Here is a 126962-nt window from a genome sequence, read left to right on the forward strand (position 1 = left end):
TCTCCCGCCAATCTTGATTCCAGCTTGTGCTTCTTCCAGCCCAGCGTTTCTCATGATGTGCTCTGCATATAAGTTAAATAAGCAGGGCAGGGTGACAATATAGAGCCTTGACATACCTCTTTCCCGATTTGGAACCAGTCTGTTGTTCCATGTCCAGTTCTAACTGTTGCCTCCTGACCTGCATACAGCTTTCTCAAGAGGCAGGTTAGGTGGTCTGGTATTCCCATCTCTTGAATAATTTTCCACAGCTTATTGTGATCCACACAGTCAAAGGCTTTGGCATAGTCAATAAAGCAGAAACAGATTTATTTTTGAGCTCTCTTGCTTTTTCGATGATCCAGCGGATACTGGCAATTTGATCTCTGGTTCCTCTGCCTTTTCTAAAACCAGCTTGAACATCTGGAAGTTCATGGTTCATGTATTGCCGAAGCTTGGCTTGGAGAATTTTGATCATTACTTTACTAGCATGTGAGATGAGTGCAATTGCGTGGTAGTTTGACCATTCTTTGGCATTGCCTTTCTTTGGGATTGGAATGAAAACTAACCTTTTCCAGTCCTGTAGCCACTGCTGAGTTTTCCAAATTTGCTGGTATATTGAGTGCAGCACTTTCACAGCATCATGTTTTAGGATTTGAAACAGCTCAATGGAATTCCATCACATCCACTAGCTTTGTTCATAGTGATACTTCCTAAGGCCCACTTCGCATTCCAGGATGTCTGGCCCTAGGTGAGCAATCATACCATTGTGATTATTTGGGTCATGAAGATCTTTTTTGTATAGTTCTTCTGTGTATTCCTGCCACTTCTTCTTAATATCTTTTGCTTGTGTTAGGGCCATACCATTTCTGTCCTTTATTGTGCCCATCTATGCATGAAATATTCCCTTGGTATCTCTAATTTTCTTGAAGAGATCTCTAGTCTAACCATGGGTAGTGCCACCTCTTTCACTTGTGATTGGTTTGGGATTGGGCTTGTGAGCCAGTTCTGGTTTAAGAAGAGTGTTCTGTAGTGGTGAAGGTGTCCCAGGGAAATTGTCTTCCCTTTTCAAAATGACATATGAGAAGTTTTCTTCATTCCATCTCCTAGACACAGGTCCAGATACACCTGGAACTACTGACAGCCATCCTACAACCATAAAAGGGACCCAGCCTTGGGATGCTGGGGCTGGCAGAGAGTCATGTGGAAGATCGTACATTCTAAAGACATGGTTGAGCACTGTTGTGTCCCCGACTCTTCGCCTTTGTACTTGAGAACTCCCCGTCAGGGAAGTCAGAAACTTCCTTATTATTTAAGCCACACTGAGTCAGGTTTTCTGTTATTTTCAGCTGAAAATGTGTGCACAGTCTCAAATTATTTCTTCTTGCTTGACCCTCTGCCTTGGGCTGGCTCCAGCCTATCCTTCAAGTCCACCTCTGAAGTCACTCCTTGTCACCTCCCTGTAGCAAGAGCACTTTGCTGGACGTACCTCCTGCCAATCACCCCATCTCACCCTGTCCTGTCTCCTGCAGAACCCTTGGGATTCATGAAACCTCTGGTTTAGGCACCACAATCTTTCCCCCCAAACTGGAATGCAAGTCCCATGAGGGCTATTCACCATCTCACTTTCCAGGACTTAGCCCAGTGCCTGGCATGCAGCAGGCATTCAAGAAATAATTTCTGGGTGAATGAGAAGTGGAGAGCTGGCATTCCAAACCGAGGCATCTCTCACTTGTTAGCCACCACCTTTCAGAACTCTTCCCCTCCCTCTGTTCAAATTCAGGTTCCTTCTTTCCCTAGCAGTGTGGGCCCAACAGCTCTAGGAAGGAGGCAAGCTTCAGTTGATTAATCTCATTGACATTTCGCCCTAATCATCAGCATTCTGTCATTGCACTCAAACCCTTAAAAAACAGACAACCAACACATAAGCAGCTTTCTGGTTTGCAGCTGGTTTCTCTGCCCATGATGTCCGTAATCCCTAGGCTGAGATTCCAGGCCCAGGACTGGAATGGCTTTCTCATCCTTTGGTGTATCTCCCTGCCCTCTCTAGAAGCCCCCACCTGATCTGCTGCAGAGGGACAAAGACTGCGTAGGCAACGAGTCCCAGGAAGTCCATCAGAAGATGGGAACTGTAACTCCAGCTGGGAAAGTGCTCTTGCTACAGGCAGTGATTGGAAGAGAACCTTGGTTTCCTTTCTGTTTGGATTCCAAGATTTTTTCAATAACCTGTTACTTCTCTTAGATGGAGACAGAGAAAACTGGGATCAGACCCCCCAAGTTGCCATTACCTCCCGGATAACCGAGAACATGTCATTTAAATTCTGTGAGCCTCTGTTCACCCATCTGCCTATTGGTATGCTCAGCAGGCCTCATGGTCTCATGTGTGTATGTGTTTCTTAGAAGATCATGCAAGGACTGATATAATGTTTACATAAACACAAAAGCAGCTTCTTCTTTAAGGCCAGGTTCAATGTCCATCTACATCAGGCATTGAAAAATTTTGTCTCATATAAACATGCATTGCTGTCCTTAAAAGATGCTTAACCTGAAGCATCCGTTGTCAGCTTGCCGCATCTGATGGACCATTCTCCCAGCTCCAGGACGTCTGGTGCCAGTGCTGACCTATTAGCTTCCTTGCCTGTCCCCAGAGCAGAGGTCTGTCCTCCAGCTTGATCCAGGCCACCATGAAATATTTAAGCAGCTCTGACAGCTGATAACTTATTTTGACTGGATTCTGCTAGCATTGTGGATTGGATTACAGATGAGAGGTCTGACCAGTCAAGAGAAGTCAGAGGTCTGAAGCAGGGCTGCCTGCAACCTGAAGTGTGTGCATGCGTGCTCAATCGCTCAGTCATGTCTGACTCTTTGCAACACTGAGCTGTAGCCCACCAGACTCCTCTGTTCATGGGATTTTCCAGGAAATTCAGGATTTCCCAGAATATTGTAGTGCGTTGCCATTTTCTTCTCCAGGGGAATCTTCCCCACCCAGGGATTGATCCTGCGTGTCTTGTGTCACTTGCTTTGGCAGGCAGATTCTTTACCACCGCACCACCTGGGAAGCGCATACAATATGGAGAATGAACACTAAAAAACGAATTGCAACTTAGGAAGTTACTTTTTCAAAAAATATAGACCTTGTAAGCTCAAACTTGTTGCAGCCCCCAAAGCAGTGGCGGGGACCTGAGAGCTGATTCTGGAGAGCAGAGAACTGCAGTTCTAAGAGTCATAAAAATCTGGGTTCAAATCCAGCCTGGCCATTTTCTATCTCCATTCCCCTGGTGAGTTATTGAGTCGTACTGAGACCCAGTTTCTCTGTCTGTAAGTCGGGGAAAATAAGGCTTACCTTCCAATGTTGCCATGAGGCCTCAAAATGATAAGGTTATTTGGAGCTACCTGGTACTTCTTACTTTATGTAAATTTCCTTCTCCCATCTAATTTGGGGCTTCTTATCTAGGTCAGCTTTAGAGACAGACAGGCATTACCTGATGGATATAGGATCCCCAGGAAATGGAACCAAATTCACTCTATCCAGACACTTGGAACTTACCCCATACCCCTAGGATTTCTTTACCATTCATCTCATCCCCCACAAAGGATCTGAGACTGTTGACTACGAAGTGTGTTTATATACACTCTGTTAATAAGACAGGAGTAGGAATAAGAGCAACCCGTGTTTACAGAGCGCTCACTATATACCAGATCCTGAGTTAAGTGCCTTACACTCATTAAGGTTTTTCCAAAGATGAAAAAAAAAGAAAAGAAAAAAAACAACACTCCAGCAAGCAAGTGAACACAGATCGCTAAGCAATGGTGGCCCGTTTCTGGCTTTAATGCCAACGAAATCCTGAGTTCAGGGTCATAGTTATAAAATAAATTGTTTCGATAGCAGAAAAAAATAAGGGGGGTTAGACTAGAGAGCTTTAGAGTCACAATAACAAAAATAATTTTTCCTCCCGGAGTCCCCGCAGCAAAAGTGTTTCTGTGGCTGGGAGTTCACAGCCATAAAATCTAAATGTCAGCAGCTGCCGCAGGGCTGGGTCACATGCTACTTCTTTGACGGCCGGCCATCAGCTCTGGCATTAGGGTAAAGCATCCAAGGTATTTTTTTATCCTCTTTATCATCTATCTCAGCCAACGTTATGATGAAGTCTCTCAAGGCAAAGGTTACAACTTCAAAGCCATTCACCTATCACCCTTGTGGTTCCCTCAGGGGGCCATGTGAGACCGACTGTATACTCTAAATTAACCATCTGGTTATAGCCAGTTTGCATAATGGACACTTATGCTGTAGGAGAAAAGTCTGCGGTTGAGGGCCCAAGGTCTCTCTGAGCTCCCTAGCAGCTCATTCCCAAAGGGAAACTCGGTCAAGTCCGGAGAGTGTGGGTGCTTTGTCTTGGCTCTTTTGAAGTGGGCGCCATCTGCCAGGCTTTGGGATGGTTGGTTGCTTTTGATTTGACAGACCCTAGACTCACCTCCTATCACCCCCAGAATGTGTCAGTCTCTGTCTACCGGCCCAGGTTCCACACCCACCACGTCAAGGAATCTTGACAAGTCCCGCATGAGGCAGACAGTGCCAACTCCTTGGACAGATGAAGAAAAGGAGGCTCAAAGAGATAAGGTGAGCAGTCCGATCTCACCAAGCCAGTCAGTGGCAGAGCCCAGGCCAGACCTCAGGTCTCCTGACTCTGCTGCAGCTTCAGAGGGTCCAATGCAGGGCTTCACTGCACACAGGGAGCTGAGACTCAAACCCAGGGCTCTAGTCGGGTTCAGCACTCACCCCGTAACACTACACGGCATCCTAGTTTCCGTGCATTCATGTGATAAATATTTGCTGCCCACTTTTCAAACATCAGGGTCTACTGGAAGTCCTGAGAATGCAGCTGTGAGCAAGATAAACAGGGTCTGTGTTTCTCAGGCTCACCTTCTAGCAAGGGAGGGAGACTCTAAATATAAAGAAGCTGATAAACTGACAATCACTGTGGTTGGGATGAGTCTCATGGTGGAAGTATGCAGGGGCTGTGGAGAGAAGAAGGGATGAGGGTGTGGAATCACTGCTTTAGACAGGAGGTCAGGGAGGGCTTCTCTAAGGAGGTGACATTATCTGAGAACTGCATGATAAGTAGGAGGCAGATATGGGAGAGAGAACAGGATGGGGGAGGGACTGAAGGTGAGAAGGCTCTGTGACAGGGCGTGATAGAAGGTCGTGTGTCTAGAAGGTCACGAGTGAAGACAAGCAGGGCTTGGGGTGAAAGCTGGGCTTGAGGACACATGGAAGGGCTGGATATTGTCCTGTGAGCAGCACAGAGACACTGAAGGTTTTAGGCATGGAGGTGACATGAGCGGATTTACATTTTAGAAAGATTACTCTTAGCTGCTGCTGCTGCTGCTGTGTGTGTGTGTGTGTGTGTGTGCGCGCGTGCACGTGCATGCACGTGTGTGCTGGGGGTGCAGTAGGATTGCAGGTGAGGGTCAGAGAAGGCAGAGAGATGCTACTGTGGGGGCCCCAGCATGTCTGGACTAGGGTGGTGGTAATGAGCCTGGAAGAAAGGGGCAGATCTGGGTCACACTTAAAATTATCAGGACTTAGGGATGGTCTGAAAGTGAGCAGTGAGGGAACAGAAGGTGTTCAGAATGACTTCCAGGCTCCGGGCTCAAGCATACTGGGTACAGAATAGACCTTCTATTTTGGGGCTGTCAGGATGTGACTGTGAGGGCAGGGCCAGGGGAAGATCAAGGGCCCTGCTGGGAGGCTTGAGTTTTGAGTCCCACCCTGCCCTGGGAGCCCTTCCAGTAGCAGCCAGACCCGTCCGCCCACAGAGCAGGCAGATAACCATCCCCATGGTGCCCAGAGCCTTCCGGGAGCCCCAGCCAGGCAGGCTCTGCAGCAGCCAGGGCACTGCACTCTCCAGATTGGGTTCCTGGAAAAACTGTTCAATTATTGATAAGGAGTCCTCCTGCCATCAGTGAAAGATGACGAAGCTCTCTCCTCGCTTAAGTAGTGCCTCTCTGCCCCGCAGATCTGGGTCCTCCAGCTCTGCAGTTGGAAGGTGGGGGTAGAGGGGGAAGGGTCAGTGAAATGGCCACAAGGAAACCCTCAGCACAGAATAATAACAGTGACAATATTGGAATAACCAACAGTTTCTGAACACTTGCTCTGCGCTAGGCAGGGTCCCCAGGGCCACATATTTGTTAAGAACTCTAAGAAGGAAGTCCTATAATTATACCCACTCTACAGGTGAAAAAATTGAGGCAAAGCACGGTTAAGTTGTTTCCAGGCTTGTAAATGGCGAAGCCAGGTTTAAATCCCGACAGTCTGGCTCCAGAGTCCCTGAAAGCCCCACTGCCCTCAATTGTCTCCATGCGCTAACCCAGGTGGGCAGCTGGAACTCACAGCAATGGGGACTATGTTATCTCTCCTCATTTAAAAGGAATTCATTAGATAGAGCAATGTGGGAAATATTTAATTAGGCTCCTGTTAGGGGCTTATATTCACTATTTAATTTGATTTACTAGCCCTCTGTGAAATGAAGAATCTTGCCACGCCTATTTTATAGATGAGAAAACGGAGGTCAAGAGACAAAAGAGGTTTTATCAAAGATTGGGCAGCTAGGAAAGAACAGATCTAGAATTTGGGCCTTGGTTATTCAACTCCAAGGGCAGAAACCTCTAACTTCTATAGTAGATGCATATCGCATCTATAAATTGGTCAGGCTCACTGAAAAGAATCTTACTGCTTGAACATAGCTAGGATGTGCATTCTGACGCTGCGAGGTGGACCATAGGAGCGTGTCCGTCCCCAGAGAGAGTCCACGGAAAGATCCACTCAGAAGCTCAAATTCTAGCTGCTTCCTTGTTTTTGTTTTTCTGATTTTAGGGGCGTGCCCGTCTTTTCCTGGCCTTAGAAGAAAGGAAGCTAGACCCCAGACCCATTTCTCTAACCTTCCATCAATTTACTGCTTTGAAATAGTTTGTTGTCTCTCTTTATTTTGCTCTCTTCAACTGTTTTCAATACCTTCCTTCTCCTCCTCCCTTGCCTTCTTCCTCATTCAACCAAAGACACTGATGAAGCATTTTATCGGCGGCAGCTTCAGTGTTGAGCAAAGATCACTCACAGTGGGGTTACACGGCCAGTGCTCAACTCCCAGCTCTGCCCGTGACCTTGGGCTAGTTCTTTCCTGCTCTGTGGCCTTGTGAAAATTCTCCCCCTCCCTGCCACCCTGCTCCCAGCCTCAGTAGCTTCATCTGTAAGATGGGTTCATTGTACCATTGTCTCCACATGGATTGCTGCAAACAGGAAAGCTGGTTGTGACTGTGAAAGTGTCAGATATGGAACGTGGTGTGCGACCAGTTCTCGGTGCGTGCTGATGAACACAGACTGGGTGCGAGAGGAGACACAATGGTCACACACAGACACCGTCCTTGAAGAGCTCCCTGCCTGAAGGGGAGACAGGGCAGAAATCAACAAGGCGGAGTGTGACCAAGAGCCCCGGGAAGAGGCACGTAAAGTGTCCCAAGGACTAGCAGGCGTTCTCGTGGAAATGCCTCAGTTTCTAAACAGCCTAGAAACACATTTCTTCTCTGTGTGTGTGTGTGTGTCTCTCTCCCTCTCTGAGGGGTCAGGAAGATGTTTTTCTAGGCCAGATTCAAATCTGCCCTGAATCCTCTGTAAAATAGGGCAGAAGGTAATGAGCAGGAATCGAGGTGATCCTACCTGTGATTGGGGCCAGCAGGTTTAGAAGCAGCAGAAAGCTCCCTCGGGCTGGTGTCGTCCGTGGGCGAGAGCCAGAAGTCCAGATCTACTCTGAGTCCCCACTCTGCTGTGTGATGTTGGACCAACAGCCCAGCCCCCGGAAGCCCCCGGCGTATCACCTGTAAAGCACAGTGAACAATAGCAGCTCTGGCTACAGGGTTGGCTATGAGGATTGTGAGAGCTATATGCAAGTTCAGCACATATGGAATATGCGTAACAAGGACCACCTTTCATTCTGGTTTTGATGAGTGGGGGTGTGCCTGGGCCTCTTCTGAGACGGGTGGATATTATCGGCTGATTAGAATTTTGGCAGCTCCGTTGCAGGACAACTAAAGGGTAGACACTTGACAATTTCATGTTTTTAGTATTCAACAGAGGAAACGGTCAGCAAGAGGTGTGCTCTGAATCAGTGGGAGCAAGCCAATTATGCGACAGCCAGCCTCCTGTATCCAATTTAGAGCCAAGTTCGGGGGCAGAATCCAGCATCCATCTGACCTGATCTCATGATCAGATTGCAGGGTGGGCTTGGGGAGTCTAAATAGGAGGATACCCATGAGTGATGTAGTTGGCAGCAGCCATCCAGCTGGGATGAGCTCCATGAACAGGCCAGCAGCATCAGTAATGTTCAGAGTTTAACAAAGCTCACACACACACACACACACACACACACACACACACACACACACACACACGCGCTCCACTGAGCTCATTCAAGCAGTCAGCTCATGCATAGGCATGAAGTTACTGTTCAGTGCCCAATCAAAGGATATCTTCTGAGCAGGAAAGGAAAGAGCATAGGCCAGGGAAGTGGAAGTCTGTTCGAATCCAGGCTCTACCTGTTTCATCTCCCTAAGCCTCAGTTTCCTCATTTGTAAAAATGGAGATAATAATGGGGGCTGTAGAGAATATTGAATTAGAGAACTGATGTGAAAATGACCTAACGCTGAGCTTGGAAAGTGGTAGAGATTTAATAAATGCCGGTTAAATTGGAACGCTCTGAGGACTAGAAGGAGGACCTACAGATTTAACGAATATTTTTGAGATCCAACTGTATGCCAGTTTCGTGTCGGGTACCAGGCATATGCAGATGAATAGAACATGCCATCGTGGGGTCTATATTTTCAACAGTGGGACACACGCATACAAACATCAGGAGAGACATCACAGAAGTGAGATTTATGCCAGGTTTGAAGGACACAAATGGGTTTGTAGTCAGAGACACTCCTACGCTTTGGGCTACTTCTAGCTTTTAAGAGCTCATAGCTGTAGAGAAAAAAAAACTGAGGTTCAATAGTTGATTCAATTTGAACTGGTTAAGTGCTGAGGGACAGAAGGTGAGGTCAGGCCCCAGGTTTGGCCAGCGGGAGTCTAGTGATGTACCAGCCATCCACCGCCACAATCCCAGGAACAGACCGGTAAGGTCCTAAACTATTCTTTGCCTTTCAATCTCCAGTCCTGGCGTAAGGGGCAACAGCCTCTGTGTGGTTCCAGTTGAGAAGTAGTGTTCCTGAAATCTTCCCTCTGCCCATCCAGACCACACTCCGCGCTTTCACCTTGCTCTATGCCTGCTCCAGGTGGCTGATCTGGTGGATCTGAATCAATGAAGCACCTTATCGTCTGGTTAGGCTCCAAAAATGGGGAGCCTGAAGAGGGGGTGGGGAGGCAGGAGGAAATTGAGGTTGGGGATATTTATTCCCCTGCCTCTGCCTTGCCAGGCTGTGTGGGTTGGGGGAGTCCCTCTATCCAAGGCCACAGCTCCTCCAGGTGGGACTCTCCATGCAGTGCTCTGTCTCAGGGTTCAGGTCACCACTTTGTCCCCTCTCCCTTCAGGCTTAGGGCAGGTGACAGCACTCAGCTATTCCCAGCCTCCGGGGAGGTGACTATCTTTGTGGTTCCCCAACACCTTGGTAAATGGCTCCTTTATTAAACTCTTCTCGAGTCGCCTAATTTGAGCATGCCATCTGCTTCCTGCCAGCCCCTGACTGGCACCTCCAGGTTCTCAGCCTGGAGATCAGTTTGCTCTGCGCATATATTTTTCTGGCCCAGTGGAAAATAAGGTTGGAAATTTGGCCACGATGATGCTGCCCTTCAAAATCTTTGCACATCCTGTTTGCTCTTTGGTTTGGACCAGCCACAGTCTCTTTTCTTCCCAGCTCTAAGGAAAAGTGGTTTTCAAGCCTCATCTGAGATTAGGAACCTCAAATGCATGTGTGGACAGAATTCACATGAACCACTGGGGCCTATTCAACTACCAGGCATGGAGGTTCTCAGAATTAATTTGCAGTTATACATTCCAAGCCCTCAGGAGAACACCCGGTAAACAGTAGGCATTCTTAACCTGATTTGGTCGTATCACTGGCTTGACTTTATTCCCTAACGACTCACAGATTCACACAGATACTGTCTCAAACATCCATTGTGCTCTGTCGCCTTGTCATTTTACATCTGCAACGTGTAGAAATATCATTCACTTTTATCTGAACTCCTGTGGTAGAGTGGGATTGACAGTGACCAGACAGGCTTACTCTGCCCACTCCCTGCCTCATTTACCAATTTGTGACCTGGAGCCGATTGCTTAAGGCCCCTGTTAAAGCCTGTCTCCTCATGTGTAAAGTGCATACAGTAAGGGTCCCAACCTTAGATTAGTTGTGGGGATTCAGTGAGTCAGTGTGTAGAAGAACTTACATAGGCTTATGACAATTACTCAATCCTCACAGACATGCCAGAGGTATATGCGATTGTCAGAGCTCTGCAGATCCCTCTGACTCCAAAGCCTGGTGACAGCACACTGTTTATAAGACTGTGGGGATTATCTTTGGAAACAGAGTTCTAGGAGGGATGTAATGAATATATTAACAATGGCTGCCCTACCATGCTTGCCAGGAATTATGCTAAGGACCTTACTATATATTATCCTGATTTCACCTTCCAATGATGTAACCAGGAAACCATTATTAACCTCATTTTCAGTGAGGAAACTGGGGCACTGAGGGTTAAATTACACATGTAGGGTCATGCATATTAAGCAGCTCTGGCAGGAGGATATCATGATCTCCCTTGACTTAGACATTCACGTTCTTAACCAAGAAACGACAGTGCCATGCTTCTCAACTGACACAACTCAGGGATCCTCTAGAAACCTGTCTGGGGGGATTCCGCCCTGCGAACTCTATCCTAATATAAACAAGGTTGGCATCAGCCTCTGCTGCAGCACTGAGGTGCATAGCTTAGCACTGAGGCTGGCAAACACAGCATCTGATGTAATCTATTCCATTCCTGAATGCGCAGAAGCTCATGTTAAAAAAAAAGAAAAGAAAGGCTGTAGAAATGGCAGGAAGGCAGGAGGCCCAGAACCCAGCCAATTGTAGAGCAGCAGCTGGCATTATCCAAGCTGAGCACGATGGCCATCAAACAGGAAGCAGGGGAGGACCCTAACTGCCGAGCTCATCGCCATCCCTGCCTGCAGGACAATGAAGGATGAAGACACTTTGACAAGGCCCGGTTCAGCGGGGAGCCCGTAGGCAGGCCCAGCTGCACAGAGCGGCGCCACTGCCTCAGTGGGGACCATCTGAGGGGACAAGAGCCCCAGCAGACAGTCTGTCCTCTGCGTGTCCTGTCATCACTCCACTCTGCCTGCCTGGACCGGCTGCCTGCACCGGGGAAGGGGGCGATGACCCTGGATCCCCCTTGAAAGCCTTCACTCACAGAGGACAGATGGACAAAAAGCAACAGGAAAATGAGATCTGGCTTCATCCAACACAAAAGAGGGACAGTGTGTGTCAATCCCAGCATGAAAAAGACCTGGGACAAGGCTGATAAGGGAAGGGCCCTCCTGAAAAGGAATGCCAATAGAACCCAGCAGCAGGCAGCTGCCACTATGGAGGGCTGGAGTTTTGCTGGAACCAGCTCCAAAGGGGATGGACATGTTGGCTTCAGGAACCGGAAGCTCTGGATTCCACAGCTACCTCGGCTTTCTGGCTGGGCTTCCAGCCATTGAGGTAGTATTCTGTGACCCTGCACCTGGGCATGTCTGGTGGGTCTAGTCGGGGAGAGTTCAGCTGACCAAGATAGACCAATCAGAATCTGACTGGAAGGCACACCCCTCCCCCAACATACACAAGGGCAGTGCTTGTTTTGGTTCTTTTCCCCCTATTTTGTGCCTTGCTAAATCCCAAGTGCCTAAGATTATGCCAGGCACAGATACTTAGTATATATTGAACTGACTCTTTCTCTGCACTTGGAATCAGGCAGCCACGATCTGCAAAAGGATTGAGGACTGTGCAGTGCAAAAAGGAGAAGCAAGAAGCAGAAAGCAGGGATGCAGGCAGAGAGCGGTGGAACAGGCTTCCAGAATACATCCCTGTATCCTTATGACAATGTTTGCCTCCCTTCGTTCTCCTTAAGCTAGCTTGAGTGGGTTTTGATATTTAAAACCAAGTCATTCTAACCCAAACAGCACGTCCCCTTGAAGTCCTTCCCCAAAGGGATTGGTGAAAATTCCTGTGAACTCTTGAAGTATTTTTAGCTGCAGATACTTGGACAACTTTCGCCTTTGTCTGATCTGCCTCCTGAGACAGGGAGGTGGGAAGGCGTGATGGCACTCTAGAGCCTGACTGCCTGGCTCCCAGCCCTGGCTCCTCCCCATCCATCCTGCGACCTGCATCACATTATCTAACTTTCCTGAACCTGTTTCTTCCCCTGCAAATTGGACATTATAATCAGACCTACTTCATTTTTGTTTAGTTTGAAAACATAAAGTGTTTTGCACGGTCCTTAGCCCATGGTTAGTGCTAGCTAAGTAAAAACAATGTGTCTAATACATTGAACAAGCAGGATTCTTATAAAAGTAACTTGATTTTTGTCTCCAATTTCCCTTTAAACATATTCACGGCATGCAATCTGTTCCACACTCTAGAATCAGATTATGAGCAGTCTTAAGAGTTTTCTAATCACTGTTAGGTAACAAAAAGCTCCTGTGGTCACTTCAAGTCAGGGCAACTGCCTTAATTCATTACTTCTCTCCTTTTTCCACCAGGGCCTGCTGCCAGCAGGATCTTCTGAGTTAGGTCTATCTGCTCCTCCCCTAGCTGACTAACCTGATTTCTGGTCCCTCCAAGGATCACATTGGGACAGAGAAGAAAAGTGAAGGGGATAGGAAAATTCTCAATGGTCTGGTGCTGTCGAAGACTGGTGTTCCCCTCTCTGAGTCTGACAGATGTTTGAGGTTGACAGTTTCACACCCAGGTTTTCTGGAAAGGCTTCTGCTGGACCATCTATGATGACAAGCCCAAGCTTTCCACGTGGCCAGTACCTATCTTGGTCTCAGCCTTCAGAGACTTCCTTCAGGACAAGATCTCTTTCACAAAGTCCCCAGGCTGACGTTCCTACTACTGTTCTGAATGTAACAACTTCCCAGGCCCCAATACCTGGCCCCCACTTTTCTTATCTCTGACCTGCCACGGGCCATGTCCCTCCTTGCCCTTCTCTGCTGCCCCTGGAGCTTCCGTGAGCACAGGTCAGGACCACGGGTGCTGCCTGACGCCTCTTCATTGCAGCACACAGCTTCCCGGGGAAGAAGGCTTGTGAGGGCTCTGTGTCTTGCCTTATGCTGCCTGGCACTTGGGCTGTGGACCTTCCATGGCCCAGGGACACTCCTGACTCAAGGGATGTTCTAAAGGCCTGCCTGGAGAGGCAGCAGCCTCCTCAATACAGAGCTAAAGCACAGACGGGAGACTTCCTTGAAGCGGCTCAAGGCAGCCAGCTCTGTGACTGGCAGCTGGGTTCAGAGAAGCAGCCAAAGAAAAGCCTTGCTTCCTTTGCACATAAAGCCTCCATTCTCAGCGACACACACTGGCACAGATACTCACGGACCAGCGCCTCAAAGAGCGGGACAATGAAACAGACATAGGCAGGAGCAAGAGACTTTTTCTCCCTTCCAAATGCAAAACTCAGAGAATACAAAACACATACACAATTTGCATGTGAGCTGACATTTTTATAGGAAAGGCAGAGATTTCTTGTGCCAGAGTTTTGGGGCAGATGGCTGGGGGAGGTGTCTATAAAGACAGCTTTATAGCCTGTGGCCACTTCCTCATAGTGATCAGCACATGGACCAAAAATACACACCACAGCAGCTCCCTTTCTCCCCAGGTTTCTGATCTTCTATCCATCTCCCTCTCTCTTCTCCCTCTCTCTCCATTACTGGCATTTTCTAGTGGCCAGCCCTGAGCTAGCTTTAGAAATGCATGACTTTCAAACTTGCCCTGCAGGGGCTCACAGTTATGTAGGGGAGATAGGAGAGGAAGAACTGGTGATGAAAATGCAAGATGATGAAGTAAGATGGAGATGCATCCAGAGCTCTGTGGGAGCTCAGAGTAGGGTAAGGAAAGGAGGGATGGGGTGGGGCAGGCTGGGGGGAGGATTTTCATGGTATTATGAGGGCTTGGTCATTAGACAAACATACTTCATGAGTGGGGATGGAGAGAGATTGAGGAGAACTATTGAGATCTCTTTATCTCTGGTCCCTTAGAGGCCCAGGGTGGTCAGGAGACATTTGTTGAATGAATGAGTGGAGCCAGTGGGATGGGGAGTCATAGATGACACTGAAGAGCATCACTAAGACAATAAGAATCCTAGAGTAGGTAGCCATTCCCTTTTCCAGGGGATCTTCCCAACCCAGGGATTGAACCCAGGTCTCCTGCATTGCAGGCCGATTCCATCTGAGCCACCAGGGAAGCCCAAGACAATAATGGAATTGCCGTTTATTGCCATCTACTGTGTTCCGTCTTGCCTGTCAGAGGGTGATGAATTACCAAGATTAGAGGAGCACAGATACATATGAAACACCTAAAATAGTCCCTGGCACATAGTAAGTGTTATATCAGTGTTAGTTATTGTTATTCCAAAGTTACAGATACACGTGTGGAAACAGAGAAGTATGATGACAGTCTGGACAGCTGGGCCTGTCTGACGTCAGATCCCATTCTCTTAGCTCATACCCTGCAGTAGGACTGTTTCACTTGTGTGAATTGTACTATGCAAATTAAAACAACAGCAACAATGACACTTTAATTTTCCATGGCCTGCTCCCTGGAGTATCTGACTCATCTCTGTTCCTACAGGCCTCTCATGGCCAAAGCAGTTCAGTGTGATTTCCACACAACAAGCTCCTAAATGAAAACCTATATTCCATTTGGGGCTCAATCAAAGAAGCCATGACTTGGCCCCCAAATGGAAGCTAAGTCATCTTACCATACCACACACAAGTGAAGGTGTTTGCTAGGGTGGTTTTTACAACCTACATTGCAGTATAAGCTGTCATGTATTGTTGAGGTGCAGTTGTGCTGTGTACAGCCTCCTGGGTTAGGAATGGTCAGCTGGTATTGGGTTAAAGGCCCTTGGCTTGATGATCACCCTTACCTGTCTTGGAGTATCTGGAATCTTCTGATTCCAAGTGGCCAAAACACTTAGATTTTGTCTGAAACCCATATTGGTTTTCCCAGTTTGGAAATACAATGAAAACCTAATGAATCCCACCTGGATGCTACCTCTGGTTCTCCACTGCCAGTCTTTTTGTTATTAACCTTTGGACCTCAGAAATGAAGTCTCCTTAATAGAATTGGAAGATTCTCTCCAGGACAAGAAGGTACTTCTGGGCTGACACTCTTTCTCTTGACAATCTGAACATGAAAATTCAATCCAGGATTAAAAGCCATCACCTGGACTCATATTTCCAAAGTGACTCAGACTGACAGGCACCAAATAACATCCAAATTTTACCCTACATGGTGAGAAAGAAATAAAAGTAAAATTAGGCTACTTCAACATTAGTCTCTCATGAATGTATCTTATGAATATTTTTCTTTAAAGGACTATTGTGCCGAGGACCCAGGAAGCCGTATTAGTGTGTGCATTCATTAAGTCCCCTACTCTGAAACACATTCTGGGACTAATTATTTTTTAACTAACTAATCAGCATGTTTCATTCATAAATTGGGATTTATCAGTATAGCACATGAAAGCAGAGAACATATTATTCTTTTAATTTGGTTAATATGCAAAAAACACCCTGTGTTTATAATGACCTGCTTTCAGTGAATAGAGGCAGGCTGGAAATAGTAGCAGCTTCCTCTAATGAGGGTGCTGGCTCCAGGTCCCAGCTGTTCATCACCAGACTGCTCCACGTGCTCCCTGACCTATGCTCGCACGTGTTCCTCTGATGAGGATGCTGGAGCCATTTCCGTGCCAGGGGAAGAACTGGACGCCTATGTTTGCTCTGCTGATGGAACCAGTTATACCTGCTTTGTTAGTGGGGGGAAAAGGCCTAGGGCATGGGGGTGGAGGGTGGTGGGAAGGAGTGTTCACACACACAGACACACACACAGTGGGAAACAGTGTACACACACACACCGCCCTGTTCACACAGACACACACACAGTGGGAAGCAGTGTACACACACACACACACACACACACACACATACACACAACTCGCCCCTGAACCGTAACCTGTCGAGTTAGGTTCCAAACCTATTAATAAGAGATTCTATTGTGATCTAGTAATTCTCATCGTCCTCGTGTGCAGCTTGTGTGCCACGCAAATAAATCCTCCGTTCTGAAGTCCCCTGATGAAGGGATTTATTTATCAGCCCGACCCGAGTGTCCCATTTGTTCCTGCAAATTTGCTCCTCCTGCTCCTGCGCACTCTGATTTAGAACCCGGGATGCAGGTTCCCGCCTGTTAACGGGATAATCGCCCCATCCATTCCGGGTCTGGCTTTGAACCCGAATCTTCTTGCCTCTCTGGCTTGCGGAACTGCTCTGGCCTCACCCAGAAGAGGTGGCGAGGGCGGGGCGGGCCCGCGTCGCGCTGGCCTTCCCGTGACACCCTGGAGCAGGGTCCAGCCACATTCTTTCTGTCCAGCCCTGGTGCCAGCCTGCCGGAGGACTCCGCCCCGGGACATCCTGAAGTGGCCCATTCTCGAGCCAGGCACTGCTTTTGTGTTTTAAAGGAGGACACTTCCTCTTCTGTTTTTTTGTGTTTTTGTTTTTTCTCCTGTTCGTGTTTAAAATTTTAACTCTAGGAGCTTTATTATTATTATTATTATTAAAGTTAGTTAATTTACAATGCTGTGTTAGCTTCAAACTGTACAGCAAGATGATTCAGTTATACATATGCTTTTCATTATAGGTTATGACAAGATGTTGAGTATAGTTCCCTGGGCTGTACAGCAGGTCCTTGTTTACCTATTTTATACATGGCATATACAACATATACATATTAACATGCATATGTTAATCCCAAACTCCTAATTTACCATGCTCATTGTAGAAAATTTAGGAAAAACAGAAAATGCTGCATTAAAAAATAATCTAAATTGCACTGCCAAGAGCTTCTACACTCCCATTTAGGGGTATTTCCTTCTGATCTTTTGTGCCTGTGGCATAACAGGTCCCTTCAGCCAGTGAGAATAGTCCGGGCTTCCTCTATTTGTGAAGCAAATGCTAAGGCAGGATGGAAAAACACTGTGCTGTATTTTAAATATTTACATGCAACAATCAGAGTCACATGATATTAGCAAGGGTATATCTGTGACTGTGTGACTATGAGAGTATCCCTGTGTTTATTTATAGAACTGTATTTAGAGATCCTGTCAAAAATCTAAATTTGAGACCTTCAGTGAATGTGAGGCCAAGTCAAATCGCTCTCCTGGGTCCCTTACCCCACCCCCATGGGTCTTACCTGTGTGTATTTGTGCTTATATCGTATTTAAGATCATTCTACCTTCACTTTTTATATTACTATTACTTTGGTCACATTTTTATAAATCAATAAAATTACTCTTCAGTAAGTTTTGATGGCTACTCAGTATTCCATTATGAAAACTTACCATTTAAGCTTTTACCCATTATTGCACATTTCAGATAATTCCTTTCTTTTTACTATGTAAATAATACTGCATTGAACATCTCTCTATCAAAATCTTTGCAACCCTCTGGGATTATTTCCTTTGGATGGACTCCTGAAACGAAAATTACTGGGTCATAGGGTAGGAACATTTTAGTGTCTTGTTTCATGTTGCCCAATTTGATTGTAAATAAGTGGTACTGATTTATTCTGAAAGAACATTTTCATCATTTCAATTAACCTTTAATTGCAGAAGTCATTCACAGAATACAAGCTCCTTGCAAAAGGTTTTAAAAGGCAAGTCCTATATCTCTTATCACCACTTCTTCGAGTCCCTGAACTCCTCAGAGGCAGCCATGGTTTTCAGTTAAAAAGCCCTCAATCAATGCATTTATATACACATTTATAATGCATGTGCTTATATAAAATGTGTGTCTACAAACTAATACAAATTTGCATATCTCTGTAACTATGCAAAACATTGTGGTTTTGTGTGTGGATTTTTTTTATGTGGATAACATTGTATGTATAGTATGTGACTCCTTTTCCTCAGCTTTCTCCATAACCTTTGCTGTATATATGTTATATAAATCAACCTTATTCTTTCAAACTTTCCATACATTTCTGTGGGATCGATTCAGCCTCGTTTTGACAGTCATTCACCTATGCATAAATATTTGGGTTGGTCCAATAGTTTTCCATTTTGACACAAAATACTGCAATGTACACCTTTTTATACAAGAAGTGATTTGAATAGGATTTTCCTCTACCGTAGAAGCGAAGGAAGAGAATTTCTGGGTCATGTGCACACTTTTTATTTTTAATGGATATTCCCAAATTGTAGAGGACATTTTAAATTATTTCTATTAAGGATCTTCCAGAATGCCTTGGATTGGGGCTTAATTATCAGGATGTAGTTCTGAAGTGTCTCATCAGGTAGGATGTCACCGAAAGGTCTGCTGATGTATTCATTCACTAGCCTACCCATCACTATCTTCTGAGGATCCAGCATGGCCGCTGATACATAGTGCAGAGTCCATAAGCACCAGTTAGTCCTTTCCTCTGAATCACCACACCCTCAAGGGGCCTCAACCCAACACTCGATTCCTTTCCGCAGCTGCCAGTGCCCAGCTCATCTTTCCAGACAGTGCTCAAATATCCCCTTCTTGGAAACCCTCCCTGGAGCCCAGACTGAATATGGCAGCTTCTCTCTCATGTCCCCATGGCACCCTTATTTATTGACTTGTCATGCTTATTGCAATATGGAATTTAGTCACCTCATCCCTGTTACACTAGGTAGTCTCAGGATTTCAGTGGTGCATGACATTCAGGCATCACCTGATCAGTGTTTGTGGACTGTTGACAGGACAAGCCTGTATGCCTGGTAGTCTGTGGGCTTTGAAAGAGAGGGGGCCAAGTGTATGCAGCATTTTTCATATCAAGCTTAACAGCAAAAGGTTGTAAAAAATTAGATGGTGAAATTGACCCTTACCAGTGAATATGTTGATAAAAATGATGAATGGTGGGTAAGTAGGGTAAATCACAAACTCTTACACACACACAAATGTAGAACCATGTCATTCACCTCTTGGGAAAATGTTTATAAGTCTCCTCACATCAGTATTTCTCCATGAAATCTGGAAGTTTTCTTATGCAATTTATCTTTTAAAATACATCACATGGAGTGACAAATAGCAGCCAGAAAGCTGTTCAAATAGTTGGAGTATGGCAGCTTATTGTCATAAACCTCTGGGTAAGATCTCTACATTGAAAAGAAACATACGAAAGAAGACTGAAATAAATACATCAACATGTTAATAATGGCTGCACCAGTGAAGTTAGGGTGATGATGTGTAATGTTATTTTCTTCATCTCTTTACTCTTTTTTAAAAGCCTTTCAGATTATGTTATCATGTACACACATTCATTTTATGTCAGAAGCACAGAAACAACCAAAACCACTTCTAGCAATTAATGAAGTTTGTAAGAAGATAATTTTAAATAATTTGTGATGTGTGGACATCTATGACAGAAGATAGTTCCAAGAGGACTCACCTGAACTAACCTCTCAGATTAGACAGTCACTCATTCAGTATGAATCGGGTACCAGAGCCGAGCACCATGCTAGGGATGAGGGGATAAGGTGCAAGTTCAGGTACACTCCCCACCCTCACGAAGCTCACAGTTCTAGTGGGAACTGTAAACTCAGGCAGGAATGGGGGCCAGGCAGCAAGGAGAAAGAAGTGAAGCCCACCAGCAGACCCACTTCTAATATTTGCTAATATTTACAGGCCCTGGGGAAAAGTTTAAATGGAAGTCCACTTACCAGATAACTCAATACTTAAGTTAGAAATCAAGGTAACAAATTGAAGTAACTTCTAGCCTCCTCCTTTGACAAATGTACCTTTATAATGACCTGGAAGGCCAAGTTCAAATGTAGAATTCTCAGACTCCTCAGATTTCCTTACCTGAAGATGATGGAGAACACTGGTACCCATGCCAAAGGCCTCCCCAAGCCCGCTCAACACAGCGCGTCTGCTCTTCTCTTCTCAGGCCTGACTTCATGCGCCGCAGCTAGGAACTGTGTACAGGTGGATGGACCTGGGGACCTGTGCATTCAAGCTTCGGTCCCTTGCCTCTACCCAACTTAGTCTTGGCCACCTCTTGTGAGAAATAACTGAGGAAGAGATCTCTGCAGGCTCTGGAAGCAGGCTTGGGTCATGTGGGCAGGGAATCCCAGGTCTAGAAGGGGTAGTGCAGGGATCCCTTGGCTACATGGGGCCAAGGGCAGGGGCCCCGTGGGTGCGAGCCTTAGGGCAGCACCGCTGCCTTGGGAAGGTTGGGATTGTGTTGTGCTATAGAGCAAATGTCCCAACAGCAGCAGCTGTTCAATGCCAGCCCTAAAGTGCCATATGTGGGGAATGGATTCAGATGGCTGCCTCTTCCACTTTTTCAAAAGACAGAACACCAATCTGGGCTTTCTTATGAAACTGCCTAATTTTTACATTACCAAGTAATGATAATAATTTAAAAAAAAAAACACGAAAATCATTCTGCCGGTCAAATTAAAAATATCTGTGAGCCACTGTGACCGCTATGAAAGGAAAGAAAATTAAAATTCCATTCACAAGTTGCTTGACCACCATTTGGTTTTGAAAATGATATTCACCAATTCATTAATGTCACTTTAGCCCATAAGTAAATGATATGCTTCCATCAGCATATATATGCTTGAATTTCATGCACTTTCTGTTCCCCAGTAGAAATCTAATTTACCTGGTACCTCCTAGTACTGATGAATGTATGTCCCTTTGAGCTATCAGTAAAGGCCAGATTTTTGGACCTCTACATTGTTTTTTCCCTGACGCTGACTTTTATCATGTTATCCTCTGGCTTGCCATAATAGCCTGGGCATATACCTCTCACTGCACTTCCCTATACCACTGTCTATACACGTCTGTCACTTCAAGAGTTACCTCCATGTCCCTAGGGCCTATCACAGAGCCTGTCATATGGTACACACCTTGCACATTTGTTGGTTCTGGACTGAATTCATTGGTGGTTGGTTCTTTGTGATGACCCACATCTCCCCAATCACAAATGAATAACCATCACAGGTGACATTTCTTGGTTCCTTGCTATAGGTAGGCACCATGCTAAGAGCTTTACATGTATTATCTCATATAATCCTCTCAACTAATTAATTTTTCATCTCCTTTTTCCAGATACAGAAACTGTGGCTCAGAGAGATGAAAAAATAAACAGATTAAAAATTGAGTCCATTTACAAATGATGTTGGGTGAATAACAAATAAGATGGACATTCAGCTGACAAATGTCAGAAGTCAACTTGAACCAATCTTGCCTGATTTGAAACGAACTTTGTGCAGATGGATTGACCCTGGGACCTGCGCATTCAAGCTTTAGCCCCTACCCTTCTCCCAGCTTTGTCTTGGCCACCCCTTGGGCACAGGGTATCCTCCTTAGCAGTACTATTACTCAACCAGTAAGCCAGGCTTCCTTAAAAGTGCCACTGACCGTTCTCAAGATGTTTTTAGACAGCACAGAGGAACTCTTATTTCAATTACTAGGCATTTTTTGACTCAAATATGTATTTAGTGTGTGTTAGGAAAAAAAATAAATGACAGCATCTGTTTATGGCATGGTGTATTGATTTTTCTATTTACGTTAGTGATACAGGATTTTCCTTTTAAATTTATTAAGTTCTAAAAAAATTGAGTCCATTTACAAATGATGTTGGGTGAATAATAAGTAAGATGGCTCATATAACAATAAAGCAGAAATTATATGTCTGAGTTTATATAAAGACTAAAATTTGAAAAACACTGCCTCATAAACTGGCATAAATGGATGAAACACACACACACAATGAAACTAACTTTTAAGCTCACACCATGCACTTACAAGTTTGTAGAATGTTGCTTAAAAAACACATCCCAGAGCCTACCTAAGAGGACTCCAACTAGCCTCTAAAGTTCTAAATTTGAAGCGTGTTTATTTCTTTTTCCTCCTTCTATTTTTGGAATTTAAATAGCCAAATGGATGAAAAAAACTGCCTCTAAATAAAAAATGAGCTAGGGGCCTGGAGCTCTCCTCTGCCTCATTTCAACTCTGAGCAAATGGTGAATTACAACACCCCTGGACATAGTGGTTTCTAACTACCAAGCTGCCAGGCTTTTAAATAACAGCAGCACAGAAGCGCAGCCATAATGCTACCTATTTCCCTTGCTAAATTATTTATGCATTTATTATATTTCACATGGGCTGTTGAACCTGAAGGTACTTCTGTGGGGGCCAGGTCATTTCAAGAAACCCATTACTGAGAATCAACTCAGCTACATTAGAAACTGGCACATTCAGTTGTATGAGATATTGCTCGTTAATATTACATAATTACCGCCTCTGCTGTTGTTTTCAGGTGATAACTTTGTATATGTGTACATGTGTGTGTGTGTGTGCACTATTCAATGGCTTCTAGGCAATTTGCTTCATTAAGAAGCGGTTTAACACTAAGGTATATCAATAAAGACTAGCTTAATGCAATCATGGAACGGCACCTAAGATGACTCGGCCAAATGAAGCTATTACCCTGTATAATGTGCTTTACATGAGACTGAAATGGTTTACTAAGTTTATGAAAACCACCTGCCAGGATTTACAGTGATGGATTTTCTGTAAGATGAGCAGCATTTTAGAAGTTTTATGTCAACAGAAACTTGATGTACATTATTAGGAAATTTCCCAAATTTTCCAAGGCTTGTTGTTAAAGTTGACCTAACATTCATTACATTGAACTTTGTTATGACTCATATCAAGAAAAAAGAAAATCGATTAATTAAACCTTAATTCAACAAGCACTCATTAAAGGCCTACTGTGTGCTGAGCATAATGCCAGGCTCAGGGGATACAAAAGAGAGAAGTTCCTGACTTGGAAGAGCAACTCCAGTCGGTGTGATCTAGTCAATTACATAATATTCAGTTATGTGACCAAGTGTCTGTGCCAACCTAGGAGAAGATGCCCACCTCTGCTGGGGCAGGGAGGTGGGCTCAGGGAAGGAAGTGAGGCTGCTCGAGTCCAAGCTTCCCTGGTAGGTGTCTGCCTAAGGAAGTTGTGTGGTGAGCATAGGATACATTTGTTGATTCCTCCAGAAACTTTTCTACTCTTTTGCTAGGAGAATTCTGATTTTGTTTATTTCACATTGGGGTCCTTGGGTCTCAGGGAAGGTGAGCCCAGGTCTGGTCTAGATCAAAGCATGTGACCCCATCTTGAGCATAAATATATAACAGGAAGTATGCTTAGAGGGTCCTTGAGAAAGACCTTTCCTCCCTGATCAGAGGACAGCTCTTGACCAGAAATGCTCAGTTCTTCGAAGCCCTCTGTGTCTTGCTTCTGAATGCCATGGTGTGATGACTGGGGCTGTGGAAGACATCTCAAGACCCTGAAGGCAAGGGCAAGAACATCCAGAGATTCCAGCCTACAGCCTTGTCACACTTGACCAGCCAGCATCAGCAACTGCTCACCTCCAGACTTCTTCATGTGCAATGAAAATCACCTCTTCTTGCCAGTCTTACTCATACATTCTGTTACTTTCAGCAAATAGTATTCCTGACATTGTAAGTTCATGGAACCTCAGACTTTTCAGAATGGCTGGAACAGTGTTCTCAGAGTTGCAGGTGATGATGCTGAAATGTCCTGCAGGTACTAGTTCATCAAGTGCATGGGGTACCACCTTCAGGAATCTCGCAGTGCTTTTCAGACAATGGCTCCCTTCCCACCGGCGCACATGAGACGGTCGTAAACGGTACACAGACAAGACAGTATATAGTCTTGAATCACACAATGAGAAATTTAGTTCCTTTTACATTCTTTTTCAGTCCTTCACAAGTAAAGAAGACCTTTCCAGGTTGGGCTGGCGAGTCTTTAGGACCTTTCGCTAACCTTAGTAATCTTCCCTTTTAACAAAGAGAAAGTCTCAGACTTATGGCCTTTGATATATATACAGGATATAGGAGCAATTCAATACCATTATTTTGTTTTCATTGTTTTAAATGTGTTAATTTCCTTTTGATTATAGCATTTTGGGTGGCAAATCAAGTTGCCTAGACTGTATATTTCTTTGCTCTTTAAAGCCAGTTTATAAAAATGTTAAAGGAATGACAATGTAGGAACTACATCCATATGGCAACAACTGGAAGGCTGGGATGAAAAACACTGAAGTTTGAAGAACAGAATTGAATGCATCAGGAAGCTACTGAAAGTATTTAAGCAATAGAGTAAGGTCAGTAGACTATTTAGAAAAATCCAGTGAGCAAGGCCAGGTTTTAAACCTGGCTTCCGCAAAAAGAAAAAAGAAAAATCCTGGTGAGAAATAATCAGGTTTAAACCAAAGCAGAAGGTGGGGAGAAAAGGGAGATGTTGACGTAGCAAAATGAAGAAAACATGGGACCAACTATTAGCTGATGGAGAAGTAGAAGGAGGAGCTTAGAATGACTCCTAAGTTTGGCTGAGGCAACCCAGAGAATGAATCATGGCACCACTGAGTGAGCTAGAGAACACAGAAGAGCACCAGGGCTGGCGCAGTGGGGTGGGGTGGGGGAATGAAGTGAAGGGTTCAGTTGGTCACATTCATGGAAGGAGCTTGTTAAATTCAAATGGAGACGGCCTGTGGACCAGTGGCTCGCAAAGCGATTTCAAGACACCAACAGCATCAGCATCACCTGAAAACTCATTAGAAAGGCAGATTTGTGGCTTTACCCCAGAAAGAATAGGTATTTTACCCCCATACCTATTCAATCAGAAATTCTGATTTAACTTGTTTTCCAAGTGATTCTGATGCTTATTAAAATCTGAGGACCACTGAATAGAGGGTGGAGTTTTGAGTCAAAATACCTGGGCAAAATAACCTAGTTATTTTAGACAAGGCCCTCCCCTGGACCTGTTTCCTCAACTGCAGAATGAGGTCATTGACTTGGCTCTAAGACCAAAAGCAAGTCATGAAACCTCTCTGGGACTACATACCCAACCCCTGATATCTGCCTCCCTTGCTTCCTTGGTAATAAAATATCACTTTTTAACTTAACGCATACAGCATGAAATAAAAGACTATGTTTCCCAACCTCTTTTGCCATTAGCTGTGGCCATATGCCAAATTCTGCCCAGTGAGAAGAGAACGAAAGTGATGTGTATGTCTTTTGAAAAGAGAAGCATTGTGTCGTTCTTCCTTTTTCCTTTGGTCTGGAATACACATGTGATGGCGGAAGCTTATCAACTATCTTATATCCCAGGCAGAAGTTAAATTCCAAGGAGGGAAGAGCAATGAAATAAAAGGAATGCTGGTTCTGATGATTTCTTAAAACTACCTCACCAGCCCTATTATTGACTCTTGCAAACTTCTTTTATGTGAGAAAGGCACTTTTTGTGTTAATTATTCTTCATTTGGATTTTCTGTGCTCTTACATTATTATGAGAAAATCTTTTGTACTTTATAACTTCATGAGAAAATACTATGAAAAAACTTAATCAGAACATTGTTGGGGCAGGACCTGAGAATCTGCATTTGATGGGCTCCTATGGGGACTGATTATACTTTAAGGTTGGATGATTACGAATCTGGCTTCCCTTCCCAGGTGGTGCAGTGGTAAAGAATCCACTTGCCAATGCAGGAGACACAAGAGATGTGGGTTCAATCCTGGAGTCAGGAAGATCCCCTGGAGAGGAAATGGCAACCTACTCCAGTGTTCTTGCCTGGAAAATTCCATGAACAGAGGAGCCTGGTGGGCTGCAGACCACAGGGTTGCAAAGAGTTGGACATGATTAAGCAGGCACAACATAGAAATATACATACATATATATACACTCCAAGAATAGAGAATCAAGAAATTTGGACATAAAAGGGCCATCTTTAGTGTTTTTTTAAACTATATATTAATAGATGACTTTCTTTGAAACTTTATTGCTTACCAGTTCCAATATGAAATTTCTTTGGTAGTAAATATTCTGGCTGAAAGGAAATAGTCAAACTGGACCAGTGCCTGTGGGGTCAAGGCTATACTGGGACTACAATTTTGGTCTCTAACTCCTAGATCTCTGACCTCTGGACTCTGCAGATTCTCTGCAAGCTCCAAAAAGCTTTTTCCAGCATTGCAGGTGAAAATCCCCTAGTCTAGCCACAGCGTGTGAGATGGCAGCAGTTCGGCTGCCTGGCTGTGGTTTTAATACAGGGAAGTGAAGTGTGTCCAATCAAAACGGCCAGGGGTAATCTAGGTCAACTGCCCATCCACATAGGTGACTGGAGCCACAAGAGAATCCAAGTCATTCCATGTGATACAAGTCACAGTTTGGAAGGTCAACCTCACCTAAATCTTTGCCAGGATTTGGTGATTTCAAGTGAAGCCTGTCTCTGTCCTAGACCTTTCCAAATCTTTTATTCAGTAACAGTGCACTGGAAGAACTGGCTTCATCAGTCACCACCACAATGGGTTGTTAACTATGGACTTCATATTAATGATAATATCAGAAATGGGAAAGTAGGAAAAAAAATAGTATTTAAAACGCAGAGGGCTTGTGCAGGTTATAAAATAAACAAAAGGAGAAAATGTAACCTAGCAATTAACTGCAAAAAAAAAATTGGTGCTTTCCAAGTAAATATCCCCACTTTCCAAAACTGAAACAAGGTGAAGATCAGAGGTGAGTTTAATAAAATCTGCTTTCAGGACCTGGTTCTATTTCTGTCCAGGCTGCCTTCTGGTAGTGAGCTTCTACTCTTGGAAAAGAGGATATTCCACAAGTAATTTCATCTTTTGCTCTTCCCCTAACTTCACAGGACCTGCTTTGGAATGTATATTTTTGTTTCAGTAACATATATATTCCTCTACTATGTTAGAATGCTTATTAATGCTGCTAGGCAAAATAACTGCTAGGTATAAATCTCTTAGGGGATTGGACCATATACTTGCCCGGACTTGTCTTCTCATTACAGCTCCCCACCCAGGACAACACCAAGGACACCGTGTCCTTCAGTTCCATTACAGAACTGGGCCACCAAATCTAAAAAGATCAATACGTGATGAGCACGTGTTCATGTAATATATGGTAGTATCTGTTGGCCTTGTGTATGTGTCATATTTCCATAACGTGCCTTGGTGTCTCATGGAAATAAACCAAAACAGACTGCATTGTGCAACTCCAGGGGAGTGGCATTCACATCACAGTCTGTGCTGCCTTATAAAGTTGCACAGTGTACAACCTAGGCAACCTTGGGTGGTGGCTCTGATTGCTAGTCATCAGACAGGCCCTGGAGGAGCTTGGGTGTGTGCTGTTGGGAGAAGACCATGTCTGCTTCAAGGGCAGTGGTGGAAGACATTAGCTAGCATGGGGCAGAGTTCATCACACTGTGTGATTATGGGGTGGGGTTTATACCACTTGTCAGGTTTAAAAGAGGCTGGTGAAGGAAATATTAGGGGGGCTCTGAGTTTGGGTCTGGTTGACCTCAAACCCCAAAGGGGGCTGGGCCAGCAGAGTCCATTCACTAGCCTACAACTTCTTGGAAAGTGTGTCAGCTCTCAATGGACAGGAAGGGAGATTTTTTTTTTTTAAGGTTTAATAAAAAATAATCTGGTAGCTCCTTAATGTCCAGGGATAGCTCCCTTTCTCTGCAACCTGAAAGCTTCCCAGTGAGCATGTTTCATGGGAGGGGCTCTCTTCTGCTAACAGAGTTTTCAAGCCAGCGCTCATCTGCAACTGTTGATCTCTTTGGAAATCCTAAATAGAGCTGCTGAATTGTTGTCATGGTTACCTGGGGCAGTTTCTGAGCCATTATGTTCTCAAGGAAGGCAGTTCTGAGCTCGGTATCCTGGGTTTCTGAGTAGTCAACTGACTCAAGAGAATTGTTTCCCTCTCCCTTCTCCCATGCTCTTAATTGCTACCCAGAAGTCTGATGTCTCCAGAGATCATCTTAGCTTCAGACCCAGCCCAAACCCTGATTTAGCTTTAAAAGATCAGGCTGACCAACCAGCATCCTGACTATGGCGCTGGTGTGCCTCCTCCCTCTACAAAGTGACCTAAGTTTCTAGATTCACTCATGCATGCAGTTTCTGGGAAAAAGACACTAGTGAAGTAGCTCTCTATGCTTAATATGTCAATAAGGAACTGACATTTTTGAAAACCTCCTATGAACCCAGCACTTTACTGTAATTTACTACCTTCTAGCCAGGGAGGAACTATCATTCAGATTTTATTGATAAGGAATCAGGGGATTGTAGGGGTGATTCCTGCCCAGAGCTCTACAATTAGGCAGTAGAAGATCTGGGATTCAAATAAACCAGTTTGGTTCTAAAGATACCCCTCTTTTCTTCAAGCATGGCAGCTATTTCAGCCACTAAGAATTGGCAGCCCCCAAAGACTCTCAACCATCTACTGAATATTAAACATTCATTCATTCATTCAATAAACATATTCTGAGTCCACTCTGTGCCAAATCCTCTGAAGGCCACTAGCGACACACAGATAAATCAAACAAAATCTCTGCCTGTGGAAAAAAAAAAAACAAACCTAACTGACAACCAGAAGTAACTAAATGAGGAGAATCTACAAGATGCTACACAAAGGAGAGTCAGGGAAACCATTCTGGAGGAAAGGACACCTAATTGAACCACCTCAGTCTCAAGGTATGGCCAGTTATGGGGAATAAACAGCAGAATAAGACCCAATCCCTAACACTCAAGGAACTCAAAGCAGAGTTACAAAGACTCATGTTCAGGACATAAGACAATAAATAAATAAATAAAATCACTGATTAAGATCCCAAACAGGTGTTCTACATGGAATATGGGAGGATTGATAAGCTAAGGCAGCAGAAATTGGGGCCACTGAGGAAAGGCTAGGTAAAGGAAGTGGAAGTCATTTCCTTTCATGAGATCTCTCTTAAAAGTCTGTGATCTCTCCTTTTTACTCCCTACTTTTTGCCATAGTCACTTGTGGATCTACTCTGATTTCTTCATTTTTCATTTTTTACTAAAAGAAGATACTCACTATTCAGCATCTTTAGAACCTTTGCTGAGAGCAAGGCGTTAATTTAGGTCCTGATGGTGGTCATGTACAAAGACAAGGAACCCTTGAATAGCAAATGAATAACCCAAATGATGACAGCTTGAGAGATGTTAGCCCCAAACCAAATGGCAGACCTGAAAAAAGGATTCAGGAAGAATATCACTGTAGTTTGTTTGTTCACTCTTTTTTTTTCAGCATCCATTCGCTAATGATTCCTATCTATCAATACAACGTCCTCTCCTCAAAAAGCCCACAGGTGACCACAGGTCCAGGAGACAGGCAACCATTACAATAGAGGGTGACAAGCATGAGAAATATACTGGGCCATGGACATCCATTTAAGAGGGATTTCAGAAGACAGAGTTGGTAGCTTTTGAACCGATTCCTAAAACTAAATTAGAGTTTACCAGGTGGAGGAGAGAGGAAATGGAAGGTAAAAAGGAACTGAGATTATATTTGGAGCAGCTTGTTGTGGGGCGTTTGGAGGAGATGAGATGTTAAGATATACTGCCCCCAGAGTGCAAAACCCTTGAATATGAGGATAAAAAGTTTGGTCTTTTTCAAGGAGGTGGTGGGCAGTCGTAGAGAGAGCAGAACAGGTGAGGATCCTGGTTAAGATTCTTCATTTTGGAAATGTGCCCCTAATAAGCGGGTAGGGTTCATTAGAGCGGATGGGGATAAGGAGGGCTCGGCCACGGACGCCGCAGCTGTATCTTTGTGCCTGAAACACTGCACCGGACGGGAGCCTAAACCAAACAGGAGGAGTGGGGGTGGGGGGATGGAAGGTGAAGGGAGAGTCCCGTGTAAGATCCACTTTCAGGACAAGCACATACGCAATTCTAGACACCTTACAGCAGCTGGTAAAACCCGCCTCCTCTTCCAGATCCCTCCGGGGCGGAGCTCGAGCCAAAGCACGAGATGCCTGGGGAACCATGTTTACTCTGGGCAGTCCTCCCGATCATCCGCGGTTTCATGGGTAGCCAATCCGATCGCCTACTCCTGGACTCTTTTCCACAGTGCTAGGAAAATCCGTTTTCTTCCGCGCGCCCCTGTACGCTCCTCCTGCAGAGCGTAGTTAAGCGAAATAAACAGCGCAGTAGTCCTTTGCCCACACTAAAGATGGCGACTCGCTGGGTTCCCTCTGGGTAGTAGAGCGAGTTCCAGGCTCCAGGCCTCACTGGGCGAGGCGCAGACGGAAGGGGCGTCTCTCGACGTAACTTTTCGACCTTCCTGGGAGGGCACCTGGGTTGTGGGCGTGGCCTTATCTGAATTCTAGCAGCTTATTGGCCTTTAGGCAGGTGGGCGGGGTGTCTGGCCTACCCCACCCCTCCCTTCTCGAACCGGAAGTGTCTCTCGGTCTTTCCAGCTGGTTGTCATTTCACTCGGCTAAGTCCTGAGGAGAAGGACTCAGCCGCGGCTGCTGGACCCGGGCACCGGGAGGCGGCGGCGGCGGCGGCAGCGGCAGCAGCAGCGGCGGCGGAGGCGACAGCAGAAGAGGAAGAGGAGGAAGAAGGAGAGAAGAAGAGCCAGGCGGAGTTCGCAACTACGACGGCGGGGACTGCGGGACCGGGGTAAAGCGGCGGCGACGACGACGGCCCAGCAACCGTGAGGAGAAACAAAAGCCTTCTAAATTATAGTTTAAAAAAAATCTGGGGGCAAAAAGAGAGAGAGCAAAGGGGGGAGGCCCTTCTTTTTTAGAACAACTAAGCTAGTGGGGTTTTCTTTTTTTCCCTCTCCCTTCCCCCCCCCCAGCACCCCCCCAACCCCCCCCCCCGCACCCCCCCCCCCCGGCGGAGAATCGAACTGAGAGAACTGAACGAACCGCCCCTGGGTCCCATGAGGGAAAAAAACCCCGGAGCCGCAGAGAGGGGAAGAGGCCGAAACCGCAGGACCTTCCAGGTCGCCCCCTTGGTCCCCGCACCCCCGGGCCGCCAGCTCGTCCTCGTCGAGTCTCCCTAATCCATCCTGATCGCGACACCCCCACGAGGGAGAAACGGGTGTGTTTCCAAACCATTTCATGGGGGAGAGAAGGCCAGGGGGAGCCCAGGAACAGCGACCGCAGCAAGATCTGCACCCAGAGCTTCAGGAACAGCCCCAGAGGCCAAAACTGCACCCCGTGAAAGAGCAGAAACAGGATCAGGAAGAGCAGAAACCTCCCTGCAATCATCTTTCCATTAGTCAATGCTGATTTCCTCTCCCGCAACCAGGAATTTGCCCCCCACCCCAGATAACCTAATATAATCTATCTATATATAAATATATAATATATAATGTTCTTAAATTATTCCTGATTTTTTTTAACCAAGCTGCCAAGAAAAGAACCTATTCTCCTCTTAGCCCTATTCTAATTTTTATGTGAGTGAATCTAAACTGCTGAAGAAGACCATATGTGATTGTTAAATTATATATATATATATTTTTACTCCTCGCAATGCTTATTCTTCTACATCCATAGATGCTTGAGAAGCTGTGTTTTTGTCATTCATGTACGTTTTCCTTTGGAAAAAGAAAGCGCCTATTTTACTAACCAAAGACTTGATTTTTGCCCTCTGCGTTTTTATTCCCTCCTAGAAATAAGCCTAGTTGGATTCATGTCAGTGTTTTAAGATTGTTTTTTTTTTTTTTTTTAGTTTTTTTTTTCTTTCAGAGACCAGAATTCCAAATCTGAACTATTTAGGGTGATAAGCTGCATCTTTGAGCTAGCTAAAAATAAGACGTTTCAAACAAGCAACTTACATTTGGAGTAGAGGATACAAAGGCTTGAGATACCGGGTTGTTTTTTATCTTAAGATTCTGAGCCTAAAAATAATAAATGGGGGATTACGGGTTTGGAGTGCTAGTGCAAAGCAATACTGGGAATAAATCTGCTTTTCCAGTCAGATTCCATCCACATCTGCAGCCTCCACACCATCACCAAAATGCCACCCCCAGCCCTGCTGCTTTTATAAATAATAACACAGCTGCCAATGGCAGCAGTGCCGGGTCAGCTTGGCTCTTTCCTGCTCCGGCTACCCATAACATTCAGGATGAGATCTTGGGATCAGAAAAAGCAAAAAGTCAGCAACAGGAACCGCAAGATCCTTTGGAAAAGCAGCAGCTCTCCCCCAGTCCAGGTCAGGAAGCTGGAATATTGCCTGAAACTGAGAAGGCTAAATCTGAAGAAAATCAAGGGGACAATTCTTCAGAAAATGGCAATGGGAAGGAGAAAATAAGAATTGAATCACCAGTGTTGACAGGGTTTGATTATCAAGAAGCCACGGGGCTAGGTACTTCTACCCAACCCTTGACATCAAGCGCATCGTCTCTCACTGGTTTCAGTAACTGGTCAGCAGCGATAGCGCCTTCCTCCTCTACAATCATCAATGAAGATGCAAGTTTCTTTCACCAGGGAGGGGTCCCGGCTGCTTCGGCTAATAACGGTGCTCTGTTGTTTCAAAATTTCCCCCATCATGTCAGCCCTGGCTTCGGAGGCAGCTTCTCTCCTCAGATTGGGCCTCTCTCACAGCACCACCCTCATCACCCTCATTTCCAACATCATCACAGCCAGCATCAGCAGCAAAGGAGGTCTCCTGCCAGTCCCCATCCCCCACCTTTCACACATAGAAATGCTGCTTTTAACCAGCTGCCTCATTTGGCGAATAATCTTAACAAGCCCCCTTCTCCGTGGAGCAGCTACCAGAGTCCCTCTCCTACACCGTCTTCTTCCTGGAGCCCAGGAGGTGGTGGATATGGTGGCTGGGGAGGTTCCCAAGGCCGAGATCACCGTAGGGGGCTGAATGGAGGAATAACGCCCCTGAACTCCATCTCGCCTTTGAAGAAAAATTTTGCAAGCAATCATATTCAGCTCCAGAAGTATGCTCGCCCCAGCTCTGCCTTTGCTCCTAAATCCTGGATGGAAGATAGCTTGAACAGGGCTGACAACATTTTTCCTTTTCCGGTAAGATTATGTTCCATTAATAGATTAAGGTGAAATAAGGAAACGGCATGGTGTAATATCTATGTAACTAAGAGAGTTTGAATTGTCTGTATTCATATCAGAGCTCTTGGAAAAAGAGTTCATTGTTAAGACATTATTTTGGCAGGAGAGCAGTGTAATTTGGAATGAAATATTCAGCTGTTCTTTTTTTGTAATTTTCTAATTGTTATCTTTCCATAGATAACCATATAAATTAGCATAATTGTGAATACCAGGTAGCTAGTGATGTCATGATTATTAACTGCAGTACCTTTCTAGCCTGACAAGAAAATCGTGGTAGGTTTTTCCCTACTTACTTAGGTGAGAATAAATAATGTAGATATAAATATATTTCATTATGGAAACTGATTAGCATTTTCTGCCCATACGCATAACTATATACCCTCCCAAATTTGTTTTTCACCACTGTAAGGTAATGATTCGCTGAAAACCAACTACTGAAATATAGTTTTCTCCCTGATCATATTTTAAACCTGAAACCTCTCTGAACCATGCAGTCTGAAGAGTTTGCAGTTATCAATTTGGAAATTCCTATTAAACCTTTTTGCAAATTCTGGCTTGCCTTGTGTCAATAAGGACTGCCAGAGAAATGATGTAGATATTTTCTTGATCCCCAATTATTTTTGAATACTATGAAACTGTTGGTCTCAGAGTGACTCTTATGATGCCTTTTCACCCATTTGTTTATTTCCCAGTGTTAACACTAGGGGTGTAGATAATTAAACCATTCCTAAAAATAGGTCAAGACAAAGATTACTTGTCTTTTTTGCCACCAGTGTATTCTTATTCTCCAGCATCACATTGTTTGATGTTTTTGAATTAATGAGCAGCCAGTCTAGTTGATAGATATAAAGGGAATTTCAGAGTTAATTGAGCATCAGATGCCCTACTAAATTTGTTTCCTTTGGGGGTATGATCATTTATAAGTGTTTAGGAAATTTATATGGGTTATAAGCTAACACTGAATCAGTCCTCACAGTGAACCCCACGAGGTAAGTTCTGTTATCACCCCCATTTTAGAGATGAGAAAATCATGAGCATCAGCAAGATATAATAACTTGCCCGAGAGCACACAGCTGATGTACAAACTCTAGGCTAAAAAGCAAAGATTAAAACATACTTTGCTATATCTAAAGTTATTTTAGAGATCTTTCTAAAGGCTAAACAGATTTCAAAATAGTGATACTGTATCCAGATGTGATGTCAGCACAAGTAGAATTATTTGTTTTAATTAATAATTTGCTCAGAGGGAGGGAAGTTTGCTAAGAGAACCCTGTGTCATTCCCAGGAATTAAATATCTATTATCTAAGGATATAATAGGATATATCAAAATCTAACAGGTATAATAGTTAGGATGTATAAAAATATTTGGTGAAATCTGGTTTTGAATTTTTCTTAATACTTTTTTCACCCAGATTGAAAAAAGATGTTGGCTTTTGTTTTTAGGAAGGGTTTTTACTCAAACTGAAGAGAGCAATTTTCAAGCTTTAGTGATCAGGTAAAAGGCTGTTTAATACATTGGCAATTCCATGAAGTCTGTTTTTATTTTATTTATTTATTTATTTTTAAGATAAAGCTTACAGAGGTTTTGTCTTCCTAAAATCAGGAAACAGGACAACTAGAAAAAATCTGTAACTAGACACACAATAACCTTAAATAGCTTGTTCCTCCAAATTTCTTTTAAAAACACAGTAACATAAACAACAATAAAATTACTCTTAGCATCTATTGAAGTTTTGCTATTCATGAAGTCTGTTTTTAAAAAGTTGGTTTTGATAGTCTTTTGAACATAAATTTAAGGGAAGTTTAATGCAAAGGTAACTTTTGCAAATTATTCATATATTCCAAATTTTAAAAAAATCCAAGATGGCATTCTCAACATTTTAACTGGGTTAAGATTAGCTCACAATTGAAAATACTTTTCTTTTTTATTTTGCTACTAATCAAGTGACAGAATGGATTTATGTGACTGCATAGTTTGTTTTCCATTCTCAGTTTACTGACTTTTGATAAAGATTTGCTTTGAGAAATTAATTTTAAAAAGTGACTAAATTATATGTATATGCACATTATTAATATTTTTATGGGGCTGATGAGATGTGTTTAACGTGAAATTTTTTCAGTCAGATAATTTCTTAAGAGATTAAGCTGATGTATGAAATAATAATGTAGTAGACTAAGATTGATACTAAAAGATATTGTTAGAAACCAGCTCTTCCCTTAGAATTGTTGTCTGCTATGCTGAGGGTGGAAAAAAGGAAGAGTCAATATACCTGGTTCAAATATGGTAGGATTAGAAACTAAGCTGTAGATTTCTGTTTACCATCCCCACCATTTTTAGGAGAATGTGTGTATTTCTGTGTGTGAGAGAAGAGAAGAGAGAGAGGTTGGGAGGTGGGGAGCTGAGAGAACAGTGATTTGAAAGTCACAATAAATATAAGTGATATGAAAAAATTCCTAATTGAGTTTTGAAAATATAAGAAATTAGTAAACTGAGTACCTTGGTGCTTACTCAAATGAGTGCAGAGGTGTGTATGTGTGTGTGTTTAAAGAATTATTCTTTAGAAAAAATTTTTGGCCAAAAAAAATGCCATTTTGAGTTGATATGGATTACTTAGTTAAATTTGATATGAAAACATTTGAAGGAACATTTATTTGACTGGGAGGTCAGATACCTAGTTTGCGGTCTTTGCCCTATCAAAGTCATAGCATCTGGGGGCCTCAATTTCTTCATAAAATTGGCATGGGGGGTGACCTAGGTGATTTCTAAGTTCCTTATGACCCTAAAGCAAGCTACTGTGAAATTTAAACTGCTGCAATCACAGTCCATACTTTTTTCTAAACACTGCTATCTTATTAAACTTTATTAACTTAAACTAATAATTTTAGGAAAGATGTTTTAGACATTAGTAATTCAATTTCAGTCGCTATTAAAAAGAATTCCTCAGTTGTTATAGAGAGATCTTAAAATTTACCACAGAAATTACAGGATAGAATTTACATGGTTATATTATAATATTGGTATTCAAAGTCTAGCATGTTTTAATTATTATATTAATTAAATTATTATATTAATTATCATATTAAAAGGAAATAACTTACCTGAAATGTAACTAATACTGGGCAATGTTTATTTTAGTTTGAAGTGAATCAGAGTGGTTTTTACATTTGTTTAATAGAGGTTTGGGCACAGACAGTGAATTAAAATTCATTATGACATTTTAAATTAATTTTTGGGGGCCAGTCTTAATCTTCTCTTTTATCCATGTTTATGAAACCAGGAGCAAAGATTGAAAATATTGAATTATCTTCTAAATAAGTGATATGACAGGCATTATATCTTAGCATTTTCTTTGTATTAGTATATGTGCCGCCGAATTCTCATTACGTGAATTCAGATAACATGCCTCAAATCCAGTTTTCAGATAACTAATGTATATTTAATAATTGCATACTTATGATAATGTTTTTACATGTATTCATTTCACTCAATAATCCTATGAAGTAAATATTATTGTTATTATTACTATTCACACATGAGATTAGGCTTTTAACCATTATACTACAGTATCTTTTCACATAGACATGATGCAGATGAGGAGTTGGGGGGTGGGGGTAAGAAATGCCTGCCAGAAGCGTGTAGGTAAGAAGAAAATTTTTACAGTGAATAATTGATATCTGATGATCAAAAGCTAATTATAAAGTTTTGAAAGTGGAAAGTAGTAGAATATATTTGTCAACTTCAAAAGATTAAACTTAGATAATAGCCCTCAAATCAACGTTTTTTTTTTTGTTTTGTTTTGTTTTTAGTACATGCTAGATATCAGACACTGAGGTAGGTGCTTTCACATTTGTTATCTCACTTCCTATATAGGACTTTTCAACCCTATGAGGTTTAGTTTTATTGTCTTAATTTCAAAATGAAAAAACAAGGTCCATATCTTGTGAGTAAAGGCATGAGTTGACCCTTACTTCAGGAGGAAAAGAATCCTACCTGTCCTCCTGAACACATCATGTAATCCTGATGTCCAAACCAAATAATGTATTGGGGCATCTGCCAATAATTATATTTGAATATAGCACGTTTTGGGAGGGGTGCCTAGATTTTCTGTAATGAGAATTGTGTGCTATAGATTCTAGTATTCTGTTATATTCAGCTCAGTTACACCCCCATCTCTGTTAGCTAAGAACCAAGAAGTGGCCAAAAAAGAAAAAGAAAACAAAACAGAAGAGGGGAGACAAAATCTGTCGCAAAGATGATCTTAAAACTGGATAGTTAGGGAAACATTTTAGGATTTAGAGTCTATTTGCTTTGGTCACCATGGATTTGTTAAGTTGTCTTAACCAGGCAAAATAATTCATGTCACTTTAATAACTCTCCTTGTGTTGTCAGTTTATCGATCTACAAAATTCTGCATGGCATCTTATATTTGAAAACAGAAAGTTACTGCATTGCTTTGTCCAAAAGTCATGGTGAATTATTAAAATTATCTAAAGTGCAACTTTATTACATTTTTTTTTCATGTAGTCCCAAGAGAGATCTTTGCATAGGAAACATTTTCTTTGACTTATTATATTTATTTATATTAGAAGAGGGGAAACTCATTATTTTTAACTGTAAAGCATCAGTTGGATGGTTCTGGCTCCAGCAGAATTGATATATTGGGGAAACTTTGGGAAAAATCTATCAGATGCAATTTTACTTCTTTTTATAGAAAGCCTTTTAACTAGGTTTAATTGCTTTTATGATGAAATCAAAACTTGGGCAGGGTAGTTTTGAAAATTTTTATTTTCTGTTGTGTCTTCAGAAAAACCATGGAATATGATCAACATACTGTTCAACATCTTTCAGGAAATGCCTGTTTATTTCAAGCCTAGTGAATGTGGTTGTGTTGCTAGTTGCAATTGGAAGGATGCTGTTAGTTTATGAGTTTATGCTTTTGAGAATAGTTTTTGTTGGTATTCATAAGAAAGAAATGGAAAAGTAGGCTTAAAGTTAACATATGCCTGTTTTGAATTTTGCAGTCTAAATTTATTTTCCGTATGACTTTTCTCTCTAGCTATGAGGAAAATAAGCTTGAAGCACCAGTATCACATTTTTTTCAGCACTACATTGTACTTTAGTTTTTGGTCCCAACATAGATAATATATATAATGCATTTCTCAGGGAGCTTGTAACATGAGCATTCATTTTCATTTTTCCTGACAGAAGTCATTTTATATTGTTCAAAGAAAATCGTTCTTGCAGAAATTAAAGTGTATTTTTGCCATGATAAATTTATAGTAATATATAATTTTTAGAAGGAGTTTATAATATACTTTATAATATTAGAAGGAGTTCAACTTTCAAGTTTTTAGAAAATTCTTAGTATATGGAAATATATAGATATAGATCCTATTTTTAATCAGTATTTGAAAATGATACTTGGATAATTACTGAGAAAGGCCATTGTGTGAGGCCAAAAATACAGTATACTGAAGCACAGGTCCTGGATCCAAACAGACTTAAATTTGACTCTGATCTCTATTTAGCTTGACCTTGAACAAGTCACTTAAACTTGGGAAGACAGTACCTCATCAAGATATTAGTACCTATAAGTGAAGGGTTATTGTGAGGTACTTTATGTGGCCATATTAAGTAGCTTAGATTTTTTTGTTTAATTTAAAATAAAATTAAAATCTTTAATATTGAGTACAATCTTGAAATTAAAGTAATCACAAAAAGCTTTGGTATCTGTGACAGATATTTGAGCAGTTCTTAATGTTGTATCTTATCATATATTCTACATTTCTCAGAATCGTCTTTTTTTTTTTTTCTTTTTCTTTTTGGCCATGCCACCTGGCATGCAAGAACTTCGTTCCCTGACCAGGGATCGAACCCTGCCTCCTACAATGGAAGGGAAGAGTCCTAACTACTGAACTGTCAGGAAATTTCATCAGAATACTCATTTTAAATAAGCTAGGTGCAACCCAGGACAGATAAGACATTTAGCAGAATTATCAGTTTCCTTGAAGAATTTAAATTGTTTATATACCTAAACTTTTATTAGCAATAGCAGTCTGCATTTTTCAGTAGTCTAAAAGATTTTGCCTATTTTTAAGAAATTTACAACATTTGATTGTTTTTGTATACATTAAAGGAGACTGTACTTTGATGGGGTTGGTTAAGGGACAGGAAAGGTATCAGATTTAATTGGATATGTTTAAACTTTTATCCTGGAATTAAGTTTTTTTTAATATATATTTTAATTAATTTGTATAATGGGCTTCCCTGGTGGCTCAGCTGGTGAAGAATCTGCCTGCGATGTGGGAGACCTGGGTTTAATCCCTGGGTTGGGAAAATATCCTAGAGGAGGGAAAGGCTATCCACTCCAGTATTCTGGCCTGGAAAATTCCACGGAGTGTATAGCCCATGGGGTCACAAAGTGTTGGATGCAACTGAGCGAATATAACACATTTATTGAGAACTTTCTGTGTTATGAGCTAGGCACAGGTCTGGATATCTCATAAAAATGGTTTTGATTTGATTTGTAATTATTTCTGATCTGTTCTAATCCTTCAGTTCAGTTCAGTCGCTCAGTTGTCTCTGACTCTTTGCGACCCCGTGAACCGCAGCACACCAGGCCTCCCTGTCCATCACCAACTCCTGGAGTTCACCCAAACCCATGTCCATCGAGTCGGTGATGCCATCCAACCACCTCATCCTCTGTCGTCCCCTTCTCCTCCTGCCTTCAATCTCATTATAAAAATGTTAACAACTAGCCCAGTAGTTATATTTCATCTTAATCCATGAGTTGTTTAAACTTTAAGGAAAACTAACAGGTTAAGCTTTAGGTATAACAGAAACAATGTATAAATGACATTTTAAAATATTTTATTAATGGTTACATTTATAAATATACACATACACATGTGCTTTTTAAAAATTCTGTGACAAAATGGTACCACAAAAGGCAAACTTTAACCTGTAAGTCACAGAATTCAGGTCTCATTATATGTCAAGGACCACTTACAGGTCCTTTCTCGTGTTTGTAAACTGAATTTTTTAAGTCTTAAGCTAAACATGTATTTTTCATATTGTAGAATATTTAGATTGGGTAGTTACTGTTTGCTGAATAGTTGCCAGGTATATCCCAATCAGGCTTTCCTGGTGGCTCAGTCAGTAAAGAAACCACCTGCGATGCAGAAGACCTAGGTTTGACCCCTGGGTTGGGAGATCCCTTGGAGGAGGGCATGGCAACCCACTCCAGTATTCTTGCTTGGAGAATCCCATGGACAGAGAAACCTGGTGGGCTACAGTCCTTGGGGTTGCAAAGAGTCAGACATGACTGAATGACTAACACACACACACGTATCCCAATCATTGTTTTCTTGCAGATCTGTAATGAGTTATAGTTAATCCCTCAGTATTATACATTTTAAAGCCATGTTTATATTTAAATATTATGCAGCATGTGCTGTGCTGTGCTTAGTCTCTCTGTCGTGTCCAACTCTTTGTGACCCATGGACTGTAGCCTGCCAGGCTCCTCTGTCCATGGGAGTTCTCCAGACAACAATACTGGAATGGGTTGCCGTGCCCTCCTCAAGGGGATCTTCCCAACCCAGGGATTGAACCCAGGTCTCCCACATTGCAGGTGGATTCTTTACTGTCTGAGCCACCAAGGTAGCCCCATTATACAACATACTTTTAATAATAGTTCTTCCAGATGTTTTCAAGGAATCCATCTGCTGATGGTCAGTAAAATAGTTGCTGTAGCCTTACTGTCTATAAGAACTTTAAAAAGAACCAAACAAAGTTGATGTAAGAACATTGCTACTCAGAAAAAGCTATTAATTATTGTATGGAAGTCAGATCTGAGTTTCAACTATGGCTGTGCCACTTGCTAGCTCTGTGACCTAAGGTAAGCTACTCAGGTTTCCTGATCCTTCATTTTCTCATTTCTTTGTCTTATCTTTTTGAAATAAGATGAAGTATTTCTAATATTTGGCTTCCAAAAGATTCTGCTGGTATAAGAGAGAAGGTCATCAACTAGAAATATTAATTCAAAAGTTGGAAATCACACACATTCTTAAAATGTGAAAACTGTTATTTAACTGTTACATGGTAATTTGAGCTTAACTTTAAAGAAGAATTTTATAAGCTGAACTATAATTTTGTTTAGTAAACTCAGTGCACTAGGGAATCAGCCCAGATGATGCTCTCATTTTCTTGAACACTGCTTGAAAATTTAGTGACCCACTAGTTTTTTTGTTTGTTTCTTCTTTGGGTAAAGTCTCTCCCCCCACCCCCAAGTCTTTTAAATTTCTTACTATGGAAACATTTAAACATATTCAATAATAGAATATATAGCAAAGTCCCATGTACATGTCACCTGGCTTCCAACAATGATCAGCTCCTTGACAGTCCTCTTTGATCTATCTTCCTAACCCTCTCTTCCTGCTTTCATGTTGTTTTGAAACATTTCCTACGTACTGTATCATTTCATCTGTAAATGGTTTAGTATGTGTTTCTAAAAGATAGTCTTTTTTTCCTTCTTAAAAACACACAAAGATATCTTCTAGTTGTTTTTTTAAAAAAAGACAGTGAGAAACTGAGGCAAGGCCCATATTTTTATTGTACCTGCCCAGCCTGTTTTACTGCCCAACCTGATGCTAATCTCGAAAAAAGCCACTATTGGCTACATCTGCCTTCTCAGACAAGAAGAGTGCTGGTGGTCACATGTCTGTCAAAGAAAAGGGAGAAAGATCCAACGAAACACTAGAGTATCAGCTGATGACCGGATACTCGGGAGGAGATTGTCCAGTTTTCTCTACGCCATCTCAGCTTTCTCCTGGGTTTATATTTTTGTGAATTTGTGAGAAGGCTCTCTGAAAGGAGAGAGAACAGGAAGGACTCAGAGCTTTTGGGCTGTATTTTTGTTTGTTTTTAAGGGGAATTTAAAGGTTTGGAATCTTTTGCAGGCCTTTGGACTGCATCACACTTTTTCACCTCTTGTTTTTCAACCCACAAATGTTTTATGCCTTCTGTGGACCATATGGTGGGAGTGCATGACCATGGTAGACACTCTCCTCTTCATGAACTGAGGTGTCGGTGACATCTTGTTTTGTGCCTGAATACTGAGAAGTGCCTTCTCAGGAGACATTGGAGAGCTAAGGATGTGAGGCTGGTAGCTATGAGAGCCCAGAGGCTCACAGTGGGTGCAGGCTGCCTTTTGATGTTAGGTCAAGGCTCATGGAAGAGAGAAATGTATGGATTGTATGGGTTACAGGATACAAACCTCAGTTTAGGAATAAAGATTGTGTATTTGGGTGACCATTCTCTCTGATGACTCCAGACCCTGATCACACCCAGCAGATACATAGCAGAGGAATGCTGATTGCCAGTAAGCAGCCAAAAATAGAGGTATGGCCTGAGTTTTAGTAGAACTTACTCACTTTCCTGAATTAATGATCTCTTGCCCCAGATAGTATATTAGGTAGGAAAGATCCCCCCCAACACCTTTTTTGTTTCTCTATGAAAATGAGCTATAGGAAGTAGCACGGAACAGCTGAATTATTCAGATACAAACAATACTTAATTTAATATGTTGGTTTGGGGCTCTTCTGCCATTGCACTGGAGAGAGGAGGAGCAGAGGGAATATTTATTGAGTGGATCTCCTAATTGGTAGGTATTGTGCATGATCTATCATGGACTTTATTTCATTTCTCCTCAACCCAGTTTTATAAGGGAGATGTGTGAAGTAAGGGAGATCCTTATTTCACTGATGAAATCAAGGTTCAGAGATGATATGATATCAAGACCACTTGTCTAGTAAGTGGTGATTTAAACACAAGTCTTAGAATAGATTTTAGTTATTTTCCTCTGCTAGGTAAAGTGGAAATGAACAAATGGTTAACAAGAAGAAGGGGTCTATTGATTTAGGAACTGATTAATCAAGTCTAGAATGCCAGGTTGTCTTTTTAATACAGTCAAGTGGTGACAAGAAATATTTATCACTTTAAGGATTTCTAATACTGAGCATGAATGTGGTTTATTTAGTGAAGGTGGAATACAAGCAAATTTTCTCAAGGGCTTTCCAGAGAGATCCGGTTCATCAGTTCACATGGGAGAGAATGGAGCTATTGATTCAATCAGGGTAATATACTGAAGACATTGATCCATTTTGTTATAGTTTTTTTATTCTGTTAGGAAGCACTTGGTAGCCTAAGATCTGTAAGCCTGTTTGCCTCATTATAGTGTTCATAATGAGAAAATACTGACCAAAGAGGGACCCTGCTAAGAAATATGAGATGCTAGTAACTGTGGTTTTTTCCTACTTGATATAATTACTTCTTTCACTTTATCCTCTGACACTTGTTCTCTGCATTCAGACCCTGTATACAAGTGAAGGATTTCATAGGTTGTGACAAAGTCCATTTAGTAGTGGACCACTTTTCTGAGCTTCTGCTATGAAGTAGACTCCACCGCTTACTTGGTGACTTTGAGTGCAAGTAGTTAACGTCTCATAGCTTCATGAGAAGCCTAAAATGGGGGCAATAATTGTACCCACTGTACATGATAGTTGTGAGGAACTAATGTACAGAAATCGTGCATCTTTTATCTGAGTCACAACACAGAGCTAGAAGGGATGTTAGCCATTTTAATAATGATGGCAGCAGTGATGAGGGACTTACTATGTGCTGCACAGTTGCTGCAGTCTGTGGCTTTGGGGGTGAGTGGAGCTCACAGTCCAGGGAAGGAGGGAGTGGGTAGCCATCCCAGACTTTGTTCATAAATATGGGCTGTCAGTGTGCTTGGCAGATATGGGGAAAGGGGACTTGTGCTTGTATAGGGATGGAAGGGTCATCTGAAAGTGGAATCTTCAAAGTTGACTATATTGTCAACTTTTGATGTCTGTGGCCTTAAATATTTAATCCAAGAAAATATTTACATTTTGGTGAATTTTGGATTAAAACTGTCATAGTTACCTTTGATTAATTATGGGCTCTGCTGGCATCTCAAATTTCATATTTATTTTGGCAGCTGTTATACTGGCACAGACTTTGCCTTTCAGACCAAAATGTTTTCCTTTCCCTTCTTCACCAAGGAGAAATTTCCAGAGTAAGCCAGAAAGAGAAACTTCCATAAGCTAGTACAGATACATAGCAATCTGAGAATGATGCTCACAATCATGTATGTTTTTATAGGAAGACAGTGAGTAAAGGGTGTAGCTGAATTTTGGCTTTGGTTCTTAAGAATGTCAGTTCAGTTCAGTTTGGTTGCTGTGTCGTGTCCGACTCTTTGGACTCCATGGACTGCAGCACGCTAGACCTCCCTGTCCAATGCCAACTCCTGGAGTTTACGCACTCATGTCCATTGAGTCAGTGATGCCATCCAATCATCTCATCTTCTGTCGTCCCCTTCTCCTCTTGCCTTCAGTCTTTCTCAGAATCAGGGTCTTTTCCAGTGAGTCAGTTCTTCGAATCAGGTGGCCAAAGTATTGGAGTTTCAGCTTCAGCATCAGTCCTTCCAGTGAATGTTGAGGATTTCCTTTAGGATGGACTGGTTGGATCTCCTTGCAGTCCAAGGGACTCTTACGCATTAGTCAGGTCTAGTAATGCTAAAACATACTGACTCAAGTATGACAAGACAAGAACCAGTAATGGAGTGGTTATAGTGGTGGTTCTGTTGAAATTGAACTTAATTGTAATCTTTTGCCAATTTATGCATCTTAGAGCTTGGAAGAGAGGACTTTGTTTTTAATTTTGAGAGTAAAACCTGTCTCTTCATAAGGAAACTGTAAAATAGTTGATATTTAAGCTGGACTGCATCATAATTGTTAAACAGGATTTAAGCTATAAATCACATCCCAAAGTATCTAATGAAATTAACCTGTGGAATGGAATTGTTTAACTCAGTGGTTCTCAAAGTGTTGTCCCCATCTTCACTCGGAAACTTAGTAGCAATGTGAATTCTTGGACCTTCCCAGACCTACTGAATGAAAAACTTTGGGTGTTGACTCAGTAGGCTGTGTTTCAATAGGACCGCCAAGTGATTCTGATATACTCTTAAATATGAGAAACACTGGCTTTTATTGTTCATCTGGATATATTTTTTAAAGTCTATGAAATAGTAATTTTGGTTTGTGGCATAATTGCAATCAGATTGTTCATCCTGGTAGTAATAGACCCACAGATTCATGTGCTTCTTGTGGCTACTTCTGGGATGTTACAAAAAGCCATGTCATCAGTTACTTGCTGATGTAAATCTTCCTATTTTGCTGTGGCAGTCAGGATTATTCAGGTGTATATTAAAAGGACAGGTCTTACTCTTTGAAATGCTAATTTGTTTTGTCAGAAGGTTATTTTTATCAACTTTGATTTTCATAGTGGCTTTTGTGGTTTTTCCTTTAGAAATTGCCCTGTGAAGTAGAGATGACATAAACTGAAACCAACCAGTTACTGATGCAACTCAATGTATTAGATACAACAATTCAGGTTACCAAAAAAAAAAAAAAATTCCCTGCATTGTAATCAAGTCTGCTTTGCTGAGCCTTGAAAATAATTGGTGGTCTTTTATTTTCATTCGTGGTTGCTAAGCTCACATTTCTAAAGTCAGGCTGGTGGTTCAAATTCTGCATTCTCTGCTTAACCTGATAAAGTTAGTTAACCATGCTAAGCTATGCCTTCTTCATCTGTGAAGTGGGATAATAACTGAACACTTATTGTATAGAATTTTTGTGAGGACTAAACGAGATTATGCATGTAAAGCATTCAATTCAGTTCAGTCGCTCAGTCGTGTCCGACTCTTTGTGACCCCATGAATCACAGCACGCCAGGCCTCCCTGTCCATCACCAACTCCCGGAGTTCACTCAAACTGCATTAGATCTTAATAAATGCTACCTGATACTATTACTGTTACTACCGTTTCTGCTCCTGTGGTTGGCTGTAGTTAACCTAGAGATGCATGTTAAGTCTCTTAATTTGTGGACCACATTGATCTGTCATCTCAACAGGAAGAAGGAAGATAAGGCTTCTCTCTCTCTCATGTTTTTAGTATCTCTGATATTATCCTATATTACCTATATACATTTTGTTCTTTGTTTTTTATTTATTGAGTCATACTTGAGTGCCTCCTGTTTGCTAGGTACTAGCCAGCATGTTCCTCACCCCAGGACCCTTAAGGCAGGCAGAGTGTCTCATTTATTCTAATATGTATCTTAATTAGTGTGATCTTTTGACTGCCATGACCATTATTTTACCCAAGGTAGCGCCACCTGCTTTGGAGTGAAACTTGGGCTTTTAAATCCAGACTAAGCTGCTGAACTAAGCAGTAATCTATCTGTGCGATAAACTGTGTTTTTCCCTGGTCTTAGTTTTTACCATTAAATTGAGAATTGTTGTTTAAGTGCTCATTTGTGTCCGACTCATTTGTGACCCCATAGATTGTAGCCCCCCCAGACTCCTGTCTATGGGATTCTCCAGGCAAGAATACTGAAGTGGGTTGCCATTTCCTTCTCCAAAATTGAGAATAATACAATCTAAATTATAAGGAGGTTTGAAGATTACTAATGACAGTATTTAAAAACTACCTAGAATATTGTCAGATACTTAGTAGATTCTTAATAAAGAATAGATCTGCTTTTCTCTGTGGGCTGCCAAGATAAACTGGCAGTGGCGGGTTGAAGCAAATAGAGTTGTCAGTGTTTTCGTTTTGTTTTGAGCTTTTATTGGAGATCAGGACATTCCTCCTTCAACAAATTTTTTTTTCTTTTTTTAATAAAGCTTGTTATTTTGCATTATGTATAGCATAATGAAAACATAGTGACTGTCCTTTTAAGACTTACAAGAGTTCATTTTCTTATTAATAAGATTTATTAACTCCCACCTTTTTGTGGGCAAGAAGTTAGCAACTTTTATCAGTCATCCTCGTTCACATCTTTGATTCCTGCCAAACTCACTATAATTTAAACTGCAAATCTTGAAAAAGCACAGACTGTTTTAGGATATGGGAAAGCTAAAATACAGATGTATTTTGTTGCTGGGAAAGGAACCTTAGAGGTTTAATTAGACTCTTTCCTATTTCAGATCAGGAATGAGGTCTAGAGGATGAAAGTGCACAAGCTCAGATGACATGTCACACTTCCTAGTGTCTAATGCTCTGCAGATTTAGGCTGATGTTCATATTTTGGTCACCATCTCAAGTTAAATTAAGAGCTATTACTTAACAGAATTTCTATTTTATAGTTAGCTTACTTTCTGGGAAATGAATTCTAGAAAATAAATAAATGGTTATGATGTTTGGGTTAATTAGTAAACCAAAAAGGCAAAATCGAAGGATGAAACGTAGAAATCAGAACACTGTTGATTTGACACCCTGGTTTTTGGGCAGAAAATCCAGCATTGTTTGTCTGCTCTTATTTCTTGGGTTTATTTGTATCTGTCCCCCTCCATCTACTTCTTAATGGCACAGATGTTTACACTTTAGTCCTTTTGGTAAAATTGGGTATTTAAAATAGAAAAAAATCAGTGAGAGAGTAATCAAAAATGATAAACTTTGGACCGTGCCTGAGAACAGAACTTTTGCTTGGCAAAATACATGGCTTGAATTACTATAGCATCATAAGAAACAAAGTGTTATACAAATGTAAAGTAGTTGTAATAATTATAATTTCAAATAAGATTGAATTGTGGGGAGAAGTACATGTTAGACATATTAGGCAAGAATACTGGAATGGGTTGCCATTTTCTTCTCCAGGGGATAGTCGCCACCCAGGGAATCGAACCCAGGCCTCCTGCATTGCAGGCAGATTGTTTACCCACTGAGCTACGAGGAGAGCGAACATATTAGATCAGGATTGGCAAAAATGTGGTACTTGTGCCAGTAGGACTTGTATCTTGCATTTACACATGTCTTTTGAGGCACTGTTTTCTTCTAAATCCATTCAGAGCCTGAAAATTCTTCTTAACACATTGCATCTGAGAGTCAGAGTTTGTATATTGGTGTTTATCAGATTTATATTGTGACAAATGAAAGCTAGAAAAAGTATAACAAGGATAGAGGGTTTTTTGTTTTTTAATTCTACCAAGCACTACTGATAATTTAGATATTCATTTAGGATTTCAGTTTTAATGTACTCTACCAATCATAAGTTAGTGGTTATTTTAGCAAAAACCTTTATGTTTTAGACAATAGTCTGGAGAGTCCTGGGGCGGGACAGTATGAAGTGGCTTTGCTGAATTCCACTACACTTGGAAACCTCTAGGTGAAAAGGATGCTTCTTTACTTACCAGAAGCAGCTGTCATAAAACAAACCAAACAAAAACACTGATTTTTTTTTTTACCAACTGATTCTCTTGGGTGCTCTTGTCATTCAGTGCTTAGCAAAATGCAAGTCCTGAAAGTTCACAGGTTGCGCACTACTGTAGTTACATTAAAGAAAAATAGGCTCAGGTCTCCTTTTACATCACCCCCACAGCCATTACAGTTTTATTTTTCTTACCTACCCCCCACCCCTGCCCAGCTCTGAAAGGGGATTTAAAAAACAAACCTCAAGGAAATAAGAGAGAAAAAATGCTTTCAAAATTTAATAAAAATTACTCAAAGAAATTCATTCATCAGTTGAGGAAACTTGTGTGCTTTCTAAGCTGCCAGACCCTGTGTGAGGCACAGTGATACAGATACGTGGAACAAGGCTTTTCAGCCTGTTTCACATCATGGCATACATAGAATATGAAAATACAGAAGCAGAAGTCATCTGCCAGGGAGTTCCTGCCACACTTGGCCCTCTGGGCAGTCCTGTGTGTTGAGGAGATGAACATCTCAACACACCATCACCCTTTGGGAATCGTACACATGGGGAACATTTGATGTAAGACATGCTTCCTACCCTTGGGAAACCCACAGTCAGAGGACATAGGCAAGTGAAGACTCTGAGCATTAGTGTCTCCACGACTGGCTTTGTTGTGGGAATAGAGAGAGTGGCTGGCCTGATTTTGAGTGTGGCTTATAGACTGTTGAAGGGAGGAGAGATCCAGTGACTGCAGAATGAGACAGTGGAATCTGTTCTTCTTTGTCCAGTTATGCCTCAGATCCACTTGACTTCCAAAAGAATACGCAGTAAAGTTTTGATTTAATTCAATGCTTGAGATGAGGAAGGGTAAAAACAGAAGAGTTTCTCCTTTTTGTGAACACTTATTCTTAGAAATTCTCATTCTGGCCACCTGTCCTCTTGCCTCTCTCTGTTGACCATATTGAGAAGATGAGAACAATGAGGAAAGAGTCAGGAGGAGAAGTGGGAAAGGTATTCTGGAGGAGCCCCATACTAGTTTAGAGCAGAAGAGCATGTTAAGACATCTACTCCCCTTCCCATCTTTATCCCGTGCTGTCCCAGGGGAAAATACCTGTAACACTGTCTACTTTAAATATAGATGATATCCCAATATAACTACCCTTGGACCCTTCAGGTTGTGGAACTTAAAAAAAAAGTTTGTGTCCCATAACAGTGAACATTTTTGGATATCTGTTTGGTGGGTGGGGTCAGGAGGAGTGGTCCCTATTTCAGGGAAGAAGAATAATAGTGCAGGGTGAATGCTGTAATGGAAGGACAAAGGAGAAATGTCGGAATGATCAAAAGATGGAAAGTGAAAGAAAGTGAAAATGAAGTCGCTCATTCGTGTCCGACTCTTTGCGACCCCATAGACTGTAGCCTATTAGGCTCCTCCGTCCATGGGATTTTCAAGGCAAGAGTGCTGGAGTGGATTGCCATTTCCTTCTCCAGGGGATCTTCCTGACCCAGGAATCAAACCTGGGTCTCCCACATTGCGGGCAGACGCTTTACCGTCTGAGCCACCAGGGAGGTCTGAAATGTGGAGAAAGAGATCCCAGCAATTCTGAAAGAAAAGAGGGGGTGGTGGATAAAATTAGGCAAATTCTTTTAAAAAACCAAAGCTTTGAATTAAAAAGTAATGAGAGAAAAATATCATTGAAGAGAGAGTTCTGAAATCATGCTTCTAAAATTCCTTTGGAAGCCCCCTTTTCTTTAATAACCTTGCTGTGGTCTTTGTAGGTATATATTTATTCTCAAGGTGGGTCAGAAACAGGTATTACAGGTATTGTTTTCCCTTTAGTATTTAATTTGAAAATATTTTCATCTCCTTTTCACTGTCTGAGCTAAACTTTGGTTTTAGTGATCTCTAATACCCTGAAGCATGCCACAGCATCAGCATGGTTGTGTATTTTCAGATTCCTCACCCATTCATGAAGTCCATTTTGTTAAGCCAGGGTTGAGACCAGCAGTGTTTTCCATATCCTGTCTTCCTTTTATTCTAATGGCAGAAAAATCAGGACTGCTTTGCTACTTAATGGTCTTGTAGACATTTGATGACTATTTTCAGATCTTGGCTCATAAGTAAATATGGCTCTTCTGAATAGAACATGTAGATGTCACCTTAACTGCTGGAACAACTTTGGGAAGCTTTGCCACATTACTGAAATCTTAAGCGACAGAGAAAGGTTATGAATTCTAATTATATATATATTTAATATTCTTAACCATATGGAAATTAGTTTTTGCTTTGTTCTTGAAAGTAATGCTTTTATTGAAAATTATTATTGGAAATCAAGTCAGTCTTTGCTGAGCCCTGGGTATTTGTGATTTTGGTATTTTGCAAGTGTTAAAAATAAAATGTAGTAATAATGTGCCTTACATGGAGAGGGAAGAAAATTCCTGCTTTTTGATCTGTGTCCCATCAGATGCAGCTTATTATTTTCTTTTATAATTACATGCTATTTTAAAAGTGGTTTGTGGCTGTTTGTGTTTACAGGATCGCCCCAGGACTTTTGACATGCACTCATTGGAGAGTTCACTCATTGACATAATGAGAGCTGAAAATGATTCGATTAAAGGTAATTTTCCAAATATAACTATTTGATTTTAGTAAATAGTGTAAAATGTGTATCATTATCTGTGTAACTTGATGAGCAATATGGCAAATATTATAGGTTCACATTTTGTATCCAGTTCCATCTATTTTATACATGTATCTCATTTTGCTCAAAAATCAAACTTACTTGATAGACATCCACTGTAAGCCCTTTACAATACCAATTAAGGGAACTATAAGAGTACTGATTGCTAAGGGAGGGCAGTTAACTGGAAAGATGGGAACCATACTTCCCATTTTTTTTAATCTTTCAGGCAAAACCTGCTTAGTGTTGCTCACCTGTATGTCTGTTCACCAATGACAATAACTATACACTAGGAAGAGTTCAAATGTTGATAGATCTTTTGGTCTAGTTTCACTTTTTTTTTTTTAATGTCCAACAGTTTCAAAGTTAAAACAAAGCTTTGTAGTTCTTGAAATCCTTTTTACATATTATGTTAAAAAAGTTGTGCTATTCCCACTTGGATTCTGGTCTCAATTCTTGTACTGAATAAGATATTGCAGTTTGACTAGGCCTCAATTTCTTCATCTTTAATAAAGTGCTTAGAACCACTCTTATCATAAGGGACTTAATAATGGGGAACTTTAAAAGCACAGATGCCTGGGCCCCATTCCAGGTGTGGGGTGAGGCTTATGATTTTTTTTATTATCTCAGGTGATGTTCATGTGTAGCCAGAGTTGAGAATGACCAGATTAGGTGTTCTTTAAGGGCCATTCTAGCTCTGATGTTATGAAAACTACCCCACAAAATAAATATTTTTCTGCAAAAAATATCATTTTACTATACTGCAGAGTTTTCCTGTTTGTTTTTAAAAACATTTGGGGTGTTTGGTATATTTGGTCCTGTCACTTAAGTTGTTCGTTCATTCAATGTTTATGAGCCTGCTTTTTGCCAAGACAGCTTTGTACTGGGATCAGAGGTGGCAAGGAGCCTGTATGACTTTAAGTGGTAACTATCTTGGCCTAGTTTTCTTTGTGTTTGGTTTACCGTATTACTGATGCAGTAAAACTGTTTTTCAGCAGACTAATAAGTCTGAAAAGATGAAAACTAATATGTGAAAGAACATGTATCTCTCTGATGAATCAATTTTGAAATAGGATTATTTTGAATGTTTTTACTGAATTCCTCATGGACTTCTGATGGCCTCTAATGGGGTTGTATACTTTGTTTCTGAGGAAAGATGATCTTTCAGAATTGGCTTTTTATTTTGTCACTTCTTAGCACTCTGACTTTGGCTAGTCCTTCAGCCTCTTTGACCCTTTGTTTTCCCAGCAGAAAAATGAGGAGAGTCTAAGGCTCTTTCTAGCACCAGAAAAACTGCACACTTTAAAATAAAGTAGCTAAAGGAGAAATCTGAATATAGTTTGTGGATTGTACAGTCTCACTTTCCTGGTTTTGTAGTATAGTTACATAAGATGTTCCCAACTGGGGACACTGAATAAAGGGTACACAGAATCTCTCTGTACTACTTTTTGTAACTTGCTGTGAATCTGTGGTTGTTTCCTTAATTGATTTAAATTGATTTAATCAGCAGCTTCTTTTAAGAGCCTCTTCTCTTATGTAATAGATACTAGGGATAATAATTAGAACTCATTTTCATGATAAGTGCCTGTGTCTTTTATCAGAGAAAACAGTTTACAAACGGCAGCAGTCATAAACCCTTTATTATGTCATGCTTCTAAGAAGTAGGGCTTCCCTTGTGGCTCAACTGGTAAAGAATACACCTGTAATGTGGGAGACCTGAGTTTGATCCCTGGGCTGGGAAGATCCCCTAGAGAAGAGAAAGGCTCCAGTATTCCTTTCAGAATACCCACTCCAGTGTTCTGGCCTGGAGAATTCCATGGACTATATAGTCCATGGGGTCGCAAAGAGTCAGACATGACTGAATGACCTTCACTACACTTCTAAGAAGTAAGCCTCTAGTATTTTTATAAGAGTTTGTACACATTTTTCCAATAGGATTAACAACATTTGCTTGGTTTATCAGATACAGTCAGGACAACTCAGATTGATTTTTTCTTTTCTAGTTCACTAAGTGGCTTATTGTATAAACTTCTGCCTTTATTCTATGAAAAGAAAGTATTAGTCGCTCAGTCATGTCTGACTCTTTGCGACCTCATGGACTACAGCCCACCAGGCTTCTCTGTCCATGTGATTCTCCAGGCAAGAGTACTGGAGTGGTTAGCCATTCCCTTCTCCAGGAGATCTTCCTGATCCAGGGATTGAACATGGGTCTTCTGCATTGCAGGCAGGTAATCTTTACTATCTGAGTCACCATATTCCCTTTTTAATTTCTTCTTACCAATATTTACCTAAATAATTACCTAGACTAATTTTCTAGAGATAATTAAAAGATAAGTCTGGTGACAGAATTAAACCTGATTGTCCTAATATGGGAACACAAAGATTTTGTCAAATTGTGATTTATAAGAGGAAATATGCCAGAATGAAAGACCATGGGTTTTCGAGTCTGATAGACTGGGATTTATATTGCCATTCTGCCACTAATTTGTGGTGGTTTTGAAGATTAAATGATACGATGTGTCTACAAAATCCAGCATACTGCCCAGTTCATTGAGAAAACACTCAATACATGGTATTGATTTTTATTACTAAACATCTATTTGTCTGTTTTCATGCTTATCAAATGAGAAAACCAGTTTCAATATAAGGTGCCAAGGTGACTTAAGCATATTAAATGAATTTGTGTATTTTTTCCTTTTAAGAGCAGTAAGGACTTCATAGATGAGTTCATGGTCCTAAAATGTCAGACAGTAGTTATGCCTTTTTTTTTTTAACCAAGATGATGAACTTTGTACCATTGTAGTCCATTGCAATGCAGTTTTGCTCATGGGAATACTTTATTTCTTGTCAGACTCTCCTCTCTCCTTTTAAAGTAATAATGCCTATCCATTTTGAAAGTAAATAAGTGGCCTCTTCATGTGCTCTACTTCCTTAGAAATAGAATAAACAGAAAACAGGCATTATTTCTGTGAGATTAGTATAGAACAATATGGCTTTCAGAAAAGTGGTATAAAGATGCAATTAAAAGAATTAATTTGAAAATTATTTTAAAAAAACTATCATGTGGAGGCAGATTTTATATTTGGGTTCATTTTATCTTAAAATGATTTTATAAAATGTATGTTGAATGACTTCATTTATTTTTATTTCCATTTGCAGTCCCACATAGATATGTGGTTTGTGTGTATATGTTTAAATAATAAAACCTAAAATTGGTACAAGATCTGTCAATTGAATGAATTTGTAAGGCTGTATTGTTTATTTACATTAAAAAAATTAAATTGCTTATTTTTTAGGGGGAAAAAGAAACTCCTTTAAAAACTCCTTTAGAAACTCCTTTAAAAGTGGGTTTAAAATTTTATTTTTTCCATCAACAGACAAGATGTTAATATGTCTATGTCTCGAAACTTTCAACTTTCAAATATAATTTTTCAGTTTTTTATGAATATGCTGTTGATTCCAGTTGGCTTGTTTAGCAACCTTTAAAAAGATAAAAGAAATGTGCAAATGGAATAGCTAGCTTTCATTTCATAATTTACATTAGGTTTTTTTTTAAATTTTATGGTTTATTTTAAAATAGTTTTTCTGAGAATTTTAAGGCTTCTTATCATCTTCTCCATGTACGGAGGTTTACCTCTCTGCCTTATTTCCAGGTCCTTTCACTGATCAGCTGGCATGTCTGTATGTTATTTTTACCCATGAAATTATGTATTGCCTTCTCCATAACTAACACCAGTGACAATCTGTAGCAGTTCTTCCCCAGAGACTGATTTTATTTTCCTCGTTGTACACCCAGTCTCATAAGCTAAGAGCCTGCGCTGTACACCAATTTTTGAGTTATCTCCAAGATGGCAGGTTGCGCATTGCTACAATAATTATTAGGCTTATCAAGTAATTCCTTCACCTGGACAGGAAAATCTTTTACCATTGTAGATGCTGAGATGTATACTTGGGAAATATTGTATCTTAGTGCTATTTGTGTTTTCTCTCGCCTGTGAAATTGGTACTTACTGTTTAGAAATGGAGCAGCATGAAATAGATTAAAATCACGTTCCAGTGCATCTGCTTTCAGTCTCTGAAGCATAGCTTGGACACAGTGAAATAGATTCATGAAGTGGTATTATTTTCAGTATACGTAGGAGAGTCCTGTAAAAATTAAGGGGCCTTTTTTTTCTTTTCTGTATGTGAATGGAATAAAGGAATATAGGCATAAACCAGTTTATGGAATGGAAGCAGAGGGAGACAGCACTGGAATAAAGAGACATTATCAGAAAGAAAATTATCAGGTATCACACAGTTGAACAATCCATAGTTTCATATTAATGGTTGAGTGTTTTAAATCCTATATATTGAAACAATTTAATATCCTATTTGCTTCATTTCACTGGAAAGCCTAATGAGACAGCAAAATTATTGAGTGAACAAAGGCAGTCTGTAAATTGTCAAAACATTATGTAGTTGTTCTTCAGATATTAATTAACTAAGTTATGATGAGAATACTGTTTTAATTTTCCTCAATATATTATGAAATTAGAGTCTTTTACTCTTCATGTTGTTACAGAATGCATGAATGCATCTTGCTTCCAGGTTTTGGAAGGAGGAGCTCTGTGTTATCTACACCAGTCTCTCTCAGTTTCAGGCATTTTAAAATACTTAATTTGCATGTGGGCAATGATGACTGAATTCAGAAATGCAAGTTGTTTAAAGTGCCAGTCTTTTACATATTTCCATGGTGCCTGAGAAACCAATTGCATATGTTGAGTAAGTGTGGGAGTGTGTTGTACAGTTAAACCTTCGTGCCTTACGTGCTTCATGTATTCATTTAATAAGAACTTACTTAAAGAGCTGGACCTATCCCCCAAATGCTATGTATTTAATTCCTGACTGCTTAAGGTATTGTGACCTTGCATTTTAAAACAACTTATGGGAATTTTTTTCTTTATCTGCACATTAAATTAGAGGGCTCTTCCCCAGCTATTTTTCATATGTGTGAATTTGTTTGAAACAAATGCTTAAACGAGTGCACAAGTGATGATTCCATCTGTGCCTCTTTTCTTTGTTGCTAAGAAAAGCCATTTATAATAATCTCTCTAGGAGAAAATCGTGAAAGTCAGTTGAAAGTTTAGTACACAAAGCCAGTTTCGTTAATTTTGAGTAAGATTTTCTGTGTCACTGTGAGAGAGAGAGTGACTGTTGGAATAATTACTTAAATTCTGTATCTCTACAACAGTGGAAGAAGTAGTTAGTCTACTATAAAAAGATATCATAAGTAATAACCAGAAAACCTTAAATTTTCCTTAGATCCACAGTTCTTTTTATATTCCTATACGTAAAATTGTAGTCACGTAGTTCTGTATTTTCAAGAACAGGTGTTATATACTGATACAGATGTTTTGAACAGATATTGTATATGACTTTATATACACTGAGATAGCTCTAGAAACCTTTCATCAGAGTTTCTGAAAATAGGACTAAATTTTATATTTAGTTATAAATGTGAATTTCAGAGTGCATATAGTTTTAAATATGAAAGGGGCTTTTACAAAGTAATTTCTATTGCTGTACTATTAAAATGATTTATTTGAAATAGTGGTTGGGGGATATAATTTCTTATAGTATTTCATCTTTTTCTGTTTAAATCAGTGACAATTTGTGGAAAGACAGCTGTACTACTATGCAACCCAGTCTCCAGTCACCTTTTTAAAGGATTAGATGGACATTTTTTAACAAGGGATATTTAATGGTCCTTGATACAAAGTACCATAGAGAAGACACGGATAATGCAGAGCAACTAAATTATATTTGGATTCATAGTCAAATTTCTCTTTCCTAGCAAATTACCATTATGTGTTATCAAATGTCTTCTGGTGAATTAGAGCATCTTTAAATACTACAAGCCTTGAAGACTCAAGAGTCCTCCAGGCAGCTGCCCTGCAAACCTGGCTTGTTCTTTTCTTGCTCTGTTTGGATGATACCAAATAATTCAAAGCAGCGTAGCAGGGGAGTGAGTAGTGGAGGGCTCTAGGGAGGAGAAAATTGCCTTACTCTTAGAAGCCTCATGAGTAATGGAGTAAGGCACACAGCAGAGAATGCAGTTTATAAACTTGGTTATGATGAACTTTGTGTGTGGCTGTTGAGAAGTGAAGTGATTTCCTCTCCTTCCACACCCTCCCTTTCCTGACTGCTGAAATGGAACATCCTAAACAGTCTTTTTCTTTTGCTTAGTTGTGCTGAAGGATGGGACCTGGGCTTCTCTGTTGAGGTAACTTCCTTTGTGAGGAAGGAGGGGACAAAGTGGTGGACCATGATTGTCTGTCTATTCCTGGTGCAGGTTGATTTCTGAATTCAGACCCACTCCTTTCTGGTCCACTGTTGCTCAGGATTCTTTTGATTCCTCATAGCACTGTGTAGGCAGAGTTTACAAAGGTGTGGGTTTCAAACTGTGTGACTGTACTTTTCCAGGTTGGAGGATTGCAGTTGTTTCAGGTTTGTTTTGTTTTAATTTTTCAAGGGAAGGAGGGGAAAGGGAAATGCCCGGGAGAACAGAATGGGATGTCTGTGAACACTGATGTGTTGGTAGCCTGAGACTGAAGTCTTCCTTATTCTAAGCTCTGAACTGAAACCAACCTGGTTCATACTAAATGCCCCTTGTTCCTTGGCCAGATCCTCATCTGCCGGACTTTTTATATAACATGTGCTGGTAAATACAAAGTAGTGATCCTTTGCCCTCCACGTGTTGGTAGCGAAATATTGACCCTTGTTCTTATTTGTTCTGAAAATCATATAAGTAATTGTCACAAAAGGGGAATTTGTCTTATGTCATCCATGATCGGTCCATAATTGCTCAAGCAGTCTCCATATCTTAATCCTGAATATTGAACACAAAGAATCTTATTTGAGTCCAGGAAAATTGAGTAGGCATCTTAAAACATTATTGTAACTCTGTTTTTACCCGGATGAGAAGTGAGGGTAAAGGGGGCCAGAGGGAAAAGTGACAGTAAACTTTTTATGTTATTTAAAAGGTTAAAAAGCCTTACTATTTCTAAAGATGCTTTTAACTCATACAGCTTTTCTTTTCTTTGCAGCTGTATTAAAGCTCATATATTTTATGACTGTTGTGATTTAATTTTGTTAGACTCACATTCAGGGCAGGGATTGGTAAAGAAATAAACATTGGTAGTATTTATTGGTAAAGAAATTGGTAAATTTCTTGATAAATTGGTAATATTTATTGGTAAATAAATAAATATATATGACAGTTTAAACTTAGAAATACCATACCAAAACCCAAGCAGCAATCAGGTAGCAAATTTATGAGTGCTTTTCTATAATCTTGTACATTTTCACATTAAGTGTAAGTAAGTAAAGTCGCTCAGTCATGTCTGACTCTTTGTGACCCCATGGACTGTTGCCTACCAGGCTCCTCCATCTATGTACAACTTAATAAATATAGCTATTACAATGTGGACAGATAATAATATTATTTTCCATTCAGAAGTGAAGTCTGAATAGCATTTAAGTAGTAAGGTTTTCAGACTTTGTCAGCAGGTTGTCAGTGTCAAAATATTAGGGATCTCCCTACGGTATAAAAAGTAGAAGGAGGTCCAGAACATTTATAGGGATCCATTTTGTTCATGCACCATCTCTAAATTATTAATAGTATATTGTACTTTTTGATAGTATCACCTTATTATTTTTCTGTTTTTTTCCCTCTTTATGGTAAAATTCTGTTGAGAGGTGACTTGCTGTTTCATTTCCTGATAGCTACTAGAACAGCCCTATGTGCTATTAATCTGCATAATGAAAGCCCTTTTGATTATGGAGTAATACAATGGTGAGTTGTCTGTGAAGGTTTAAGACTTTCCTTAATCCTGTTATATAATCCTAGAATATGTTATTTGCTGACGTTGAGGGAGGGGAACCATGCCACTTGAGTCATAGCTTTCATAAAAATATCCGAGATTCTCTTTGCATTTAATTTAACAACAGGAAGCAGAACAGTTGCACAACTGTGCCACAAATTATTTCTTCCTGACATGTATGGAATCTCAACCTAAATATTGTAGGCAGTTGATTCATTTGTCAGTTGTGTATACCTGATTTATGATGTTCTTTATTTGCTACTCCTTATTGTTTCCCCTGATGCTGCCACTCTCCTTACTACCAAATTTAAAAGAGGGAAAAGAGAAAAGCGTTGATGAACTTGTTCTGCAGTAAAAATTTGCAAAAGGAGTAACTTTTAACTAGTTTTAAACTCGTTCAGTTCAGTTCTGTCACTCAGTAGTGTCCGGCTCTGCAACCCCATGGACTGCAGTATGCCTGGCCTGCCTGTCCATCACTGATTGCCAGAGTTTACTCAAACTCATGTCCACTGAGTCAGTGATGCCATCCAACCATCTCATCCTCCGTTGTCCCCTTCTCCTCCTGCTTTCAACCTTTCCCAGCATCAGGGTCTTTTCAAATGAGTCATTTCTTTGCATCAGGTGGCCAAAATATTGGTGTTTCAGCTTTAGCATCAGGCCTTCCAATGAATATTCAGGACTGATCTCCTTTGGGATGGACTGGTTGGATCTCCTTGCAGTCCAAGGAACTCTCAAGAGTCTTCTCCAACACCACAGTTCAAAAGCATCAATTCTTTGGTGCTCAGCTTTCTTTATGGTCCAGCTCTCACATTCATACATGACTATTGGAAAAACCATAGCCTTGAGACAGACCTTTGTTGACAAAGTAATGTCTCTGCTTTTTAATTTGCTGTTTAGGTTGGATATAGCTTTTCTTTAAAGGAGCAAGCATCTTTTAATTTCATGGCCACAGTCACCACCAGCAGTGATTTTGGAGCCCCCAAAAATAAAGTCTGTCACTGTTTCCTGTTTCCCCATCTATTTGCCATGAAGTGATGGGACCAGATGCCATGATCTTAGTTTTCTGAAGGCTGAGTTTTAAGCCAACTTTTTCACTCCTCTTTCACTTTCCTCTTTCACTTTAAAACTAGTTACTACTTTTCAGGTCAGGTAAGGAGATGGCCTGGCTGCCTCTGGGCTTCATTATTTTGTCTGATTTGTCTGACAGACTTAGTCTGAACTCAGTCCCACATCAGTGCACTCCATTCTAAAAGCAAGGCTCTTTTTTATTCTGCTTATTACCTGGTAACCATTAAATTAAGAACATTAGTGAAACTCTGAATGGAAAGCAGTTCCATAATCTCTTTGGTATCCAGTTGAGCTGATACCAGCTGCTGTAGTTTGGGAAAGAGAAGGAGGAGTCAACCAATTAGAGGAACCTTTTTTAATTTTTGAGAACCAGCACTGATGTGCAGATCTTCTAAAGAGCAGCCATGATTAATTACTCTTAATTTGTGTAAAGAATCTAAAAAAAAGTCAACTTTACTGGCTATAATATTCCAAATAATAAATGTCTGTCATGGTTAATTAAATGGAGATACTTAAATTGGCCGCTTGATGTCTTTATTGTAAAAGATCAGAAGTTGTTGGCTATAATAGACTTTCCCAAAATGTAATAAATAAAGAGAAGCATTGAGGAGTGTATTAAGACCTGGTTTTGCCATTAGCAGTTACATGGCTTAATTTGGTCACTTCCCTCTAGATCTTGGTGTCTTCATCTAAAAGAGGAAGTGCAGGGATTGAACTTAGTGAACTTTAAGTTACTATCAGCAATTCCACACAGTCTCTGGCATGGTATTCCTAAATGTCAAGGTTGAAGGTTTAATGACTGAAAATAGCATATGGGTTTCATGTGAGCATTTCATATTGAGTAGCTTGTAAGAAGGCAATGGCAGTCCACTCCAGTACTCTTGACTGGAGAATCCCATGGGCAGAGGAGCCTGGTAGGCAGCAGTCCATGGGGTTGCTAAGAGTCAGACACGACTGAGCGACTTCACTTTCACTTTTTACTTTCATGCATTGGAGAAGGAAATGGCAACCCACTCCAGTGTTCTTGCCTGGAGAATCTCAGGGACGGGGGAGCCTTGTGGGCTGCTGTCTATGGGGTCGCACAGAGTCGGACACAACTGAAGCGACTTAGCAGCAGCAGCAGCAGCAGCAGCTTGTAGGAAAGGATATAACCAGAAATCAGTCCGATCTGCTCAGTTGAGTTGAGGCTTTGTTTCTAGAGTGCATTTTTTCTTTTTCAGATAGGCCTAAAAATGCTATGTCTAGGAAAGAGCTGTTTAAACTTGGCTTTATGTAATGTTTCTGTTCTTAATTTGTGGATCATGGACCTCTTCAGACGTGGTAATTATTTGATGGGATCCAGCATTGGAGAAGGAAGTGGCAACCCACTCCAGTGTCCTTGCCTGGAGAATCCCAGGGATGGGGGAGCCTGGGGGGCTGCTGTCTATGGGGTCACACAGAGTCAGACATGACTGAAGCGACTTAGCAGCAGCAGCAGGAACCTATTAGAACCAAACATTCCAATTAGAGGATAGATTTGTCATGTGTGTGTTGCATGAGTATCTTTTAAAGCATGCAGATGCTGATGTAATACAATGAAAATACATTTAAAGGTATTGCTGAATTCATAGTAGCCTTTTATTATTAAAGGCTTTTCTTGTTGTTTTACTTGTAATATCCACTGGAGTGGGGCTTGAGGGCTTCAGGTATGGTGGGGAGCCTCTGTGAAATATTTTGATTAGTGTAGGTCTTAATAATTCTGAAATGTTATGAAACACTGCTGTGGAGAACTTCTCTGATTGTTCAGCTTTAAACTCCTGCCATTAGAATGTTCCCCATTACCCAAAACAACATAACTAAAAGAGGAATTCCATAGAGAAAATGGTGAGGATGAGGACAAAGGGGGAGTAAGGAGTCACTTACTTTATCCTAGCTTATCATCTCTACCAAGTATTAATAGCATTTTGGAATGTTGTCTCTGGGGGCATCTGTAGCCATCTTTTTGCTTTTTGAAGCATAGCTAAGGGTGTGGACTGTTCAGATTACAACTGGCACAGTGCCAGGGGCACGGGGAGCCCTGTGACAACAGGGGTGCACCCTGGTGTGGGGTAACACGACAGCCCTTGTTAGGCGGGGGAGATGGCCTTCTTCAAGCCACATAGTACTTTACATTTTAGCTTCAGCTTAAATTCCAGCTCCGCACACATTTGAGCATATTCTATGTATTGGGTAGTAGTAGGCCACAATGTACATTTGATGCTGGTTTGTATATTTCTTTTTTGACATGGACCTGGACATTCTGTATAGGAAACAGTGTTAACAACAAGTTTCAAGTGAAAGAGCAATTACTTCTGATACCATTTCTCTGACTTTTATGCTTTGCCCCTTCTGAAAATTATCTCTAATTTAAATCCTTATAATAACCTTCCATGTGAGTTTTGTGGTCTCCAATTTATAGTTGAAGAGACTGTAGTTCCGAGAGATACAATAGCTTTGGAACTGGTGCCTGGAGAATCAGAATGGGACACAGAGCCTCCGGCTGATGGTCTGGTAGCCACACACTAGATAGATATTTATGTGCAGCATTTATGAGGAGACAAACATTAAAAACGTTTATTTTAGTACACTTTAGGCATTCAGGTGTCTTAATGTAGGAAACTGGGGACGGAGTTTAAAATCTGTATTTTATCATAATCTCTGTAAAATATTCAGATTTCGCACACCTGCTGATTTCTTATTGTAGGGTACCTTTCAGAGGGTGAAGGTCTGGAATCACTGAGCGAACTTATCCAAGCTAGCTTTTTCTTTTTCCTCATTCTGATCCACCAGGTCTTTCGTGAGACTGAAGCATGTGTATTCCAGAAGTGATTCAGATAGACTGCTTTCCCTCCTCACCCCACCCTCATTCTGCTTTGAGAACCACTTTGAATATATATGTAAAGTCTAAAGTTATGGGAGGCTGTTCTTAAAACAAGTATGTTATCAAGCAGATAGTGCCAAGCACTATTTTAGCCTGTTGGGGTATATAAGGAAATAAAAAATAAGACTCTTGACCTCATGCAGCTTATCCTCCAGATAATTTGCAGACATCTTCGAACAGCCTGTTTATTATTTAGTTTTGAAGACTAATGAATAAGAAGACGACTAAGTGCCTTTAGTATTAATAAAGGAAAATAAGAACGGGGCCTTTTGAGAAATAACAAATGAAATTAGATAATGAAATTCAAGTGAATGTTAAGGTTCAATCAAGTCATCAGAATTTATATTAAGTAAGTGATTAGTGTTGCTGATAGCTGTGTATGCAGAATGCCAATTACTGACTTTGCTGATTGCTTTTGGGGTTTGGACTTCAGTAACCAGTGAGGTGGCACTAGTGATAAAGAACCCACCTGCGAATGCAGAAGACATAAGAGGCTTGGGTTTGATCCCTGGATCGGAAAGATCCCCTGGAGGAGGGCACGAAAAGCCACTCCAGTATTCTTATCTGGAGAATCCCACAGACAAAGGAGCCTGCAGGCTACAGTCCATAGTGTCACAGAGTCGGACACAACCGAAGTGACTTGGCATGCATGCAACCAATGTTAAGAGTGGCTTGTCTCTAAAGTTCTCAATCATTTGCAAGCAACTTATTTTATAGTTCCTAGGAACTCCATAAATTTGTCTTGATCTTCATGTTAGGGCAGAGAGTCACTTCTCAAAATCTTTACCTTCAAGTCAGTGCTACAATTTTTTATTTTTATCCACTGGTTCTTTTAAAATAGGTCTCTTATAACATGCTTGTTTTAATCAACATTTTTACAAGATAGGAGAATTTTAATTAATTAATTTAATTTTAATTTTAACTGCCTTGGCTTTGTTTCTAGATTGCTCAAAACTTTTTTACTACCCATTGGTCTGTTTTTCCACTTTTCCTTCCATTATATTATCTTTTCTTTTTTTAACGGGCTTTGGCTCGTTTACTTTGAATAAAAACTATGCCTAATATTTAAAGCTTGAAAAGTTGCCATTAATCGCTGGTATCATAACATCCTCTTAAGGCAAGTTATCTTGTTGCTCTGTCCTCTAAATGTAGCATCCAGAGTCAGAAGGCCTCTGGCAAGGATAAAAATAGCCTTCCTGCTTGCTGGTTTGTTGTTAGGTTTACTGGCAGTAGGAAATCTTTTGAATTCCTTAATTGGATCAGCTCTTTGCTGGTGTCTCTCTAGACATTCCCATCTGCCTGAAATTCTTAGATGCTTTTAGATCTTCCACCTTTGTACCTGCCCTCAGTTATAGTTAAAGCAATCCTTATGAAACCTTCCTTAATCTGTAGAAACATAGCCCATTGACTTTACTTATCTTAAAGATAAAGTGTTATTTTCTCTTTTATTTTTTTTGCCACACTGTACTCTGATTTTCAGCTACCATATCACAATTGAAAAATTAAATCTGAGCTATTGGCCCAAAAAGAAGCTCCTCTTTGGCTTTTATTGAAAAGAATATTTTTAAGTTGAAATTTCCAAAGTTTTCATTTCCTAAAATACTGATGCTACTTTGCCAGTTTGGCTATCATAAAAGAAAAGAGTTAGCTTTTTTTCTCTCATCTCCTGAAAGAAAAATATCCCTGTTCGTAACTTAGAACATTAGCAAACTCACTTCTCTGAAGCTGAAAAATCCCCCAGATGGCCACTCCCTTCTTCAGGGGTCCAGTTTGGGTCTTACTTGGCAAGGAGGAATCCTTCCTCTTTCTTTCTCTCACAAGCAAGAAACTGTTGGTTGTCTCTGGCTTTTAAGTTACTGAAGGGAAAGGAATTACTATTAATTGAACACATACTCTATCCAGGGGGACTTTTCTGGGCATTCTGCAAAAATTATCTTATGAATTTCTCACATGTACATGGAAATATCTCTGTTTTTACTTCAGAGAAACTAAGTAACTTGAACCTACCTCACTAGATGAGATTGGTCCAGCTCTACACTTTGCACTGTGTGTTTCATGCCAGAGAGACCACTAGCTGCTAGCTTTGTTTTATTTATTCAGCAGCTGTTTATTGAGTGCCTTTCTCTGCTCTGAGCTCTAGGATGTGAGACCCGAAACCTGTCCTCAAAGATTTTGTTGTCCTAGAGGAAGAGAGTTTAGAAATAGGTGATTTGAATACAGTATATAGTAAGTGTAAAGAGTGTTGTGTGGAGCCAGTAGGGCTGTCTGAACCAAGGAGCAGGTGGCTCTGGGCAGGTACTTTCCATAGGATGTGAGGCCTAAGAAAGAAGACACCTGGATAAAAGGGAGGGGGCTTGAGTGGTGAAACACTGGAAACAGAGAGAAAGGAAGGCATTCCAGACAGAGGAAGGGACCCAGATGAGAAAGTTAATGGGCCAGTAGTTCTGAATATCTAGAGTATCTAGAAGGGAAATGGCAGTGAGTTAAGAGAATTTAAGTATTTTTTACAAGCTCCAGCCTTTAAACTGAAAGTCAGATCTATCCTGGAAAGGGGTTTTGTGTAGTCTAAATTCTGTGTGTATGCATGTGTGTGTGCGTGTGTGTAATTTAAATGGCTTTTTGGGGAGGGGGGCAAGACTCTCCATCCTGTTGATGTCAGTCCCAGCTGGTGTCTCTTTCATAATTTTGCACAGAAACATCTTTACTGGAAGTTGACTGTATCACAGAGAAGTCATGAGGTAGAATAAGGTTACTGATTATGCTTTGTGGAGTTACTTTTAGGTCAGTGGAAGAAATTATTAACAATGATTATTTCTGGGGACTTGCCTAGGGATCTAACGGTTAAAACTCTGAATTTCAAATGCTGGGATCATAGTGGGTCCAATCCCTGGTCGGGGAATTAAGATTCCTACATGTCAGCAATAAAACACAAAATGATCTTTGTATCATTAAGTGATAGAACATAATGAGTACATTTTTATTAGCTCATGTTTCTATATATTCTGCATTTGTTTAAGTGTAAAGTTAGTATTCAAACTGAATGTATCATTTCTTGGACCTTGCTTACATCGTGCAGGCCCCCACCGTGCCATCTTGCTGCAAATCTGACAATATTGGTAGAAACAGCAAATGTAGAAAGGCAGGAACAGCACCTCCTTTAAACAATTATTTATGGCGCTAAGAGCAGAACCAGGAGAAACATCTCTAGTTAAACAACAATGCATAATATGTATGTATATGTATGAATATATTTGTGTGAGTGTTGTGCTGTGTTCATAAACCTTTTTATCTGTCTTAGAAATGGACCTAAATCCATGCTTATCCTTTCCCTGTGAGAAATTTTTAATGATGTTCAATGAAAAGAAAGAAACTTGGAGTCACTAAGTCATGTCTGACTCTTTGCAACCCCATGGACTGTAGCCTACCAAGCTCCTCCATCCCTGGGATTTTCTAGGCAAGAGTTCCGGAGTAGATTGCCATTTCCTTCTCCAGGGGATCTTCCCAAACCAGGGATTGAACCCAGGTCTCCCACATTGCAAGCAGACGCTTTACCGTCTGAGCCATCAGGGAAGCCTGTCCACTGGGAACCTCTCCCTTTTTGTTAGTATCTAACAAAACTAACTCAGCATTCCCGGCTGCTGTCACTATTTTGGTCAGCATGGCTGTATTTTACACAGCCTTGCAGAGCTGTCCCCTGTTACCATCCCTTGCCCGACCATGCCCCCAGCAGTGCTCGCATGACTGAGAAAGAGAAGGCCATAGCATGAAATCTAATAGCACTAGAGAACATTTGATATTTTTTATTGCTTGTGTGTTTGAAATGGCAGCATTTATTATATCATTTCCTGCTGAATCATCAGTAGCAATACTATCTGGGTTAGTTTTTAGAAAATATCTTATTTTACCTAATTTTGAAAGTAAGAGATACTAATTTATTAGAGTATTTCCTTCCAGTTTTTTTTCTCCTTTCATCTTATTAACTTGGTTACTTTAGCTAGTGTCTTAATATGATAGTTATGATAGTACATACTGTTCTTTTGAGCACCTCCTTCCCCCAGTAATTCTTAGTCATTCTAGTTGGTAAATATTGGTTCTTTCCAACTCGCAAATGCCTACTTGGAATCTGAATCTTTTCTAGGCTGTAGAATTTGGTAGTGTAGTTCCCCAGAGTCACACTGTATCAGTTGCCTATATTTGGCTAGGTTGAGTCATGTCACCAAATATAGTCTATGCCTTCTGCATGATACATGCCAGGCTTCTGGCTCCAAATGCCATGGCGGGCCTCCAGGGACGACTGCTTTTCCTGTCATAGTGTCCCTTAAGGTTAGGACTGCTGATCTGGCAATATTTCTTTGTGTTTATAACATAATCAATACTAAGACCCTCCAAAGACTGAATGTTATCCACGAAATAGATTCACTTGCCAGAAATCCTAATGCTTTCCTTCTCCCTTGAGGAATTCAATTGTAAATGTACCAAAGCCTGGGTTATGTTTATAGATGAATGAGTTATCAAAAAGCCAGAAAGCAAAACTCACAAACACTGGGTTATATTCATATTCAGATATCTCAGTGATTTTTAGATTTTACTTCAGTGTATTCATTTGTGAAATGATGGTGTTTTAAGTTCAGTGGAGTAAACTCATTGAATACTTACTTGGTGCCCAAACAGGAAACTCAAGATACCTAGGTTCAATGACAGCACCACCACCACCACCACCAACGAAGCTCTAGTTCTTAAAGAGGGGGGCTGTTTCTTAAAAGAGATAAGATAGTTAGCGAGTAGCTGAGATGATTACCTAAGATGGTTGTCTGTTGCAATATAGGTAGAAATAAAATTTGGTGAGTTAATCTAAAAAGGAGGGGCTTCTTTTTTGGGAAAGGTGCCCTAGGGAAAATAATTGAAAAAAAGACAAGTAAACAATCAAAAAAGATTTGCAAATATTCTCCATTGGAAACAAAGAGGTCTTGGAGGGAGGGAGGGGGTTGCCAGCAATCTAGCCATGGACTAGAAAATGCAAAACTGCTGGTGAAAGTTGGCATCTGTAGAGCAGAAATGAAAGGGGCACAAGGAGAATGTGAAAGGCTTGTAGAAGACTTTAGAGTAACATGGAACTTAGAATGGGAGCTTTCAGAGGACTTCCAGAAAGGAAGGGGTCTGTGTTCTTCATAATAGATGTCATGAATGGATGACTCTAAATATTTTAATTATAGAAAGAATTTATAGGATAGGGCAGGTAGGGTAGGGAAGCATTATGAAAGTTTTTTCCAAAAGTTTTCTTATGTCACTGCTAATATTTTAAAATTGACATAGAAAGCATTGCTATTTGTTTAACAAAATATTTAACAGGTGTATTTACTATACAGAGGGCATAACGGATTTCAGCCCAACAGGACTCATCATAAGAACAGGTCAAAAAATAAAAACAAGTATTACTTTCAGAGTTAATCTGTAAATTTTGCCAGTGCCCTATTGTCTTAGCTAAAGGATAGAATTACAGTATTTAGAAGTCTGATGAACAGAAAAAGTCTCAAAGGATACCTACTTTGTGAGTGCAGGGTGGCATTTTAGGAGGTGTGTGTTGAGGCAGACTGAGAGAACTGAGTGAGGGGGTATTTTTGTGCCTGTTTTGTTGAACTGTTCTTATCTCTTTCTCCTTAAAAGTTACCCCAAAAGTCAGTTTCTGATAAGGTGGAACTTGACTAGTTAAATTGGGCCAGCTAGTTTGGGAATTTATCTTTGGATTCTCATTGTTAATTATCATTTTTTAGTATCAAATAACAGGCATTATAGTTCATATAGAACAGCCTTGGTTTCATTAATGTTACCTTTTAAAAAAATAAGAGTATCTTCTTCGAAATACAGAAACTTAACTTCAGTTAATATCATTAAATATTTTTGTTCCTGTGTTGATTTATATCATCTTTTAAAAATGTGTTTTATGATAAAAATGGTATGAGTGATAACTATTAGTTCACTGACTAGAGGGTTTTACAGCTACAAAAGTAATCCAAGTGTTCCATCACAGAAGATCAGCTGCTACTCTTAAGTGATTCAGAAACACCACTCCCTCCCTCCCTCCCTCTTTCCCTCCCTCCCTCCCAAGTTTTTGACAATTAAGGTCATGTTCTTGTTCTAGCATCTCAAGTCTATGCTTTTTAAAAGATATTCTTGTGATAGGTCATATGATCTGGGCTTGCAGTTAAGCAGTTAAGCTGGAATTCACTGGATTTAGCTACTTGGTTGTGTATATAAACATTAAGTAACAAAGCCAGTTTTTAGGAAGAAATGGAAATATCAAAGTTAGTTTTCACCTCCTCCTTGCTGGTCTCCATCCCTACCTTTCCTCCCTAAACAGGAACACACTGAAATTTTAAGTGACGCAATTTACAGTTTAAAAAATGCTTGTATTTGGTTTTAAATTATAGAAAAATTTTCAGATTTTGTTTCATATTAGACTCCCAAGTTTCACATGTGGATTAATTAAAGCTATTAGCAACAGAGAACACTTTTCTCTTTTTATGACATGAGTTTATTTCTGTGGAGACTATTTGAAAGAGGATTTTGAGAGACTGAAGGATAGCTGTGGTCTAAAGTTCCTTTCTAAATAATTTTAAATGTGTGGCTGGTGGTGGATAGGACCACATACTAGGCCTGGCTCCCATAGTGTTCATCGGAACTAGGTGGGGTCTGGAGTCTTCCCGGCATCCTGAAAGACTTGCTCCAGTCATGGGAGAAGCTCTGCTTACCCACTGTTTTTATTGTCTTGGAGAGTCTGTTATGGTTCTGTGGGGTCAGAGTTTAAACTGCTGTTTCCTAATTGGAATGTGTGTAATTCTGAGTCAATTTTATATTCTCACACTACTCCTGATGCATAGAGTGCTGAACTCTGGTAGGTAATTAACTGTTAAGTTCCCCTTTCCATTGCTTAGATGAACAAGACTTGAGGGTTCTCTACCATTCTTACAAAGGGCATGTGGAATATGGAGACGTAAAAATGTTGTAATAATGAGTTTTATAATTTATAGCATAGATCTAGGCTTAAGTATGTGCAGTCTGGATACCTCAACTTACATGTAGAAACTCTTCCAGAGTAGAAATGCGTTCCCCCCTTTATTGTGGAAGATGGTGCATCCTCCAAAAATTTTAGACTTTCATAAGCCCTTTTCTCGTGGGTATCTTGCGTGCCCATTTTAGGTTCAAAATTCAGAGAAGATTAACCCAGCGTTTACTGAATGCTCTTCTGTCTCTGTGCATTTTGCTGTGTGCTTTGCTATTTTCTTCATGTGTAAGTATAGTGAAATGTGTTCCTTTACTTTGTGTACTTATTCCCCGAGATATGAGTTGAAACCTACTGGCATGTCTGTACATGTAGGCATAAAACTGGCACCTTTGTTATGATTCATATAAAAAATACTACTGCTAGCTACGTCCTTTTAAATAGCAGTAAAGAACTACGCATGAAAGAGAACTTGAACATTGATGGGGAAAAAAACATGAAGATTGTTATTAGGAGTTGATATGAGAACATAGTGGTATAAAGATTACTTTGGATGGGGATTTGGAAATTAGAAGAACTGAATAGTGAAATATAAGGGATATTTTATTTTCCCACTTTCAGGCTTTCCCTTTTTGAATGTTTGTGAACATGTTGTTTGATATGTCCTCTAACTCTTTGTGTTTATTAGCACAGCTAAGTTTTATTCCCATAGTATGGTTTTTAAAATACCTATTAAGCAATTAATTCAGCTTTGTTGTTGAGTACATTTAAACCATCTATGAAAAAAATATAGTAATGGCCTTCTTCTACCCTTAGGTCGTCTAAACTATTCATATCCAGGATCCGATAGCTCTCTGCTTATTAATGGTAAGTGATAATAATTGATTCACCCTAGTGAAATTCAGAGAACTGAAACAAGTTAGTACTGGTTAGAAAATGTGGTAGCTGTGCTTCAGCAGGTGGAGAAATGACATTAGTTTGCTCTGCAGTGATAACTGCAAGTTGCTATTAATCTGTCAGATATTTTATGAATAATTACTATTCCTCCAAATTAGAGCAGAAACTTTTTTAAACCGTGAGAGCCAACTAATTTGCTGTCTTAAAACTGGTGACAATGAAAATAAATGAGGATCCCATAATGACACATAAAGAATGGCTTAATTCAGTGTTTGCTTCTGTAGCGTGACCTTTGAAATGTCAACACGAAAACCATTTCTGTGTAGTTGGAAAAGGAAAGGGAAGGTAATCAGAGATCTAAAATCAGAAAAAACAGCCTAAGACCACAGGGCTTGACTTTGCAAAGGACAAGGTCATTCACTATTTGCTATCTAATGACAGCACGAAAGATGATATTAGCCTTTGCAGTGCCTTCAGTAAATTCTCCTTGCCTATTCTAAATATTACCACTGAGCTGTTGTTGTCTTTTTATATGTGTATTCTGAAGCAGACTATATTTATTAAGGAAGGAGGGACCACCTACTCACAGAAGGAATTAAAGAATTAAAGGAATTAAAGAATTTTTAAAAAGTCTTTTTTATAAGACGATAGTTTAAACTAATTGGGTGGGATACAGAAGTCTTGTTTACTTCTTTTTCACTCTTTTCCTATTGTATATGGATTTCAAATTTGTGTATTCATAGTGCCATCCACTATGAATGAGTTGCTAAATGAGTTGCTAAAACTCATTTTAAGTCCCACCACTTGTATGAAATATTCTTGACCAAATAACCATATTCTCCACATTCCCTAAACAAAGCAAAACCAAAAACAGTCCTCCTCCTTGTCCGTGGTCTAGTATGAATGAGGAGTTGAAACTTACTTTTTTAACTGGATTTCTTTTTCTGTAGTATTTAAAAACCAGTGTTCTGTAGACTATAGGATTATAGAGCCAAGAAAAGTTAGAAGGAGATTTGATTTATGAGAGTTGCTGCGTACATTAGATCCTCTGGAGACCATGTGGCTTGTAAAAACCTCCCTTGTTCATCAGTCTTTGGTCTTTACATGCTACAGTGCCAGAAATAATGCCAAAATACAGTATTTTAGCGTAAATGTGTATAGACTGAAATCCAAAACTGGTGACAGTGGCATCAGGATAAGGGGGAGTAATAAAAGGGTTGTCATTGTAGTGTGGTTTCATCTTTTCCTGTGGAATGAGTTGCAGAGTCAGGTGCTAGAAATTGTAGGCAACCAAGATCTGAGATACTGTTGTTCTGTCTTAGGCAAAGGGATCAACTCTTCATTCTCCCAATTGTTTCCTTACTGCTAAATTATTAATAGGTCAGTTGCCCCTGGGGTATCTTTGTTGAGTTGAGAAAAAGAAACATTCTCTGGTGGGTTTTCCTTAAAGCCAAATTCACTTAATTTTTTAGAGTCTACTATAAGATTTTTTTCCTTTTATACCCCCCACCCTCCTTAATATCCTTTCTTTCAAGATTAGATTATTTTTTAATGACCCTCACTTGGCAAAGGAAAAATAAAGGTAACTTTCCCCACTAAATATATTTTGAAATTTTACTGCCCACACCCTCTAGAAGTAGACTAGATGGTTTTTTTTTCACTGTTGTATACATGGAAATTTTATTCTAGAAGTAAACTGACTGAGGTTAACACTATCTCAAACAGAAAGATAGGAAGATAAAGAACAAAGAGATGTCAAAGAGGGGAAACTTGCTGCCCTCCTCAGGCAAGACCCAGAGTATGGGGTTATGGCTGCCATGGTCTCAGATTCAGTATTCAGCTTTGCAGAGTTCCAGAACTTGATTTTGTTAGTATGAACAAGTTTTAGTTCTTAATAACAAGCTGACTCTTACCAATTTATACATTCATAATGAGGCGATGCTTCCAGTATCTCTAGATACTGGAGTTTACTGATAGACCCATTCCCTCTCTGACAGCAGAGTCCAGATTATAGAAGAAGGTTACTTAAAAATCTTGAAATTAACGCAAGGTGAAGGTGGAGGGATGTTAAGACAGTTCTTTAGTCACCTTGATTTAGGCATACAGGAGACTCGAGTTTGATCCCTGGGTCGGGAAGATCCCCTGGAGAAGGAAGTGGCAACCCACTCTAGTATTCTTGCTTGGGAAGTCCCATGGTCAGAGGAACCGGGCAGGGTTGGAGAAGAGTTGGATATGACTGGGCAACTAAACAACAATAATAAATTGCCCATTCTTTTCAGTCAAATTTTTGAAACATCTTCCATGGTGGATTGCTTCTGTAGATAAATTGGTCGCATTCGTATGATAATTTGTAGTAGCACTTTGTTCTCACTATAGCTCAGGTTTTGGGGGCTCCTGTATTGCAGAGCTAGTTTAATGCATTACGTGTGTTTAATGAAGATAAACTCAAAAATCACAAATGATACCCATCTTGTAGGATTGTGGTGGAGATTAAGTACATATAAAATCATTTAGAATAGCACCTGGCATGTAGTCAAACTAAATTAATTAGAACATCATTTTGGGAATATTAGTGCTTAAGATTTGTAAGGGGAAAAGAACCACAAACCAAGAGATTATCATGAGTTGAAAAAATTATCTAATATTGAACATGCTTTCTTTGTCTCTTATTAAGATAGCGTGAAAATTTATTTACTTTTAAATGCAGTCTCTTTACATCTTACATCCATTCAGCCTTTTCTTAAAGCTGAAAATAAGCCTAATATGTTGTGTCGTTTTGTATTCATCATTCAACCTTGAGACTTAAATGAACCAGTGGGAGCTGTTCTTTTCTGTCCATCACAAGTAGTCTATTCAAGCTTTTAAAAACCTTTAGAAAGGTGATTATTTAGCTACTTTGCTTCAGTTAGTAACTTTCAGAGCTTTTTCTTCCAAACCTCTATTGAATTGAGAACCGTTTCTTGCTTTATTTGAATAAAAATATGAAAGAATTGTTTCCTCTCTTAAATGTACTTTTGAATTTCAGTGTGACTTTTATTGTATAACTTGTTTTGAAATTTTCAAGCAATCAGAGGTTTGGGGGAAGAAGTGCAGTTTAAATTCTAAATAAATAAAAAGGAAAAGATTCAAAATACTTAGTCTACTAGCTTCAGCAGTTATATTGGAATAATATCAGCATTTACATGTACAAAGATAAAAAAGGGCTCGCTTACCCAGCGGATCAGATTGCTTTCTTTTTTCCCCGTGGCTATACTCAATCATCAGTTTTCAGACTACGCAATTACCCTTCATATTACCACTCATGACTTTTAAAAGACATTGCCAGTATAATTCAACAAATATTAATTGTGTATTCTAGGGAATTATTATTGTTGTATTACTAGTTGTAGATATTTTTTTGAGGGGAATCCTTAGAGGGAGATTCTTGGATTTTAAATGTACTAAAAAAGCAACCTTCTGGCTACGTTTTGGATATTGTAATTAGTTCTCTAGGACTGCCATAACAGGTGCCACTGACGGGATGGCTTAAACTGAAATTCGTTTCTCGTCTTGGAAGCTCGCAGTCTGCCATCAAAGGGTGAGCATGGTTGGTTTCTTCTGCGGCTCCCTCCTTGGCTTGCAGCGAGCTGTCTTTACACGGTTTCCCTCTGTGAAAGTCTGTGCCCTAATCTCCGATAAGGACACCAGTCATACTGGATCAGGGCCAGCCCGGAGACCGCTTTTAACTTTAACCACCTCTTTAAAGCCCCTGTTTCAAATAGTCACATTCTGAGCTTCTGAGGGTCAGGACTTTAGCATATAGATTTTGAGGAGGGAACGATATTCATCCCGTAACAGATAACCATTTCCTAGTTAATCTTATGTAGTAGGAATATAGTTAGAATATCCATTTTATAATTATGAGCAGCAACCCTGAAACAGTTTCTCAGCTAAGTCAGAAAGCAGTGCTAAGCATAGGCCGATTCATCTCATATTTCTCTGGTGTGTTTTGGTTTAGCTCTGAGCTGGATATCAGATTGAATGATTAATTTTCCTTTTACCCAACTTGAAACTTTATTTTATGCAAGAAAACTAACATTTAACCACTACCACCACCTCTGTATAAAAGTGCTTGTGTGTGGTACTTTTTTCTTCAACCTTCCACTTTACAGCTTTAGTATTTAAGATTAGCTACTTCAAAAATGAAGCTTCTGGCAGGGGAAGTTACAGAGTAGCAAAAAATACTAGTTTTGAACAGATGCATGTATGTATTTCCTTTCCTCTGCGGATATCTCTCACTTAGAAGCATCAGCTAAAGTACTTGTTTGTCCCAGAAGAGGTTAGTAAGAAATCATTTAAAAGTTAGTATAGAAAAATATCTCTTAATTATACCAAAAGAGGAACTCCTCAGGTCATTAGGTGCCCAATATGCTACTGGAGATCAGTAGAGAAATAACTCCAGAAAGAATGAAGGGATGGAGCCAAAGCAAAAACAATACCCAGTTGTGGATGGGACTGGTGATAGAAGCAAGATCTGATGCTGTAAAGAGCAATATTGCATAGGAACCTGGAATGTCAGGTCCATGAATCAAGGCAAATTGAAAGTGGTCAAACAAGAGATGGCAAGGGTGAACGTCGACATTTTAGGAATCAGCTAACTAAAATGGACTGGAATGGGTGAATTTAACTCAGATGACCATTATATCTACTACTGAGGGCAGGAATCCCTCAGAAGAAATGGAGTAGCCATCATGGTCAACAAAAGAGTCCTAAATGCAGTACTTGGAGGCAATCTCAAAAACGACAGAATGATCTCTGTTCGTCTCCAAGGCAAACCATTCAATATCACAGTAATCCAAGTCTATGCCCCAACCAGTAATGCCGAAGAAGCTGAAGTTGAACGGTTTTATGAAGACCTACAAGATCTTTTAGAACTAACACCCAAAAAAGATGTCCTTTTCATTATAGGGGACTGGAATGCAAAAGTAGGAAGCCAAGAAACACCTGGAGTAACAGGCAAATTTGGCCTTGGAATGCGGAATGAGGCAGGGCAAAGACTAATAGAGTTTTGCCAAGAGAATGCACTAGTCATAGCAAACACCCTCTTCCAACAACACAAGAGAAGACTCTACACATGGACATCACCAGATGGTCAACACTGAAATCCGATTGATTATATTCTGTGTAGCCAAAGATGGAGAAGCTCTATACAGTCAACAAAAAACAAGACCAGGAGCTGACTGTGGCTCCGATCATGAACTCCTTATTACCAAATTCAGACTCAAATTGAAGAAAGTAGGGAAAACTGCTAGACCATTCAGGTATGACCTAAATCAAATCTCTTATGATTATACAGTGGAAGTGAGAAATAGATTTAAGGGACTAGATCTGATAGATAGAGTGCCTGATGAACTATGGAATGAGTTTCATGACACTGTACAGGAGACAGGGATCAAGACCATCCCCATGGAAAAGAAATGCAAAAAAGCAAAATGGCTGTCTGTGGAGGCCTTACAAATAGCTGTGAAAAGAAGAGAGGCAAAAAGCAAAGGAGAAAAGGAAAGATATAAGCATCTGAATGCAGAGTTCCAAAGAATAGCAAGAAGAGATAAGAAAGCCTTCTTCAGCGATCAATGCAAAGAAATAGAGGAAAACAACAGAATGGGAAAGACTAGAGATCTCTTCAAGAAAATTAGAGATACCAAGGGAACATTTCATGCAAAGATGGGCTCGATAAAGGACAGAAATGGTCTAGACCTAACAGAAGCAGAAGATATTAAGAAGAGTGGCAAGAATACATGGAAGAACTGTACAAAAAAGATCTTCACTACCCGGATAATCATGATGATGTGATCACTAATCTAGAGACAGACATCTTCTAAAGTGAAGTCAAGTGGGCCTTAGAAAGCATCACTATGAACAAAGCTAGTGGAGGTGATGGAATTCCAGTTGAGCTGTTTCAAATCCTGAAAGATGATGCTGTGAAAGTGCTGCACTCAATATGCCAGCAAGTTGGAAAACTCAGCAGTGGCCACAGGACTGGAAAAGGTCAGTTTTGATTCCAATTCCAAAGAAAGGCAATGCCAAAGAATGCTACCGCACAGTTGCACTCATCTCACATGCTAGCAAAGTAATGCTCAAAATTCTCCAAGCCAGGCTTCAGCAATACATGAACTGTGAACTCCCTGATGTTCAAGCTGGTTTTAGAAAAGGCAGAGGAACCAGAGATCAAATTGCCAACATCTGCTGGATCATGGAAAAAGCAAGAGAGTTCTAGAAAAACATCTATTTCTGCTTTATTGACTATGCCAAAGCTTTTGACTGTGTGGATCACAATCAACTGTGGAATATTCTGAAAGAGATGGGAATACCAGACCCCCTGACCTGCCTCTTGAGAAATCTGTGTGCAGGTGAGGAAGCAACAGTTAGAACTGGGCATGGAACAACAGACTGTTTCCAAATAGGAAAGGGAGTACGTCAAGGCTGTATATTGTCACCCTGCTTATTTAACTTATATGCAGAGTACATCATGAGAAATGCTGGACTGGAAGAAACACAAGCTGGAATCAAGATTGCCGGGAGAAATATCAATAACCTCAAATATGCAGATGATACCGATACCACCCTTATGGCAGAAAGTGAAGAGGAGCTAAAGAGCCTCTTGATGAAAGTGAAAGAGAAGAGTGAAAAAGTTGGCTTAAAGCTCAACATTCAGAAAATGAAGATCATGGCATCCGGTCCCATCACTTCATGGGAAATGGATGGGGAAACAGTGTCAGACTTTATTTTTTTGGGCTCCAAAATCACTGCAGATGGTGACTGCAGCCATGAAATTAAAAGACGCTTACTCCTTGGAAGAAAAGTTATGACCAACCTAGATAATATATTCAAAAGCAGAGACATTACTTTGCCGAGTAAGGTCCGTTTAGTCAAGGCTATGGTTTTTCCTGTGATCATGTATGGATGTGAGAGTTGGACTGTGAGGAAGGCTGAGCTCTGAAGAATTGATGCTTTTGAACTGTGGTGTTTGAGAAGACTCTGGAGAGTCCCTTGGACTGCAAGGAGATCCAACCAGTCCATTCTGAAGGAGATCAGCCCTGGGATGTCTTTCGAAGGAATGATGCTAAAGCTGAAACTCCAGTACTTTGGCCACCTCATGTGAAGAGCTGACTCATTGGAAAAGACTCTGATGCTAGGAAGGATTGGGGGCAGGAGGAGAAGGGGACGACAGAGGATGAGATGGCTGGCTGGCATCACGGACTCGATGGACGTGAGTCTGAGTGAACTCCGGGAGATGGTGATGGACAGAGAGGCCTGGTGTGCTGCGATTCATGGGGTCGCAAAGAGCTGGACACGACTGAGCGACTGAACTAAAAAGGGAGAAGATTGTTTGCTTAAGGGGGGTAAGGGATAGAAATCTGTGAAAAGGGAGGACATAATTTACCCAGGAGTAATGTAGATTATAGTCACTTGGTGAAAATGTATGTAATATGGTCCATAGTTGCTACAGGAAGGAGCATGTTGAAAGATCCTTTCATGAAAAAGACAATATGAAAACCTATTGTAAACTCTATAAAGTGGTCTACAGTTGTTAGCCTGGAAATAGTAATGAAGAGCTGAAAGTAACTGTTGAAGATGAGCCTAAGAATATATACATATGAGGTTACTTTTGAGGAAGGAAAAATTATTTACTGAGCCTCTGTCAGACCATCATATATATATGTGTTATCTTTTGTTATTAATTTTTGCATTTTTATAAATAATAAACTGAGGGTTTGGGAAATACAGAATCTGAATTACATTCAATCTCTGCCCTTCTGTAAGGCAATTTAAATAATCCTCTCATATGTTTATTATATCTTGTCAACATTCTTTGAATTAGTATGGCAAGCTAGTATAAACACAAGCCAATGTGACATGGAAAATTCTATAAATCATATGAAAGTGAAAGTTGCTCACTTGTGTCTGACTCTTTGCGACCCCAGGGACTGTATAGTCCATGGAATTCTCCAGGCCAGAATACTGGAGTGGGTAGCCGTTCCCTTCTCCAGGGGATTGTCCCAACCCAGGAATCGAACCCAGGTCTCCTGCATTGCAGGTGGATTCGTTACCGGCTGAGCCACTACTGAAGCCCCAGAATGCTGGAGTGGGTAGCCTATCCCTTCTCCAGGGGATCTTCCCGACCCAGGAATCGAACTGGGGTCTCTTGAATTGCAGGCGGATTCTTTACCAGCTGAGCTACTAGGGAAGCCCATAAAGCATATATCTAAAATAATTTTGTGACAGTGAACCCATTAAGAAATTAGGGAATGATTTATAAAATCATCTGAAATGATTCTTTGCATCTTTGTTGGATTATATAGTTTGCCTTTGTGATGATTGTCTGCTTTTTGGTTCTGCCAACTTATTCTTTTATTTACAGATTAACTCAGCGTCCAGTCTTTGATTTCTGTCTTTTTAACTGGTTTACCAGTTTGACTGATTCTCCCACATACTTTTTTTTTTCCTGGTCCTACTGGAAAAACAAGTTACTTCCTAACAGCTTCTAATCTGACCCACCTCCCCTTGTTTTTCCAAGTAGCACTGCTACCTTCTCACAGCGGGCAGAGAGAGGTAAATGGAGGTAGACCAGCCTGAGGCAGCGTAAGTAGTATAGGTCTTTCATTGCCCACTAAAAGCTAGTCATATTTTATTCTTTATAGCCTAAAGCCCCATTCTTTTTTCAAATTTATTTCTAATTGGAGGAAAATTGCTTTACAACGCTGTGTTGGTTTCTGCCATATAACATCGTCAGTCAGCTGTAAGTATTCACCTATCCCCTCCGTCTGGAGCCTCCCTCCCGCCAGCATTCCGTCTGGCCGCCTAGGTCATCACAGCACTGAGCTGAGCTCCCTGCACTGCACAGCAACTCCCCACCAGCTCTCTGGTTTACACATGGTAATGTGTACCTTTTCAGGGTTACTCTCTCAGTTTGTCCTGCCCTCTCCTTCTCCTGCTGTGTCCGCAAGTCTGTTCTCTACATCTGTGTCTCTGTCCTGCCCTGCAAATAGATGTATCAGAAACATATTTGTAGACTCCATAAATGTGCATTAATATATGGTATTTGTTTTTCTCTTTCTGATTTAACTTCACTCTGTGTAACAGGCTCTAGGTTCATTCACCTCAGTTCAACTGGCTCAAATTCTTTCCTTTTTATTAAAGTCCTATTAGAATTAGATGTAGGAAAGGATGCTTTTAATAGATCATTTGTTTTTTTTTTAATTATTTATTGTTACTTGATTGATGTTTGGTTGCAATATTGGTTTGGTTTCTGTCCTGTATCAACATTAATCAACCATAGGTGTACATATGTGCCCTCCCTCTTGAATCTCCCTCCCAGTTTCCACCCGTTCCGACGCCTCTAGGTTGCTGCAGAGCCCCCGTTTGAATCCCTGAGTCACACAGCAAATTCCCACCGGCTGTGTGTTTGCATCTGTTGGTGTACATGCATCCTCTCTATTTTGTACCTCTCTATGGTGGTCATGCTCTCTCTATTCACCTCACCCTCTCCCTCTTCTCTCCCTCCCTTGTCCATAAGTCTGTTCACTGTGTCTGTGTCTCCATTGCTGCTCTGCGAACGATTCATTAGTACCATCCTTCTAGATTCTGTGTATGTGTTAATAGACAATATTTGTTTTTCTCTTTCTGACTACTTTACTCTGTATGATAGGCTCTGGGTTCATCTACTTCATTAGAACTGACTCAAGTATATTCGTTTTTATGGCTGAGCAGTATTATATTGTATATATGTTCCACAATTTCTTTATCCTTTCATCTGTTGATGGACATCTAGGTTGCTTCTATGTCTTGGCTATTGTAAATAGTGCTGCAGTGAACATTGGGGTACATGTGTCTTTTTCAGTTTTGATTTCTTCAGTGCATATACCTAGAAGTGGTATTGCTGAGTGATATGGTGGTTTTATTCCTAGTTTTTTAAGGAGTTTCCATACTGTTTTCCATAGTGGTTGTATCAATTTACATTTCCACCAGTAGTGTAGGAGGGTTCCCTTTTCTTCATACCCTCTCTGGCACTTGTTGTTTGTAGATTTTTTGATTATGGCCATCCTGTCTGGGGTGAAGGAGATACCTCATTGTAGTTTTGATTTGCGTTGAAGTAGTGATGTTGACCATCTCTTCATGTTTATTAGCCATCTGTAATGTCTTATTTGGAGAAATGTCTGTTTAAGTCTTGCTTTTAATATAAGTACCAAGAAGAAAACTCAAAAGGATCCATCAATAAATATGGTAATATAGTGCACATAAAAGTGTAAATTTGAATACAACAGAAAAGGATAAAACAAGAAGTGGAGTTTTTCTTTCGTCATTCCAGTTCCTGTCCCCAAAGGTTCATGTGGTTGTTTTCTAGAGAAAATATTTGAGTACGTTCCCATGTGTCTATTTCTATTTCCTTTATTGTTAAGTTCACACAATAAGAATCATACAATATACACTTAGGTACCTCATGCAAGCTACATTTTAGAGATGTTTAATATCAGCACATGAATATGTACCATATTTTTAAAATAACTATTTTTTGTGAAATATTTTGTGAATATACCACTATTATGTCTAATTTGTTCCTTTTCTAACAAATGTTACAAACAAATAAGAAAAAGATACTTTTTAAGAGATAAATATTTTCATTTTTATAATATACATGTATATAAAAATGTGTTTTGAAAAACACCTGATAAGAGTCTTTCTGTACATTTTTGCAAGTCTGGAATGCCAGACCACTGAAATATTTTACTAGAGGAAATTTACTGATGAATATAGGGCATTTGTAAGCAATCTTGTAAAGATATTTTGGAAATAATGTATTTATCAATACATCTAATAGCAGTATTCACCCAAAGTTATAAAAATTTATAGCCATAATGTTTCCAGCCCATTTAGAACATTCTTGAATTATTTTAGTACTGAACACCAAATTATATAGATCAAACCAAGTAATGTAAATGATAAACATATAAGTAGTATTCACCTTAACTCTGATGGGAACCAGAGGGTTTTTATTCAGTACTAAGATGGTGACTGCAGCCATGAAATTAAAAGACACTTACTCCTTGGAAGAAAAGTTATGACCAACCTAGATAGCATATTCAAAAGCAGAGACATTACTTTGCCGACTAAGGTCCGTCTAGTCAAGGCTATGGTTTTTCCAGTGGTCATGTATGGATGTGAGAGTTGGACTGTGAAGAAGGCTGAGCGCCGAAGAATTGATGCTTTTGAACTGTGGTGTTGGAGAAGACTCTTGAGAGTCCCTTGGACTGCAAGGAGATCCAACCAGTCCATTCTGAAGGAGATCAGGCCTGGGATTTCTTTGGAAGGAATGATGCTGAAGCTGAAACTCCAGTACTTTGGCCACCCCATGCAAAGAGTTGACTCATTGGAAAAGACTCTGATGCTGGGAGGGATTGGGGGCAGGAGGAGAAGGGGACGACCGAGGATGAGATGGCTGGCTGGCATCACAGACTCGATGGACATGAATCTGAGTGAACTCTGGGAGTTGGTAATGGACAGGGAGGCCTGGTGTGCTGTGATTCATGGGGTCGCAAAGAGTCGGACACGACTGAGCGACTGAACTGAACTGAACATACATCTTTTAAAAACTAACAGTGTATGTGTTGTGCTGTGCCTGGTCACTCAGTTGTGTCCAGCTCCTTGGGACCCCGTGGATTATAGCCTGCCAGGCTCCTCTTTCCATGGGATTCTTCAGACCAGAATACTGGAGTGGGTAGCCTTTCCCTTCTCCAGGAGATCTTCCAAACGCAGGGATCGAACCCGGGTCTCCTGCATTGCCGGTGGAGTTTACTAGCTGAACTATCAGGAAAGTCTTAACAGTGTATGTTCTTTGGTAATTAAAGGAAAATTCTAAGCAGCGTTTATTTCTGCTGACTTAGCTAGAAATTTTCCAAAATACAGACTTCCTTAAACATTGTTTAAGTGATTTTTTTAAACTGCCACTACCTCTAGTGTTTGTAAAATGTCAAATAATGTGTAACGCTTGATAATCTGGAGATTGGAAATCTGTCTGACATTTTCCTCAGGAAACAGATGAAGATCTGTGTTATACTCATTTCATCATAATACGGTTTGCACCAAGTGTATTTGAAACTAGTGAGGGAGCAATGCTTTAGTACCTCTTTCATATATAGATGAAGTGGCATCACTTACTGTTCATTTCATACCTGAGTTCTGGTTACATAGGTGTGTTCATGTTATGGAAAGTTCATTGAAGTATACACTTATGATTTCCTATATATATATATATATATATATGGAAGTACACAAAGTATATATATTCATCCAAATCTACATTAAAATAATGTATATCATTATAATAAGTGGAAATAAAAAATTTAAGCATTCTTATTTTCTTTGCTCCAGAATGTCATTGTTTTTATTTTTTGGTACTAGTTTATATTGATTTGCCTATTTAATTGGGCAGTTTTTGTTGCTTTAAGCATTATACGCCTATAACCTAAATGTGGGAAAATGTTTCTAAATAGTTTTTGGCATTTAATCTCTGAATTTAATGGTGAATTCTTTTGCATTAACCAGCTTAATTTTGTGGTATAGAATGAAAGTTTTAAAGTACACATTTGAAGACTGAGAGTCTTCAATTTTTGCTTTTGATGTATAGGCTTTACTGTTCTTGAAACTTACTTTTGAAATAGTGAAACTTACTTTTAAAATAGTGAAGCTTACTTTTAAAATAGGGAAAACTATTTGGACTTCCCAGGTGGGGCTAGTGGTAAGGAACCCGCCTGTCAATGCAGGAGACGTAAGAGACATGGGTTCGGTCCCTGGGTCAGGAAGATCCCCTGGAGAAGGAAATGGCAACCCACTCCAGTATTCCTGCCTGGAAAATCCCATGGAGAGAGGAGTCTGGCGGGCTACAGTCCATTGGGTTGCAAAATGTTGGATTCAACTGAAACAGCTTAGCACGCAGCATGTACATGAGAGTTTTTAATGTTAATTTTGTAGCTTCTAAATGCCTACTCTTTTTCAAATAACTGCTTTCTCGGAAATCCAAGCAGCATCAATCAACTTTTTAAGATTGACAGAACCAAGATTTTCAAATCATTCGTTTCCCCAAACTCCATTGTTGTTGAAGCAGTCATTTGAATAGAATATTCTTAAACAAACATCTACTTCTGTGATATCTTTCTCTTCCTAACCTCTGTCAAGTTCACTAAGGAAGAAAATACCTCCACCTTCAACCCTAATTTAAGAATTACTAAAGTGAAAAACCTAACTGCAAAGGGAGATTTTATTGGTTTTAATCCATTTGCCCAAGTACTTTGGTGAAATTCAATATTATCTAGTAATGTTAGAAATTATTTTAGTATGAGACATGATTTCATTTTGGAAAATAGGCACATGGTACTTCTAAGTTATATTTGTAACTCAGTTATAACTGAGTTGTATTTAGCATTTATCTAGAGAGCTAAGAGTGAAAACCTTGACCAGTTTATATAATGATCTCTTAAAAGGTTACAGTTTCTAACTGGAAAACCTATCCCAGCTTCCTGTTTAAATTTTCTCTCTAGCCAAGACCTCCCTTGTTCCATATGCTTCTGTTCTGGGCATCTTTCCCTGAGTATTATGGCACCCCTATTTGTGCCATTGCCAGGTCTGCAGTGCCCTTTCTCTATTTTACCTTTAAGATCTCATCTCTGACTCTTTAATCAGAACCGGCTTCTCCTCCTCTGCTCCTGTTGCACCTAACACTTAACAGGCTTATTGCTGTAATAGTCACATTATCATTATTTGCTTATGTGGCTGAATAGCCTATAAGTTCCCTGCAGTCAGAGGAGTGTATTATAGTACTTAGCAAGGTCACGCATTCAGGAAGTATATGTTGAATAGAATTAGAGTAACTACGCATACAAGTTCCAGTTCATTTGAGGAAAACATTTTCTCAAAAGTTTCCTGATTTGAAATTTATGCTGCCATTTCCCAAGTATTCAGATATATACTTCTCTTCTTAGTTGGAATCTACTTCATGATAAAATGCCAAACTTTTTAATACTTTTCAACTTCTGGGCCATAGTGGAAGATTTAATTAGGGACAAGAAACTGGCTAAAAGGAAGTTTGTAAATTGCCTAAATATTTCATTTGTTATGAGTTTCATTAGGGAATAATTGACAAATAGTACAGAATTGCTGTTTATTCTGTTGTGGTAAAAGAAAAAGTCATGAATTAAATGGCTAGTTAGCAGGAAATTCTGAGAGAAATCAAGATCAATATGATGGAACTTGATTTAGACCATGTTACATACTCCCTTAGTTTCATACTAGTTTGGACCTTGGGTGACAGTTACAGCAGAAAGCTTCCCCTTAATACAAGTAAGGCTCGATAGATTTTTACAGTGTCCTTGAAGAACTTAAAAAAAAAAAAGAATGCATTGACCTCTCGGCATCAAAATTCCATTATTTTTTTGAGATATTTTCCAGGAAACAAGGAATATAGCCAGTTTTTTTGTTTTGTTTTGTTTTTTCAGTTTCTTAAGCTGGTAGATGAAATCACAGTTGATTCTTTTGACAATGTTTGAAAGGTTTTTTTTTTGTTTTTTTGTTTTCTCATTTGACATGCAGCAAGGACATATGGGCGGAGGAGAGGTAACATTATTATTTCTAACTTTTGAATGTATCAGTTGTATTTGGAGAGGACCCAAGTTTGCTCAATTTCTAACCCTTATTGGGAACTGGGGAGGGGCACTGAAATGTAGCTGTGATCGATATATCCTTTATGTGTTATAGTTAGCATCATAAATATTCTAATTTGAGGGAGTTGGAATTGTAGGATTTGGATTTGAATTGAAATAATTTCAAACTCATTTATATCTGAAGATTTCTCTGTTTTCCTTTCTGAAAGGAATATCTTAGAATTAAATTAAGAATATTTAAAAAGGAAAATATGGTATGACTAGTCTTAAAATACCTGATTGGAGGTATAAATTATGCTTGAATACCTTATATCTACTTTCAAATTTATTTATTTATTTATCTATTTATTACTAAGCATAGTTCTGTGTTTTGTTTAAAATTAGATAAACTAAGTAGACACCTAATCCTATAAATTTCAAACATTGGGGGGGAAAAGCTCTAGACGTTTTAGAGAATTTTTTGAAGAATCATTTCCTAGAGGTACATGAATAAACTTTATTTTTGCCTCCTGTATTAGTTGTGCCTTTTTATAAGAAAGTCAGTTTAATAAGGTAGCTTTAAAATAAAAGTGACTTTTGAAAATCCAGAAATAACCTCCAATTTTAGAGTCATTTTTTATCTTTATTATATAACTTTTGAACTGTGATTTTATAGGGTAAATTTGTAATAAATATACTGTTAAGGAAGGCAAGTGTGACAGAAAGACATTGGAATGTTTCAGTGAAGGAAGAGCACTTAAGATATATTTCTGCAGGATCCATTAACAAATTCCTTATGCAGAACCTAGAAGTAAATTGGCAGCCTGAAAAGTGACAAAACAGTTTTTGAGAGATTCTACAGTTCTTTGTAGCTCTTTGTTTTGCTTATGATTTATAAGTTTGTATTTTGCTGGCAGGTAAGTATGGCAAGAGTATTAACCACAACTGGCATCTCTGATCTTTTCTGCTTTTATGTTCTATATAATAGGATTTTCTAACAGCAAATTTAATGACTAGTTTTTAGAATTAGATACTACCTGTACCAGCTGATGTTTACTCAGCTAAAAGAAAATTTATCTTCAGCATACCTAAAAATCTTAAATTTTGTCAGAGTAGCCAGTGAAGTTAGGAAACAGCATAAATGGGTTTTCATGACCTTCCATTAGTTAAGGTAAACCAAGATGAGTGCTTACTTTAAAAATCAACTTGTTCATTTTAGGGGTGGTCTTAAAGGAAATTGGGCAGGCTATATTGTATGATGTTTTAAAGAAATTTAAGTGATCTAGCATCTGATGGTCAAATTTAATACTTAGTGTATATATCTAGATTGCCAGTGGCCATGGGGCCCTGCCAAGGCAGTGCAGTCTCTGCCAACGACATTCAAAAGACTGCTCTCTCCTACTGTACTTCCATTTCACCTCTCTCAAGTTTCTGGATTCCAGTGGGATGGTTGAGCAGCCCTCTATTTAACCATGTACTTTCTCTCTGACTCAGTTGGGACCTTAAGGTGATGGAAATATAAGAGCATATCTAAGTGATTTATTATTCAGTGGGAAAGATAAAAGCAGCAGCGTTACTGGATCTGCTGTTTTCCTAGTTTCTTGTGTAAGATAATCAATGGCAAGGAGCGTTTTCTGTTAGCTTTTTTTTTTTTTCTTCCTGCTTTCTCTTCCAGGTCAGTCCTCGCTATTTCCAATGGAAGATGGATTCTTGGATGATGGCCGTGGGGATCAGCCTCTTCACAGCGGTCTGGGTTCACCTCACTGCTTCACTCACCAGAATGGAGAAAGAGTGGAGCGATACTCTCGCAAGGTGTTTGTGGGTGGCTTGCCTCCTGACATCGATGAAGGTATGTTTAGAAAGAGCCATTCATAGCACAGTGCCCAGATGGTGGCACGTAGTAGGTAATGCATGGGTAATAGTTGCTGTTAGTATAATAATAATAATATCATCTGGCTCCAGGTGTTGAGTTGTGATTGCACTGTTCCCTTGTGCTGTCTTCCTAGTACAGTGTATAAAATTAGTTCTCGAAAGGAAAGGGAGTAGGACTTTGGAAACTACCTGAAGCAAGTGGTTGGACTAAATCAAAAAGTGTAAACCTCATTTGGAAAACTCTAGGATTCTGTTGTGGGCAAACAGCTGCTAACTGCACTGTTGTCTGTGTGTCCTGCCTTGGCTGACTTCAGTTATGCATTTTCCGATTTCCTACCTTTTATGACTGCTGCTTCCCTCATAGCTCAGTTGGTAAAGAATCTGCCTGCAACATAGGAGACCCCAGTTCAATTTTTGGGTCAGGAAGATCCGCTGGAGAAAGGATAGGCTACCCACTCCAGTATTCTTGGGTTTTCCTTGTGGCTCAGCTAGTAAAGAATCCATCTGCAATGCAGGAGACCTGGGTTCGATCCCTGGGTTGGGAAGAGCCCCTGGAGAAGGGAAAGGCTACCTACTCCAGTAGTATGGCCTGGAGAATTCCATGGACTATATAGCGTATAGTTAATTGTTTAAAAGTTTAAAATCTTAGATTAAGTCTGAATTTTTGAAAAATATAACTAGAGTTGTAGGGAATCTTAAGAGTTATATCATTTTCTGAATATTTTTTTCACTCATCAAATGCTTTCTGAATGCTGTGCACTGTTCTTAGGATTATTTAGTAAATAAGATTGTGAAAGAAACCCCTGCTCACACAGAGTTGATATTCTAGTGGGCGAAGGGAGATGAGTGTGAAAATATTAGTGAATAAGTCCTGAAAAGAAAGCAGGTTGATGTGATATGCAAAATCTCAGAAGAGAGACTTGTGAGATTTGTTGGTTAAATAAATCCTCTTTGCAGATGTGATACTTGAGTTCTGATGGCTGAATAAGAAGCCAATCGTGCAAAAAGACAGAGAACTAGTTATCCAGAAGTATTTCATTTAACTGTGAGTCTAAGTGACCCTGACAGAAATCAAAGTAGCAGACCATATAGCAACCATATATCTTTGCTTCCTTTTTTCCCTTATCTATTTTGTTTTGGTTTCCTGAATGGAAATAGAAACATTATAGAGGATACAAAAGTTTTCTCTAAAAACCTATAAGGTCTAATAATGAGGTTTAATAATGTCCCATTTAGATTGAGATTTAATTGACTGTGCCACTACATTTTCCTTAAAATGCTCAGTCTTTTGGAAGGTTGAGGCAAAGTGGCTTCCAAACAGCCAAAGATTGAAATAAACACCGGAATTTTTTTTTTTTAATCTTTGATAAAATGTCCTGGAGGAAGCTGTGCTGAGATTTCAGGCCAGGCTGACTCAGTCTCCATTCTCTCCTCAGAAAGCATATCTTCTGTTCAGAGTGTTCATCTGGGGCTAAACAGTTCATCACGATGTTTCCAGTAAGCTCCCAGATGCAGCCTCCGCATTCTCTAGCTGGAATCCTCACTTTCCCTAGTATAATGGATTCTAGGTTTTATGACCCTTTAGAGGTCAAATCCTTAACACTCTTGAGCCCTGGATGGACTTCAGTGAGGAAACTATATGCTTTATACAAAAAAAGAAGACTGAATTTTATCTGACCTTGCTTAGGATAAACTCCTCTTCTTGCCCAGATAGCCTATATCTTTTTGGAAAATTACCAAGAGATCATAAATGTATCATTCCTAAAATTCTTGGCAGCCCAGGTAAATTTGACCACTTTGGCACAGGAAGTGGTTTAAACTGAGCAGAATTAATGGGGATTGTGTTAGTCATCCTCTTTTAGCCTCATAACACATATGTCGATAAGTCAGTAGCAGTTTAGGTGGACAGGCCTTTCTTTTAAAATGTGAAATATATATTTATGAAAAATACTATGTTCTGTAGAATTGTATGCTAAGAATCGCAGAGTTTATGGTGCAGATGGGGCTAGAGGCAGATCACTTAGAACCTAATGAATTTTGTACCAGAAGCACTAACAAAAAGAGAATTAATACTTTGAAAAATAACTTGGACAGTTAGGCAAGTAGCTCACAATATGACCTACTAGAAGCTGCCTCAAAGAATATTGACAAGCGCAAAACCAGTAGAGCAGAAATTCTGGCTTGCAAGCTTGGAGACAACACAGATGAAAGTGGACCTCTGGGCCCCTGAGGAGTGCAAATTCTCAGGAAGTAGCCCTGAAAGCTTACAGGGACACCTCTTTGACTAGAGAGCCTTGCTTGCTGTGCCCGTTTTAATTTTCTTATAATAGAGCTGAGGGGGTTCCTGCCTGCACATCACACAGGCTGGAGGCTTTTTCCCTTCCTGCTGAAGATTATGGTTCTCCTACTAGGCTGGCTCACCTTGCTTACGAAGAGTCATTTGTGAACCAATCTGTCTAGGTTACACTGATATCACTCCCTTATTTAGTGATCTCACAGGGGCTGAATGTAGAAACAGGCATTGTAGCAGTTCATACAGACTACTTCTTCACAATCTGGAGGAGGTGAGAACAGTCCTAGCAGACTGGAATTTCAAAATGTTTCTCATCTCTCTTCTCTGTTCCCCTGTCCCGCCCTACTCCCAGATCTTCTCTGCACAGCTCACCTACTCTTTCTTAGAAGTTCCTTGGAAATTTATTTTCTGAAAGTCTGTTTATTAATTGTCCAAATATATAGTACAGCATGACTGGTGTCATTTACATTAATAGTAAAATATGATTAAGTCTTCCTTGTCCATCCCATGTCCCCTTCCTTTTCCTTCCTTGTAAGACTCAGAGGTGTTGATGTCCAAGGAGGATGGTTGGCGAGCAGGAAGAGGGTGCCAAGTGGAGGTGTGTCGTAGACATACATGTGGAGGGGCCTGTGCCGAAGCCACGGCACCAGTGTGTGGGGGACCAGTAGATCAGGGCAGCACGGGCTATGTGCAGAGGTGGAGGGCAGAGGAGGCTTCCAGGGCAGCTCGCTGAAAGATGGGCTACACTGAGCAAGGAAGCAAAAAATTGAGGATGGTGAGAGCTTGGTTTCTCATAGTGAGAAGGGAATTTACACACAGGAGAAGGGGAAAGGCTAGAAGATGACATGAGATGTTGGAATGGACTTACAAGTACCAATATGAACTAATTTTTATAAATTACATAGATACAGAAACAATCATAAATATGTCTGTGTATGTTCATGTATTTCCTAGCTTTGTCCTCTGAGAAGACTTAGAAATAATAAATACTAACAGTGACTATAGGGAATACCCAAATCTGAGTTTCTAAGTATCTTTTCTTGGAGGGGGAATAAGGCTGATTCTGGGGCTAGGGCAGAGAAAGAATAAGATGAAAGCCTGGGTTATCTTCTTGGGTCAGATAGTATGGAAGTACTTGAAGAATGATGTGGGGAGGGGTAAGTCAGAGAACATAGGAACCCCCACTGGCCGAATCAGGGGCAGTTTTGAGGACAAACTGAATACATGAAAGAGAATCAAGTTCTGCTGCTGCTGCTGCTGAGCCGCTTTAGTCGTGTCCGACTCTCTGTGACCCCATAGACGACAGCCCACCAGGCTCCCCCGTCCCTGGGATTCTGCAGGCAAGAACACTGGAGTGGGTTGCCATTTCCTTCTCCAATGCATGGAAGTGAAACGGGAAAGTGAAGTCGCTCAGTCATGTCTGACTCTTCGCGACCGCATGGACTGTAGCCCACCAGGCTCCTCCGTCCACGGGGTTTTTCAGGCAAGAATACTGGAGTGGGTTGTCACTTCCTTCTCCAGAATCAGGTTATAGTCCATTGAATAAAATAGGTCCACACTGATATAAATAAATGCATGACTAAATAAATGGAGGAGAGGGGAACACTCTTCCTTATTGAATTATACGAACTAGTAAATGTAGAAGGATTGATAGAAATAGATAACCAGCATTTGGTAGTTATCATTGTGGTAGCTGATATAGGCAGGAATCTTCAGTAAATGACAGGTCTAATGAGGGAACAGGATATTGATGGTTAACACAGTGTTCCTCCACAAAATATTGATCATATCCAAAGGGAAATGGTTTCCTTTTGGTGGAGAAATACAGACACTTATCAACTCGACTAGCAGATCAAGATTAACATACCTTGTGAAAGGACAGGATGACATAGCATCATTATGGTAGTTTTCTGGTTGGAATACATAGGTCATGAGGAAACAGGTACAGACCTAGGTTGAGAGCCATCCTACAGAAGGAATGACCTGTATATTTTGAAGCGATCAATTATAGAAAAGACAGGAAAGAATGAGGAACTATTGTAAACTGAAAAAAATAGATACCCTCAGAACATGACATCTAAATGTAGCATGGTTCTAGATAGGATTCTCTATCAGAAAGGAAAAGACAAATATTACTGTGACAGTTAAAAATTTGGATGGAGTCTGTGAATTGGGAGAATGTTGTATCACTGTTGATTTCCTTATTGGAGGGGAGTTGTATGTTGGTACATAAGGGAGTGACCTTGCTTTGAGCAGGTACCAGTAGTTGTATTTTGTGGTACTAGAGCATCACATCAGAAAAAGATGGTAGATCAGTCGGTAGATTCGTGCATCAGTAGAAGGAGAAAAGGGAAGAGGGGGAAGACAAATGCACAAATGTCAACAGTGGGGGAATCCAGATGAAGAGATGCAGAGGGTGTTGGTGTACTGTTCTTGTAAATAGTAGATTTGAGACTGTTTTTTCTAAACTATTTCCCAAAATGCTCATAAGAATATTTATGTCTACTTTTTTGGTTTGTTGTTCGTTAGATGAGATCACAGCCAGTTTTCGTCGCTTTGGCCCTTTGATTGTGGATTGGCCTCATAAAGCAGAGAGCAAATCCTATTTTCCTCCTAAAGGTAATTTCTCAAGATTCAAATACATGTGTAGTTTATCCTTATATTTTCTTCATAAGTGTTTGCCTTCAGTGTACAGCTGTTTGTTGCTAAACTAACATTTTCCCAAATGTGTTTTTAAAATTTCTACTTAATATATACTTTTAATTCAAATTTGATTTTACTCTAAAGGAGGTTTCAAGATAATACCAAATTGAACTTAATGTTGATATTGTCAGACTTTGGGTGAGATTAAGTTTTAGGAGCTTTTATTTGTTTCCTTTTTTTTTTTTTCTAACTGTTTCCTTACTTTTATGCTTCCTTTCACTTGAAGAATTATGAAAAAAGTGGGAAAAATAAAAGTCTTTCAAAATTGTTTTTATTAGGCTATGCATTCCTGCTATTTCAAGATGAAAGCTCTGTTCAGGCTCTCATTGATGCGTGTATTGAAGAAGATGGAAAACTCTACCTGTGTGTATCAAGTCCCACTATCAAGGACAAGCCAGTAAGTGCAGTCTAGTATGAAAATAGCTTCTCATTTTTGCCTCTGTTCATTTTTCCTGAAAAATACACAGACATCTTAATGTATCTGTTAATTGAAACATTTGTAAGTAGAATCAAAATGAAAAAGCTTTGTTGTAGTCATTTTCCTAACCTTGACATTCTGTATATTTGTGCACATTATTTTGACATTGAATTTTTGGTTAACTAAAGTATTGGTGAATCTTTCTATTAAAAGATGTCACCTAGTATGCATTTGATAAATATAAAGTAGCTGAATTTCCTCTGAATGATAGAACTCAGAATCACAAATATACCTGTCTTTCTCCTTCTCTTTGGTCAAGATTTTACCCAATACCATATGCAGCAAGTTATGTTATACAAATAACTTGCTGCCTATGGTACTCTTGCCAAGTATTAATAAAATAAATTCTGTATATACATAAATGTACATTACATATTGTTTCTTTTTGAAAGAGTTTTTATTATAAAATTTAGTCTTTTGGGAAGATCCCCTGGAGGAGGAAATGGCAACCCACTCCAGTACTCTTGCCTAGAAAATGCCATGGACAGGGGAGTCTGGCAGGCCAGTGTCCATGGGGTCGCAGAGTCGGACACGACTTGAGCACATGCTCACACAGTGTTTAGGAATAGTAGCAATAGCAACTGGCCTATTTTGACAAATCTGACAAACCACAATCTTTTATCCCTTGACCAGTACCTAGTGGTGGGGTCCCTTTCGGGATGGAGGCTCCAGTAGGCTTGGCTCAAGCAGTAATTTGTGGAGCTCCTCTTAGTGTCTTGGGGTTGTCCCCAGTTTTCTGTGTGGCTAGACTCTTTCTATTTGACTTTTTTGTCCCCTGCTGGTCTCCATAGGTATTTAATTTTGAGAACTTTGGGCCTTGGGACTTGGTTGGTATACCTGTTGGGAATACCCTGGTGTTAACCCCTTAGCCTTTGGTGTGGGCATTTGTAACAGTTATATAAATGCAAACAGTTAAATAGAGGTACTTGATTCTTAGTGTTGAAAAAGGCAAAAGATTTATGTGACCTGAAGAGAAACCAGAGTATTGGTTAGTTTTAATGGACACACTGAAGTGTTTTATCATAAAACATTTACTGTAGGTATCAATATTTTTATTTTGAAATGCTTTACAATGCAATAGATTTGTTAATATCAGGAGTAGTTTGCATTTCCTGGACATAGGTTTGGACACACAATCCTAGTTTCTTAGCACTGTATACTAATCAACATCAAATACCATGCTAAATTTAAATTATATGGCTGCTGAGGGGTTGGGTAGGATAGAAGCCCAAATAAACTGTAAAATAGTTAATTAACTTACAGATAATTAAGGTCATGTTACTGTTAAGCAGTTTGGTTTATAATAGGCAATTAAATTGAACTTTCCAGGCTTGGTTAGATTACTTTTAAAAATTAAATGAAGTGTTGGGATATGCTTTTAAATCTTTTTTGGTTTTCCGGTTTTATTGATTTTTAACTATATAAATTACAGCTTTGTAAAGTAAAGTATTCTATAATAATTATAAACTTAATTTCCACATAAATTGCCTGTGTTGAGACTGAGACACTTTGGTTTGCACACTCCCCTAGGTACAGATTCGACCTTGGAATCTCAGTGACAGTGACTTCGTGATGGATGGTTCACAGCCTCTTGACCCACGAAAAACTATATTTGTTGGTGGTGTTCCCCGACCATTGCGAGCTGGTATGATGCAACAGAGAAACAAAAACTCTGTTTATCCTTTAGCATAAGAAATAGCTTATAAAGATATTTTTAGGATAAGTTTTCCATAAACATTTGAGTTAATGTCTTAATAGTGAGAGTCCTGGACTCCAAGTGTCTTAGCTTGAATTCATGTGCTCTGTTCCAGTTAATAGCTGAGTAACTTTGGACAAATTGATTTCTCTAATTCTCAGTTTCCTCATCTGTCAAATGGAATTATAAGTATGTCCTTTATGTAGAGTTGTTCTGAGGATTAAATGAGGTAGCAGATGCTTGGTGCTTAGTGCAGGGTCCCGTCATGCTCATGCTCATCACTCTAATTATCATCCAAGAGAGAAAGCGCTTCCGGGACGGGTTAGGTATCGAGATGTTCACGGTTTGTTCCCATGACCCCATGTGCTCAACAGCTACTTACTGAGCACTGAAATTCACAACAAGGTTCTCGGCAGTGCATCGTGTTTTTAGAGCAGTACTCACAGAAGAAATTCCATCCTTAACTTCAAATAATATGAGTTTTAATATTATAGGTGAGATGAAGAACATAAACAAGAATGCCATTTTAAAATTGCAACATTTTGTGGAGAATAAGATTCATTTATTATTTCAAATTTAAATTTGGCAAATAGCTAGACTATAGGGAAAGGTAAAAGGGTTTTAATGGAAATCTCAAAGGACTCCCAGAGAGTCTACCAGTTAGCTTTCTAGTGTTAAATGATAATTAAGCATTACATTGTTAACTGGTAAATTGATGGTGGCATCATGATATGGAGCAGATAGACCAGAGTACCAAGTCCAGCACAACCACTTTACTTTCCGTGACCTTGCGTAGGTTGATCATTCTCTCTGTGCCTCAGTTTCCCCAGGAAATCACTACTTACATCATAGGGTTGTTTAGATTATATGTGAGACACTCAGCAGAGTCCCTGTCCTTAGTCACAGTAGATTAAAATCAACACAACGGACAACTGATTATAATAACTAGTTTCATTTTAATAATTACTATAATGATGGACAGATAAGCTTCTTTCGATGAAACCTTTGGTGAGCCAGATGATGTTTCCTGGTCTCGAATGTCCTCTCTACTCCTTCCATATATAGTGGAGCTCGCCATGATAATGGACCGGCTGTACGGAGGTGTGTGCTATGCTGGGATTGATACCGACCCTGAGCTGAAATACCCCAAAGGAGCTGGGCGAGTCGCATTCTCTAATCAACAGAGTTACATAGCTGCTATCAGTGCCCGCTTCGTGCAGCTGCAGCATGGAGAGATAGATAAACGGGTAAGTCCTGGACTGCATTCTGGGGAGTTCTCAGAATGGCCCTCCGTGTCATTACCAAGCTCAGAATGGGTGAATTTTATATGACAGTAAAGTGACAGCTGATTTATGCCCATTGGATCCACTAAATGCAAGTTCTAGAGCATATCTAAGAATTTCCTGTGGATTTTTTCTGTCTCTTAGTGTTCTGAGTAGCCTAACAAAATACTCAAGTCACTTTGCTTGAGTCCACTTAATCTTTCCTAAGCTATCACCTCCATCCATTCATTTTCTCAGTTAGTCATTCAATAAATATTTACCAAATCCTTTGTACTTCATTATATTAAGTATATAGACTTGAATGGCTTTGAGATCTCCTCACCTTTTTTTTTTTTTAACCTGGGATATCAAGAATACCTCAGCAAGTCCTATTTTCCTATGCACTGTGTAACAAATGATTGAATAATTCACTTCAAGGACTGTGTCTAAGAAATAATATTTCATTATAACAGATTAAGTAGAAGAACTCAGAATCCTTCCATTTGTAATCTCTTTTACCACCTGAAATTTGGTGGTAGTTCATTAGAATTATTTTCACACTTTAAATTCCTCTTTGTTGTGTTTATCCTCTGCATCAGAAGGCTGGAGAAAACCTCAGAGATAACTCTTCTGTTTTTTAATGTATTGTATTTGAGACTCTGTGTTCACTTATATGTCTTCTTTGCATTCACAAATTTCTTAGCTTTGTGTTTCAGACATTCAACAAATACTTTAGTGCCTAGGGCAAGAAGTCTCTGTACTCATGGGTTTATGTTCTGGTGGATGGAGTGTGGCCTGTGAATCGACTGCTAGTTGGTAAATGGTTTGCTATGAGTTTGTGTTGAGATAGGAATTCACCCTAGAATCCACTGGTACTTTGGTTAGGGCTGACTGAGATACCAGCACTCCAAAGCCCTATGCTCAAAAGTCTTTACTGATTGACTGTATTGTGACTTTGTCAATTTAGTACGTAAAAACTGTCAGTCACTAGTGGTTTACATGGCAGAAGAAAATGGCAGCCTACTCCAGTATTCTTTCCTAGAGAATCCTTTGGACAGAGGAGCCTGGAGGGCTGCTGTCGATAGGGTCGCACAGAGTCGGACACGACTGAATCTGCAGGAGCAGCAGCAGCAGTGGTTTACATTTACTGCTTATGTTCCATTTCATGTATATTCCACACAAGTGGTAGCTGAGATATTCTCATCCTAGTGGTCATCGTACTGTGAATATGTTAAAGAGAAAGGTATAGATCTGTTAATAAACATGGAGGAAGGGGGCAGGATTAGTTGCTGTATGTATTACCACACCTCCTGGATTTTTATTTGCACTAAAAAATATGTACATTTGAGTAAACAGTCTCTCCCACCTGATTGCTTCATTCCATCATCGGTTTGGGAGTTGTAAGGTTAGCCATGAGAAATTCAGACTTAATTTGTATCCCGCTAGGATCTCCAGTCCTTTGGCCAGTCTTCTTGCCACACTGTAGGTGTTATGGAATGGCCTCGGGGCCAGAAGCCTAATCTGCTCGTTACATCTGCTCTGCTGGCCTTCTGTGTCACTCCTCTTTTTGTTCATGGTCTGCCTTCCTCAGGATCCCTTGTCAGAAGTGGATGGCAGCCGTGGTAGTGATAGCCTGGTGTAAGGGAGTTTCAATTGTGAGTCTCTCCAAGTCTAAAAATAACCAACTCTTCTTCTCACTGGAGAATCAAGAGCCAGGTTATTTTTAATGCTTGAGAGGCTCAAATGACAGATCGGCCTATTGAACACTGGAACAGACCCAGTTTTATAAATTTACCTCTGACTTTTAGATGGAGGTAAACCGTTCTTCCTGACAAAGAACAAAGCAAGGTTTTAGATTATGAGTACTATGGCTGTGTCTTGTTTTCCTGGAGTTTGAGGTTTGTGATTATAACCCAAGATGTGTACACTGTAAATAGAAACCATGACCTTCTTACAGCTCAGAGGCTTACGGTGTAGAAGTCAGGCAGCTTCCCTCTGATTTGTGCATGGAAGTGCTATTTTGTGGCTCTGGGAATCTCTTAGTTGGTCTTGTGCAAATTATAATTCCACGTATGACAAGAATCCAGATCCACTAATTAAAGTGATGGTTTGTGCCTATGAAGACTCTCCCGTGGGTTTAACCTTGTAATGTTCTTAAACATTAAGTTGGCTTCACTTTTAAATTTATGCTGGAACCTTGTCTTTTATTTGAAAACTCTTTAATTAATAAGACAAAAATGTAAAATAATGGGCATAAAAACCTTACTAGTTCCTTAAAAGATGATAATTTAATTTCAGTAAAGGAGTTATTGACCCTTCCTTTTGGACACCTTGGCACAGATTCATTCAGACAGTGGATGGAAATGTACACGCACAGTCTGAGTTGCTAGGTCCATTCACTGAGAAGTGTTCAACACCTTTCTTTTATTTTTGATTGCAGGTGGAAGTTAAGCCATATGTCTTGGATGATCAGCTGTGTGATGAATGTCAGGGGGCCCGTTGTGGGGGAAAATTTGCTCCATTTTTCTGTGCTAATGTTACCTGTCTGCAGTATTACTGTGAATATTGCTGGGCTGCTATTCATTCTCGTGCTGGCAGGGAATTCCACAAGCCCCTGGTGAAGGAAGGTGGTGACCGTCCTCGACATATTTCATTCCGCTGGAACTAAAGGATAACTACAGTGCTCATTTTCAGGCCTCAGAATAAGTGCACTCTTCTGTTAATTCTGCCCCCTTCCTCAACCTCTTCACGCTGGCATGTCCTTTTGTGCAGTCTGTAACTTAACAGTAGTCTAACAGAGAGAATGACCTATAATATAGGTGTTTTGTAGATTCCCGTGTCACTGAAAACAAGATGTATGAACTCCTTTTTTGTATTGCCATCATGTTGCATGGAAGTTTCATCCTCTTGTTTTGCTGGAGACTAAGAGGATCCAAACTTCCTGCAGCATTTTCTTAGAGGAGAGAGAGAAATATTAAAAGAAAAATGAAACAATAGAGTATTTTGGGTTTTTAATTAAATTATTGTTGATAATATAACAGATAAGAATACTTTTATTAAAATAACCACGTAACAATAACACTATCAGTCTCTCCTGATGCGGGGTTTCCCCCAGGGAAGTGCTTTTGCCTTTCTCTTTCTTTTCTTTCATCTTTTTTGCCTCTCTTTTTTTCCCATCCCTTTTCTGTTCTTTCAACAGCAGTGGAGGAAGTTAACAATTATTAACAGGAAAGAGCATGTTAAAGCAAACACAAATGCATGAGCAAGATTGAAGCAGCATTATAACTAATTTTAAGGGTTTAGAGGCAGAATATCATTTCGTTATGCCTCAAAGTTACTACCACATCAGAAAAAAAAAAAAGTAGGCAGAGCTAGATTTATTTTCTTTTAAACAGGTTTTTAAATTTAGAATGTAAAAGTTGGGTACATTTATTTCTGAGGGGAGTGCACTTATTTATTTTTAAACTTTTACTTATCCAGTCACAGCCCCAGGAAACCTACCAAAGCTAGACTTAATGACAACTGGTGGGAAAACTAGCATTTCCTCTCCTAAAGAACAAATGTATAAATTTTATTTTTGATGTTATATATAAACTCTATATCCTAATTTCCTAACACTCATCAGGTGTCAGCCTTTGCTCTCCATTTTGACATTAAAAAAAAAGCAAGCAAACAGATCAAGAGATACCTCAAGGATATCATTTTTGATTTTGTGTTAGACTACCATGTATAGCCAAAACTGGAAGACAAAACCAATATTCAAATTGGCTGCTGATTGGCTTACTTTTAGATTTAAAGTTACTTTGGATATCCTGTAATTTAGTTGTAACATAGAAAATGAAAACAAAAAGTAGTTGCAAAGTGTTTTGCACTGTTGAACTAAGTAACTGTGTAAATCTGTGCAAAGGTACATATGTTTATCTTACTCTTCCTATAAAATAAAATAACATTACAGTTTCAGAATTTAGCATGGGACATAGTCAGTGTTTGAAGTGCCAACTTCATCAAGTAATGCATGCTTTATTATAAATAAAACTCTAGCTTTTGAAAGGCGTTATTATGTGTTGAACAGTATGCTTCAGGGGTAAATTGAAAAATAGTCTCTTGAAGCCCTGGTCATTGGAAGTAACTTTTATTCTAATGGACATTTTCTTATGAAATGCCCTATCCACCATGAAAAGGATTATTATCATCAGTGTGCAAAACATAAAAACAAAAATCTAATGGCAATGTTGCTAGTTGTGCTGCCTAACAGTACCATCTTGGATCCTTCAAAACCAAAGACTTGCCCTAGCACTGCGGTGAAACCACCTGACTGATGACCCCTACTGATCATGTTTAGGAAAAGCAATCCTTTATTTTTAATCCAGGCTTTAATGAACTGTATACCTGTTAAATTCCAAAGGTCAAAATGGAGGCATTTGCTGTCTAACAGTCAGACACAAGAAAGGGAGCTGCTTATTAAAGAATCCCCTGCAAATATTGAAAGCGGTCATGTGAGCGGAGGGTGCTCTTGTGTAGCTGGTCAGGGACTTTTTCTTTTCTCCTGAATGACATAATTCTAATGGGAATGTTCATTTGCCTCTTTCTATTCTTTTCAATGCTTGTAGGTGGCTTGGGGTGTGCTGTCGTGCTGTTCCTACTCAGTAAACAGGTGTGATGAGCTAACAAGAAATAACACTGTTTGAGAACTAGCTTTGAATAATAATTTTTCCCTTTGTACATGACCTGCTGAATTTCGGTACAGTGTTTTTGTAGCTAACTTATTTTGTCATGCACATAATGTATATTTGTTATGCACTACTTTTGTATATCTTGTTTTTCCAACAGTGAACATTTTTAGGCACACTTTTCACTGACGGGATATCTCTTTATGCAATACCTCAATTTTTCATATTGCAAAGAGTAGCTTTTTGTACTTTTATTACTGAGAGATCTTCATATACTTCATTTTTTAATATAAATAATTTTAATAAATTTTATTTTCTTATATTCTGCTTTTTATACATTTCAGTGCTCTGCATACATTTTAAATTATGAATGTTGTGCACTGGCAATGCTATTTTAGAGTCTGCAGAGAAGAGAAAGCATGTTGCTTAAACATCCTTCCCCAGCACCAGCTATTGGTGTACCTATAATTTAAGAGATAGTCTATGTAAAGTAACAAATTAATGAAAAAAATTCGCATGAAAATGACAGATAACACTGTAGTTCCTAAAAAAAAAATTAAATGCATAAGCATAGGGTAGAAATTTAAAATAACAAAATTGTCTACAGCTTCTTACTAAGTTTTTAAAATTATTCATAATGCAGACATTTTTGGTGAATGTTTAGCCATTTTTAATATTAATAAATTGATGTTAAGTGTTTGATTCAGAGATGTCTGCTCTTTTAAATTATATATTAAGAAAAAAAATAGCCTGCCGTGGGACAGGTGTGTAATGTTAGTATGCATGACTAATGTAAGAAATTGTTATTCTACTAATATTTACTTGTGATTGTGTGACAAGCGTGTTTACAGATTATTTGGTTACACTTCAATTTACAGGGCATAAACAATTATTATCTATTACTCTGAACTTTATTGATTACATGTCCTTCAGATTACATGGGATTGTAGTTGGGAGTTACCATGTAACTCAAAACATAATTAACATGTAATTAGTTTACAGATTTTAGGGTATCACTTCAATTTACCAAGCATGTAGTTCTAGCGCACTAGCATGGCACCAGCCATGTACTTACAATGTAGTTACAGAGTAATTACATGGTTATTTTTGCAATGTAAAATAAAGTGTTTCTGATTATTTTCTATGTAAAGGAACCCTCTCCCTTCCCCTTCTGGTCCCCACGCTTTGGTATAATATATATACTTCTCCATACACAGACCTCTGCAGAATGCAAAATAAAACTTGCAGTGAATGAATTTAGCATTTTATGAGAGTGCTGTTGGAAAGACTTGATAATTCACCCTTTTTGTTTTGAAGAGTTGAATCTTCTGTTAAAAGGTGATTTAAAACTTGAATGTGATGAATTGTGGCAAGTTAACTTCAAGTTATGTGCAATACTTATTTCAGACTTTTGAAAGATCTTTGCAGTGTAATTCTTTGTTTTTAATTGCAGACATTTAAAAATGTCATTTTCTACTGTTAAGAGTAATCCTCTTTCTTGCTGGTGTTTCTAAAGAAAAGAATCAGAAATCAATCTTTCTACTAATGTAAATTTGAGATTATTTTTAAAAATGGAATAAAAGAGGTTTTGGTCATTTGCTTTATTTTATTATCTTATTTTAAAGCTACTGTGATTGATAGCATTGTAAGAATTGGGACAATATTGTATTCAACTGTTTTATTTTTTATATTTTTAAAATTTAAAGTATAATTAGTTTTTATAATTTTCATCAGATTTTTGTTATATTTTTTGGAAGTGAAACTTTTAGCAAGTGGGTGTCTAGTTTTTACTAATCCCTAATGTTTTTTTTTTCCAGTGTATTGCTCATATTATCAGAAGGAAAAGTTATTTAAGTATGTCAGTTAATTGTACTACTTGGCTGAATTTCCATATAGTTTTTACTGTGTATGGGGAGGTTGTAGTATTTATTATAGCATTTTAAATAAGGGTAATTCATTTTTTATTAAAGTCATTTTCACGTTAAGTTCCTATTTTTGTATGTTCTACTCTTAAGTTATATAACACAGTTCCTTTTTTAAAAGAGTTCATTTGTTGAAGTGCTAGTGGAAAATTAATGTTATTAAATAGTTTGCAAATGACTATTTATACCAGTATGCGTATAATTTTTAAATATTTGTAATGTGAGATGTTGAATGAATAAAACTTTTAACTCAGCTTTCTTTTAATATACTTATTTATTTTCAACATAAGTAAATTGTGCTTCCAGGGCTGGGAATATAACATTTAAAAAATATTAGGAACATATTCTTTGGCCAAAGCAGAAGAAGCTGAAATGAAAAGATGTTGGTCATATAAGTGCTCCTGGCAGAGGTGCCTTGCTTATGCAAACACCTAAATGTCAGTGGTGGTTCTCTTTGGCCTGCAGTTACTTCACACGCTGCCCTGCAGAGGTCGTTTTGTCTGTAGTCTTCAGCATGTGTGTGAGGCCTGAGCCCGCGATCCCAGTGTTCAGTCATCTGCTTAAGGCCAACTGTCTGATGAAAGTAGGGGAACACATGTTTACTCAACAGGGAAAGTCAGTATCTGAGAGGGTCAGTTTTGAGTCTTTGTCAGTGAAGAGCCTTGATTTCTGGCCATGCCAGCCAGAGGATCTGGGTTAACGAGTCTCTCTTGAATTTTAACCCTCCAGTTCCTCCCTATATCCTCGCACCACAGGATGTGGCCTCTGGGATTACATTCTCTACAGCATGTGAATTGAAAGTATTATCTTTGGGTTGGTCCATAAATCATGTGGACCACTGAGTACTGTGGTGTGTTAGTCATTTATATGTTAGACTGCATTTTCAGGCTTTTAAGGGTTTTGTTTTTGTTGTTTAGTCACTGACTCTTTGTGACCCCATGGTCAGTAGCCCACCAGGCTCCTCTGACCATGGGATTTCCCAGGCTAGAATACTTGAGTGGGTTGCCATTTCCTTCTCCAGGGGACCTTCCCGACCAAGGGATTGAACCCACATACCTAGAACCTAGTGTATATATATATCTCCCATTGTGTAAAATTTAATTTCTACTCTTCTTACTTTGAGCATAGTAGTCTTAAGACTGGAAGAAGCAGTTCTTGTCCTTAGACAAATGGACTCGGGAGGTCTTTGGCTTCTAAGTTGCCTAAATATTCCCAGTATGCAACTCTTTCAACTATAGGGGTTTCTGATAGTAGTAACCAAACCCAGCAGTGTGTAGGACCCCCCAAGAATACTGAGTCCCAGAAGCTTTGGGGGACAGTATGTTTAGAGTTCAGTGACGTGCCCTTGAGACAGCCCCAGGGACGTAGGAGAATGTGGGTGACATTTGGTTGCCACCTCTGCAGTATCCCTGGACTTTCTAGCATGGTTCCAGCACTGTAGGGGTAGGGGGGAGACACAGGTAGATTTAGCTTCTTTATTTCCGGAAATATTTAACTTGGGCAAGTGCTATATCAACTATAAGTGATGTAACAACTATATCTTGAGATAATATATAGGTGAAATACTTTTGGTGTACTAAGTCTCAGAATGGTGAATCTGGGAAGGGCAAGGTTATAAGGGTTGCATTTTCTTATTTTATTCACTGGTCACTTACCTAAATCTAACCAACAAGGAAAGCTCTATTCCATTCTTAACTGTCCTTAACAATGAAGTTATTTTATAACTTCTTTGTTAATAGGTTTGTATTCATACCCAGTTCAGAAGGAAAATAAGTCATTTTGTTAGGATTTTTTTTTTTCAAGTTTGAGAAATACTTAAAAGTTGGCTCAAAAGTCTGCGAAAGTAAATCCCTGATTTTAAAAATTAAGGAGCATTGAAGACGTCAATGAAGTGAGTCAAACACATTTCAGGGATTATTTTTCTAAAGTATATACTGATAGAAAAATAAAAAACTTTTAATATTTGTTTCCAAATTCTGATCTTTGGAGCACTAAGATAGTCCTTACCAAGAGAAAAGGACAAAAAAAAAAAAATTCTGTCATTAAATTAGCTTAGAAAGTAAAGCATTCTGTTTCTTAGGAAATAGGCAGTTGGGTTGGCTTTGAGTTCTGCAGTGAAGAAAACCTGTTTGCTTTGTTTCAAATGTTTTTCCCCCCAGATTGCTCAGACTGTGGAACACTGTCTCCAGGTAATACAGGATCCCAAGGCACTGGGGTATTTGGGGGTACCCTGCTTTACGTGTTAGTGTGTTTGCTGGCGTCAGCCTTAGAACCCCACTTTGGATGGCGTTCTACAAGGGCTTCTGTTACTGCCCTGGCCGAGTCTTATCCTCACCTGTTACCATGTTCTGCACTGAACTGGGACTCGACGTACTTGCCTAACCTCTAACCCCTGTCCCATTTCCAGCTGATCTCCTTCTCCCCTCCTCCCTCTGTTCCCACCCCAGGACAAAAAGAGGAGATTAGTCTGCAGCATGAACTATCAGCTTGCAAAGCTATTTTGATTATGCTCCTCTGTGGCTCAGATCAAGCCTTATGTCTCATGAGTGCCACAAATACCACGTCACCCACAAAAGCTGTGCTCTGAATCGGCCTTCTGTGGGATGCTGTTTGCCTTTCTGGGAATGCCTATCACTTCTCTCCTTTAAAAATGCCCTTTGCCAACTTCTCTCAGCACACACTCACACCCCATGCTCAGAATAGGGACCACAAGCTTCAGATAAGTGAGAAATCAGAACACGCACATTTGTGCCCCACTATGAACTCCTTATCTGGCAGCACTCATCCAGTCTCTTTTATTAGAGAACATTTTGTTTTGGCATGCCTGAGTCTTTTTTGGTGTTTTTTAACTTTGAATCTTTTTCTAGTCAAATCAGGTGTTGTTGGCTGGCTGGGGGAAAAAAAAGTGTCACTGTGATTCAATTATGGTGACCAGAGTTGGAAAAGTACAGTTTGTCTCAAAGAAGTTAAAAATGAACAGCAGCATCGAAATCCAGTGTGGGCCCAAACACAGAGTATTTTCTATTGCATACAATCTGAATAAGTGTCAGTAAAAACCTGCTTGTGGATAGGTGGGAGGTAGAGTGTGGTGAGTCGGTGAATACAGTGCCAGGAATTCAGCCTCCGCCTGCTTCATCCTTTTCATTGGCGTTCTATTTCAGTGAGCAGGCCCTTAACACCATCAAAATGTCAATGCAGTCAAGCAGATCTCACCATTTTTAAAGGGACTATGTTCAACATTTCTCTAACCCCACCCCCAACACCAAAAGATACAAGAAAAGAACCAAGCATATCCACGAAGGATCCCCACTAAACTCAAGCATCTTTAACTTGTTACCGTGAAGAGAACTGGCAGTGATATGTCAGTGAAGCAGTTTAAGGTTTTAGATAGAATCCAGGAAAGACCTGAGCCCTCTTATTTGACCAAATTGAGGCATAATTCACCTCTTATTGGAGGGAAAAGCCAAGTGGCCCCTTGTGTGTCTAACTGCACAGGTGGGGAATGGATGTGGGATGGCTTCATGACTACAACAATGATGGTTGGTTCTGGGAAGAGGAAACTAGCAATTGCTCATCAATTACGATGGGTCAGGCACTTACCTACGTTGGCAGGTTACACACTTCCACTCCTCGCCCATGAGGTACTGAACAAAATACTGAAAACTCTGTCCCGTAACGGTTGGGTGACCTAGAAGCTTACACAGCTAGTGCATGCTAAAGCCTGGACTCCAATTCCCACCTACCATATCCCCAATTCTTCCCCTGTAACCCTCATCTGGTCCCATCATTTCATGGCAAATAGATGAGGAAACAATGGAAACAGTGACAGACTTTATTTTCTTGGGCTCCAAAATCACTGCAGATGGTGACTACAGCCATGAAATTAAATGACGCTTGCTTCTTGGAAGAAAAGCTATGACCAACCTAGACAGCTTATTAAAAAAGCAGAGACATTACTTTGCTAACAAAGGTCTGGCTAGTCAAAGCTATGGTTTTTCCAGTGGTCATGTATGGATGTGAGAGTTGGACTATAAAGAAAGCTGAGCGCCAAAAAATTGATGCTTTTGAACTGTGGCATTGGAGAAGACTCTTGAGAGTCCCTTGGACTGCAAAGAGATCAAATTAGTCAACCTTAAAGGAAATCAGTCTTTAAATATTCATTGGAAGGACTGATGCTAAAGCTGAAGCTCCAATATTTTGGCCACCTGATGTGGGAAGAACTAACTCCTTAGAAAAGACTCTGATGCTGGGAAAGATTGAAGGCGGGAGGAGAAGGGGACAACAGAGGATGATGAGATGGTTGGATGGTGTCACCGACTCAATGGACATGAGTCTGAGCAAGCTCTGAGAGTTAGTGATGGACAGGGAAGCCTGGTGTGCTGCAGTCCATGGGGTCACAAAGAGTCGGACATGACTGAACAACTGAACTGAACTGGATGCTCATTGCTCCTAGAATAGTGATGGACAGAATTTTTTGTTGTTGTTGTTAGGTTTGTTTTTAAGACAAAAAATTTCATTCCTAAACATAATCTGAGTGCAAGCTCTCATATTTGAAAGTATAGAGAGAGGATGATGAAGCAGTTCTCTAGAGAGAAGGTGAGTTTTGATTGTGAATCCAGACATGAGGCCACTTGCCCCTCAAGAACTAGTTCTTGGTTAAAGATCTGCTTAAGGTCATATAGGTGAGTAGCAGAGGCCAGGGAAGTAAGCCAAATCTCTTCTGTCAAGCATGGGTGACTCCATGTACAATTCTTGCCTGCCCCACTGGCCTTCCTTAAAAGTGTGTCTGTGATTCAGCAGTCAGACTGGGTTTTACATTTCCAGGAGTAGGGGCAAAGGAATTGAAATCTTGTCATTTCTTTTATGTCAAAGAACTCCAGATTCCTTAGTGTCTATCTTTTTCCTTTGACTTCACTACCAGGAAAAGGCACATATCAGTTTGAGGGCAGGAAACAAGGAAAAAGGAAGGACCTTTTCTCTAGCACAGTGAACTCCCCACCCCAGAAACACAAGCAATCTGTAGGTGTGAGAATAATAGTCATGGTACCAATAACAACATCTACTAACACAGATGGAGTACTCACCAGGTGCAGGCATCGTGCCTCTCTGCTTGCCCCCACAGCCCAGTGAGGCAACTGCTGTTTCCATGCTCACTTTAAAGGTGGTCAACATTCAGAAAGGGTAATCGGTTTGCAAAGTTAGGGTTCACACACAGGTGCTGTTTCACTTCACTCTCTAAGTTCCTAACAAGAAAAATTTTATTAAAACTTTATCCTCCACCCTCCCCACTGAATTGACTAAGAAGTCACCAAGAAGTTAGACTAAGAGGATACATCAGTTAAGTCACTCAGTCACGTCCAGCTCTGCAGCCCCATGGACTGCCGCACACCAGGCTTCCCTGTCCATCACCAACTCCTGGAGCTTGCTCAAATTCATGTCTGTTGAGTCGGTGATGCCATCCAACCATCTCATCCTCTGTCATCCCCTTCTCCTGTCCTCAGTCTTTCCCAGAATCAGGATCTTCTCCAATGAGTCAGTTCTTCCACCTCAGGGTAGCCAAAGTATTGGAGCTTCAGCTTCAGCATCAGTCCTTCCTATCAAAAAATTTTTATTTTGTTTGACAGGGATGTCTTTAACAATAAGGTGATGGCTATTCTTTGTGGTTGTTACACTGTCTGCTAAACTGTCATGGGCCTAAGAAGTGGTCCAACCAATTATAATCACATGGGTGCTAAGAAAGGATCTCTAGTTAGCTGGCTGGATGGATTCAATGGGTAGATGGATGGAGGGGCACATGGATGAATGGATGAAGGATGAATGGATAGGTAAGTACACAGACAGACAAACAGATAAGGTATACTTGTATATATTTATAAATCATTTTTTCAAATTCAAAGAAAATCCCACCAAAATGAAAGGGTTTTACTTCTTTCTATTATAATTGAACACATTCTATATAGAAATCAAGCCTCCTTGTGAATCTTTTCCTTTGAGACTCTGTACCATCTCTGTCATCAGAACCAAAATAGTCTTGAAAATCCAAAGGAGAGAGGGAGAGGCTTTCTTACTGCTGTGTCCTGTCAAATTTCAAAACAGCACTTGAATATTTTGCTTCTGGGCTGGGCCGAGATGTCACAATCATTAAAATAGATTTCTACTGAGAATTTATGTTCCATATATATATATATATATATATATATATATAAAGAAAGAAGTGTTTGCCATTTTTAGAGCACCAGAGCTCTGGAATGCAGAGCTTTGATCATTACTGCAGCCTGAACAGCTGTTCCTGAACAGATGTGATACTGTGGAGCCTGGAAGAATCAACTTAGAATTCTGGAACATAGGTTTGTGGCAAAAAGGTCCTTCTGAGGGAGACATTAAGGCAATAGTCAAATACAGTCATCAGCAACTTCCTTTTTACTTGCCATCCAAAGTCTTCAAATCTAACAAAGACCAAAGCAAAATTCTGCAATTGGAAGGGATGTAAATTTAGTGCCCTGAAGTGTCCTACTTAAAACAGGATCAACAGCCCCCTACAAGGGGCAGCAGAAGGTGGTGGGGAAGTGGGTATGTGAGGGAGCACATACAGGGAATGGAAGGAAAGGACAGGAAGAGAAGGACAGTGGAATTCAGCTGTCAAGTGCAATGTAGTGTCCAGAAGCCAATGGCACCTCCCTCAACACACACCACACCCTAACCAGGATTCAGCCTCCCACACTCCTGATGAAATTCTCATCTCTCTTTCTCCTAGGGTGAGGCAATTTTGTGGTGTAGTCACCCATAAAAGGGGGAAATTGGAATCTTGTTTGGCTTTCCTTATACTTGTTTTCCTCGATGGCTCAGCGAGTAAAGAATCCGCTTGCAATGCAGGAGACACAGGAGGCTTGGGTTTAATCGCTGGGTTGGGAAGATCCCCTGGAGGAGACTTCCCTGCAGCTCAAACAGTAAAGAATCTGCCCGTGAGGCAGGAGACTAGGGTTTGATCCCTGGGTTGGGAAGTTCCTCTGGAGAAGGGAATAGCAATCCACTCCAGTATTCTTGCCTGGAGGATTCTATGGACAGAGAAGCCTGGTGGGCTACAGTCTGTGGGCTCGCAAAAGGACACGACTGAGCAACTAACACAGTCCACACAGTCCTGGAGAAGGAAACAGCAGCCCTCTCCAGTATTCTTGCCTGAAAAAATCCCATAGACAGAGGAGCCTGGCAGACGACAGCCCTAAGGGTCACAGAAAGTCAGACACGACTGAGTGACTAAGAGTGCACACATACTTGCTTTATATCATTATATTTTCTTCTTTAAATTATTAATACATATGGAGAGTGGAGCGCCGTAATTCTCAAAAGTTGGGGTTATACATGTCTGTTTCTGATAAGAGTTACTGCTGTGTTATTACAGAGTAAACACTCAGTGCATTTAACCTGTTATTAGTAGCAACATAATGACATCTGATAAGTAGCATCATAATAAAGACTACCGTCTTACTTGGGTTTCTCTTAACTTGGATGTGGGGTATCTCTTCACGCCTGCTCCAGCAAAGCACAGCTGCTGCTCCTTACCTTGGACGAGGGGTATCTCCTCACCACCGCCCCTCCTGACCTTGAACATGGAATAGCTCCTCTAGGCCCTCCTGCACCCGCCCAGCCACCGCTCCTTGGATGTGGGGTTGCTCCTCCTAGCCACAGCCCCTGGCCTCGGGCAGGGGATAGCTCCTCCTGCGCCATCACAGCCTGGCACCCTTGGCTATTGCCCCTGACCTTGGACATGGGGTAACTCCTCTCGGCCACCGTCCCTCGGGCATGGGGTCCTCCCGGCTTCTGCCCCTGACCTCAGATGTGGGGTAGCTCCTCTCGGCTGCCCTCTGTATGCCGTCGCAGCCGCCCGCATGAACTTCCAGATGGTCAAGCTGGTTTTAGAAAAGGCAGAGGAACCAGAGATCAAATTGCCAACATCCATTAGATCATTGAAAAGGCAAGAGAGTTCTAGAAAAACATCTATTTCTGCTTTATTGACTATGCCAAAGCCTTTGACTGTGTGGATCACAAGAAACTGTGGAAAATTCTTCAAGAGATGGGAATACCAGACCACCTGACCTGCCTCTTGAGAAACCTGTATGCAGGTCAGGAGGCAACAGTTAGAAGTGGACATGGAACAACAGACTGGTTCCAAATAGGAAAAGGAATATGTCAAGGCTGTATATTGTCACCCTGCTTATTTAACTTATATGCAGAAAAACGCTGGGCTGGAAGAAGCACAAGCTGGAATCAAGATTGTTGGGAGAAATATCAGTAACCTCAGATGCAAATGACACCTTTATGGCAGAAAGTGAAGAGGAGCTAAAAAGCCTCATGATGAAAGTAAAAGAGGAGAGTGAAAAGTTGGCTTAAAGCTCAACATTCAGAAAACGAAGATCATGGCATCCAGTCCCATCACTTCATGGGAAATAGATGGGGAAACAGTGGAAACAGTGTCAGGCTTTATTTTTTTTGGCTCCAAAATCACTGCAGATGGTGACTGCAGCCATGAAATTAAAAGACGCTTACTCCTTGGAAGCAAAGTTATGACCAACCTAGATAGCATGTTGAAAAGCAGAGACATTACTTTGCCAACAAAGGTCTGTCTAGTCAAGGCTATGGTTTTTCCAGTGGTCATGTATGGATGTGAGAGGTGGACTGTGAAGAAGGCTGAGCGCTGAAGAATGGATGCTCTTGAACCGTGGTGTTGGAGAAGACTCTTGAGAGTCCCTTGGACTGCAAGGAGATCCAATCAGTCCATTCTGAAGGAGATCAGCCCTGGGATTTCTTTGGAAGGAATGATGCTGAAGCTGAAACTCCAGTACTTTGGCCACCTTATGCGAAGAGTTGACTCACTGGAAAAGACTCTAATTCTGGGAGGGATTGGGGGCAGGAGGAGAAGGGGACGACCGAGGATGAGATGGCTGGATGACATCAGTGACTCGATGGACGTGAATCTGAGTGAACTCCGGGAGATGGTGATGGACAGGGAGGCCTAGCGTGCTGTGATTCATGGGGTCACAAAGAGTCGGACACGACTGAGCGACTACACTGCACTGCACTGAATGATGACTATCTGCACTGTTGCAGAGTGCAGGTCCCTGTGCTGGGTGGGAGGCAGGAGTGGGCGGCAGGGTCACTGGCAGCAGGGGGAACCCTCTGATGCTGCCCTCCCACCTCCTGCTTATTCTCACATTTCCACAGGATCTAGCCTGGCAGAGTTGCCATGGTGACAGAGAAAGCAGAGACTCCAGGCCCAGCACCACACCGCCTAGTTCCTGCTTTCTTCTTCCCACTGGGTGGGGGTTGGGGAATCCATACTGTGTAGCAGAGGTGCTGAGCCTATGCTACCAGCGGGAGCAAAACTCCATGGGCCATGAGCTGGGACTTGTTTTCTGGAATCTTTCAGTTTAGGGAAAGAAGCAGGAAAAGAGAAGTGGGAGCTAGAAAGTAGGCCTTTTGTCTCCCAGCTGGCCGCTCCATTATCCTGCCTTTGAGGAAATATGGTTTTCAGTTCCTCAGTTATTTCCCTTTCGCCCTCATGAATAGCAAATCTCAGGCACTGTGACCCAGGCACTGTGTGGGATAGTAGAGGCCTCTTGGGATCCGTAGGGTTAAGGGTATGACCCTGGGGTGAGAATCCCTCCCCCCGGCCCAGGATTTCTGTCCCTTTGCCACACCTGGCTGAGTGATTTCAGCCACACTAGGTAACCTCTGAGTATTGGTCATCTCATCCATCGGAAGGGGCAAATAATGTCTCCATTATTAGGTTGAAGTGAGGATTAAATGAGGCAATCATGAAAAAAAAAAGAAACCCACAAACTATAAACATTAGTGACTCTTATTATCATGACCGTTATTGTCCTAGATATTGACATTGTGGCCGGTAACTATCTTGGGGAAGTCCATTCCCCTCTGTGATATTATACCCAGCCCCACCCAAGCTCTGTACAGAGGGGACAGTGATCCTCAGCTATGATGACTGGATCAAGTGAAAGCCTAGTGCTCTGCCCGATGCAGCTGGAGTACCACAGAAATCTGGCTTCGGCAAGCCTTGATAAAGCCCTCCAACAGCTTCCGAAGGCCCTGGAAATAAAATCAGCACATTTTCCCAGGTGTGGGTGACCTGAAAGATCTAGCCTCACTCCCACCCCAACTTCCTCTCCTAACCCTTCTCCATCGCACCTTCCTGCCACAAGACAGGCCTCTCTCTTTCCTCCAGTGCAAGCCACCTTTCATGGGGCAGGGTCTTCCCACTCCTTTTTACCTCCAGTAAGAAATTATCTGCCTGCCCTGCTCCACCCTCTCCCTGTCTTCAGCTCAACTCAGAACAGAACTGGTTCCTCCTTCACCCTTTGGGGCTTAGATTAAACATCACCTCCTCTGAGATAAATTCCTGAATCACTCTTTCTAAACGCCCTCTGTTCCTGCACTCACCGTCATCACACTTGGTTTGTTATCAGAAGATCTCCTTCTGACTCGCTTTATTACAGTGTCTAATTATCTCGATATATAATTTGCGTACCTGCTTTTTTAGGCGAGGCAGACAAGTGCTGCCTGAATCCTATTTGCGTCCTCAGGACTTGTCTGTGCCTTGCACACCATAAGTGCTTGTTAAATGTTTGCCAAGTGGGTGACTCACAGGATCCTGACGTCCATTCTCTTTCCAAGGCCAGCTCTCAAAACTGCCACTGAGAGGATGGCTGGGCTGCAGTGGGGCCTCAAGGCTCAGGTATTTCCCAAGCAGGATAGAGATGGGAATGCTTGATAAAGGCAGCTCAGAGTCCTCAAATGCCAGTGGGTGCCAGGTTCAACTGGGGATATTGTTCAAATACGGGTTTTAGTTCTGCCCCGAGAGAGCCCGAGACCACATTTCTAACAAGCTTCTCTGAACATGCTGGAGAAGCCAACACTGAGTCTCTGCAGAAACCTGGGAGAAACAAGGACTGGGAGAGTGTGGGTGCTGGGAGAAGAGAGTCTGACTGGGTTGTGGGTGCAGCTCATGGATTGGAAGTGGGGGCACCCAGGACCTGAAAGGGAGGGTGGAGGACGAGAAAGACCTGGCCTCCTCTGATGCCGGAGCAGACCGATCAGATACAGTGAGAGGAGGGGAGTTGCTGTGTCTCAGAATCTGCCTTAGCCTCAGAGAGAGAGTGCTAGCCATGAGTTTGTTCATTCATTTATTTCTTCAACAATTATTTTCATATTATTTATTCTAAGGATAATGTGGGGATGTGTGTGTGTGTGTGCGCTCAGTCGTGTCCGACTCCTTGCAACCCCATGGACTGTAGCCCGCCAGGCTCCTCTGTCCATGGGATTCTCCAGGCAAGAATACTGGAGGGGGTTGCCATGCCCTCCTCCAGGGAATCTTCCCAACCCAGAGATGGAACCCGAGTATCCTGCATTGGCAGGCGGATTCTTTACCACTGCGCCACCTGGGGATAAGACACAAAATCTCTGTCCTCTTGGTATTTACATCCTAGAGACAAAGACCTAGATTTTGAGCCCTCAGCTGTTTGTGTGTGTGTCTGTCTGTGTGATTTTGGTGATTCATTTCAGCAATCTGAGCCCTAGTGAAATGTGATGCCCACACCTAGTGTTGGAAGTTGTTGGGTGGATCTTAGGAGATAATGCCTTACAAAGATAAGGGATTATTATTGTTCACAGAATCACTAACCTGAATTTTGAACTTGCATTCTGTTAACCAAAGGTAGCAATTTGCAAAGGAGATCATATCAAGGAATTTTCTTATTCATTCAATCATTTATACAAGTGTTTGCCCTGTTCTAGGCTCTAAAAATATTGGAGAGACAAAGCCAGCAAAGTCCCTGTCTGTTGGCAGTTATAGTTCAGAAGATGAAATCAAACAATCCACAAGCAGACGTGTACATAAACCAGAAAAAAAAAATAGTGCTGTTAGTGTTATGAGAAAAACAAAATGATAATATGGTGGAGACTGAGCATGGGGCTCTTGAACTGGGAGATTAGAGAAGGTATCTCTGACAGGTGAGATTTAAGCTGAGATGTGAATAGTAAAAGAAAAAACAAACCATGCCAAAATCTAAGGGAAATGCATTCTAGCCAAAGGAAACAGCATGTGCGAAGGGCCAGAGGCAATACTGGGTTTGATAGATCTAAGGCAGAGTAGTGCAGCTGGGCTTAGTGACAAGAGAAAAAGGGTCAGGAGATGAGTTCAGAGATGCCAACGGGCCAGATAAGGAAAGGCATTCCTAGCAAGGGTACAGACTTTGGATTTTATCTTTAAATTAGATGGAGAGCCACTGAAGAGTAGCTGAAGTAGAGGGGCAGTAACTAGTTTGTGACCACTCTGTGTCTCGTCAAGGCTGTGGTTTCTCCAGTGGTCATGTATGGATGTGAGAGCTGGACCATAAAGAAAGCTGAGCACCGAAGCATTGATGCTTTTGAACTGTGGTGTTGGAGAAGACTCTTGAGAGTCCCTTGGACTGCAAAGAGATCCAACCAGTCCATTCTAAAGGAGATCAGTCCTGGGCATTCACTGGAAGGACTGATGTTGAAGCTGAAACTCCAATCCTTTCGCCACCTGATGCAAACAGCTGACTCATTTGAAAAGACCCTGATCCTGGGAAAGATTGAGGGGAGGAGGAGAAGGGGACGATGGAGGATGAGTTGGCTGGATGGCATCACCGACTCAGTGGACATGGGTTTGGGTGGACTCCGGCAGTTGGTGATGGACAGGGAGGCCTGGCGTGCCACAGTTCATGGGGTTGCAGAGTTGGACACAACTGAGCGAATGAACTGAACTGAACTGGCAGTTTCATGGAGAATAGATTGTAGAGGAAGAAGCATGGGAGCAGAAGAGCCATTTAGGAAGGGATGGCGGTGGGTCTGTGAATGATGTTAGTGCGTGACAGAGCCTTTGAGACAGGACAGTGATAGGGCACAACCTCTAAAAGAATGACAACCATCAAGAGCACTACATAAACTGGTTAGCACCAACTTGCTGCAAGAGGGCAGACAGCTGACTTCCACCAGACCTTGAGCCTCAATATGCTCTTTGTAACATACTAGCAAGCTCAGTGACACACCCACAGGTGCCTTGACAGTCCTGAGGCTGACCATAAAAGGCCAAATAGTGGGCGCTGGCCCAGTTCCTGAAAGTGTCCATCCCTTCCCCAAAATAGTTGGGATAATCCTCCAGTCTTTAGCCTATGAAATTACCCACCCTATAAAAGATGACAACCCCATACCCTGGCGCCTCTCACCTTCTGAGGTGGCCCCCACTCTGTGGAGCGTGTACCTCCCTAAATAAACCTTTCACATTACTCTGGCTCACTCCTGAATTCTTTCCTGTGTGAAGCCAAGAACCCACGCTCAGTCGCCATTCCCGGGACTCGCTGGAGACTTGGGGTGTGACCATCGTCCCTGGCTCCACTTTCTTTCCTGCAACAGCTTGAGCTAGGATGAGGGCAGGAGAAGGGACAGAGTGGGCATGCTAGGGCTGTGTAGGGGAGGAAACGTGGGGAGGGAGGAAGATAGACGAGGACCTGGGCTTTGGCAAAACCCCACATGCTGCGCTCTTTTGGGAGGAGACACAATTTACCCTGCGGTGCTAACCCCATTTCTTTGGGCCACACAGCAGCAAAGATAAAACCTTCATGAAAGGAGAGGGAAGCAAGGCCTGTCCTAATCCTACCGGGAGACACAGAAGCTTCAGAAAGAGGGTATCGATTACAAAGGATGATCTTTACCCCAGTCCCCTCCTTGTCCTCTGAAGTCTCATTGAAATGCTTGGCTTGTTCAAAAGGGCACAGAGATCCTGCTTTAACACGTACCGAGTGGCACTTAGCAGCATTGAACAGGCTCTAATTCTGATTAAGTGTTATTTTGATTCGGAGAGGGTATATGAAAGGAAGATGAGATAGATGGAGGACATAGACAATTCAATTAATCTTAGGGATTGGGCTCAAAAACCAGGAGCTGAGGTGTGTGTATGTGTGTATTGGGTTAGTGTGTTGAGGTGGCAAGGGAAGGGGAAAAGGCTCAATTTCCCTACTATCAAGTCTAGAGTTTCTCTCTCCGCTCCCCATGGGGTGAGGTCCTCCCATCCATTCTGTCCCAACAAACTCAATGTTAGTCTAGGCCCCCAGGGATCCAAGTCCTTTCAGACACAGAAGGCCCCAAATGGAGACAGTTGACATTAAACAGTGGCCGCAGAGATCCAGAGACAGGTATGGGAACAGGTCAAGCCATCACACACCTTTAAGCTTGAGTGCCATTATCACACCCGCTGCTTACAACACACAAAGAATTCAGTCTTAAAAATAATTCCTGGAATTTCCTGGAGAAAAGGATAATTCTGTTACATTGTATTTTGGGGGTTAATGCCATTTATTGGTTTAATGTAAACATTTTAAATATATCACAATTTCTTCATTTAAAAAAAACAAAAAAAAAAACCTTTTCTCTTGCATCCCTCCTCCTGCCATAGTTTTGGCCTGGGTTTCTATGTTTCTTGAAGTCCTGGGGTTAGCTTTTCGAAAGTCAGGGCGGGCTTGGCACCAAGGACCGTTCCAGCCCCCAAGCCCATCCCACTCTTAGGAACACAGTGGAAGCTGCCAAAAGCACATGGCAGAGCCTGGAGAGCAAAGGAACATTTCAGGCACAGACGAGGTGGAAAGGCCCTTTTCTGACAGTCATCTGCGGCTCTCTCCTCAGGGGACCGTATGTCCCCATGCCTGCTGCTGGCCAAATGAAAGTCATGACTAGGAATATGCATCCTTTGGTTTGCTGCTTCTGCAGCTGTTTGATGAGAGGTGGTGGAGGGAGGAGCAAATTGTCTCTTTTTCTTACTGAAACATCTTGCACAGTTGCTCCCGGTTCCCCTATGCAGGGCACCCCCTGCCCAGCAGGTGCTGAACTTCTCCACCTGCCCTGGCTGAGCAGCCCTGGCCACACACCCTAGGCTGTCTAGGGATGGGAAACACACTTTCTCCAAGTGCCGTTTTCAAAAAGCTCAACTGAAAAGAGTCGAGGTTTGAATTCAGACTACTCATTCCTTGGCAAAAAAATAAAAATGGAGCTCTTTACGTTTCTCAAAGTGGAGGGAAGTGAAGGGAGAGACGATTTTATCTGGGAGGTGCGACTGCCACCTGGTGGATAACGTTAGCTGAGCAGCTAAAAAGGCTGCTTACTTTTAGAAGTCAGCCCTTCTTGCATTTGGCCCCTCTTCTGCTGTTGTCTTCAAGGGAAGAAGCTCTGGGGATGTGGGGGGCGGGGGCGGGTGTTGGAGTGGAGGAGAGGCCAGCCATCACACAGACAGAAGTCGTGATAGGGAGAGTCCTGAGTAGGGGTTAAGGGCGTGGGTGCTGGAGCCACATGGCCCAGGTTTGATCTCTGCTCTAGGACTTTAATGGGATGCCCTGGTGGTTCAGATGGTAAAGAGTCTGCCTGCCATGTGGGAGACCTGGGTTCCATCCCTGGGTTGGGAAGATCCCCTGGAGAAGGAAATGGCAACTCATTCCAGTATTCTTGCCTGGAAAATCCCATGGTCAGAAGAGCCTGGCGGGCTGTAGTCCATGGGGGTTGCAAAGAGTCGGACATAACTGAGCAACTTCACTCACTCACTCACTCACTCACTAGGACTTTAATATTGTCAGTGTGGCTGAGTTGTTAAACCTCTCCTGTGCCTACATTTCCTCAACCATGAAGTGGGGCTGATAATCCTATCTTACAGAGTGATTGCGAGAAATAAACTATTACCCCATGCAAATGTTTACCAGAAGTCTGGTACATAGAAAACATTCAGTGAAAGTTAGTAGCTGGTGTGGAGGAAAACATGGGGCTGTGGGCACCTTTGGACCTACCACACCTACTACATGCTGGGCATGCGGCGGTGCAGGAAGGTGAGCAGAAACACTGCCTTAGTCTCATCAAGTTTATTGTCTGGAAGGAGACAGGCATGAGCCAACTAATAGCTGTTCGAAGAGCAAATAGATATGATCCCTGTCCAGGGTCTAGCTAGGGAGTTAGACCTGTAAACGGGTGGTTATAATTTGTAATAAGCTTATTCCACAATGGTCCTCAGTGCCTTAGGAGAACATAAGGGGCAACTAAGTCACCTGCTGAGGAGGATGTTTTGTGAAGAAGGAACCTATAAGATGAGTTCTGAAGGATGAGAAAGAGTAGCCAACTGAGGCAAGAAGAAGAGAATTTGAACAGTTCAAACGCTGCTTGCAATGACTCATAGAGAAATCAGACTCAATGCCTTTGAGGAACTGACAGATGTTGGGCAGGGCTGGTGGCCAAGGGAGAGCTGAGCTGAGGATGAAAATGCAAGCAGGAGTCGGCTCCCCAAGGACCCATGAAAGGGACTGCACTTTGTAAGGTGCCTTCATGGCAGTGGAATGGCGGAGGCAGAACACCCTGGTACAGAGGGCCGACTACTAGCTCTGTGTAGGAGGATATGTGGCTATGTAGTCAGTGGGGTAAGTCAGCACGCCCTCCCTACCTGCTATCAGAAGACTAAAGGCAAAGAAAGCCAGTGGGACTGACGGGAAAGCTGGGGCCAGCCCTCGGAAGCACAGTGGATAACATCAGGGTGGCTTCTTTTGAGATGGCACCAACAAGGTGAGACGGGGAACAGGAGAGAACGAGAGGTCTGGCTTCTAAGGCTAGCAGGAGAAACATCCAGCTTTCCCTCCACTGAGTTTTGTCTTGTTTTCTGGCCATGAGGCACTTGGGATCTTAGTTTCCCTGCCAGAGATTGAACCCACATTCCCTGCACTGAAGTGCAGAGTCTTCACCACTATACTGCCAGAGAAGTACCTCCTCCATCGAGTTTTGACCTGTATGTAGCCACAGCAAATAAAGGTTTATCTTCGCTAAGTAACTTAGTAAAGAGAAACTGCTGTGCTGACAGAGAGACCCAACCGGGATTGGGACAGTCCCAGTCCCAGGAAGGAAGGAATCCACCTTCCTTCTTAGGATTCAAGTCCCACCAGCACCATCTCTATCAGTTGGACAGAGCAGAGAAGGCCATCACCTACCTGGTGGACATCAAAGACACAAGAAGAGAGAGAGGGATGACCCCCTCTCGGGCAGGGTGAGGTTTTCTGAGGGAGGTGAGTTCCGGGAGAAACAGAGGAGGCTGCATGCAAGTGGGGTGGGGCTGGGAAAGAGCAAAAGCCAAGAAAGGAGGAAACGTGCTCTTTGCAAAGGTCTTTTGTGAAAGAGATGGTTCTCATGGGCTTTTTGCCTTTCATTCCTTCTGCTCTTGTCGCTTTATAATTTGTCCGGCCATTCATTTGGTTATAGAAACACCTCATTTTATTCCAATTCATTCCATTGCACTTCACAGACATTGCGTTTTTTAACAAATTGAAGGTCTGTGGCAACCCTGCTCAGACAAGTCTATCTATGCCCTTTTTGCCAACACCATTAGCTCACTTCCGGTCTCTGTGTCACACTTGGATAATTTTTGTCATATTTAAAACTTTTTCATGATTACTGTGTTTGTTATGGTGATCAGTGATCTTTGATATTACTACTAAAACTTGTTGAGATTGGATGATTAGAAAATTTCAGACAGTATTTTTAATGTACTTTTTTTTCAGACACAAGACTATTGCATACTTAATAGGCCACAGTATAGTGTAAACATAACTTTCATATACACTGGGAAACTCATGTGATTCACTTTATTACTGTATTTGCTTTATTGTGGTGGTCTGGTCTGGAACTGAAGCCACAGTATCTCCAAGGTCTGCCTGAGTTCTTTACTAATACAGCCAATGAATGTGGAATGCCTGTGCGCATCAGGCACTGTGTTACACACCTGAGAACATGATGCAGGAAGAAAGGGGCCAAGGTTCTCATTGTCGTGTAGCAATTTTGGGTATGGTGCTCAATAAACAAGTAAACCACTATATGAAAAAGATAATTTCAGGTCATGGTGGAGACCTTGTACAAGGCAGAGACTGGGGAAAGGGGCTGCTTCGGAGAGAGGGTCCCAGGGTGGGTTCTTTCAGAATGGGCCTGTAGGCTGAGAGCTGAATGGTGAGAGCTGAATCTGACTGTATAAGCCCCTTTCACCCGCCAAGCACTCCTGTCACCCTGCTGGTCATCTCGTCAGTATCCATCCATGCTGAGCTTTAGTGGGTCACTGGGAAGGCCTCGGGTGGCAGGGACAGTGACCGTGAGCTCCGTGGCTGTTTCACGTGGTTAGCTTCACAAGGCACCGTGACTTCAGACTTCCCTATAGTTGTCCCACCCCTGTTGTGGCCAAGGGGAAATGATTTGTGTTAGGTTTGTTGTCTCTTCCACCAAGAAAAAGATCAAACACTGAATGAGAAAAGGAAACAAATCTGTTCAAAAGAATTGGGATGCTAATGAGGTGCTGACTTTGAGGACCCAAGGTTCCAGGGACACAAAAGCACTGCAATGACTCAATATTCAGCAGAGCTTTCCCGCAACAGATGTTGCTGGTTTATGAGTGGCAGCCTAGAGGCTAAGACACTGAGCAGAACTACAGGCAGTCTAATGGACTAAAGGAGTAAAACCTGGAGTCCAGGGCCAGTCAGCTCTAGGGTCCTAGTGAATGCACTAGATTTTAAGTTGGGACACCTGAAGAGCTTTATTCTAAAGAGTAAGACCAAATAAGATATACATGTGGGGCTTCCCTGGTGGCTCAGATGGCAAAGAATCCACCTGCAACGCAGGAGACCCAGGTTTGATCCGTGGGTTGTGAGATCCCCTGGAGAAGGAAATGGCAACCCACTCCAGTATTCTTGCTTGGAGAATTCCATAGACAGAGGAGCCTGGCAGGCTATCGTCCATGAGGTCACAAAGAGTCAGACACGACTGAGCACTAACACTTTCACTTTCAAGACCTGCATAAAGACTGAAGCCAAGCTATAGAAAACTCAATTCCTGATAGGATTAAGATGAACTCCCCCTACCTTAACTGCATGCCAGAAACAAGTGAATTCTCTATGGAAGAAAATAATATAAAGAGAATAAAAAGGTGAACCACAGAGGAGAAGGAAATTTGCAATACATACAACTAACAAATAGCAAATATATGGAATATATAAGGAACTCCTCTTAATGAATGAGAATGAGAACCCCATATAGAAATAGACAAGAGATTAAAATGCAAAAGATAATATCCAAAGGGCCAATGAACTCAGCTTCATATGTCATTAAGGAAATGCAAATTACAAGAAAGCAATATCACACTGTAATGGTTAATTTTATGTCTCAACTTGCCTAGTCCACAGTACCCAGGTATTTGGTCAAACATTCTGGATGTGTCTGTGAAGGCATTTTTTTAGATGAGATCAACATTTAAACCAGTGCATGATAAGTTGCTTCAGTTGTGTCTGACTCTTTGTGACCTGTGGACTGAAGCCCTTCAGGCTCCTCTGTCCATGGGATTCTCTAGGCAAGAATACTGGAGTGCAAGGTTGCCATGCCCTCCTCCAGGGGATCTTCCTGACCCAAGGATCCAACCCGCATCTCTTAATGTCTCCTGCATTGCCAGGCAGGTTCTTTACCACTAGCACCATCTGGGAAGTTCTTTAAACCTGTAGATTTGGAGTAAAACAGATTACTCCCCATAATATGGATGGTACTCATTATTGCCTCAGTTGAAAGCCCTAATAAAAAAGACAGAAAAGGAATGAATTTTCTTGAAGAAAGGAGGATTCTGTTAGCAGACGGCCTTCAGGCTTGAACTACAGCATCAACTATTCCCTGGGTCTCCAGCCTGCTGACCTGTTGTGACGATTTTGGACTTGTCTATAGACATACACACATGTACATGCACACCCGCTTGGTTCTGCCTCTGTAGAGTCCGAATATACACATCCATCAGAATGGCTAAAATGAAATAGACAACCCCCAGGGATGATGAACACGTGCAGCAATTGGAATTCTCAGACTTGGCTGGTGGGAGTGAAAACTGGTACAACCACTTTAGATGCCTCTCTGTCAGTAGCTGACAAAGCTGAACATATGAATACACTAAGCAATTCCACACTAAGATATATCCTATAACATATATTCTTATATATATATATATATAATATTCCTAGCAGCACATTCCTAAATTGGAAACAACCAAATGTCCATCAACAGTGGAATGAATGAATCAATGATAGTATATTCAAATGACGTATAAACTTATGCAATAACTTGTATCTCATAAACATAACGAGTGGAGGAAGTCAAACACAATGGGCAAACCTAATTGATGCTGTTTGAAGTCAAGAAAGAAGTCCTTACTGGGACTGGCTAAGGACGAGAAGTGTTTCTGCTGTGCATCACTTCTGAACCTCAGTGGATATTATGTAGGTATATTCACTATGTGAAAATCTATCTATAGTTTATAGATCTATCTATTTTATCGACTGATGACTGGTGATTTTTTCTGCACATATTTATAAATCAGTTTTTAAAAGTTAAAGTGTACATGCCTCTGTCACGGTCTCTTACTTTGGGGAAGTCACTCTACATTTTGGACCTCCCTGTTCCTCTGCTGTAGAATGCTGCATGGATTTAAAGAGATGATTCATGGTGAAGCTATCTGTAAAGTATAAATTAATTATCATCATGTATACACCAGAGGATTTGATTTAGGTCACACCTGAATGGTCTAGTGGTTTTACCTACTTTCTTCAATTTAAGTCTGAATTTGGCAATAAGGAGGTCATGATCTGAGCCACAGTCAGCTCCCGGTCTTGTTTTTGCTGACTGTATAGAGCTTCTCCATCTTTGGCTGCAAAGAACATAATCAATCTGATTTCAGTGTTGACCACTGGGTGATGTCCATGTGTAGAGTCTTCTCTTGTGTCGTTGGAAGAGGGTGTTTGCCATGACCAGTCTGTTCTCTTGGCAAAACTCTATGGCCTTTGCCCTGCTTCATTCTGTACTCCAAGGCCAAATCTGCCTGTTACTCCAGGTGTTTCTTGACTTCCTACTTCTGCATTCCAGTCCCCTATAATGAAAAGGACATCTTTTCTTGGGTGTTAGTTCTAGAAGGTCTTGTAGGTCTTCATAGAACCTACAAGTTCAACTTCAGCTTCTTCAGCATTGCTGGCTGGGGCATAGACTTGGATTACTGTGATATTGAATGGTTTGCCTTGGAAACGAACAGAGATCGTTTTGTTGTTTTTGAGATTGCATCCAAGTACTGCATTTTGGGCTCTTGTTGACTATGATGGCTACTCCATTTCTTCTAAGGGATTCTTGCCCACAGTAGTAGATATAATGGTCATCTGAGTTAAATTCACCCATTCCAGTCCATTTTAGTTCACTGATTTCTAAAATGTCAATGTTCACTCTTGCCATCTCCTGTTTGACCACTTCCAATTTGCCTTAATTCATAGACCTAACATTCCTGGTTCTTATGCAGTATTGCTCTTTACAGCATTGGATTTTACTTCCATCACCAGTCACATCCACACCTGGGTGTTGTTTTTGCTTTGGCTCCATCTCTTCATTCTTTCTGGAGTTATTGCTCCACTGATCTGCAGTAGCATATTGGGCACCTACCGACCTGGGGAGTTCATCTTTCAGTGTCCTATCTTTTTGCCTTTTCATATTGCACATGGGGTTCTCAAGGCAAGAATACTGAAGTGATTTGCCATTCCCTTCTCCAATAGACCATTTTCTTCTTAAATTGAAGAAAGTAGGGAAACCCACTAGACCATTCAGGTATGACCTAAATAAAATCTCTGATTATACAGTGGAAGTGACAAATAGTTTCAAAGGATTAGATCTGATAGACAGACTGCCTGAAGAACTATGGATGGAGGTTTGTGACATTGTACAGGAGGCAAGGATCAAGACCATCCCCAAGAAAAAGAAATGCAAAAAGGCACAGTGGTGTCTGAGAAGGGCTTGCAAATAGCTTGAAAAGAAGAGAAGTGAAAAGCAAAAGAGAAAAGGAAAGATATACCCAATTGAATGCAGAGTTCCAAAGAATAGCAAGGAGAGATAAGAGAGACTTCCTCAGTGATCAATGCAAAGAAATAGAGGAAAACAATAGAATGGGAAAGACTAGAGATCTCTTCAAGAAAATAAGAGATACCAAGGGAACTTTTCATGCAAAGATGGGCACAATAAAGGACATAAATGGTATGGACTCAACAGAAGCAGAAGATATTAAGAAGAGGTGGCAAGACTACTCAGAAGAACTATACAAAAAAGATCTTCATGACCCAGATAACCATGATGGTGTGATCACTCACCTAGAGACAGACAACCTGGAATGCAAAGTCAAGTGGGCCTTAGGAAGCATCACTATGAACAAAGCTAGTGGAGGTGATGGAATTCCAGTTGAGCTATTTCAAATCCTAAAAGATGATGCTATGAAAGTGTTGCACTCAATATGCCAGCAAATTTGGAAAACTCAGCAGTGGCCACAGGACTGGAAAAGGTCAGTTTTCATTCCAATCCCAAAGAAAGGCAATGCCAAAGAATGTTCAAACTACTGCACAATTGCACTCATCTCACACGCTAGAGAAGTAATGCCCAAAGTTCTCCAAGCCAGGCTTCAACAGTATGTGAACCGTGAACATCCAGATTCAAGCCGAATTTAGAAAAGGCAGAGAAACCAGAGACCAAATTGCCAACATCCATTAGATCATTGAAAAAGCAAGAGAGTTCCAGAAAAACATCTATTTCTGCTTTATTGACTATGTTAAAGCCTTTGACTGTGTGGATCACAACAAACTGTGGAAAGTTCTGAAAGAGATGGGAATACCAGACCACCTGACTTGCCTCCTGAGAAATCTGTATGTAGGTCAAGAGGCAACAGTTAGAACTGGACATGGAACAACGGGCTGGTTCCAAATCATGAAAGGAGTACGTCAAGGCTGTATATTGTCACCCTGCTTATTTAACTTATATGCAGGGTACATCATGAGAAATGCTGGGCTGGATGAAGCACAAGCTGGAATCAAGATTGCCTGGAGAGATATCAATAACCTAAGATATGCATATGACACCACATTTATGGCAGAAAGCAAAGAACTAAACAGCCTCTTGATGAAAGTCAAAGAGGAGAGTGAAAAAGTTGGCTTAAAACTCAACATTCAGAAAACTAAGATCATGGAATCTGGTCTCATGACTTCATGGCAAATAGACGGGGAAACAATGGAAACAGTAACAGACTTTATTTTCTTGGGCTTCAAAATCACTGCAGATGGTGACTGCATCCATGAGATTAAAAGAGGCTTGCTCCTTGTGACCAACCTAGACAGCACATTAAAAGCAGAGACGTTACTTTGCCAACAAAGGTCCATGTAGTCAAAGGTATGGTTTTTTCAGTAGTCATGTATGGATATGAGAATTGGACTATAAAGAAAGCTGAGCACCAAAGAATTGATGCTTTTGAATTGCGGTGTTAGAGAAGACTCTTGAGAGTCCCTTGGACTGCAAGGAGATCCAACCAGTCCATCCTAAAGGAAATCAGTCCCAAGTATTCATTGGAAGGACTGATGCTAAAGCTGAAACTCCAATACTGTGGCCACTTGATGTGAAGAACTGACTCACTGGAAAAGACTCTGATGCTCGGAAAGATTGAAGGGAGGAGGAGAAGGGGACAACAGAGGATGAGACGGTTGGATGGCATCACTGACTCAATGGACATGGGTTTGGGTAGACGCAGTTGGTGATAGACAGGGAGGCCTGGTGTGCTGCAGTCCATACGGTCGCAAAGATTGGACACAACTGACCGATTGAACTGAACTGATACTTCAGAGGGTATGTACTCAATAAATGTGAAAGAAAGAAAGAAAGCGAAGTTGCTCAGTTGTGTCTGACTCTTTGCGACCCCGTGGGCTGTAGCCCACCAGGCTCCTCCATCCATGGGGTTCTCCAGGCAAGAATACTGGAGTGGGTTGCCATTTCCTTCTCCAGGGGATCTTCCCGACCCAGGGATCGAACCCAGGTCTCCCGCATTGCAGGCAGACGCTTTAACCTCTGAGCCACCAGGGAAGCCCAATAAATGTGAACTGAACGTTAAATCTAAAGGAATTACCTCTTACTATATGCCAGGTGCTTAGTATGCCTTATTTTGGTATATCTTTACCAGATTATCCAGAGTTACATCTGAGGAAACCAGAAGCTCAGACAGGGAAAGTGGCTTGACTAATAACCCAGCTAGTCAGCAGCTAAACCCTAATGGGCCTCAGGACTACCTGAGTTGAGATGCTGGCCTCAGGCCCGTCAGCTCTCCGCACAGGGTCTCTTGAAGTTCATGGGCCAGTAGAACAGAGGCCAGACCAAGGTCACACTAAAATCCTTTGGCATCAAAGAGTACTGTCTTCCCGCTCCACCTTTCCCCGAAGACTCCCATCTTCATCTGGCTGACAGTTCATACCAGTTAAGCCCAGGGCTAGCTCCTCACTCTGAAATGTGCCCGACACTGGACCATGGGGCGGGGTGCCCCATTGATTTAGTGTCTTTCCTTTCCCCAGCCCTGCTTTTGATTCAGTTCTTTTTCTCAGAGAAGTTCGCTCTGCATGGTCTGCTCCCCAT

The 126962-nt window shown here is 40.8% G+C and overlaps 1 protein-coding gene across 4 annotated transcripts; it reads left to right on the plus strand.

Moving 5' to 3' along the window:
- Positions 1-31981: 31981 nt before the first annotated feature.
- On the plus strand, positions 31982-102633 carry CPEB4 (cytoplasmic polyadenylation element binding protein 4). Of its 4 annotated transcripts, XM_068990388.1 has the most exons (10): positions 31982-33136; positions 50984-51065; positions 70774-70824; positions 85477-85500; positions 87202-87375; positions 92221-92310; positions 92673-92791; positions 94403-94517; positions 95634-95815; positions 98271-102633. In XM_068990388.1, exons 1-10 carry the CDS (start codon positions 32012-32014, stop codon positions 98496-98498), a joined length of 2190 nt encoding a protein of 729 aa, XP_068846489.1. In that variant the 5' UTR covers positions 31982-32011; the 3' UTR covers positions 98499-102633. The 4 variants fall into 4 exon arrangements, with proteins under 4 accessions (XP_068846489.1, XP_068846488.1, XP_068846490.1 ...); XM_068990387.1 differs by lacking the exon at positions 85477-85500; XM_068990389.1 differs by lacking the exon at positions 70774-70824.
- The last annotated feature ends 24329 nt before the right edge of the window (positions 102634-126962 follow it).

The sequence above is a fragment of the Capricornis sumatraensis genome, chromosome 18 (assembly GCF_032405125.1).
Source record: "Capricornis sumatraensis isolate serow.1 chromosome 18, serow.2, whole genome shotgun sequence".
In the NCBI taxonomy this organism is placed as follows: Eukaryota; Metazoa; Chordata; class Mammalia; order Artiodactyla; family Bovidae; genus Capricornis; species Capricornis sumatraensis.

Bases quoted from the DNA above. Each gene is read 5' to 3' on its own strand.
- CPEB4 (XM_068990388.1), top strand. From the start codon at position 32,012: ATGGGGGATTACGGGTTTGGAGTGCTAGTGCAAAGCAATACTGGGAAT. The intron at 70,825-85,476 runs GTAAGTGATAAT...TTTGACATGCAG, and splicing joins TAGCTCTCTGCTTATTAATG to CAAGGACATATGGGCGGAGG. The intron at 85,501-87,201 runs GTAACATTATTA...TTTCTCTTCCAG, and splicing joins GACATATGGGCGGAGGAGAG to GTCAGTCCTCGCTATTTCCA.